The sequence below is a fragment of the Oncorhynchus clarkii genome, chromosome 6 (genome assembly GCF_045791955.1).
Source record: "Oncorhynchus clarkii lewisi isolate Uvic-CL-2024 chromosome 6, UVic_Ocla_1.0, whole genome shotgun sequence".
In the NCBI taxonomy this organism is placed as follows: domain Eukaryota; kingdom Metazoa; phylum Chordata; class Actinopteri; order Salmoniformes; family Salmonidae; genus Oncorhynchus; species Oncorhynchus clarkii.
This window is the reverse complement of record NC_092152.1, coordinates 10,776,255-10,920,433: the sequence shown is the minus strand read 5'-3', so window position 1 is coordinate 10,920,433 and position 144,179 is coordinate 10,776,255. Positions and strand designations below refer to the sequence as shown.

General features: G+C 43.2%; 8 protein-coding genes across 10 annotated transcripts in view; 4 read left to right on the top strand and 4 right to left on the bottom strand.

Annotated features, from left to right (window-relative positions):
• The window catches only part of LOC139412294 (uncharacterized), an 18,002-nt gene extending 4,258 nt beyond the window's left edge, over nucleotides 1-13,744 (top strand). Inside the window, exons 2-3 of the mRNA XM_071159140.1 lie at nucleotides 4,243-4,327; nucleotides 11,516-13,744. Of these exons, the coding sequence (XP_071015241.1) occupies nucleotides 4,243-4,327; nucleotides 11,516-13,744 (2,314 nt within the window). The remainder of the gene's footprint in view (nucleotides 1-4,242; nucleotides 4,328-11,515) is intronic.
• Nucleotides 13,745-14,244: 500 nt separating this feature from the next.
• Nucleotides 14,245-37,740, top strand: LOC139410613 (SWI/SNF-related matrix-associated actin-dependent regulator of chromatin subfamily A containing DEAD/H box 1A-like). Of its 2 annotated transcripts, none has more exons than XM_071155922.1 (23): nucleotides 14,245-14,679; nucleotides 15,118-15,247; nucleotides 15,382-15,517; nucleotides 15,632-15,698; nucleotides 15,936-16,027; nucleotides 18,190-18,288; nucleotides 19,670-19,748; nucleotides 19,904-20,460; nucleotides 22,563-22,759; nucleotides 23,300-23,390; nucleotides 25,659-25,758; nucleotides 25,974-26,033; nucleotides 26,339-26,414; nucleotides 31,173-31,308; nucleotides 31,605-31,736; nucleotides 33,656-33,751; nucleotides 34,021-34,138; nucleotides 34,591-34,706; nucleotides 34,888-35,076; nucleotides 35,243-35,361; nucleotides 36,275-36,457; nucleotides 36,775-36,884; nucleotides 37,045-37,740. In XM_071155922.1, exons 1-23 carry the CDS (start codon nucleotides 14,571-14,573, stop codon nucleotides 37,104-37,106), a joined length of 3,054 nt encoding a protein of 1,017 aa, XP_071012023.1. In that variant the 5' UTR covers nucleotides 14,245-14,570; the 3' UTR covers nucleotides 37,107-37,740. The 2 variants fall into 2 exon arrangements, with proteins under 2 accessions (XP_071012023.1, XP_071012022.1); XM_071155921.1 differs by having other exon boundaries at nucleotides 14,251-14,679; nucleotides 15,373-15,517; nucleotides 37,045-37,544.
• On the bottom strand, nucleotides 37,730-49,029 carry LOC139410614 (hematopoietic prostaglandin D synthase-like). 2 transcript variants are annotated; one of them, XM_071155923.1, is made up of 5 exons: nucleotides 48,844-49,029; nucleotides 46,677-46,757; nucleotides 45,558-45,667; nucleotides 43,440-43,538; nucleotides 37,730-38,013 (listed from the first exon to the last, which is right to left on the bottom strand). In XM_071155923.1, the coding sequence occupies exons 1-5, from the start codon at nucleotides 48,974-48,976 to the stop codon at nucleotides 37,849-37,851; spliced, it is 588 nt and encodes a 195-aa protein (XP_071012024.1). In that variant the 5' UTR covers nucleotides 48,977-49,029; the 3' UTR covers nucleotides 37,730-37,848. The 2 variants fall into 2 exon arrangements, with proteins under 2 accessions (XP_071012024.1, XP_071012025.1); XM_071155924.1 differs by lacking the exon at nucleotides 46,677-46,757.
• Nucleotides 49,030-61,937: 12,908 nt separating this feature from the next.
• LOC139410612 (perforin 1.5) lies at nucleotides 61,938-66,174 on the bottom strand. Its single transcript, XM_071155920.1, has 3 exons — nucleotides 65,814-66,174; nucleotides 63,802-64,333; nucleotides 61,938-63,429 (listed from the first exon to the last, which is right to left on the bottom strand). The coding sequence occupies exons 2-3, from the start codon at nucleotides 64,326-64,328 to the stop codon at nucleotides 62,406-62,408; spliced, it is 1,551 nt and encodes a 516-aa protein (XP_071012021.1). The 5' UTR covers nucleotides 64,329-64,333; nucleotides 65,814-66,174; the 3' UTR covers nucleotides 61,938-62,405.
• A 303-nt stretch (nucleotides 66,175-66,477) lies between these two features.
• LOC139410611 (macrophage expressed 1, tandem duplicate 1) lies at nucleotides 66,478-69,863 on the bottom strand. Its single transcript, XM_071155919.1, has 2 exons — nucleotides 69,281-69,863; nucleotides 66,478-68,950 (listed from the first exon to the last, which is right to left on the bottom strand). Exons 1-2 carry the CDS (start codon nucleotides 69,743-69,745, stop codon nucleotides 67,250-67,252), a joined length of 2,166 nt encoding a protein of 721 aa, XP_071012020.1. The 5' UTR covers nucleotides 69,746-69,863; the 3' UTR covers nucleotides 66,478-67,249.
• Nucleotides 69,864-87,310: 17,447 nt separating this feature from the next.
• On the bottom strand, nucleotides 87,311-88,201 carry LOC139410609 (histone H1). The gene has a single exon (XM_071155918.1). It carries the CDS (start codon nucleotides 88,142-88,144, stop codon nucleotides 87,608-87,610), a length of 537 nt encoding a protein of 178 aa, XP_071012019.1. The 5' UTR covers nucleotides 88,145-88,201; the 3' UTR covers nucleotides 87,311-87,607.
• A 1,740-nt stretch (nucleotides 88,202-89,941) lies between these two features.
• On the top strand, nucleotides 89,942-125,966 carry LOC139412293 (uncharacterized). The gene is made up of 13 exons (XM_071159139.1): nucleotides 89,942-90,128; nucleotides 93,376-93,567; nucleotides 94,007-94,081; nucleotides 94,203-94,298; nucleotides 94,628-94,777; nucleotides 94,968-95,051; nucleotides 95,294-95,365; nucleotides 95,464-95,467; nucleotides 110,040-110,584; nucleotides 119,960-120,104; nucleotides 122,084-122,245; nucleotides 122,482-122,701; nucleotides 124,295-125,966. The coding sequence occupies exons 1-13, from the start codon at nucleotides 90,069-90,071 to the stop codon at nucleotides 125,910-125,912; spliced, it is 3,423 nt and encodes a 1,140-aa protein (XP_071015240.1). The 5' UTR covers nucleotides 89,942-90,068; the 3' UTR covers nucleotides 125,913-125,966.
• A 5,688-nt stretch (nucleotides 125,967-131,654) lies between these two features.
• LOC139410606 (malic enzyme 2, NAD(+)-dependent, mitochondrial) overlaps nucleotides 131,655-144,179 on the top strand; it is a 29,580-nt gene continuing 17,055 nt past the window's right edge. Inside the window, exon 1 of the mRNA XM_071155914.1 lies at nucleotides 131,655-131,995. The gene's annotated coding sequence lies outside the window, so the exon portion shown is untranslated. The remainder of the gene's footprint in view (nucleotides 131,996-144,179) is intronic.

Below are 144,179 nucleotides of genomic sequence, written 5' to 3'. Positions count from 1 at the left end.
ACGAACGATCAATCGGTTGCATCTAGTCATGGAAAATAATACAATGTTGTGACAGACTGTGGTTTATGTACGAGAAACATGAAGCAAACCTTTGTGATGTGTGCACATGCACAGTGGGACCCCTTAGTATTCAATCATATTCACATTCAAGCAGTTTGGTGAGACAGACAGACACAGACATACACTGGGACAGGGGGGAGAGTGCTCCATGGCAACTGGCTTGGGCTATAGCCTCCCAGTGGCCTGCTGGGGCCATGCTGAGGGGGTCATGTCAGACATCGACCCCCGTGGCGTCAGCCCCCCTCTCTCACATCTCTTCTGCTGCTGTCACCAGGCCTCCCTGCTGGTTTGTCCTAAAGCAGACACAAGCCCACCAGCCCTTGCCGGTAGGGGGTTGCTCCCATCTTCATTTTCCCATTTCAGCCATCTCACAATCTCTGCAATCCATAAAGCAAAGAAGGCAAGAGACACCACTAACGAGTTTTTAATTCTCTCTGTCCATTTCCCCGCTCTCTCCTCTGTCTGTCTGTCTGTCTGTCTGTCTGTCTGTCTGTCTGTCTGTCTGTCTGTCTGTCCACTTCCCCCTCTCCTCTCCTGTCTATCAATCAAATGTATTTTTTAAGCCCTTTTTACATCAGCTGATGTCACAAAGTGTTATACCGAAACCCAGCCTAAAACCCCAAACAGCAAGCAATGCAGATGTAGAAGCACGGTGGCTAGGAACAACTCCCTAGAAAGGCAGGAACCTAGGTAAGAAACCTAGAGAGGAACCAGGCTATGAGGGGTGGCCAGTCCTCTTCTGGCTGTGCCGGGTGGAGATTATAACAGAACATGGCCTAGATGTTCAAATGTTCATAGATGACCAGCGGGGTCAAATAATAATAATCACAGTGGTTATAGAGGGTGCAACAGGTCAGCACCTCAGGAGTAAATGTCAGTTGGCTTTTCATAGCCGATCGTTAAGAGTTAGAGACAGCATTTGCAGTAGAGAGGAGAGTCTAAAACAGCAGGTCCGGGACAAGGTAGCACGTCCGGTGAACAGGTCAGGGTTCCATAGCCGCAGGCAGTTGAAACTGGAGCAGCAACACGACCAGGTGGACTGGGGTCAGCAAGGAGTCATCAGGCCAGGTAGTCCTGAGGCATGGTCCTAGGGCTCATGTCCTCCGAGAGAAAGAGAGTGAGAGAGTGAGAGTTAGAGGGAGCATACTTAAATTCACAAAGGACACCGGATAAGAAAGGAGAAATACTCCAGATATAACAGACTGGCCCTAGCCCCCCAACACATAAACTACTGCAGCATAAATACTGGAGGCTGAGACAGGAGGGGTCAGGAGACACTGTGACTCTGTCCAACGATACCCACATACAGGGACAAACAGGCAGGATATAACCCCACCCACTTTGCCAAAGCACAGCCCCCACACCACTAGAGGGATATCTTCAAACCAGACTCAGAACAACTGATCTTTGGAGAAATACCCAGAATTAAAGAGGAGTCCGTAATTTGCTTTCTAATGATCATGATCTTTTTGTTAAAGAAGTTCATGAATTTATCACTGCTGAAGTGAAAGCCATCGTCTCTTGGAGAATGCTGCTTTTTAGTTAGCTTTGCGACAATATCAAAAATAAATTTGAGATTTTTCTTATTCTCCCCAATTAAGTTGGAAAAATAGGATGATGCTGCACGGTACTGTCTTTCCAAGCTAATCAGAAGACTTCCAGTTTGGTGTAGCGCCATTTCCGTTCCAATTTTCTCAAAGCTTGCTTCAGGGCTGGGGTATTTTCTGTATACCAGGGAGCTAGTTTCTTACGACAAATTTTGTGCGACTGCATCTAGGGTATTACTCAAGGTTAAATTTAGTTCCTCAGTTAGGTGGTTAACCGATTTTTGTACTCTGTCATCCTTGGGTAGGTGGAGGGAGTCTGGAAGGGCATCTAGGAATCTTGGGTTGTCCGAGAAGTTATAGCATGGCTTTTGATGATCATTAGTTAGGGTCTGAGCAGATTATTTGTTGTGATTGCAAACGTAATAAAATGGTGGTCCGATAGTCCAGGATTATGAGGAAAAACATTAAACACAATATTTATTCCACAAGACAAAACTAGGTCCAGGGTATGACTGTGGCAGTGAGTAGGTCCAGAGACATGTTGGACAAATCCCATTGAGTCGATGATGGCTCAGAAAGCCTTTTGGAGTGGGTCTGTGGACTTTTCCATGTGAATATTAAAATCACAAAAATGTGAATATTATCTGCTATGACTACAAGGCCTGATAGGAGTTCAGGGAACTCAGTGAGGAACGCTGTATATGGCCCAGGAGGCCTGTAAACAGTAGCTATAAAAAGTGATTGAGTAGGCTGCATAGATTTTATGATGAGAAGTTCAAAAGACAAAAATGCATTTTTTCGGTAAATTGAAATTTGCTATCGTAAATGTTAGCAACACCTCCGCCTTTGCAGGATGCACAAGGGATATGGTCACTAGTGTAACCAGGAGGAGAGGTCTCATTTAGCACAGTAAATTCATCAGGCTTAAGCCATGTTTCAGTCAGGCAAATCACATCAAGATTATGACCAGTGAATATGACCAGTGACAAGCAAAAATGAAAGCAGGAAACACCAGTGACTCGGTCTATAAAAAAATGGTCAGATGAAGCAGATGCTAAACTACAGGACTGCTTTGCTGTCACAGACTGGAACATGTTCCGAGATTCTTCCGATGACATTGAGGAATACACCACATCACTCACTGGCTTTGTAAATAAGTGCATTGAGGACGTCATCCCTACAGTGACTGTACGTACATACCCCAACCAGAAGCCATGGATTACAGGCAACATTCGCACTGAGCTAAAGGGTAGAGCTGCCGCTTTCAAGGTGCGGAACTCTAACCCGGAAGCTTACAAGAAATTACGCTATGCCCTGCGACGAACCATCAAACAGGCGAAGCGTCAATACAGGGCTAAGATTGAATCATACAACACCGGCTCCGACGCTCGTCGGATGTGGCAAGGCTTGCAAACTATTACAGACTACAAAGGGAAGCACAGCCGCGAGCTGCCCAGTGACACGAGACTACCAGACGAGCTAAATCACTTCTATGCTCGCTTTGAGGCAAGCAACACTGAGGAATGCATGAGATTATCAGCTGTTCCGGACGACTGTGTGATCACTCTCTCCGTAGCCGACGTGAGTAAGACCTTTAAACAGGTCAACATACACAAGGCTGCGGGGCCAGATGGATTACCAGGACGTGTGTTCCTTGGCATGTGCTGACAAACTGGCAGGTGTCTTCACTGACATTATCAACATGTCCCTGATTGAGTCTATAATACCAACATGCTTCAAGCAGACTATCATAGTCCCCATAGTTCTGTGCCCAAGAACACAAAGGCAACCTGCCTAAATGACTACAGACCCGTAGCACTCACATCCGTAGCCATGAAGTGCTTTGAAAGGCTGGTAATGGCTCACATCAACACCATTATCCCAGAACCCTAGACCCACTTCAATTTGCATACCGCCCAAACAGATCCACAGATGATGCAATCTCTATTGCACTCCACACAGCCCTTTCCCACCTGGACAATAGGAACACCTATGTGAGAATGCTGTTCATTAACTACAGCTCAGCGTTCAACACCATAGTACCCTCAAAGCTCATCACCAAGCTAAGGATCCTGGGACTAAACACCTCCCTCTGCAACTGGATCCTGGACTTCCTGACAGGCCGCCCCCAGGTGGTGAGGGTAGGTAGGAACACATCTGCCACGCTGATCCTCAACACTGGAGCTCCCCAGGGGTGCGTGCTCAGTCCCCTCCTGTACTCCCTGTTCACCCACGACTGCATGGCCAGGCACGACTCCAACACCATCATTAAGTTTGCTGACGACACAACAGTGGTAGGCCTGATCACCGACAACAACGAGACAGCCTATAGGGAGGAGGTCAGAGACCTGGCCGGGTGGTGCCAGAATAACAACCTATCCCTCAACTTAACCAAGACTAAGGAGATAATTGTGGACTACAGGAAAAGGAGCACCGAGCACGTCCCCATTCTCATTGACGGGGCTGTAGTGGAGCAAGTTGAGAGCTTCAAATTCCTTGGTGTCCACATCAACAACAAACTAGATTGGTCCAAACACACCAAGACAGTCATGAACAGGGCACGACAAAGCTTATTCCCCCTCAGCAAACTAAAAAGATTTGGCATGGGTCCTGAGATTCTCAAAAGGTTCTACAGCTGCAACATCGAGAGCATCCTGACCGGTTGCATCACTGCCTGGTACGGCAATTGCTCGGCCTCGGACCGCAAGACACTTCAGAGGGTAGTGTGTACGGCCCAGTACATCACTGGGGCAAAGCTGCCTGCCATCCAGGACCTCTGCACCAGGCGGTGTCAGAGGAAGGCCCTAAAAATTGTCAAAGACACAGCCACCCCAGTCATAGACTGTTCTTTCTACTACCGCATGGCAAACGGTACCAGAGTGCCAAGTCTAGGTCCAAAAGGCTTCTACCCCCAAGCCATAAGACTCTTGAACAGCTAATCAAATGGCTACCCAGACCCCTCTTTAACATGTTATTATCTATGCAGAGTCACTTTAACTCTACCTACATATACATATTACCTCAATTACCTCCACACAGGTGCCCCCGCACATTGACTCTGTACCGGTACCCCCTGTATATAGCCTCGACATTGACTCTGTACCGGTACCCCCTGTATATAGCCTCCACATTGACTCTGTACCGGTACCCCCCTGTATATAGCCTCAACATTGACTCTGTACCGGTACCCCCTGTATATAGCCTCAACATTGACTCTGTACCGGTACCCCCTGTATATAGCCTCCACATTGACTCTGTACCGGTACCCCCTGTATATAGCCTCAACATTGACTCTGTACCGGTACCCCCTGTATATAGCCTCCACATTGACTCTGTACCGGTACCCCCTGTATATAGCCTCCACATTGACTCTGTACCGGTACCCCCCTGTATATAGCCTCCACAATGACTCTGTACCGGTACCCCCTGTATATAGCCTCCACATTGACTCTGTACCGGTACGTCCTGTATATAGCGTCCACATTGACTCTGTACCGGTACCCCCGGTATATAGCCTCCACATTGACTCTGTACCGGTATCCCCCTGTATATAGCCTCCACAATGACTCTGTACCGGTACCCCCTGTATATAGCCTCCACATTGAGTCTGTACTGGTACCCCCCTGTATATAGCCTCAACATTGACTCTGTACCGGTACCCCCTGTATATAGCCTCCACATTGACTCTGTACCGGTACCCCCTGTATATAGCCTCCACATTGACTCTGTACCGGTACGTCCTGTATATAGCGTCCACATTGACTCTGTACCGGTACCCCCGGTATATAGCCTCCACATTGACTCTGTACCGGTACCCCCTGTATATAGCCTCACTTGTTATTTTACTGCTGCTGTTTAATTATTTGTTACTCTTCTTTTCTATTTTTTACTTATCCATTTTTTACTAAACACTTATTTTATTTTTATTTTTATTAAAGCTTCTTAAGCATTGTTGGTTAAGGGCTTGTAAGTAAGCATTTCACTGTGAGGTCTACACCTGTTGTATTCGGCGCATGTGACAAATACAATTGGATTTGAAGTTAGTTCTGAGATATGTGTGGTGGTTATAATAGTGACAGGTTAGTTCTGAGATATGTGTGGTGGTTATAATAGTGACAGGTTAGTTCTGAGATATGTGTGGTGGTTATAATAGTGACAGGTTAGTTCTGAGATATGTGTGGTGGTTATAATAGTGACAGGTTAGTTCTGAGATATGTGTGGTGGTTATAATAGTGACAGGTTAGTTCTGAGATATGTGTGGTGGTTATAATAGTGACAGGTTGGTTCTGAGATATGTGTGATGGTTATAATAGTGACAGGATGGGGAAAAGAGCATGATATCTCCTGGCAGTACATTCAAGTCCATTCCCAATCACAGACCAGTCCATTCAAGACCGTACCCAATCACAGACAATTGAACAATCACAGACCATACCCTATCACAGACCATACCCAATCACAGACCATACCCTATCACAGACCATACCCAATCACAGACAATTGAACAATCATAGACCATACCCAATCACAGACCATACCCTATCACAGACCATACCCAATCACAGACAAGTGAACAATCATAGACCATACCCAATCACAGACCATACCCAATCACAGACCATACCCTATCACAGACAATACCCTATCACAGACAATACCCAATCACAGACCATACCCAATCACAGACGATTGAACAATCACAGACACTAAAGCAAAATTACACTAAAGCACTAATAAACAATCGCAGAAGTTTTCACTGTGCATTTTGCAGTATTTGTCACATGCGCCGAATACAACAGGTGTAGTAGACCTTACAGTGAAATGCTGAATACAACAGGTGTAGTAGACCTTACAGAGAAATGCTGAATACAACAGGTGTAGTAGACCTTAAAGTGAAATGCTGAATACAACAGGTGTAGTAGACCTTACAGTGAAATGCTGAATACAACAGGTGTAGGTAGACCTTACAGTGAAATGCTGAATACAACAGGTGTAGTAGACCTTACAGTGAAATGCTGAATACAACAGGTGTAGTAGACCTTACAGTGAAATGCTGACTTACAAGCTCTTAACCAACAATGCAGTTTTAAGAAAAAATTGTTAAGAAAGTATTTACTCAAATTAAACTGAAGTAAAAAATAAAAAATAAATAAAAAGAAGAAAAGTAACAAATAATTAAGGAGCAACAAAAAAACAACAGTAGCTAGGCTATATACAGTATAGGGTGTACCAGCACACATTGAATATCTACTAGATAAGTGCCTGCATATCTATGTTTGTTATGATTACTATAGTTAGTTTGGTAATAAGCCTAACGCCTTGGTCACAACGACAGCGTCATTGCATACAATTTTGCATAACTACGCAACTATAATCAACGCATGCATCTACCATCTATTGTACAATTTCATGCAAACATTAAATTCAATGCACATCAACTGCTGCAATTTAAACGCAGCGTTCCAATGGAAATGAATGTACTTCTGGTGTACCAAAACGCAACGACGCTGTCAGTGTGACGACGCAACGACGCTGTCAGCCCCCCCCCCCCCCCCCCCCCCCCCCCCCCCCCCCCCCCCCCCCCCTCCCCATTAGACACACCCACCTCCACTCCACCCCCCTCTCCCCCCTGGGTATTCCCATTGTGTATTAGTAACAGTGGTGACAACCAACAGGAGACACGGTGAGGAGCGTCACATTCTCTTCCCACACTGCCTTTACCCTGGAGATGGGTTGGTTTCATCTCCTCTCGCTGGCTGCACTAGTGGCCCAGTAGTACCCCAGTGCCCCAGTAGTACCCCAGTAGTACCCCAGTGCCCCAGTAGTACCCCAGTGGCCCAGTAGTACCCCAGTAGTACCCCAATGCCCCAGTAGTACCCCAGTGGCCCAGTAGTACCCAGTGCCCCAGTAATACCCCAGTAGTACCCCAGTGCCCCAATAGTACCCCAGTAGTACCCCAGTGCCCCAGTAATACCCCAGTAGTACCCCAGTGCCCCAGTAGTACCCCAGTGCCCCAGTAGTACCCCAGTGGCCCAGTAGTACCCAGTGCCCCAGTAATACCCCAGTAGTACCCCAGTGGCCCAGTAGTATCCCAGTAGTACCCCAGTGGCCCAGTAGTACCCCAGTAGTACCCCAGTGGCCCAGTAGTACCCCAGTGGCCCAGTAGTACCCCAGTAGTGCCCCAATAGTTCCCCAGTGGCCCAGTAGTACCCCAGTAGTACCCCAGTGGCCCAGTAGTACCCCAGTGGCCCAGTAGTACCCCAGTACCCCAGTAGTACCCCAGTAGTACCCCAGTGGCCCAGTAGTACCCCAGTGGCCCAGTAGTACCCCAGTACCCCAGTAGTGCCCCAATAGTTCCCCAGTACCCCAGTGGCCTAGTAGTACCCCAGAGGCCCAGTAGGTCCCCAGTAGTGCCCCAGTAGTACCCCAGTAGTGCCCCAGTAGTACCCCAGTGCCCCTCCACTCCATGCTCTCCAACCCAACTGTTTGGACCAGTAGTGCCCCAGTACCCCAGTAGTGCCCCAATAGTTCCCCAGTACCCCATTGGCCTAGTAGTACCCCAGAGGCCCAGTAGGTCCCCAGTAGTGCCCCAGTAGTACCCCAGTAGTGCCCCAGTAGTACCCCAGTACCCCTCCACTCCATGCTCTCCAACCCAACTGTTTGGACCAGTAGTGCCCCAATAGTGCCCCAGTGGCCCAGCTGTACCCCAGTACTGCCCCAGTAGTACCCCAGGAGTACGCCAGTGGCCCAGTAGTGCCCCAGTAGTACCCCAGTAGTACCCCAGTGGCCCAGTAGTACCCCAGTGCCCCCTCCACTCCATGCTCTCCAACCCAACTGTTTGGCCCAGTAGTGCCCCAATAGTGCCCCAGTGGCCCAGCTGTACCCCAGTACTGCCCCAGTAGTACCCCAGGAGTACGCCAGTGGCCCAGTAGTGCCCCAGTAGTGCCCCAGTAGTACCCCGGTAGTACCCCAGTGGCCCAGTAGTACCCCAGTGCCTCCTCCACTCCATGCTCTCCTACCCCACTGTTTGGCCCAGTAGTACCCCAGTAGTGCCCCAGTGGCCCAGTTGTACCCCAGCACTGCCCCAGTAGTACCCCAGTAGTACGCCAGTAGCCCAGTAGTGCCCCAGTAGTACCCCAGTAGTACGCCAGTAGTACCCCAGTAGTGCCCCAGTAGTACCCCAGTAGTGTCCCAGTAATACTCCAGTAGTACCCCAGTAGTGCCCCAGTAGTACCCCAGTAGTGCCCCAGTAGTACCCCAGTAGTACCCCAGTAGTGTCCCAGTAGTACCCCAGTAGTACCCCAGTAGTGTCCCAGTAGTACCCCAGTAGTACCCCAGTAGTACCCCAGTAGTACCCCAGTAGTGCCCCAGTAGTACCCCAGTAGTGTCCCAGTAGTACCCCAGTAGTACCCCAGTAGTGCCCCAGTAGTGCCCCAATAGTACCCCAGTAGTGTCCCAGTAGTACCCCAGTAGTGTCCCAGTAGTACCCCAGTAGTGTCCCAGTAGTACCCCAGTACCCGATCCACTCCATGCACTTCCACCCTACCATTTTAATTCAAGTCTCCAGGCAGCGCCACACCGGACCTGGACTCGCCAGGGTTCAACCCTAGCATGCCACTGAGGGAGACGGAAAGCCCACCTCCCTTTCCCACATCTACTGGCTATGGAGAGATGGAGTGAAATTCACAAGACAGTCACAGTCCTTGTTGATAGGTGGGGTTTCCCTCCTCTAATACTGCTCATGCATATCCTACTGACTTTGTCTTGATAAAACACTTGTTTAGAGGCACTTTCAAGTCAATTATTAATTGAACCACAGGAGGTTGGTGGCACCTTAATTGGGGAGAATGGGCTCCTGGTAGTGACTGGAGTGGAATAGGTGGACTGATATCAAATACAACAGAGACATGATTTCCATGTGTTTGATACAATCCCATTTGCTCCATTCCACACATTATTATGAGCCATTCTCCCCTCAGCAGCCTCCTGTGAATTGCACATAGCATACAAGCATTCAAATGTTGACATGATGACTCTAAATAGAAAATACAGTATTTTATCAAAATTCTAACAGGGATTGTTTCTCAGCCAGTACAGAGGTATGTTTACTTCACATTTATAGTTATAAATTAAATGCTGACACATCTCATTACCATAATCAGTATTATGATCACTCCAATCATGAATATCATCATCACTGTGTCAACTCTCGAGCCACCCCCCCCTCCCCCATATCAAGTAAGGAGGTTGAAGGAGATGATATGTATTTTCAGAAGGGGGGGTCAAATACCAGACGTGTTGCCATAGAGATAAGGTGCTCCCTGACGCCGTCGGGTCTCGGCCAAGTTGGATGTCATGGCAACCGGATAGAGACAGACACAGTGACAAGTCCACTGGGATATCGGGACAAGCTTGAAAAGTGCTCTCTCAACGGGATACCCCATCTCCATGTGTACATCATCTATAGATGGGGTCTTATCATGTACCCAGTCACTAATCCAAACATTCATATTCATTTTCATCAACCACCCATATTCTGACTCCCCTGATTAGTCTTAATGTCTGGCCCACACCTCTGTTCGTCTCTACTGAAAAGCGTCGGCAACTAGGAGGTCAAAGGTAAATCCAAGGGCATACATAAAGTATTCATACCTGTTAGCACACAGCGGCTGCCAGCTCACGTAAGTAAACTGGTTGTTGTGCTTCCCATGTATAGTTTGAGGTGACAGGTAGCAATGGGGCATTCATCTCTTTTTAAGAGCCAGACAAGAGTCCTGTTACTGAGTAAAAATTGTAAACACACAGAGAGAGAGAGAGAGAGAGAGAGAGAGAGAGAGAGAGAGAGAGAGAGAGAGAGAGAGAGAGAGAGAGAGAGAGAGAGAGAGAGAGAGAGAGAGAGAGAGAGAGAGAGAGAGAGAGAGAGAGACAGAGAGAGAGAGAGAGAGAGAGAGAGAGAGAGAGAGAGAGAGTGAAAGACTGGGTGTGTGAAAAGTTCATGGGCGAGCCGAGACTGCAGGAAAACTTGACCAGGAGCCATGGTTTGGCTTCCCGCTGTGTGGGGTCAAGGCCCTGATCAGACTCCATGTCAGTGTGCCCATTGTCTTCGTGGCAGTAGTGTAAGTTATTGGGTCTCCATAGTGATGGGGAGAGGAGACAGGGTGGCGGACGGCAGATGGGAGCTGCAGTGCTGACACAAGCCAGGACTGTACACTATAACGCATCCAGTAAACGTTATGCTGTAGGGGTAAATGCATTTTAAACAGCATTGCATACCCATCACAGCAGGTTAGTATTTATTTGCATCTGTACAGTATAACATATAACCTATAACCTGGTTTAAATAGTGTGATGAATGTATGTGGCAAAGCAATGCATAAATTGTTTTTTTCTCTCCTATTGTTGGTGGATTGGTAGCATTTCAACCCATTAAGGTCTAAGAGTTTGAAGAGCAAATGAGTTGAATACAGGTGAGCAGGGGCACATAATGCAAGTATTATACACTGAAAGGTATACAAGAAAGTTAACGTAAATAAATGTGTGTTTTAAGATCATGTTTGTTCCATAGTGACATCACTCATTCCAAAAAAAGTGACGCTGGAATATGTTCTAAATTTAGCATGAATTAATTCCCTTTTTTTTTCTTCCATATAGCAAGGAGTCGCGTACTGTAAGATGAGTACGTGTTTAGGTTCAGCCAGCTCAAACCACCTCATTTCAACTCAATGCCAATGTTGTTTTCCCAACAAGTTACTAGAAGGAAGTTGATGAATGGTTATTAGTTTGGTCCTTAGAGCTATAGTCTAGATGTGCTGTGCTGTAATGCATCTAGTCGGCTACTTTCACACAAACTGGGCAGTTTTTTTGTGAGTAGCGTTGATGATATTAAAAAGAGTGGTTCACACTTGTAGTTGTCAAATGGATATCATGAGAACCCCAGCCCCAGCTCCAGCCCCTACTCACTATCCAGCTCCAGCCCCTACTCACTATCCAGCTCCATCCCCAGCCCCTACTCACTATCCAGCTCCATCCCCAGCCCCTACTCACTATCCAGCTCCATCCCCAGCCCCTACTCACTATCCACCTCCATCCCCAGCCCCTACTCACTATCCACCTCCATCCCCAGCCCCAGCTCCAGCCCCTACTCACTATCCAGCTCCAGCCCCTACTCACTATCCAGCTCCATCCTCAGCCCCTACTCACTATCCACCTCCATCCCCAGCCCCAGCCCCAGCCCCTACTCACTATCCAGCTCCAGCCCCTACTCACTATCCAGCTCCATCCCCAGCCCCTACTCACTATCCACCTCCATCCCCAGCCCCAGCTCCAGCCCCTACTCACTATCCAGCTCCAGCCCCTACTCACTATCCAGCTCCATCCCCAGCCCCTACTCACTATCCACCTCCATCCCCAGCCCCAGCTCCAGCCCCTACTCACTATCCAGCTCCAGCCCCTACTCCCTATCCAGCTCCATCCCTAGCCCCTACTCACTATCCACCTCCATCCCCAGCCCCAGCTCCAGCCCCTACTCACTATCCAGCTCCAGCCCCTACTCACTATCCAGCTCCATCCCCAGCCCCTACTCACTATCCAGCTCCATCCCCAGCCCCTACTCACTATCCACCTCCATCCCCAGCCCCAGCTCCAGCCCCTACTCACTATCCAGCTCCAGCCCCTACTCACTCTCCAGCTCCATCCCCAGCCCCTACTCACTATCCAGCTCCATCCCCAGCCCCTACTCACTATCCAGCTCCATCCCCAGCCCCTACTCACTATCCAGCTCCATCCCCAGCCCCTACTCACTATCCACCTCCATCCCCAGCCCCAGCTCCAGCCCCTACTCACTATCCAGCTCCAGCCCCTACTCACTATCCAGCTCCATCCCCAGCCCCTACTCACTATCCAGCTCCATCCCCAGCCCCTACTCACTATCCAGCTCCATCCCATACTCACTATCCAGCTCCAGCCCCTACTCACTATCCAGCTCCATCCCCAGCCCCTACTCACTATCCAGCTCCATCCCCAGCCCCTACTCACTATCCAGCTCCATCCCATACTCACTATCCAGCTCCAGACCCTACTCACTATCTAGCTCCATCCCCAGCCCCTACTCACTATCCATCCCCTACTCACTATCCAGCTCCAGCCCCTACTCACTATCCAGCTCCATCCCCAGCCCCTACTCACTATCCAGCTCCATCCCCAGCCCCTACTCACTATCCAGCTCCAGCCCCTACTCACTATCCAGCTCCATCCCCAGCCCCTACTCACTATCTAGCTCCATCCCCATCCCCTACTCACTATCCAGCTCCATCCCCTACTCACTATCCAGCTCCAGCCCCTACTCACTATCCAGCTCCATCCCCAGCCCCTACTCACTATCTAGCTCCATCCCCAGCCCCTACTCACTACCTAGCTCCATCCCCTACTCACTATCCAGCTCCAGCCCCTACTCACTATCCAGCTCCAGCCCCTACTCACTATCCAGCTCCATCCCGAGCCCCTACTCACTATCTAGCTCCATCTCCAGCCCCTACTCACTATCCAGCTCCATCCCCTACTCACTATCCAGCTCCAGCCCCTACTCACTATCCAGCTCCAGCCCCTACTCACTATCCAGCTCCATCCCCAGCCCCTACTCACTATCTAGCTCCATCTCCAGCCCCTACTCACTATCCAGCTCCATCCCCTACTCACTATCCAGCTCCAGCCCCTACTCACTATCCAGCTCCAGCCCCTACTCACTATCCAGCTCCATCCCCAGCCCCTACTCACTACCCAGCTCCATCCACAGCCCCTACTCACTACCCAGCTCCATCCACAGCCCTTCCTCACTACCCAGCTCCAACCTCTACTCACTACCCAGCTCCATCCCCAGCCGCTACTCACTACCCAGTTCCAGCCTCTACTCACTACCCAGTTCCAGCCCATACTCACTACCCAGCTTCAGCCCCTACTCACTACCCAGCTCCAACCTCTACTCACTACCCAGCCCCTACTCACTACCCAGCTCCAACCCCAGCCATTACTCACCACCCGGCCCCTACACACCACCCAGCTCCATCCTCAGCTCCAGCCCCAGGCAAGAGTATTTGTATGTGTTTCCCCCCTGTGGACACGACATATATGAGGGTGGATGAAATAGCAGCTCTGTTATAGTGTCACCTAGTGGACATTCGTATCGCATACACCTCTAACCACAGCTTCAAACCTTACCGGCTGGCCTGCAAAGATCATTGTTTATTTAATCGATAATCTTATTTTATAATTTTATCCTGTTACAACAATATAATGAATTTCTTATTATGTAATTACCATTATGGATCAGATTGAAACCTTAATGAAATTAGCTAATATTGAAATAACCAAGGCAGAATACCATAATCATGAAAAACGTTTGACTATAAACTGCAATTCATTTCTGTTGTGCTGGAATACATAAAATATATACAAAGTTTCTGGCTACACAAATGTATTCGTTAAAATGTAACAAGCTGCATGTTAGCTTACGTTACATGTATATGGTTACATACTGGTGCCGGATGTGAAAAGCCGGTCGGTTCTCTGCTTTAGTGTGTGGTTTTGCTATTGGTCCATTGCTCTTACCGTGGAGAAATCTTGTCCAATCGAAAGCGTCCTTATAGTCATTCGAGGCAGAATGAGTTCGCGGGAAAGTAAATGGATTCTCACAGTATAAGATTTTTTTTATAGTTAGTGTTAACGTTTAGCTAGCCATATATCTAAAAATAATGAACGTATGTTGGATAGTTTGAGTTCTGACAACTTGAAAGTCCCGCATTCAAAGGTGGAACGTTTCGTGGCTAGCTTGCTAGCTACTGTAGCGTTATTGGCACATATTCATTGGTTAATCGTAGCCAGAATAAGCAATCTTTTGTACGGAGACAAAGAGCTCACTTCTTGCTTGCTAGCTAGTTGTGTAACGTTTTAATACTTGTCGTTTTGAAAATGAGTTTATTTAATTTGGACCGGTTTCGTTTTGACAATAATAAAACGTCAAACCAGGACAAATACACCGGTTCCGTAAGTCCAGAGTCAGAAAAGGAGAATAAACCAGGTATGATTTGCTTGCTAAGCTAACAGTAGTCAGCCATTATGTAGCTAGCTAGACCGCTAGCTGGCACATCGCTTAATGGCTTGTAACCTGATATATGTAACTCTCGTTCACCGGCAAGAGCAGGACCTACAGTATACCTATTTGGCTTAGCTAGCTAGCTAACCCTAATCATAATATTTGCTGACACTATACTGTTGACATTTAGCTATACCTTAGTCGCTAGCTAACGTTAGCTAGCTTTATCAGTCGTTTTCTCTGGGCGACAGCTAACATTAACGTTAGCTAGCTAAATAGAAAAATAGTTGGTTGGTCAACCAAATTGTGTTTTGGGTGTTGAACTGGTAGCTAGCAACAATCGCATAACTACAATATGTGCCCTCGCTTTAATTGCATGTGATTGCTAAACTGTCTTTGTCCATATTTCTATGGCCCATACAGCACGAGTAACAACACCTATAGCCAACCTTGGAAAATATGGGCGAGGAGTAGTGTTTGAAGATGTCATCAGTGACCCTGATGACGATTTGGCAAGTGATTCGAGGAGGGATAAATTAACGAAAGTGGTGAAGTAAGTACAGCCGCGTTGAGATGAAATATCTAGGCCTAGCCTATATTGCCCCCATGACTTGGGTCAAGGTAACGTTATAACTAATTCCATGAAGTGTTGCTTAACATGCCAGTTTAATCTTGTAGTTCTTTCAGGGAACCAGTGAAGCTAGAGGTAAGAGAGATGACTGAGCCATATGATAAGGAAGACCAAGTTGACAAGGCGCTGGAAGAGAGACTGGACAAACTGCAGGAAATCTTCCCTAAAAGAAACAGGAAGGAGTTGTTGGAGGTACTTTCATATGAATCACTTTTGTGTCACAAACTATTGTATAGTCTCTTAAAGACAGCTGCTGCTCAGTGTCGATTCACATCGCTTATATATTGAACTTTGCTTTGTTTTCAGGTGATTGAAAGCACAAGCACTTTAGATGGTGCCGTAGCCTCATGCCTGATGATGTTTGGTGACAAAGGTATCTATTTGATTTACTACTACCATAGACGGCAGGTTGCGGCCTGTCCCCTACTATACCACCAAACATGGCCAGCTTGACCAGTGTTTTCTATGTTTATGACATCTCTTCTTACGCTCATGACAACATAGCCTGGGCCTCATTGTAATGATGGTTATAGGGCTTTGTCTGCCATTGCTGAAACATTAAAAATATAGGCATGTTTCTCCTCACACATTGACTCAATCGGTTGTCCAGACTCAAAGAGGAATAGGAAACCGGACGGATCCAGCAGTTGTCGAGACAAAGATGTGGTCCAGCAGCCCAGCAAGAGGAGGAGAACGTCTCTGGTAAGACGGGGGGTGGGGTAGAACGTCTCTGGTGGGGCTGCCGGGGGTGGGGTAGACCGTCTTGGGGGTAGACCGACTCTGGAGGGGGGGGGGGCTTTAGACTGTCTCTGGGGGGGTAGGGTAGAACATCTCTGGCAAGATGAAGAGGGTAGACCGTCCCGGGTGAGGCCGCCAGGGGTGGGCTAGACCGTCTCTGGTGAGGGGGTGGTCTCTGATGAGGAGGGGACGTCTCTGCCGAATGGGGGGGGGCTAGACCGTCTCTGGTAGAGGTCGGCCGTTTAATTGGAATGGCCGATTTCGAGTTTTCATAACAATAGGAAATCTGTGTTTTTGGACACCAATTTGGTTGGACATTTTACTAGACCTTTATTTCATCTTTATTTAACTAGGCAAGTCAGTTAACACATTCTTATTTTCAATGACGGCCTAGGAATGGTGGGTTAACTGCCTCGTTCAGGGTCAGAACAACAGATTTTTACCTTGTCAGCTCGGGGGATTCAATCTTGCAACCTTAGTTAACTAGTCCAACGCTCGAACCACCTGTTTACATAGCACTCCACGAGGAGATTGCCTGTTACGCGAATGCAGTAAGCCAAGTTAAGTTGCTAGCTAACATTAAGCTTATCTTATAAAAAACAATCAATCATAATCACTAGTTAACTACACATGGTTGATGATATTACTAGTTTATCTAGCGTGTCCTGCATTGCATATAATTGATGCGGTGCGTATTGTTGCTCCAATGTGTACCTAACCATAAACATCAATGCCTTTCTTAAAATCAATACACAGAAGTATACATTTTTAAACCTGCATATTTAGCTAAAAGAAATCCAGGTTAGCAGGTAATATTAACCAGGGGAAATTGTGTCACTTCTCTTGCGTTCATTACACGCATAGTCAGTGTATATGCAACAGTTTGGGCTGCTTAATTTGCCAGAATTTTACGTAATTATGACATAACATTTAAGGTTGTGCAATGTAACAGGAATATTTATACTTATGGATGCCACCCGTTAGATAAATACCGAACGGTTCCATATTTCACTGAAAGAATAAACGTTTTGTTTTCGAGATGATAGTTTCCGGATTAGGCCATATTACTGACCTAAGGCTCGTATTTCTTTGTGTTATCATGTTATAACTAAGTCTATGATTTGATAGAGCAGTCTGACTGAGCGATGGTAGGCACCAGCAGGCTCGTAAGCATTAATTCAAACAGTACTTTCGTGTGTTTGCCAGCAACTGTTTATGACTTCAAGCCTATCCACTCCCGAGATTAGACTGGTGTAACCGATGTGAAATGGCTAGCTAGTTAGCGGGGTGCGCGCTAATACGTTTCAAACGTCACTCGCTCTGAGACTTGGAGTGGTTGTTTCCCTTCCTCTGCATGGGTAACGCTGCTTTGAGGGTGGCTGTTGTTGATGTGTTCCTGGTTCGAGCCCAGGTAAGAGCGAGGAGAGGGACGGAAGCTATACTGTTACACTGGCAATACTAAAGTGCCTATAAGAACATCCAATAGTCAAAGGTTAATGAAATACAAATGGTATAGAGAGAAATATTCCTATAATAACTACAACCTAAAACTTCTTACCTGGGAATATTGAAGACTCATGTTAAAAGGAACTACCAGCTTTCATATGTTCTCATGTTCTGAGCAAGGAACTTAAACGTTAGCTTTCTCACATGGCACATATTGCACTTTTACTTTCTTCTCCAACACTTTGTTTTTGCATTATTTAAACCAAATTGAACATGTTTCATTATTTATTTGAGGCTAAATTGATTTTATTGATGTATTATATTAAGTTAAAATAATTCATTCAGTATTGTTGTAATTGTCATTATTACAAATACATATATTTTTTTAAATCGGCCGATTAATCGGTATCGGCTTTTTTTGGTCCTCCAATAATTGGTATCGGTATCGGCGCTGAAAAATCATAATCGGTCGACCTCTAGTCTCTGGTGAGGCGGAGGGGCTTCAGACCGTCTCTGGTGAGGCCGGGGGTTGACCTTCACACCAGGCATGCATTGTGCTGTTGCTGCTTCTCCTCAGCAGTACTAACCTTCACTGTGCGTGTGTTCACTATTATTATTTTTTTGTGCAAAATGTTTTGCTACGGTGTACACTAATGAATACACGCTGTCTGATTCACCAGGCTGAAGACTCTGAAGAGAAGGGCGCAGAGCCCAACTGGGAAAGACAGGAGACCATGGTTAGGAAACTGCAGAGGAAATTCCCTGACCAGGATAAGGAAGTGAGTGAGAGTGTCAGCCACACAGAAATCCTACAAATCACCTTCTGTACGTATCAGTTCTAGATGTATCACAAGAGGCTTCTGAGGGGAGGACAGCTCATAATAATGGCCTGAACGGAGCGACTGGAGTGGCATCAAACGCATGGAAACCATGGGTGGTTCTCAAAATGCATACTACCGTGCTCCGAGCACGGGAGGGTCGGCGTGTGAGTCCAAATCAAAGTATGCGAAACGGGGCACGGAGGGCACTACTCAATTGTGTACTCAGTTTGTACATATTTTGAAGCATGTGTCAATGCAAACTTCAATGGAAAGTATGCCAAGAAATGACTCAAACATGTAACATTTAAAAAAATATATAATAATAATCTCAATGAATGGCAGCCATTGTTTGAGCTGAATCGAGAGAGAATTCACTCCGACTTCAGAATGAAATGTTGCCTCATGTTTCCTGACTGCAATATTTTATCTTGATGTGTTAATTAATTTGTGCTATGTTCATTTTGGCATGGTTAACTGCCTACGAAGTATGTAGCAAGCCCATAGTAAGTTAATAGAGCTAGCTAGTACTGTTAGCTAGTCGTATAGCCACAAAGAACTGTTATCTAGCTATCCATGAAGAATTGACATCTACCTTGGATAACATTGGTTTTAGATCATTTTTTGCCTGTTATCCCATCTGGTTAGGTACATTATTAAGATTCACATATAGCCAGCTGATAGTTATGAAGTAAAACGGTTTGCTTTCTGTGTATCTTGTTTCGTCTCTATTGCCATTGTCCTGGCAGGAAGAAGGGTCAGGGAATGGGGAGGTGCAGTGTGAGGTATTACAGTTGGGGGAGAGCCAGTGTCTCCACACTCGTCCTCGCAAGAACGTACTCAATAGAACGTCCTCTGAGAGTGTACTTGGAGCATGAGTGTTGATCACGGTAGTATTCATATTGAGAATCGCCCCAATGTGTCCGGTGTATTTCATACCATTCCACTTATTCTGCTTCAGCCATTACAATTAGCTCGTCCTCTCCAATTAAGGTGCCACCAACCTCCTGTGATGTAATTGTATGGTCAGCCGTTGCCACGGCAACCACGCACACCTCGCAGAGTCATGATCACAACACACCAGGTGGTGTGAGAATCTTTCTTAGACTCGCTGCGAACTTCGAGGAATATATATTTTTTTATAGAGTTGGTCTGCTGGTGGCAGCATCCTCTTCTCTCGCTTGCAGAAACAAATAGAGAAGCAATAAAGAGGAAAGAGTCAATTTTCCGATTTACTTAAAAAAAATGGGCAATTAAAAAATAAATAAAACATTTAAGAGGTGAAAAGGTGACTGGAGTGTGACAATTGATCTCTTCTACCCCTGTCTGTCACATACTACAGGAACTCAGGGCTGTGCTCCAGGAACACGAGTGGAACATAGCCGACGCCTTGGAGGTGCTTCGCATGTTCTCTGACCCAGGTGATCATGACACTGTCCTCGTCCAGATGAAACGTCACTGATAGTGTTGCTACAGTCATGTGACTGGTTCACCTATTCTTACCATCTAGTGTGTTTATTACTACTGTACTCATATTTATCAATGTGCCCTTTTTTACTGATTTCTTCTACTGAAGAGGAATACACCAGCTCCCCTGAAGTCAAGCAAAAGGAACCCAAAGCCAAGAGCGACACCAAACCAAGCAACAGCAAGAGTGACGCCAAGCCAAGCAGAGAGTCCAAGGACAGCATGGAGGAAGCCAAGCCAAGCAGAGAGTCCAAGGACGGCATGGAGGAAGTCAAGCCAAGCAAAGCTTCCCCTCTGAAATGGATGTTCAAGAAATTTGCCCCTGAATCCAAACCTACCTCCTCTTCAAATTTGCAGAGCCTGAAGATGTCCAACGGGACCAGCATGGCTAGAAAGGAGGCAGTGGAGAGGAAGAGGAAGGCTCACACCTCTGACGAGAGGGCCAGCAGCTCGGAGGACGAGGAGGCGACCAGCAGCGAGTTTGAGGGCGAGGATGAGGAGCTGGACTCTGGGGCGGAAGACGAGGGCACATCCACGCTACAAGGCCAGATTCTGCTCTTCTTCCAGGAGGCCTCGCTGGACGAGCTGTCCCTCATCACCGGCTGTTCGTTGAAGAAGGCCAAGAAGATTGTGGAGCTGCGGCCTTTTGCTTTTTGGCACAAGCTGGTAAGAGATTGCCCACCACCCCTCCTATCTGCATGCTCTTGTGTCACTGAGCCTCAATGCTCCCTCCAACTAAGGCCCTGCAGTTCTGTCCCATTTTCTTCCATTTGTGTCTCTTGTTCTTTTTGCAATGTACACTGATTTTGGTTTTAGGTGAAGGTGTGTTCTACTCAGTCTACGACTCGTGGCCTGGCCTCGTTAGCCATGTTAGGCTTCTAGGCTTCTACTCTCTCTCTCTTAGCCAATGGCCTACTATGACAAACCATGTGAGTAGTTGTGGAATGATGGAAACCCCAGCTCATTGGCTGCTGCCAATGTCACTCATGTTGGCAGCAGAGAAATATAAGCTAGCAGTGTTTTCCACTAGCATCCGCTATACAGCCGGTTACACACACTTTCAGCTGGGTACTTTTTCCACTTTTTTACAATTTGAAAAAGTCACCTGAGCCCTCTCCCCCTAGAATGAACGATATGCATCTTGCGATTTATTCATAGGACAGGTGCCTGTTAGTCACAAAGTGAGCGACAACAGGGAAACACTGCTGTAAACTAAAGATCTCCTTTGTATTTTCCATATGGGGGGGTGTTCCAAAGCTCTATCACAAAAACAAACAAAAAAACAAGCCCCTGCCACTCGCGCACGGAGCCCAAGCCCCTGCCACTCGCGCACGGAGCCCAAGCCCCTGCCACTCGCGCACGGAGCCCAAGCCCCTGCCACTCGCACACGAAGCCCAAGCCCCTGCCACTCGCACACGGAGCCCAAGCCCCTGCCACTCGCACACGGAGCCCAAGCTGTTTTTGTTTTCAATGCGAGCATCAAATGCATTGAGTTTGTCTGGTAGAGAGGCATCGTTGGACAGATCAAGGTTAGTTCTTCTGTTGTAATCTTTAATGGACTGTAGCCCCTACCACATGCCGTGGGCGTCGGACCCTGTGTAGTATGACTCCACCTTATTCCTATATTGTCCCTTTTCTCCTTTGATGACTGGAGGTCATTGTGGGACTTCTTGTACTTGTTCCTGTCCTCAGCCATAGCCTCAGGGTTGTGTGTGGTAGCCCTGTGTGTGGTAGCCCTGTGTGTGGTAGTTTAGCGCCAACCTCTGTGTTAATCCAAGGCTTTTGATTGGGGAAGATTCGAACCCTCGCCATGGGCACAACGCCGCTGTATGTTCTAATGAAGCCAGTGGTGGTTTGCTCATCGACGTTATCGGCGGAGCCTCAAAACAGCCCAATCAGCGCTAGCAAAGCAGTCCAGAAGCATACCAACTGATTTTGGTGGCCATTTCTCAACGGAGCAAATCACGGGTACTTCCTGTTTCGGCTTGCGCTTCTAAACAGGAAGGGTCATTAGATATGCAGGGTTGTCACTCCCACACAGCGCTAAACAGGAAGGGTCATTGGATATGCAGGGTTGTCACTCCCACACAGCTCCAAGCAGGACCATTGGATATGCAGGGTTGTCACTCCCACACAGCGCTAAACAGGAAGGGTCATTGGATATGCAGGGTTGTCACTCCCACACAGCGCTAAGCAGGACCATTGGATATGCAGGGTTGTCACTCCCACACAGCCCTAAGCAGGACCATTGGATATGCAGGGTTGTCACTCCCACACAGCCCTAAGCAGGACCATTGGATATGCAGGGTTGTCACTCCCACACAGCCCTAAGCAGGACCATTGGATATGCAGGGTTGTCACTCCCACACAGCCCTAAGCAGGACCATTGGATATGCAGGGTTGTCACTCCCACACAGCCCTAAGCAGGACCATTGGATATGCAGGGTTGTCACTCCCACACAGCCCTAAGCAGGACCATTGGATATGCAGGTGTGAATTAAAGAGCCACAAGGTACTTTAAACCTGAACTGGCTCCCCCACCACCATGAACCACCAGCTGAAAGATATTATGTGAATGTGGTGTGAATTCAGCTGGCCCACTGTATGGTAGTCCTCAACGACCATGACATAGCCTCATCTTTAATTCACGTCTTGGGCTTCGTTGTGCAACCGTACAATTGCATAACTGATATCATGTCAGATGAAAAAGATGAGGCATTATGACCGGTTGGTGACACATGTTTTTAATGTGTGTGTCCGTTTCTCAGAAGGAGCTGTTCCACAAGGAGAAAGGCCTGTCTGTGGAGCTGCTGCTGGGCTGCAGGGTGGTGCTGAGGGAGAGAGCCGTGGTCCAAGGTCTCATGTCCAAGTGCCAGAACATCTCGGGCAAGATGGTGAAGGGAGTCAGCCAGGTCATCGACAACGGCATGGGCTCCATGACCCAGCCCTCCATCCTCAACAGAAAGTAAGTGAAATGTCCAGAGGCGCCATTCGTTTTGGAGCCGTTCACATAGAAATATGTTGTGTAGAACAAATATGCGTCTCTGACAAGGAGTAATGGCATTTCTATCTGAAACGTTCAACGTTTGCCTACTGAACATAGATTACATCTAATCTGCTGTAGTCATTTTATATTCCAGCTGGGGAATTAAAAGGTATTGGAAGGACCGACCAATAGACCCTTTATTAAGAGAACAAATCCTCACTGGTAACAAACATAAAAATCCCAAATGCTAAGTGAATGCCATGGTAATTCATTCATCCATTTACCATGGCATAATGGATGTATTCTGAAAACAGTTGTCCCCACATGGGCTATGACTTATTGTCTGGAAATAATAAATGAATAAACCCTTTTGACCCCATTAAACAAATATGTATCGCATCATAAATGTTATGCTACATGTCTGTCAGATACTGGAATGTCTGATTTTTGCATCTAAATATATTGTATTGTGATTGGTTTGTCTCTAAATGTCTTACATCGTGATTGGTTGCCATGCAGGTTAAAATTGAAACCCTACCAGTTGATTGGGCTGAAGTGGCTTCTCCTGCTGCACCAACACAAGCTGAGTGGAATCCTGGCTGATGAGATGGTGAGCTGACTACCCAATACAGATACATGCTGTTTCCCAAATGCCACCCTATTATCTCTCTAGTGTACTATTGGCCAGGGCCCATAGGGAATAGGGTGCCATTTGGGACTTTGCCACATACTATGGTGTTCCTTAATTATGTGGATTACCCCTCCCTGTGTTGTAGAACTGTTACCAACCAAAAACAGATAATGGCAAGTATAAAATGCCCTGTAAAGGCCGTCTTCCTCCTTTCCTGTCGACCTAACTTCCACTCGCAGTCCCGTCAGTTTGGCTGATCAGCCTACCTTCGTTATCCCTCTCTCATCATAGCACTTTCATTCCTAACCAATCAGAGCGCTTGAAAATGCGCATCTGGACAGAGCGTTATGATCATCCGACGGGAGAAGACGCATGTTTTTACTGTCAACATTAACAGGAATGTCAATGTTGTGCCGAGCATCAGAATGGAAGTTGCAAGAGGTGTTTATCTGGGTTTTCACATGCTGGGTAATAATAGATCATTACCACTAATTACTTCATGTTACGTTAATACGTTTCAGCCATATGTGTTCTACTGTATGGCTGTTACTATTCATTAATTACCACTAATTACTTCATGTTACGTTGATACGTTTCAGCCATATGTGTTCTACTGTATGGCTGTTACTATTCATTAATTACCACTAATTACTTCATGTTACGTTGATACGTTTCAGCCATATGTGTTCTACTGTATGGCTGTTACTATTCATTAATTACCACTAATTACTTCATGTTACGTTGATACGTTTCAGCCATATGTGTTCTACTGTATGGCTGTTACTATTCATTAATTACCACTAATTACTTCATGTTACGTTGATACGTTTCAGCCATATGTGTTCTACTGTATGGCTGTTACTATTCATTAATTACCACTAATTACTTCATGTTACGTTGATACGTTTCAGCCATATGTGTTCTACTGTATGGCTGTTACTATTCATTAATTACCACTAATTACTTCATGTTACGTTGATACGTTTCAGCCATATGTGTTCTACTGTATGGCTGTTACTATTCATTAATTACCACTAATTACTTCATGTTACGTTGATACGTTTCAGCCATATGTGTTCTACTGTATGGCTGTTACTATTCATTAATTACCACTAATTACTTCATGTTACGTTGATACGTTTCAGCCATATGTGTTCTACTGTATGGCTGTTACTATTCATTAATGTTAGAGTTGCCAATACTACTTGATGGATTGTTTTTCCTATGTAGTATTATTGCGTACTGCCGGAAGTGTTATTGCATTGGTTGTGCTTGTGCAGAAGTGGTTTAATTGTCGTATTGATAAACTCGTTTTCCAAACTGGCCTTTTATTAGGCTGTTTTATTGTGCTGCCATGAGCGAGCTTCTAGCGTCATCCCAGACAGTTCTTGGAGATTGCTCATGCCCAGAGTAATTTACGACTCTGTGGCACCAGGACACATCTGGTCTCAAAGGTCTCAAGGCTGGAGCGAGATGGGGCCGTAAATCTTGACCCCTTTTTCAATCCAAGTCATTTGTTTCTCTCTTTCTCTCCAAGAGGTGAATGTTTGTCTATATTGATGCCATTTGTGCCCTTAATGTACATATATTGCATAGATACAACCCTTAACCAGTACTGTTTACATGTGTTCGTATCTTTGTCTTCTACAACCACAACGATAACATTCCAAGTCATTTGGATTACCAGAACCATATAAACATCCTCAAATGGAAACGTGTGTGTGTGTGTGTAATGGTGACTGTCAAGAGTATAGTGACGTTTTACCCAGACAGTACTATAGAGGGCAGAACCAAACCAATCAGTTAGAAGTATACAGCGGGTGAGGGCATTCACAGCCGACCGCTCAGACGGATGAGGGCATACCAGCCAATCGTTTTTACGTGGCCCTTCTCGATGGATTTAGCTACCAACAGTTTTTTACAAAGGCTCTAGGTAAGTGAGTGTTTGACTAATGGTGTGGGTGGAGCAACGGCAGGTGAATACACAGAGAGAACTAAAGGAATGTGTGGGACAGATCTGTTATTTTTAACATTCTGAAGGAAAGGCTGTCTCGTCTGGTTGAAATACTGTTAGGTTTCCAGGAGGTGATTCAAGTCCTGACAAGAGACATGGGACTCCGTGATGCTGTTATTTAACTCATACTTGTTTTGAAGAGCAGATATTGATCTCTATTTTCTCTCTTGCTTGCTCTCTTTCTCACTCTCTCTCCATCTCTCTTTTTACTCTCTTGGTCATCTACTCGACAGGGTTTGGGGAAGACCATCCAGGCCATAGCCTTCCTGGCCAGGCTGTACCAGGATGGCATCAAAGGCCCCCACCTCATCACTGTGCCCTCCTCCACCCTGGGTAAGGGCTCTGCTCATGTCAATCCACTCACTTTATAACCAATTAAGTGTGTTTATAACCACTTACAGAAAACATGACACAAACAAGGGAGTATTGTTTGATCATTTTACTTAAAAATGACTGGCCTTTTTAATAATATCTGTGTAGCATAAATATCAGGTTTTGTCTGAGTCAATTGTATTAAAGTGGTTTGAAATGTGTTCCCTTGGCTCCAGATAACTGGGTTCGGGAGCTAAAGCTGTGGTGCCCCAGTCTCAAGGTGCTAGTCTATTACGGTGAGGCATTTTGATTGGTTGATTTTAATTGTCAATTAAAAAATATATATATTTTTTTTTTTAACATGACTGGCACAATAACATCTAACTTATTTTGGTTGCGGTCCCATCTCTTCCTTAGCTTTTATCTGTTCAGGTCCAGGATAAAGTGATCGGTTGTTAGCTTTGAGTTGTTAGCTTTGAGTCTAAGCTGATGTGTAAACCATTGGAATATTATTACTAGAGAGGGCATCCCCGTTGTAATCAATGAGGCCATATTGGATGGTAATTATATTTCTATGGCATAAACCCTGATGTGTTTTCAGGCTCTATGGAGGACCGGCAGTATCTGCGACATGACATTCTGAATAATCGGGTGGACTTCCATATCATCGTGTCTACGTGAGTCGTTCAACACACATGCTTGTTAGATATCACTGCACTGTTGGAGCTAGAAACACAAGCATTTCGCTACACCCGCAATAACATCTGCTAAACGCATGTATGTGACATGTAAAATTTGATTTGACACATGCGTACATACAGTTGAAGTCGGAGGTTTACATACACCTCAGCCAAATACATTTAAACTCAGTTTTTCACAATTCCTGACATTTAATCCTAGTAATAAATTCCCTGTCTTAGGTCAGTTAGGATCACCACTTTTATTTTAAGAATGTGAAATGTCAGAATAATAGCAGAGGGATTTATTTAAGCTTTTATTTCTTTCATCACATTCCCAGTGGGTCAGAAGTCTACATACACTCAATTTGTATTTGGTAGCATTGCCTTTAAATTGTTTTACTTGGGTCAAACATTTCAGGTAGCCTTCCACAAGCTTCCCACAATAAGTTGGGTGAATTTTGGCCCATTCCTCCTGACAGAGCTGGTGTAACCGAGTCAGGTTTGTGGGCCTTCTTGCTCGCACACGCTTTTTCAGTTCTGCCCACAAATGTTCTATATGATTGAGGTCAGGACTTTGTGATGGCCACTCCAATACCTTTACTTTGTTGCCCTTAAGCCATTTTCCACAACTTTGGAAGTATGCTTGGGGTCATTGTCCATTTGAAAGACCCATTTTTGACCAAGCTTTAACTTCCTGACTGATGATGTCTTGCGATGTTGCTCCAATATATCCACGTAATTTTCCTACCTCACGATGCTATCTATTTTGTGAAGTGCACCAGTCCCTCCTGCAGTAAAGCACCTCCACAACGTGATGCTGCCACCCCGTGCTTCACGGTTGGGATGATGTTCTTTGGCTTGCAAGCCTCCCCCTTTTTCCTCCAAACATAACAATGGTAATTTTATTATTATACCTTTATTTCAACAAGGAACACCGACTGAGACCAAGGTCTCTTTTACAGTGGGGCCCTGCGTATAAATGTTTACACATACAGACATTATGGCCAAACAGTTCTATTTTTAGTGCCTCCCGGGTGGCGCAGTGGTCTAAGGCACTGCATCACAGTGGTCTAAGGCACTGCATCACAGTGGTCTAAGGCACTGCATCACAGTGGTCTAAGGCACTGCATCACAGTGGTCTAAGGCACTGCATCACAGTGGTCTAAGGCACTGCATCACAGTGATAGAGGTGTCACTACAGACCCTGGTTTGATTCCAGGCTGTATCGCAGTGGTCTAAGGCACTGCATCACAGTGATAGAGGTGTCACTACAGACCCTGGTTTGATTCCAGGCTGTATCACAAGTGGTCTAAGGCACTGCATCACCAGAGATTCTGGGTTCGAGCGGCGCACAACAGTTCTATTTTGTCTCATCAGACCAGAGGACATTTCTTCAAAAAGTACAATCTTTGTCCCCATGTGCAGTTGCAAACCGTAGTCTGGCTTTTTTTATGCCAGTTTTGGAGCAGTGGCTTCTTCCTTGCTGAGCGGCCTTTCAGGTTATGTCGATTCAGGACTCGTTTTACTGTGGATATAGATACTTTTGTACCTGTTTCCTCCAGCATCTTCAAGGTCCTTTGCTGTTGTTCTGGGATTTATTTGCACTTTTCGCACCAGAGTACGTTCATCTCTAGGACACAGAACGCGTCTCCTTCCTGAGCGCAATGACGGCTGCGTGGTCCCATGGTGTTTATACTTGCGTACTAATGTTTGTACAGATGAACATGGTACCTTCAGGCATTTGGAAATTGCTCCCAAGGATGAACCAGACTTGTGGAGGTCTAAAATTATGTTTTGTTGGTTGATGTCTTCTGATTTTCCCATGATGTCAAGCAAAGAGGCAGTGAGTTTGAAGGTAGGCCTTGAAATACATCTACAGGTACACCTCCAATTGACTCAAATGATGTCAAATAGCCTATCAGAAGCTTCTAAAGCCATGACACAATTTTCTGGAATTTTCCAAGCTGTTTAAAGGCACAGTCAACTTAGTGTATGTAAACTTCTGACCCACTGGAATTGTGATACAGTGAATTATAAGTGAAATCTGTCTGTAATCAATTGTTGGAAAAATTACTTGTCATGCACAAAGTAGATGTCCTAACCGACTTGCCAAAACTATAGTTTGTTAACAGGAAATGTGTGGAGTGGTTGAAAAACAAGTTTTAATGACTCCAACCTAAGTGTATGTAAACTTCCGAATTCAAATGTACACACCCATAGACTTGGATAGACGACTCATCTTTGTCTGTCCGATTATGGCGTCTGTGAATGTTCGGATAGTGCCAATGAGGCCATCTCCATTTTGAAGTCGTCCACCTGGAGTGTGTTGTTTGAACAGGTATAAAGACAAGGTTGGCGATTTACTGCCACCTGCCGTTATGGAATGTTTGCGAACAAGTATAAATCATTGACTTATCCCTCCTGAGGACCTGGATGGAATTATGTGATCCTTCCTTAACCCATATGAAGTCCCACCCAGTTGACTACTTCAAAATGGTCAAAGTACTTAATGGCGCCGCCCATGCTTTTGGGAACTAGAGTTGTATATAACAGACACATGCACACCATGTTGTCAGATAGGTTTGTCTGTCAGTGGAACCACAATAACCCCTAGTGCAGGGTTCCCCATCTGGCGGACTGCGGGCAGAATTTTCCCTGCGGGTGGATTTATTTGCCCCCCCCCCCCAAGTTTACTGAGCAATTTTTTTAAATATGTTTTATTTATCTATTTTCAAACTGACCCAATATCAGCATCTAGGGCCTATTTCACTCTACAGCTGTGCAAGGGGTGTACTGAGCCAAGATCAACGTCTAGGGCAGGGGTGGGCTAACTTTTTTTGGCTCAAGGGCCACATTCAGCTTTTGAAACAAAGTGAAGGGACACATACTATATGTAACATATGAAGCCTTTTGTTCACGTTGACACACCAGTAGTAGTGTACTATATATAGGTGTACGTATGCTGCTAAGATTGCAGAACAACTATTTCACCGTATTATTTCTACCCACAATCAGACTCAGACACAAAAAGTGCAAACTTTTGAAATATGAAAAAAACATGTTTATATGACTGGAAACGGCAAACATCTGATAAAGATCGTCTCTGATCCTGATGTACAATCTGAGTGACGCAAATAAGAGCAAAACATGTAAAGTATTTCAGTTCATATTGAATGGCCTGTTTCTGACAGTATATTATGGAATTCCACCCTAAATAAAGAACATTGTAAACCACATACACAAAACATTTGGCCTCATGTTGATATGTAGATGGTCTATAACTCTTTATATGGTCACCATAGCTTCTCCCACCTGTAGCACACGCTCCAGCAGATATATCTCTCTAGTCACCCCCAAAACCAATTATTTCTTTGGCCGCCTCTCCTTCCAGTTCTCTGCTGCCAATGACTGGAACAAACTACAAAAATCTCTGAAACTGGAAACACTTATCTCCCTCACTAGCTTTAAGCACCAACTGTCAGAGCAGCTCACAGATTACTGCACCTGTACATAGCCCACCTATAATTTAGCCCAAACAACTACCTCTTTCCCTACTGTATTTATTTTATTTATTTATTTTGCTCCTTTGCACCCCATTATTTCTATCTCTACTTTGGACATTCTTCCACTGCAAATCTACCATTCCAGTGTTTTACTTGCTATAGTGTATTTACTTTGCCACCATGGCCTTTTTTTGCCTTTGCCTCCCTTATCTCACCTCATTTGCTCACATCGTATATAGACTTGTTTATACTGTATTATTGACTGTATGTTTGTTTTACTCCATGTGTAACTCTGTGTCGTTGTATGTGTCGAACTGCTTTGCTTTATCTTGGCCAGGTCGCAATTGTAAATGAGAACTTGTTCTCAACTTGCCTACCTGGTTAAATAAAGGTGAAATAAAAAATAATAAATATTAAAGCAGATTACTGAACAGTTGTCAAATCTTCTCAGCCCAAATAAAGTACAATCTGAACCATTAAAACGTAAAACGAATGGGGACAAATCCAGTATCCGAATGCATTGCTGGATAATTCTCACTGCAATAAACATCACATAATAATTTTTAAAAGACTGTTTTGGAAAGAATACCCTGGCCTGGCCTATCCCACTCTTGGTGATTTCAGTCTTAATGTGAGCAATGGGTCTGGTCAGCTCTCTTGGAAAGAGTGTTAAAGTCTGGTGTCATTTCTGAAGTAGAGATCCTCAGAACAGCTGACAAGTGATTTGTTGTAGTGGCCCTGCCCATGCTTTAAATTACTGAGAAAGTTTATTCACACACACAACCTGAATAAAATCAGCATACTCTGGGCGTGCTTTTTCATGTTTGAAAACTTTTTGTGGTTGTACCTCTCCTTCAAAGCACTGTCACACTGGATGTCGATAAGCTCCAGTTGTGTGTGTGGTGGAAAGTCTGCTGCCTCAGTTTGTATGAGATGGCAATTTGAATATACTCCAGAATGTTGTGAAGAGTGATCAGATGAATTGCGATTTAATTGCAAAGTCCCTCTTTGACCATGCAAATGAACTGAATCACACAAAAAAAAAACAGCGCAACAGCGCAGGCCCCCAACAACAGACATTAGACAGCTTCACACGAAAGCCGACAGTATCTGATTGTAAAATAGGTAGAACTTCATTGTCCCCCCCTAGTGGTCATAGTGTGCGCCTGAAGCCCTTCCACTTTGATGTATGCTCGACATAGGGAATGAACGTTCAACTGTGGATGCTGATGTCTGTCATTCCTCTCTGCAGATACAACCTGGCCATCGGCAACGACAGCGACCGCAGTCTCTTCCGCAAGCTCAAACTGAAGTACGCCGTGTTTGACGAGGGCCACATGCTGAAGAACATGAAGTCCCTCCGTTACCGCCACCTCATGGCCATCAATGTTAGTGTACCCAACACTGCCTGGCTCTGTCTGACTCTCTCACTGACTGTCTGACTCTGTGTGTACCCAGGCTGAGCACCGGTTGCTCCTGACTCTCTGTTTACCTCTCCCTCCCTGTGTTTCTCTCTCTCCCTGCCTGTGTTTACCTCTCCCTCCCTGTGTTTACCTCTCCCTCCCTGTGTTTACCTCTCCCTCCCTGTGTTTACCTCTCCCTCCCTGTGTTTCTCTCTCCCTGCCTGTGTTTCTCTGCCTGTGTTTACCTCTCTCTCCCTGACTACCTGTCTCTGTGTCCCCAGGCTGAGCACCGGTTGCTCCTGACCGGCACCCCTGTGCAGAACAACCTGCTGGAGCTGATGTCGCTGCTCAACTTCATCATGCCCTCCATGTTCTCCAGCAGCACCACGCAGATAGCCAAGATGTTCTCCATGGTAAGGTCAGGTTTAGGGTTGACATTTTAGGTCACTTTACCCAAAATTCCCAGGGTTGGAAAATTTGAAGACAGTTGGAACATTCTCGTAATCTGGAGGGAATAAGCAGGAAATCTAGTATCTTCCAACCACGATTTATAGACAAACTGGGAGTTACTGGAATTTTACAACACTAGTCAGGCTGGCAGAAGCTTGGATCGAGCGGATGGGGATTGGAGATCAACACTGGGTTTCAAACCAAGCTTGTACCCAACTCAGACCAGGGCCTGTCTTCACAAAGCGTCTCAGAGTAGGAGTGCTGATCTAAGATCCGTTTGTCCTTTTAAATCGTAACAACTAACTCTTGCTCAGTGCTCCTACTCGGAGACATTATCATGCCAAGACAAAAACCCGCCAACTTCAGCTTTTTACCACCTCATCTTTATCTGAAAAGGTACTTTTTATTTCCGCCAACTGAGGTAATCATGATTGCAGTATTATGTTTAAAAAGTCCCACCAACGCCTCAGTATAAAATGTCTCCTTTCATCTTACTGGCTTTGGCCCTCGTTAAATCATGAACATTCTTATCTGACATCAAACTTCTCAGTCACAATTCATTTGAATGTATTTACTCATTAAAATGTAGGTATTTTGGTCTTCGAGCTGTTCATGCTTGTCACAGTAATGCTTTGCCTTTTGACCATTTTTTTTATGTTTTCTCGACTTTGACAGATAAATATTTAAAGGCCCTTATAATTAGCTTTAAAATTCTGGGTAATGTGCATGCGATTTTGTAGTGTATCGGTCTTCGGCCAAAATAGCTGGTGGGGACTTTGAAAAGAGAGAGAGCGATGGTGATGATACATTTACTTCAGTATTACAGCTAATATTTATCCAAGGAATAATGCGCAAGTATGCAAGCTGCTGCACTAGTCCTCTCCTCCCTGAGCCAGAAGCTATAGGTTACAGTATCTTGGACATTTATGTTGAGCATGTTTTGCTACGATTATTACTATAAAAACAGTTAGCTGGAATGTTTTGCAGCAAGCTATCAATGTGCATGACATCACTGTATCTAACAAAGCAGAATGATGGTAGGAAACAAAGATGAAACATTGATGAAAAAAAACTACTTTTTCAAATGCTCCTACAGAGGACATCCAGGTATGATTTACAGTTTTTACATGATTGGAAACCTTAGTTTGTTGTTTCCAACGCACATACAAACTCTCAGGAAGAGGGCATGCGCTCTGTTTCAAATTGGAGCGGCAGGTGGCCCAGTGGTTAGAGCGTTGAGCCAGTAACCGAAAGGTTGCTAGATCGAGTCCCCGAGCTGACAAGGTCAAACTCTGTCGTTCTGACCCTGAACGAGGCAATTAACCCACTGTTTTCCCCGGTAGGCCGTCATTGTAAATAAGAATTTGTTCTTAACTGCTTAAAGTTTAAATACATATATATTTTTTTAAGGCACTTTTTTGTTTATGACAGGTTCCCATGACACTCAAGTTGATGGGAAAAATATTATATCCCATTCTTACTATAAAATGTGTGTTGACTGTGATCAGCAAGTGTGTCGTAAATTTTGTTTGAACAAACAATTGACTTAATTTGGTGCCGTCATGTTTCCTGTCGACCAGGGTGTCCTTGACTCGGTCCTGTTGTCTTATTGTTCTGAAGACCTGCCTAAACTAATTCAATGTGTATACAATGGATTTATTCAAATAGACGCACGCCCCTATTCCCACTCAGCATGCCGGGAGATATAAAAGACTTAGAATGTGGGGGGGGGGGAATCATCCCCGTTCACAGGTCACATACCAACAATGCTGTCTAAATTAGGTATTTGTGAATACGGACCTTGGTCCCACTCCCCTCATGTTTAGTCAGACTCGTACTGTAGGATGTGTTTTGATGGTGTTTATATTTTGTTTTGTCGTAGAAATCCCATGAGGAGCAGAGTCGTTTCGAGAGGGACCGCATCGCCCAGGCTAAACTCATCATGAAACCTTTCATCCTCAGACGAGTCAAGAGTGAGGTAAGGACTCAGTGACTGGGTAAACTTAGAAATGTTGGATGGTTCACAATGTTACATTTGAAAGATATCTGTGTGGGGCGGCAGGTAGCCTAGTGGTTAGAGCGAAAGGTTGCTGGTTCGAATCCCCGAGCTGACAAGGTAAAAATCTGCTGTTCTGCCCCTGAACGAGGCAGTTAACCGGTAGGCCGTCATTGTAAATCAGAATTTGTTCTTAACTGACTTGCCTAGTAAAATAAACGTTCAACTTTAAATGTGTCTGTGTGTCTCAGGTTCTTAAGCTGCTGCCAGCAAAGGAGGAGAAGTTGGTATTCTGCCCAATGAGTGAGAAGCAGCAGCAGCTTTACCAGACCATGGTGGGCAGGTTCAAGAAGTCTGCCATCGGAGAGAGTACGTACTGCACTGAACTGTAGGGAACTCTGGGATGAACTTTCTCCTAGGTACAGATCGGTTTCCCCTCCCTGTTCCTAACTCCAACCATTAGTGGGGAAAATGTCATATAGACCCAAAGTCAGGATCTAGTGGCAGTTTCACCCTACTGTGTGTTACAGCAGTGTCGTGACACATTGGTGCCTCGTAACTAGCGCAATGTGATGGCAGATGAGATAACAGGGATAACGCTTTGTGTGGTCGGTGTCTTACATCCTGTGTCCTCAATTTAACTAAACTGTTTCTCTCACTCACACACACACCAATGGCTACCGTGTGTTGCCAAAGCAATGCAATTATAGTACAGTAAAGCAATTGAATAGATCAGTTACATTAATTTATACATTTCATTCCGTTCAATTCAATAAAATCTTTCACCCACCCACTCGCTCTCATTCTTTTCACGTGTGTAGAGAGAGAGCTGTGCAACGTGATGATGCAGCTGAGGAAGATGGCCAACCACCCTCTGCTCCACCGACAGTACTACACCACAGAGAGACTGGAGGCCATGAGTAGCCTCATGCTCAAGGTTGTTGCTTCATTTCATTTTGTGTTTGTCTGTTCTGGTTTATTCAGTAAATAATAGAGATAAAAGTCCCTCTCCTACGTAGCCCTGTTGTTTACCACCCTTACCTGTTAAATCTGCTCTCTCTGTTTATATTCATCTCCTGTCTCTTCTCTCTATAATTGTTCTTTATGCCCCCCCCTAGGAGCCGACCCATTTTGATGCAGACCCAGTGCTGATCCAAGAGGACATGGCTGTGATGTCTGACTTTGAGCTCCACAGGCTGTGCCAGCAGTACTCGTCCTTGGACAAATACCAGCTGGGCAAAGACCTTCTACTGGACTCTGGGAAGTTTCACCTGCTCCAGACACTACTTGCCACGCTCAAGACCAAGGTAATGAGAGGAAGAGGGTGAGACGAGGAAGAGGGGCCATGTTTTAGCGCCGGGCTAAATGTCATGGTGTCTCCACATCACTGAATACAGTCCTGATCTGTGCCTTACTGTGCTCTAATAACACATGATAGCACTTTTCAAAGACTTAAACGTGCCGTCTCTGCAGGGAGACCGAGTAGTGCTCTTCAGTCAGTTCACCATGATGCTGGACATCCTAGAGATTCTGCTCAAACACCTGGGCCACCGCTACATCAGACTGGACGGCTCCACGCCCTTAGCAGACAGGTGGGTTCCGTCCAACATTGTATGCAAGTCTTTTGGCAGAGAGTGCAACTGGAGCCAAGGTAATTCATCACAAAAAGCTCTTAACTGGTAGTGGCCAATATTCAGAGACCGATGTTAGTGTATGTAGTAGTGGTAGCGTATGTAGTAGTGGTAGCGTGTGTAGTAGTGGTAGTGTATGTAGTAGTGGTAGTGTATGTAGTAGTGGTAGTGTATGTAGTAGTGGATGTAGTAGTGGTAGTGTATGTAGTAGTGGTAGTGTATGTAGTAGTGGTAGTGTATGTAGTAGTGGTAGTGTGTGTAGAAGTGGTAGTGTATGTAGTAGTGGTAGTGTGTGTAGAAGTGGTAGTGTGTGTAGAAGTGGTAGTGTGTGTAGAAGTGGTAGTGTGTGTAGAAGTGGTAGTGTGTGTATGTGGTAGTGTGTGTATGTAGTGGTGTATGTATGTAGTGGTGTATGTAGTGGTGTATGTATGTATGTATGTATGTATGTAGTGGTGTATGTATGTATGTAGTGGTGTATGTATGTATGTAGTGGTGTATGTATGTATGTATGTATGTATGTATGTATGTATGTATGTATGTATGTATGTAGTGGTGTATGTATGTATGTAGTGGTGTATGTATGTATGTATGTAGTGGTGTATGTATGTATGTATGTATGTAGTGGTGTATGTATGTATGTAGTGGTGTATGTATGTATGTATGTAGTGGTGTATGTATGTATGTATGTAGTGGTGTATGTATGTATGTATGTAGTGGTGTATGTATGTATGTATGTATGTAGGTAGGTAGGTAGGTAGTTAGTTAGTTAGTTAGTTAGTTAGTTAGTTAGTTAGTTAGTTAGTTAGTTAGTTAGTTAGTTAGTGCCGGTGCAGAAAGCCATTGTTTTCCCCGGACCCACCTGTGTTTGGTGCAGGATCGTGCTGATTGATGACTACAACACAGACCCGGAAATCTTTGTGTTCCTGCTGTCGACGCGGGCCGGAGGCCTGGGTATCAACCTGACCTCGGCCAACGTGGTCATCATGCATGACATCGACTGCAACCCTTACAACGACAAACAGGCTGAGGACCGTTGCCACAGACTAGGGCAGACCAGGTGAGAGACACGAGAGCTGGGGGCGACAGACAGAAATGGGGGGCAGACCAGGTGAGACACAGACAGGAAAGGGGGGGCCCAGGTGAGACGCCCCCCCCCCCCTACTGACCCTAACCACATAATGCGGACGGCCGGAGAGGGCTGGGCTGCATTATGGGGTTAGGGTCAGTAGTGAGAGATGGCTTGCTTAGAGACAAGTCTCTAGAAGTAGTGACGATAAGAGTTACCATGTGGTCCCACAAAAAAACCTGGCAAGTTATGAGACAATACTACAATACTCTTGTGATGAATGACTGGTGGTCCATGTCCTCCTACAGGACAGTCCAGGTGATTAAGCTGATCCAGAAGGACACCATAGAGGGCTGCATGCTGCAGCTGGGTCAGAAGAAACTCAAACTGGAGCAGGCCATGACTGCTGCCGAGGAGGGTAAGGACCTAGCACACATACAGACGCGCGCTTGACACACTCACTCCCACACACTCAACCCGGAAGTCCAGTGTCCATGGTCTCTCTTCTTTATGTAATAAATCAGTATCACATGTTGAGAAATGGAATCATCACTTAATCGTTTTGTGTTCGTGCCCAGGTGACGAGGGCACCATACCCGAGGACATGGCCTCTCTGCTCAAAGCATCACTGGGCCTGTGAGGATCTGGGATCCAGCCTGGAGCGTCACCCCCCAGGCACCACCGATTGACTGAAACTTGCCACGGATACTTGAATCCTCCTCCTGGAACTTTGTGGGTCTCCCTGCTCACACCACCCATGAGGCATGAGACACAGCTGTCCACTTCCAACAGTCTGGAATAGAGATGATAGGAGTGGATTGTTTGCCCCTGTTGACAGTGTCGTTGAGGCCACTCTGCTCTGTGCAGAACTAGGGATGTATTCATTAGGAACCAAACGAAAGCAAAAGGGCCAGAACTAACCTGAACTTGTCCATTTAAGAAATGCTCGTTTTTGTTGCGGTTGTACTGTAAAACCCATGTCGAAGCTGTTACTTGGCCGTTTGTATTTTTTTTTTATGTCCTTGTTGCGACATCAACAGGGTTTGTCGAAACATTAAATAAAGATTTTAATATTTAATGATTTATTTTTAAAGTACATTTGCAATCTTCATTTGGTCATGTCTGGCTATACTTCTACAGTAATGTGCCTCACATCAGTACTTCCTGCATATACACATTCCTCATTGCAGGGTAAGTTGTGGTTTGTGTTCAGTAAGCACGGAAATGCAAACACATTTGAAACTGAAACATTAAAATGAGAGTTATTGGACCAATTCTAAGCTTCAGAACATTTATCCTGTTTTGTCCCTACTGAACTGGGCTCAGGTTTTACAACTCTGTTGTAGGTCTGCTCTGGGTCCCTACTGAACTGGGCTCAGGTTTTACAACTCTGTTGTAGGTCTGCACTGGATCCACTTAGCGATGTTCGGGATGGCCTCCACCCGGTCAGTCAGGCCACACAGGGCAGGATGGTGATCAGCAAAGCCCGGTCTCAGCACACTGAAGGTAGTGAAGCACACATGGCAGTACAGATCAGCCCAGGTCTCCTGCACCAAACAGAATAAGGTAAGGTATGTCAGACTATGGTGGCCACATTGAGCGAGGCAGTTGGAGAAACTGACATGGCTTGGTCCCAGATCTGTGTTTGCTATCCTGTCAACTCAAACAGGACAATTGGCAGGTTTCCATTGACCCACCCAGGTTAATTCTACAAAAGCAATGTCTCAACAACAACAAAAATGACTGCAGATATGAGACATTTTCTAAAGATCTACATTTCTGTTCGACAGGTGGATTATTTTATTTAGTCAAATTATGGAAACAAACTATTCAGCAATAATTTGAAAATTAAAGGTATGCGAGGTAAATCCCGTAACTAAACACACCAATAAATGTAACCTGTAAAGTGTTGGTCCCATGTTTCATGAGCTGAAATACATCCTAAAAATGTTCCATGCGCACAAAATGCTTATTCTCAAATTTTGTGAGTATTTCTCCATTGCCAAGATAATCCATCCACCTGACAGGTGTGGCATATAAAGAAGCTGAGTTAACAGAATCAATACACAGGTGCACCTTGTGCTGGGGGCAATAAAAGGCACAGTTTTGTCAATACAATGCCACAGATGGTCAAGTTTTGCAGGAGCATGCAATTGACATGCTGATTGCAGGAATGTCCACCAGAACTATTGCCAGAGAATGTTCATTTCTCTACCATACAGTAAGTTGCGCACCCCTGCACCTTCCAGTACACTATACTACAGCATTTCTCAACTTTTACTTTACCAGTAACTAATGAAACGTAGTCCTCTCTTTTTAACCAGCTGATTAAGACATACAACTCACCACTAACTGAGCCTCTACCTCCCTGTTGTGCAGTCGGTCTCTGCTGTCACGCTTTGTCTGTCTGTTTCTCCTTCCTTCTCCAAAAAATTGTTAAACAAATCTAAATATATTTTAGATTCTTCAAAGTAGCCACACTTTTGCTTTGACAGCTTTGCACACTTGGCATTCTCAACCAGCTTCACCTGGAATGCTTTTCCAACAGTCTTGAAGGAGTTCCCACAAATGCTGAGCACTTGTTGGCTTTTCCTTAACTTTGCGGTCCAACTCATCCCAAAGCATCTCAATTGGGTTGAGGCCAGGTCATTTGATGCAGCACTCCATCACTCTCCTTCTTGGTCAAATAGCCCTGACACAGCCTGGAGGTGCGTTGGGTCATTGTCCTGAAAAACAAAATGATAGTCCCACTAAGCGCAAACCAGATAGGATGGCGTATCACTGCAGAATACTGTGGTAGAAATTCTGGTTAAGTGTGCCCTGAATTCTAAATAAATCACTGTGTGTCACCAGTAAAGCATTCCCACACCATCACACCACCTCCATGCTTCACGGTGGGAACCACACATGCGGAGATCATCCGTTCACCTACTCTGTGTCTCACAAAGACACGACAGAACCAAAAATCTAAATTTGGACTCAGACCAAAGGACTGATTAACACCGGTCTAATGTCCATTGCTCGTGTTTCTTGGCCGAAGAAAGGTAGTGGTTTCTTTGCAGCAATTCGACCATGACCGTGTACACACACACACACGTTAGTCAAATACATTTAAACTTTTTCCAATTCCTGACATTTAATCCGAGTAAAAATTCCCTGTGTTAGGTCAGTTAGGATCACCACTTTATTTTAAGAATGTGACATGTCAGAATAATAGTGATTTATTTCAGCTTGTATTTCTTTCATCACATTCCCAGTGGGTCAGAAGTTTACATACACTCAATTAGTATTTGGTATCATTGCCTTTAAATTGTTTAACTTGGGTCAAACGTTTTGGGTAGCCTTCCACAATAAGTTGGGTGAATTTTGGCCCCTTCCTCCTGACAGGGCTGGTGTAACTGAGTCAGGTTTGTAAGGCCTCCTTGCTCGCACACGCTTTTTCAGTTCTGCCCACAAATATTCTATGGGACTGAGGTCAGAGCTTTGTGATGGCCACTCCAATACCTTGACTTTGTTTTCCTTAAGCCATTTTCCACAACTTTGGAAGTATGCTTGGGGTCATTGTCCATTTGGAACACCCATTTTTGACCAAGCTTTAACTTCCTGACTGATGTCTTGATGTTGCGTCAATATATCCACATAATTTTCAATCCTCAATGATGCCATCTATTTTGTGAAGTGCACCAGTCCCTCCTGCAGCAAAGCACCCCCACAACGTGACGCTGTCACCCCCGTGCTTCACGGTTGAGTTGATGTTCTTCGGCCTGCAAGCCTCCCCCTTTTTCCTCCAAACATAACAATGGTCATTATTATTATACCTTTATTTCAACAAGGAACACCGACTGAGACCAAGGTCTCTTTTACAGCTGGGCCCTGCGTATAAATGTTTACACATACATTATGGCCAAACAGTTCTATTTTTAGCGCCTCCTGGGTGGCGCAGTGGTCTAAGGCAGTGCTAGCTGTGCCACCAGAGATCCTGGGAGGTCCATGGGGCGGCGCACATTTGGCCCAGCGTCGTTCCGGGTTAGGGAGGTTTTGGCCGGCAGGGATATCCTTGTCTCATCTCACACTATTGTTAACTTCTTGGTGACAGGGGGCAGTATTTTAACGTCCGGATGAAATGCATGCCCAAATTCAACTGCCTGGTACTCATCCCCAGAAGATAAGATATGCATATTATTAGTAGATATATTATTAGATTTGGATAGAAAACACGCTGAAGTTTCTAAAACTGTTTGAATCATGTCTGAGAGTAACAGAACGTATGTAGCAGGCGAAACCCCAAGGAAAAAACATTCAGATTTTTTTTGGTTTGGAGGTCACTCTCTTTTCAATGGGTTTTCATTGGGAATCCAGATTTCTAAGGGACCTTCTTGCAGTTCCTATCGCTTCCACTGGTTGTCAGTCTTTAGAAATTGGTTGAGGTTTTTTCTTTGTGTAATGAAGAAGTAGCCCTGTTCAAAATGAGGGTCACTTCAAGTGTACTGTTAGAGGCGCGTGACCAGAAAGCTAGCGTCAGTTTGTTTTCTTCCTGTATTGAACACAGATCATGCCATCTTCCCTTTTATTGATTTATTTACGTAAAAAAATACCTAAAGTTGTATTACAAAAGTAGTTTGAAATGTTTTGGCAAAGTTTCCAGGTAACTTTTGAGATATTTTGTAGTCAAGTTGTGCAAGTTGGAACCGGTGTTTTTCTGGATCAAACGCGCCAAATAAATGGACATTTTGGATATATATCGACGGAATTAATCAAACAAAAGGACCATTTGTGATGTTTATGGGACATATTGGAGTGCCAACAAAAGAAGCTCGTCAAAGATAAGGCATGATTTATATTTTTATTTCTGCGTTTTGTGTCACGCCTGCAGGGTTGAAATATGTTTTCTCTTTGTTTACGGAGGTGCTACCCTCATAATAGCATTGTTTGCTTTCGCCGAAAAGCCTTTCTGAAATCTGACATGTTGGCTGGATTCACAACACGTGTAGCTTTAATTTGGTATCTTACATGTGTTATTTCATGAAAGTTAGATTTTTATAGTAATTTATTTGAAATTAGTGCTAGCGCCCCACATCCCAGAGAGTTTAAACTATTTTAAATGTTGGAAGATAATGATGAAATAATTCCACTCTGAAATCTTATGACTGTATGAAATTGATTAGAATCATACAATTGTTTTGTGTAGTTTTACTCAGTAAAATTATAATAAATGATGTGTGTAATTTTAGTCAGAATTCTCATAAAACAATATTTGTACAATATGTCTATGGTTGAATAAATAGTTTTAATGACTCCAATCTAAGTGTATGTAAACTTCCGACTTCAACTCTCTCCCTCGATATGATATCCTCTTGGTGCACCCATCCTTTTAGCGGGATAATTGTCATCAACTTCCGCTGAATTGCAGAGCGCCAAATTAAAATTAAATTACAAAAAATATTACATTTTCATGAAATCACAAGTGCAATATAGCAAAACAAAGCTTAGCTTGTTGTTAATCCACCTGGCGTGTCAGATTTCAATAAAGCTTTTCGGCGAAAGCATAACAAGCGTTTGTGTAAGGACATCTCTCTCAGTAGACAAAATATTACAAACAGCTAGCAGCCAAGTAGATTGGTCACGAAAGTCAGAAAAGCAACAAATCAAATCGCTTACCTTTGATGATCTTCAGATGTTTGCACTCACGAGACTCCCAGTTACACAATAAATGCTCCTTTTGCGCCATAAAGATTATTTTTATATTCAAAATACCTCCATTTGTTTGGCGCGTTATGTTCAGAAATCCACAGGCTCGAGCAGTCACAACATCGCAGACAAATTCCAAATAGTATCCGTAAAGTGCATAGAAAGATGTCAAATGTTTTTTTTATAATCAATCCTCAGGTTGTTTTTACAATATATAATCGATAATGTCAACTGGAATGTAGCTTCTTCCATAGGCGAGAGAAAGAAAATGGCTGTTGCGCATGAAAAACTCTGCTGGCACCCAGCCATCCACTGACGCGATGGGTTCTTTCTTGCTAATTTTTCAAAATAAAAGCCTGAAACTATGTTTAAAGACTGATCACAGCATGAGCAAGCCATAGGAAAAGAAATCTGGTTGATATCCCTTTAAATGGAGCGAAGGCAGGCTGGTTTGATTTTCTTCAGGTTTTTGCCTGCAATATCAGTTATGTTATACTCACAGACAATATTTTAACAGTTTTGGAAACTTTAGAGTGTTTCCTATCCTAATCTATCCTAATTATATGCATATTCTAGATTCTGGGCATGAGAAATAGGTAGTTTCATTTTGGGTACGTTTTTCATCCAAAAATCTAAATACTGCTCCCCTAGTCTCAAGAGGATATAGATAGATAGATATAGATCTAACAGACACATCTTAATATCCACTGTTGAGTATAAAGTACCAGTCAAAAGTTTGGACACTTACTCATTCCAGGTTATTTTAAAAAAAATAATTACATTTCAAAGTCCTTGACATTTTTTGGATTGACTGACCTTCATGTCTTAAAGTATTGATGGGCTGTTGTTTCTCTTTGCTTATTTTAGCTGTTCTTGCCAAGAGTGTGCAAAGCTGTCATCATGGCAAAGGGTGGCTACTTTGAAGAATCTCAAATATATTTAGATTTATTTAACGCTTTTTGTGGTTACTACCATGATTGATGTCATCACTATTATTCTACAATGTAGACAATAGTAAAATAAAGAAAAACCCTTGAATGAGTAGGCGTGTCCAAACTTTAGGAGGACAGGTTCATTGTAATGGCTGTAATGGAATCTATGGAATGGTACCAAACATCCAACACATGGGAATAACTCTGTTCCGTTGATGCTGTTACAATGAGCCCATAGTCCTATAGCTCCTCACACCATTTAGATGACTCATGAGACATGTTAACAAACCGATGTCATTGGCCAAAATTATGGGACTGAATTACAGTGGAGAGCCCCCCTCCTTTCAACTTACCGAATCACCCACTAACCACTTCCTGTCTCCCAAATGACACTGGAGATGGTCCAGTAACTTGGGGGCGTGGCTTTGGAAAAGCATGTCAATCTTCTGTGTCTGTAGAACAAAACAGGGTTCTCACTCAGGTGAGCACTGTAAATCATTCAGCATGCAGAGGTTGAGCCCACTGTGGTTTAAACTAAAGTCACTATTAATGACTTGATTTCTTGGGATGGGTTTCCCTGACAAAAAAAACATCTGTCCTGGAAAAAAGGAAATGGAGATTCTCCATTGAGAATGCTATTTATTCGAGGAGTGGTCATAAGTGTACAGTGTCCTAGACACAGATTATGTTATGAATGATTGTCAAGGAATTGTCAAACACTTCATGAACATCTCTCTGATCCAATCCTAAATGGACCACTAGACCCTATGCACTTGTTGAGATCTGGGAGAATTAGCTAATAGCTCTACCTTGCCTTCTGATAGGCTAGCACTAGATGGAGGTTTTCGCATATCAAATCCTCTCAGATCTTCATAACTGCATAGGGCATACTGTGCACTTGGAAGGTATTCAAACCCCTGGACTTTTTCCACAATTTGTTACGTTAGACTTTTAAATTGATTAAATAGAACATTTTCCTCAACAATCTACACACAATACCCCATATTGACAAAGCAAAAAACTTTTATACATTTTTGCACATTTATATAAAAATGAAATACCTTATTTACGTAAGTATTCAGACCCTTTGCTATGAGACTCAACATGGAGCTCAGGTGCATCCTGTTAACACTGATCATCCTTGATGTTTCTACAACTTTATTGGAGTCCACCTGTGGTAAATTCAATTGATTGGACATGATTTGGAAAGGCACACATGTCTATATAAGCTCCCACAGTTGTGCATGTCTGAGCAAAAACCCAAGCTATGAGGTTGTCCGTAGAGCTCAAAGACAGGATTGTATTGAGACACAGATCTGGGGAAGGGTACCAAGACATTTCTGCAGCATTGAAGGTCCCAAAGAACACAATGGCCTCCATCATTCTTAAATTAAAGGAGTTTGGAACCACCAAGACTCTTCCTCGAGCTGGCCGCCCAGTCAGGGAGGTGACCAAGAACCTGATGGTCATTCTAACAGAGCTCCAGAGTTCCTCTGTGGAGATGAAGAACCTTCCAGAAGGACAACCATCTCTGCAGCACTCCACCAAATCAGGCCTTTATGGTAGAATGGCCAGACGGAAGCCACTCGTCAGTAAAAGGCACATGACAGACCGCTTGGAGTTTGCCAAAAGGCACCTAAAGGACTCTGAACATGAGAAACAAGATTCTCTGGTCTGATGAAAACAAGATTGAGCTCTTTGGCCTGAATGCCAAGAGTCACATCTGGAGGAAACCTGGCACCATCCCTATGGTGAAGCATGGTGGTGGCAGCATCATGCTGTGGGGATGTTTTTTAGCGGCAGGGACTGGGAGACTAGTCAGGATCAAGGGAAAGATGAAGGGAGCGAAGTACAGAGAGATCCTTGATGAAAACCTGCTCCAGGGTGCTCAGGACCTCAGACTGCGGCAAAGGTTCACCTTCCAACAGGACAACAACCCTAAGCACACAGCCAAGACAATGCAGGAGTGGCTTCGGGACAAGTCTCAATGTCCTTGAATGGCCCAGTCAGAGCCTGGACTTGAACCTGATCTAACATCTCTGGAGAGACCTGAAAATAGCTGTGTACCGATGCTCCCCATCCAACCTGACAGAGCTTGAGAGGATCTGCAGAGAAGAATGGGAGAAACTCCCCAAATACAGGTGTGCCAAGCTTGTAGCGTCATACCCAAGAAGACTCGAGGCTGTAACGGCTGTAACAGCTGCCAAAGGTGCTTCAACAAAGTACTGAGTCAAGGGTCTGAATACTTATGTAAGTGTGATATGTCTAGGTTTGTAAATTAGAAAAAATTTATACAAACCATTTTTTTCTTTGTCATTACGGGGTATTGTGTATAAGGAAAAAAAACGTTTTAATCATATTTTAGAATAAGGCTGCAACGTAACAAAATGTGGAAAAGGTCACAGGGTCTGAATACTTTCTGAATGGACTGTAAGTGTCGATTTGGGATTGGGTGTCTGTGCCTTTCCTACTTTGATCTGTGGGTTGTCCTCTCTCCATGGGATTAAGAGGGTGAAGTCGTTGAGAGTGTCGACCAGAGCGTCTGCCTGGGCCTCGGCTAGTCTGCTGTTACCCACAAGTCCTGGGGGAAAAAACAGTTGCGCCAGGAAGGGAATGAACACAGTTGTTACTAAAGCACAGTGGCTACCGAGTTCCCAAGCGTTTTATGTTCCTCTCTTGCCTTTTACATTTCATTAAATGCAAGAGGAGAACAGAACGTTCTGGAATATCCTCTTCTTCTTGCTACTTGACCTGTTTCACAATAACAAGATTATTAAATATATTGTTAAAAGATCCAGTGCAGTTTCCTGTGTTGTGTATATATATTTCCACACTATGAGGCTGCAATAATACTGTGAACATTTATGATAATGCCATTTTAGTGTAAGAGCTGTTTGAAAAGACTGCCTGAAATTTCAGCCTGTTTTGGGGGGATAGAGTTTTGGCCTGCCTGGTGACATCACCAGGTGGTAAATCATTTTAATAGACCAATAAGAAAGAGATCCAAACCTCTATGCCAATAACAGTTAGTTTTCCCCTCCCCACTCAGACCAGTCCAAGCTAAATTATTGCTTGAGAAATTGCTCTTGCTAAGAAGCAATTTTTTTTATTTTTTACAATTTTGATTGAAAACAATCGCAGTAAGGTACTCGATTGTTGACCAGAAATTATTTGATATCGAGATAAAAATGTGCAGTAGGGGCCTTTAAGATCTGAGCTGTGCATGTTGGGGAATACTAGTCATTACTAGCATACAGTAGTTGGCTACCGTTCAAATATAGGATTATAATATAAGACACATCTCCGTCACAACGGAGGACCGAGCCTTCTGCTCCCTTGCCCCTAGTCTATGGAATGCTCTCCCTGGCCATCTGAGAGTCACTGCATCAATCTGAACTTTTAAAAACAGGCCATGAAACACACTTCTACAGACTTTATTATAGTCTTCATCTTTTTAGCACCTAGCCTATTATTGCTATTTCCTGCCTTGATTCAAAATGTTTTTATTGTATTTTTGCCTATGTAGAGCTTTGAGAACACTAATGAAAAGCACTTTACAATTTAAATGTATTAGTCTATATTATTATTACCTGCTTCCTTTGCCAGGAACCGTGCAATGGCCAGACTCTGGGTCAGAGGGAGTCCATTCACCTCTAGCACTGGGAGCTTTCCTAATGGAAAGGCTGAGAGAGTGTTAATAAGTATGTTGTTGTTCGTCATCAACACTTCTAACCAGAAGATGGAAAATATCAGTGTTGTGTTTGAGACCACCTAAAGTGAGACCGATTCGAGACAGGAGCAAATCGAATCGGAGTCAAAACCAAAGACCGTGAGGGGGGCAAGGGGACCGAGACCGAGTCAAGACCAGAAGAATGTGAGTCCAATTCAAGACCAGAAGAATGTGAGTCCAATTCAAGACCAGAAGAATGTGAGTCCAATTCAAGACCAGAAGAATGTGAGTCCAATTCAAGACCAGAAGAATGTGAGTCCAATTCAAGACCAGAAGAATGTGAGTCCAATTCAAGACCATGATTGTAATTTTGTCAAATCGCCACCATAAGAGGTAAAAATGTCCAGTATTTCTGTGTTCATATTTCAAAAGAACATATGGATTCTTTATGCATTCAGAATGGTGAAAGAAATGCATGCTGGGGACAAATAGAGAGTCACTTTACAAACGCTCACTGACCCAAACAGGTCTATAATAGATAAAAAGACCAAACATGTTACAACTTCCCCCGGTCTCCCCTTACTAATAATGAGTGTGCCACTTTCAAACAATTTCCCAAGTGCAGTAATGCTATGAGTAAAGTAAGTCCAGGTCCAGGTTTCAATAGGTGATAAGATGTGTGATAAAACCCCTACAGAAAAAGATTACCGTTTTGAAACTGCAGTTCCTGCTGTTGACTTTGGTAATTTGAATGCAGTAAATGCAGAATTACTGCAGTTGAACTGAAGCTTTACTGCATTTTAACTGCAATTACTGCAGTAAAAATACATTATTGGACGCAGTATTTGCCGCATACTGCAGTTATACTGCACTCTGACTGCAATCTTTTTTCGTAATTTAAGGGGTGAGGATATTTTGACTGACTAACGGTTTTATGCACTGACTGAATGAGAGCTGATAAGGAGTTTTTTTTACTGGGCTGGTCTCTGGAAGAAATTAGTATCTAGGTTTCCATCCAATTGACGACAGATTTTCATGCGAATATTCTAAAATATGCACATTTCCCTCCAGTGGTGTGTTTCCACCAAATTGATTTGTACCGAATACAAATCTAAAGTTCAATGTGTTTCCATCGCATTTTCAACTCTAAACTATACCAAATATGCCGACTCTGGTCTGTCTATGCACATGCGCTCTAGTCAACAGCTCGCAGACACAGTGCAGGAAGGGTAGTCTACATGATGAGATTATGGATAAGAGCGAGAATATTTGTATTTGTCAAACGGCAGTCAAGCATCGACCATCATGTCACCAGAATAAGACCCTCGATATTTATTGGAAAGCAGCATCAAAGTCATAGCGTGCACGTTCAACACCCTGTCAAATTCATAATGTACTGTGTATCTATAGCCTAATAAACTGCATCGTTTCCCGAGTCGTAGTGTACGACCACACACCATATATGCTTTCCTTCGATATGATAGTTATTATTAAAAAAATTTGCGCAAAAAAGCGTTTCCAACGCTATTTCTCGCTTGTTACATTTACTAACACAAAAAATATCCCACCATGTCTAATGAAAAAATTATCTGTAGGAAAATTATAAAATTGTAACGAAACTTTATGTTTCCATCACTGCTGTCTTGATTTTTTAATATATACGATATGACTTCACTTTCATACTGACCGAGTAAAATGTATCCGACAACGAGATTGAGACCGAGTCTCACTGGTCACAGACGTCAGTTCAACGTTAAGTTTTGATGCACATTTGGTTGAGTTGTAAACTAACGTGAATTCAACAAATATTTCACCATGTTATTGCATTTAAGTTAAAAGTTGGGTGAAAATACTAACTTCCCTTACGTTGGTGACTTTTCCACGTTGATTCAAACATTCCCCCGGAGTTGGTACCTACAACACTGGAAATCGGGGCCATACCAGGGTAAATAGGGGTCGGGATCATAAAGTCCACACAGTCACATACCGATTTTTTCTCATAGCTCCTCTATTAGCTCATAACTCCTCAGTAGCTAATTGTCTTGTCAATGTGGCTGAAGTGATCTGGTTACTAAAACGTTACTCACTCTTCTTAATCGATGGCCAGTCTCTCCACTCTACCCGTCGATCCTCGAAGGCTATTCCAGCATAGGCAAAGATATACCGAGGCAGCTCTGCTCTACCTCGCATGTTGAAATAGGTGAGCTTGTAGGATGTCATTGCTCCTGCGGAGTTGGAATGCAGTTTGAAAGGTTATCCAGTGCAATTGTGAGTGAGGAAAAGTGATCCACCCTCGAACTGAGACCTGGTGACCCATATGTGTATGAATAAGGCGACTTCGAAAAAAAACAACTCGTTTTCGTTTTCTGCATTTTAAAAACAAAACTCTTAAATCGACTTGTTTTCTCATTTATTGTGTCAAAATTGGACATGGAATAAAAGAAAACAAATAACACAATTTATTAAATGTTTTATTTTCTTTTTTTGCTTTGTTCATATCCTGAAGTACACACCCCCTCATAGAATATTCATGAGTTTAGGAGGCGTATTGAAAGCCTAGGTTGGCTGCAAAAACAATGGACTAGACTATGTAAGTGTGACAGGAAGATACAAATACTCATGTTAGCTAAGATGCAGAACTTATCATGAAGGTAGCATGCCAATAGAACAAACTCAACTACAACTGAACAAAGTTGGCTTGCACATGAATGAAGATGGTGCCAACAGACATGGCAGCTCTGCTTCTAGCTCCTAAGCAACGTTGCAGTATTTAGGTTTTTTTGTGTGTGTTATATTTTACATTATTAGCCCAGAATGTTTTTTGTTTAATTAAATACCATAAATAACTTTTGGATATCGAAGCGGCGGTAATTTACAAGCATTACAACCAGAAATACAACTTTCCCTAATTGCATCCTGAGGACAATTGAACTTATACCAGAGGCTGCCCCAAGACGTATCCGGTGGAGAAGAGGTATTCAGAGTGGACCTCTAGTATGACTCAGGAGGCGTGCACACCAGCCACCACTTCCGAGTATATTACTCGCTAATGTTCAGTCCCTGGCCAATAAAGTAGACGAGCACAGGGCGAGGAGCTCCTTCCAGAGAGACATCAGGGACTGTAACATACTCTGTTTCACTGAATCAAGGCTCTCTCCGGCTGTACTGTCCATACAGCCAGCTGGGTTCTCGGTACATCATGCAGACAGGAATAAAGAACTCTCCGGGAAGAAGAAAGGTGGGTGTGTATGTTGGTGTGATTGTGATAACGTACAAGTCATTTTCTTCACCCGACCTAGAATATCTCACAATCAATTGCCGACCATATTACCTCCCAAGAGAATTATCTTCGGTTATCGTCAAAACCGTGAATATTCCCCCTCGAGCTGATACCACGACGGCCCTCGAGGAACTACATTGAACTTTGCACAAACTTCTAACCACATATCCTGAGGCTGCATTTATTGTAGCTGGGGATTTTAACAAAACAAATAGGGATAAAGCTACCAAAGTTCTATCAACACATTGCCTGGAGTACTTGCACATTAAACTCGACCATTGTTACTTCCCCTTCCGGGATGGCTCCAAGGCCCTCCCTTCGGCAAATCAGATCACGACTCCATCCTGCTCCTCCCTTCCTATTGTCAAACTCAAACAGGAAGTACCCGTGCTAAGATATATTCAACGCTGGTCTGACAATCGGAATCCATGCTTCAAGTTTGTTTTGATCACAAGGAATGGGATATGTTCCAGGTTGCCTCTGAAAATAACATTGACGTATATACGGACACAGTGACGGAGTTCATCTGGAAGTGTATAGGGGAGGTTGTTCCCACTGTGACTATTAAAACCTAGACAAAATCAAAAACGTGGATAGATGGCAGAATTTGAGCAAAACTGAAAGCGCAAACAACCGCATTTAACCACGGAAAGGTGACTGGGAATATGGTTGAATACAAACAGTGTAGTTATTCCCTCCATAAGGCAATCAAACAGGCAAAACGTCAGTACAGAGACAAAGTGGAGTCGCAATTCAACGGCTCAGGATCTACAATCACGGATTATGAAGGTTAAACCAGCCATCTTTCTCCCGGACAAGCTAAATACCTTCTTCGCCCGCTTTGAGGATAACACAGTGTTACCGACGCGGCCCGCGGCCCACTCCCTAGGACTTTGGGCTCTTGTTCTCCGTGGCCAATGTGAGTAAGGCATTTAAGCGTGTTAACCATCGCAAGGCTGCCGGCCCAGATGGCATCCCTAGCCGTGTCCTCAGAGCATGTGTAGACCAGCTGGCTGGAGTGTTTACTGGGCATATTCAATCTATCCCTATCCTAGTCTGCTGTCCCTACTTACTTCAAGATGTCCACCATTGACCCTGTAACCAAGAAAGCAAAGGTAACTGAACTAAAGGACTATATCCCCATAGCACTCACTTCTGTCATCATGAAGTGCTTTGGGAGGCTAGTTAAGGATCATGTCACCTCCACTTTACGTGACACTCTAGATCCACTTCAATTTGCATACCGCCCCCAATAGATCCACAGACGATGCAATCACCATCACACTGCACACTGCTCTATTCCATCTGGACAAGAGGAATACCTATGTAAGAATACTATTCATTGACTGTAGCTCAGCCTTCAACACCATAGTACCCTCCAAGCACATCATTAAGTATAAGGCCCTGGGTCTGAACCCCCCCTTTGCAACGGTTTCCTGGGCTTCCTGATTGGCTGCCCCCAGGTGGTGAAGGTAGGAAACAACACCTCCACTACACTGATCCTCAATACAGGGGACCCAGAAGGGTGCATGCTCAGCCCCCTCCTGTACTCCCTCATTTAGTTTTATTGTGGCCATAGAACCTTTGGGCCACCACAGCACCCACCAAATATATGTCAAACACCCTACGAGAGCTTTTTAACCCAGTCTCTACTTTTAGTACACTTTTATCGTTAGGATATCCTGTTGGAGCAGCAAGAACATTTTGGTACTGTTATTTCACTGCTGCTCTTTAATTACTTGTTACTTTTATCTCTTATTCTTATCTGTATTTTTTGAAACTGCATTGTTGGTTAGGGGCTCGTAAGTCAGCATTTCACTGTAAGGTCTACTACACCTGTTGTATTCGGCGCATGTGACTAATAAAATTTGATTTGAAGTTGCAAATTGGTCAACCTATATGGCTTATTTTCATGACCGGGGGCAAATGAGCGAGATTTACTACATTTAAATTAGGAATGGGATTGGTGTGTTTTACTTAGTTTTTTTGTTGTTGCCTAGAGTAAAACAATGGGAAAATGGGCTTTATGCTCACCGTTACCCTTTGAAACTGCTAAATCCATCTGTCAACTTTCAGTAGCGGTGGTAGCACATGACTGCCATCTAGTGGATTAAAAAGGTGGACAACGAGTATTCTGTGCATGGGTCTTTCTATATACTGGGATTCAAGTTCTTGTAATAGAGCTGCTACAAAGTCATAAAAAATAATTAGCCTATTTATTTTCATGTGAATTCATTAAGATAAAGAATACAAATATAAATGCAACCTGTAAAGTGTTGGTCCCATGTTTTATGAGCTGAAATAAATGATCCCAGAAATGTTCCATATGCACAAAAAGCGTATTTCTCTTAAATTTTCTGCACAAACTGGTTAATCCATCCATCTGACATATGTGGCATATCAAAAATCTGTTTAAACAGCATAATTATTACACAGGTGCACCTTGTGCTGGGGAAAATAAAAGGCCACTCTAAAATGTGCAGTTTTGTCACAACACAATGCCACAGATGTCTCACATTTTGAGGGAGTGTGTAATTGGCATGCTGACTGCAGGAATATCCACCAGAGCTGTTGCCAGAGAATTGAACATTCATAAGCTATGAACACAATTGCATTTTATAGATGGCAATTTGAATGCACAGAGATACCATGATTATCGTTCCATTCGTCCGCCGCCATCACCTCATGTTTCAGCATGATAATGCATGGCCCCATGTCACAAGGACCTGTACACAATTTATGGAAGCTGAAAATGCCCCAGTTCTTCTCTGGCCTACATACTCACCAGACATGTCACCCATTGAGCATGTTTGGGATGCTCTGGGTTGACGTGTACAACAGCGTGTTCCAGTTCCCGCCAATATCCAGCAACTTTGCACAGCCATTGAAAAGGAGTGGGACAACATTCCACAGGCCACAATCAACAGCCTGATCAACTATGTGAAAGAGATGTGTCGCGTTGCATGAGGCAAATGGTGATTTTCTGATCCACACCCCTACCTTTTCTTTAAGGTATCTGTGACCAATAGATGCATATCTGTATTCCCAGTCATGTGAAATCCATAGATTAGGGTAGGGCTGCCCAACCCTCTTCCTGGAGATCTACAGTCCTGTGAGTTTTCAGTCCAACCCTAATTTAACACACCTGATTCTACTAATTAGCTGCTCAACAAGACCTTAACTAGCTGAATCAGATATGCTAAATTAGGGTTGGACTGAACCTACAGGACGGAGGATCTCCAGGAAGAGGGTTGGACTGAACCTACAGGACGGAGGATCTCCAGGAAGAAGGTTGGGCAACCCTGGATTAGGGCCAAATGAATTTATTTCAATTCACTGATTTCCTTATATAAACTGTAACTGAGTAAACCTTTGAAATTATTCCATATTGCATTTATATTTTTGTTCAGTATAGATACATTCAATAAAATGTATGAGTTGAATCAACCCTTTCTCATGCTTGGTCTTCGCAGATTTGGCAAAAACCGTGTGACATACACTACCATTATTTCCTTACATTTATGATACTGCTGTTATATCATATACTAAGCATTTAGCAATTGAATTACACACTGACCGTGATCACGTCAGATTCCCGGACATTGCTGTTGGACTCTGTTTTGTATGGAGATCTCTAAAGTGAACTGTAACATTTTCTCTCTCCCTATGTTACGGTGTGAACTATTTTCATGGGCACACACATCCAAAACAATGTATGTGATTGAGTAACTTCAATACGATTAATTTAAAAAATATTGATACGGTCGTTTACAGGGTTCTTCAATAAATACGCATAATAGTTTGATACGTATTTGATGTCGAGCTGTTTAGTTATGTGGAGACATTATCCCGCAACAGAGTCTGATTCAGGAAATCATTTTCTGAATGACAGTCAAGTGATAAAGAGCTTTTGTGATAATGCATGAGACTTAACAGCCAAAGTGAAGGAATTTATGTTGATCTTGAAGATTGACAGAACATTTGTGTCTAATGTTGTTACAGCGGTCAGGATAATTAGCCTTCTTCATGGACAAATTAAATCAAGTTTCCTGAGGTAAGATTACTGTCCATGTATGTTTTGATATTTTGTTTTCCGAGTTAAAATGGAGCAATGGGGAACGTGAAAATGGCTTAATTAGTTGTTTTTCAATATAAAAGCCCATAACTACATGATATTTCGATGATCAAATGTGGGTGGGGTTAAATGTGGAATGCCTGGTTAAGTGCACAGCCAACACTTCCTGTCCTTTCAAAGTAGACCACCCTTCTAACTCCATTTTATGAATCTATTATCCATTAATTCATTGATTTAAAGCTGCCCATACCATGCCACAGTACCAAGAAAGGGTCAGATTTCTCAATTCTAAGATTTAGTGTGCGTTGACTTATTAATGAACTGCTGTGACCGTACATGGTTATCTGACTGATATATCCTAGCTAACCGTTGGTAATCTTATTAAATGATGCTATACAGCCAAAACAACAGTATCTATTGCTAGACGAGAGATACAGTGCATTTGGAAAGTATTCAGACCCTTTGACTTTTTCCACAATTTGTTACGTTACAGCCTTATTCTAAGATTGATGAGTGGGGGAAAAAACATCATCAATGTACACACCCCATAATGACAAAGCAAAAACAGGTTTTTAGACATTTTAGCAAATGTATTAAAATGAACTTAAATCACATTTACATAAGCATTCAGACCCTTTACTCAGTACTTTGTTGAAGCACCTTTGGCAGTGATTACAGCCTCAAATCTTCTTGGGTATGACGTCACAAGCTTGGCACACCTGTATGTGGAGAGTTTCTCCCATTCTTCTCTGCAGATAATCTCAAACTCTGTCAGGTTGGATGGGGAGCATCGCTGCACAGCTATTTTCAGGTCTCTCCAGAGATGTTAGATCGGGTTCAAGTCCAGTCTCTGACTGGGCCACTCAAGGACATTCAGAGACTTGTCACAAAGCCACTCCTGCGTTGTCATGGCTGTATGCTTAGGGTTGTTGTCCTGTTGGAAAGTGAACCTTCGCCCCAATCTGAGGTTCTGAGCACTCTGGAGCAGGTTTACATCAAGGATCTCTGTACTTTGCTCTGTTCATCTTTCTCTCGATCCTGACTAGTCTCCCAGTCCCTGCCACTGAAAATCAACCCCACAGCATAATGTTGCCACCACCATGCTTCAGGGATGGTGCCAAGTTTCCTCCAGAAGTGACACTTGGCATTCAGGCCAAAGAGTTCAATCTTGGTTTCATCAGACCAGAGAATCTTGTTTCTCATGGTCTGAGAGTCCTTTAGGTGCCTTTTGGCAAACTGCAAGCGGGCTGTAATGTGCCTTTTACTGAGGAGTGGCTTCCGTCTGGCCACTTTACCATAAAGGCCTGATTGGTGGAGTGCTGCAGAGATGTTTGTCCTTCTGGAAGGTTCTTCCAACTCCACAGAGGAACTCTGGAGCTCTGTTAGAATGACCATCGTGTTCTTGGTCACCTCCCTGACCAAGGCCCTGCTCCCTCGGTTGCTCAGTTTGGCCAGGCGGCCAGCTCTAGAAAGAGTCTAGGTGGTTCCAAACTTCCTCCATTTAAGAATGATGGAGGCCACTGTGTTCTTGGGTCCTCACATCTCCAGGCATTTTTTGGAACCCTTCCCCAGATCTGAGCCTCGACACAATCCTGTCTCGGAGTTCCAGGGAAAATTCCTTTGACCTCGGCTTGGTTTTTAGTTTTAGTTTGTCCAATTTATCATCCATCGATTGTATGTTGGCCAATGGTAGGGATGGCAAAGACAGATTAGCCACTAGGTCGTCTGATCCTCACAAGGCACCCAGATCTCCTTCAACGACATCTCCATCTCTTTCTCCTGCGAATGATGGGGACGAGGGCCTGTTCGGTTGTCTGGATTAAATCCCTCTCGTCCGACTCATTTAAGAAAAAATTATTAGTCCAATTGAAGGTGAGTAATTGCTGTCCTGATGTCCAGAAGCTCTTTTAAAAGACAGTAGCAGCAACATTATGTACAAAATAAGTTACAAACAATATGAAAAGACAAAGAAAATAGCACGATTGGTTAAGGGCCAACAAAACAGCAGCCATCCTCTCTGGCGCCATTACTTCACCTTTGGTAGTGATTACAGTTATGGCCTCATTGTACCTACCTGGCCTCTTATTCCTGTAACTATACATGTGAAGCCAGCTAAGGTCCGCACATTAGGCAGGATTAGGCAGCCGCCTAGAACGACAGATTGGCGAGGACAGCATTTTCTGAGCTAAGCTGAACAAGACACATCTCCAACACATAACATTTCATAATTCTGCCCCAAAGCAATATAAACTTTTCTCACTCAGTGGCATATGGGCTATTAAGGTGAACAAATAAGAAGAACTTATTCTACTGATTTGCGTGCCAGTTATGATTTTCACATTTGTATTTTTGTGCAACAGTTTCATTTCAATAATAATGTTTCTCAAAATCATTGTCGCTTTGTTCCGAAAATGATTTTTAAGCTCAGCTTATTATTAGTGGTGGTCAGAAATCAGACATCCCCAAATGGGCACTTTCCTACATTTGGCGCAGCAGGCCAGGTGCTCAGACGCGTGTACTCCATCAATATTAACAAGACATAGAAACATATCTGACACATGCCCATTTCTCACAGGGAGCGCTCCAAACAAAAGACAATGGAAACATTTACAAAACTCTTAAATGATGGTACGCAATGAACAAAAACTTGTTTTTCACAAGTGTAGCAAGTTGTGAACTCTGCAAACAATGTTTCCACTCCGACAATGAGTACGGTAAATTACTGTAATTAATTAATGCATTAACAGGAATGTATGTAACCAAATGAGGGTACATTTACTACTGGTGACATATGTAATGGGGAATTGATAAAAACAAAAGGAAAAACAATTCACACCATTCAACAATTAATTCACAAGAACTGAGGGAGACCGCTGAGTGATTTCTGGAGAGCAGAGTGCATTCTGGGGAGCAAAGTGCATTCTGGAGAAAGATGTGCCTAATTCTTCGCCATCCATCCCTCCCCTTCTTCTTGTCTCAACTTTCCAAATTATACTCAAGACACATTATTTTTTATTGAAATGTAGATCTTATTTACGAGCTTCTTAAGACTGAAATCTGGGTGGAGGAAAGTGGCATGCATGAGGTCGAGTAACTTAGAGGACGATTTGGCAATTCATTAGCCACTATCGGCTACCTAGGCTAGCAATTTATATTCATCTTGGGGGTTTGTGGGTCAATAACAAAGTGAAATGTGTCCCACCAACATTGTGCTGATATATTTCAACAAATGCCTGTGCAGGGGAATCTAATTTGTTCTCGTTTACTTTTAATTTTTTTGATGGTAGACATATTTTTTCCTGGATTGGACTACATGAGTGGACTTCCATTCTCAGCGCTGTCTATCCCTCTCTAGATCTGCTGGATAGAGATGTAGATGACTTCAAAGAGGAATTTAATACCACTTTACAATCCATTGGTTGGAAGGAAAATGTGTCCTCTCCCTTTCCCAACAGCAAGAAATACAAACAAGTTGACACAGGGTCAGCAGCAGTGCAGGATACCCTGGACGGAGAACAATTTTGGAGGGTTAGAGGCCTTGCTCAAGGGCACAATGTCAAGAGATGGTACATGTGATCAATGACCAGCAGCCTTCCACCTGACAGTTCCGGTCCACTCCCATTTCTGTGTTGCCCGGCCCTGGGCTTAAACCAGCAACCTTCCAGCATCTGTTCTGCCTCTCCAGCCTCTTGTTTCTCAATTCTGGTCCCGGGGATCCAAAGGGGGGCACATTCTTATGTTTGTCATAACACTACACAGCTGATTCAAGTGATCAATCTATCAAGCTTTGATGATTTGATTCAGATGTGTAGTGCTAAGGCAAAAACAATAATGTGACCCCCTTTGGGTCCCTAGGAGGACCAGGATCAGGAAGCACTGCTCTAGGACTCTAACAGGAGTAATGAATGGGTCTGCTGCCATGACTACAATGATTCAAACCTAGGGCGACACAACAATGGGTGTGGAACTGAACTGGCAGCTGGAACTCTCCCATGTATCATCTCCTGCCATTGTACCCTTGAGCAAGGCACTTAACCCCCCCACAATTGTTCTCCACCTAGGGGTGCTGCACTGCAGGGTGTTGGGAAAAGCGGAATTCACATTTCCGTTCTAATCAATGGACAATAAAGTATCTATTCTGTCCATGTTCTTGTCACAGGATGACTCTTTGCGCATTTCTACACCCACACCACTGCTGCCTCTATTGCACCACTGTACAAGTATTCCCTGTATTCCACTACACTGCCATTACTGAATGTATGGCTACTATTTAGTTGTGCTATGTAAACTGTCCTGTATCTACAGAACAAATAAACGTTGAGTTTATTGCTATGCCTACTTAAGTATTTGACACTGAAAGACTAGTCTCGATTACTATACCTAATTTGAGTATTATTGTGAATTACTTGTTCATTGTGAAAGATTGTGATCTTGTGAAAGACTAATATAATATATACTATATAATATTTGTACTTTGACAGGAAATGAGAGAGCTGAAATGAAAGAGCGAAAATTATACCTTTGAACATGAGATGGGTGAAATGGACTAGTAGCACAGCTAGAACAATGAGCCAGATGTCCAACCGGATGTATAAATCTGAAACATCTGGTTGGCATTTCCACCCAGACATTCTGCACATTTTGACATCGATGAGACATTAGATCTCACTACAGTTTTCTGTTCCCAAAACAAAAACATGTTACAAAGTCGGCTAAATTTTTTAGACTTTACCTTTTGACCAAGTTTTTAAAGAATTACATTGTTTAGAAGGAGTGCAAGGGTGAATTTAGCTATTGCAAATGCGCACTTCACAGATTAGGCGTTCCCTAATGGGAAAACTACATGCTAGAACGTGCCAATAGGATCTCGCTAGCTCCTGCTTGGCTCTGCCCACTTCCTTGCTTGTTCTGCACACTATGATTAATTTGCTCCCATTGAAAACGACAGGCTATGTTCTATCTTGGGTTAGTTATAAAAAATCTTTGCTAGTAGGCCTGCACTAGAGTCCATCGTGACCAGTCAAAGTACACCTATAGAGATCTGTGGATTTAGTTGATTGGTAAATCCACATGAATTCAATCACTTTTTGACAGAATCCATGTTGATTTAAATCAAAACTTTGCATACATGTTTGCCCATGGAAGAAGTGGTCAGAAACTGTTTTTTGGGACCTGAATACCAAAACATTCAGGAGATAGAGGTGCTCAAAGTTGACCCATTTTGTTAACCCTACCATACCATGTCTTCATCACTGGAAAACAGAAACAGTTGAGGTTGATATCATTTAAAAGCTTACAAACAAGGGTTGTCAAAATATTTTATATAAATATATACAGTACCAGTCAAGTCTTGACACCTACTCATTCAAGGGTTTTCCCTTATTTTTTACTATTTTCTACATTGTAGAAAAATAGTGAAGACATCAACTATGAAATAACACATGGAATCATGTAGTAACCAAAAAAGTGTTAAACAAATCAAAATAGATGTTATATTTGAGATTCTTCAAAGGAGCCAACCTTTGCCTTGATGACAGCTTTGCACACTCTTGGCATTCTCTCAACCAGCTTCACCTGGAATGCTTTTCCAAAAGTCTTGAAGGAGTTTCCACATATGCTGAGCACTTGTTGGCTGATTGATTACTTTTCTTTCACTCTGCGGTCCAACTCATCCCAAACCATCTCAATTGGGTTGAGGACAGGTACTCCATCACTCTCCTTCTTGGTCAAAGAGTCCTTATACAGCCTGGAGGTGTGTTGGGTCATTGTCCTGTTGAAAAACAAACAAGTCCTACTAAGCTTAAACTAGATGGGATGGTGTATCGCTGTGGTAGCTATGCTGGCTAAGTGTGTCTTAAATTCTAAGTAAATCACAAACAGTGTCACCAGCAAAGCACCCCCACACCATCACACCTTCTCCTCCATGCTTCACGGTGGGAACCACACATGCAGAGATCATCTGTTCACCTACTCTGCATCTTACTAAGAATCATCAGACCAATGGACAGATTGCCACCAGTCTAATGTCCATTGCTCATGTTTCTTGGCCCAAGCAAGTCCCTTCTTATTGGTGTCCTTGAGTAGTGGTTTCTTTGCAGCAATTCGACCATGAAGGCCTGATTCACGCAGTCTCCTCTGAACAATTGATGTTGAGATGTGTCTGTTACTTGAACTTTGTGGAGCATTTATTTGTGCTGCAATTTCTGAGGCTGACAATTCTAATGAACTTACCCTCTGCAGCAGAGGTAACTCTGGGTCTTCCTTTCCTGTGGCGGTCCTCATGAGAGCCAGTTTCATCATAGCGCTTGATGTTTTTTGCGACTGCACTTGAAACGTTCAAAGTTCTTGAAATTTACTGGATTGACTGACCTTTATGTCTTAAAGTAATGATGGACTGTCGTTTCTCTTTGCTTATTTGAGCTGTTCTTGCCATAGTGTGGACTTGGTATTTTACCAAATAGGGCTATCTTCTGTATACCTCCCCTACCTTGTCACACAACTGATTGGTTCAAACGCATTAAGAAGGAAAGAAATTCCACAAATGAACTTTTAACTAGGCACACCTGGTAATTGAAATGCATTCCAGGTGACTACCTCATGAAGCTGGACGAGAGAATGTCAAGAGTGTGCAAAGCTGTCAAAGGGAGGCTACTTTGAAGAATCTCAAATATAAAATATATTTTGATTTGTTTAACACTTTTGGTTCCATATGTGTTATTTCATAGTTGTGATGTCTTCACTATTATTCTACAATGCAGAACATAGTAAAAATAAAGAAAAACCTTTGAATGAGTAGGTGTGTCCAAACTTTTGACTGGTAATGTATATATACTGTAAATGTATTTTTTATTAATACAAATTAAGAGTTTTTTTTTTACCTTTGAATGTCAGTTATCTAATTAATGTCAGTTATTGCATATGTTGTAGTTTACCTACTTTAAATAATCTGAGGTTTTTGTGTTTTTGTGCCCGACATTGGTTGAGAGACACAACTTGAGTACAGGATTGGTGTCATTTCAATCATAGAAATTAAATCATTTACAGTTTAATTACTACTACAAAGATGGCTGCCGGTCCACCCACCGTCAAATGTCTATTTAAATGGTCATGCCTATTCTATTATCTATATTTCTAGAATTTCAATAGGTTTCCTATGGAGAATTGACTGTATATTGTTTAAACAACAGATATTTCCATTCATGGCAACATTCTCTGATGTTTGGTCCGCCAACCATCTTTGTAGTACCATTTGAAAGTCAAAATGTATATTTGATTACCATTTTGTACAGTTATCAGCCAAAACATGAAGGGCCTGTTGTCTCAGCCAATGGTGGGCGTGTCACAAAACCTCAGATTATGCAAACCCCCCCTCACACACAGAAACAAAAGAAGATACAAAACCAAATTTTACCGCGTTTTTAGATCGGCCTAATTGACGTTTAAGGCTACAAAATGACATTTAATTTTTGTTTTAAAAAATTAAATAAATGATAAAACAGTTTGACAACCCTGTTTTGAAGCTTTAAATGATATCATCCTTTTCCTTTATGTCTTGAATTCATTCGGGTCCATAGAGTCACTTTCTGAGCGCTTCTACAATGGGTACATAGGTATGGAAGGTTTTGCTTAAATCAAATGGGCTGCTGTCAAGAAGTGATTGAAATCTAACGTATTTATCCTGATGGTGCATGTGAATTTAGAGCACGAAAAAAATATTATATGGCAGTGTTTGTTGTAACTGATTTTACAATGATAGATTCACCTGGAGATGACCAAACAATAAATAATTGTTGTGTTCATTACTGAACAAAAAGCTGAGACGTGAATACTGATGTTCATCTACTTTATTGGTATGGTTTTTCTAAGTATATAATAGATACAGGAATAAAGAAAGGTTGACTAAGGCCGGGATTCAACCCCGATGCACATTGTAGCTCACTTGACATTTAAGGTTATTTCCACATTAGCAGACATTTGCAGCTATTGTCGATAATATGATCTCTGTGATCTGAAACTGGATCATTGACTTTAATGGCAACACTCCAAAATGCACTTTCTATTGAATCCTGGCCTTATTCAAAAATAAACACCAATTATTGATACAGGCCAGGGTTGGAACACATCAACATTTTGACCAACACTCTTATTATTGTCAAATAAGAAATGCGTGTGTGTGTGTCTGTGTCTGTGTGTGTGTGTGTCTGTGTCTGTGTGTGTGTGTGTGTCCGTTGCAAAATGTTTTGCTACGGTGTGCACTAATGAATACGACCCAGGTGTTTTTTCAATCCAACACTTTATGTACTAGGAGAGTACCGTCCACACCTATAGCCTGTTAAGTGGGCGTCACATTCAGAGCTGTAAGTGAAGTGCAGAACCCCTTTCTTTAGCTGACAGCTGTGTGAATGAGTTCCTTGTTCAGGGAAGACCAAACATCTTCCTGCCATGTCATTGTAAAGCACATCTCTGTCCCAAACCTCGAACAGCAGCTGATGACCAAACTCCACTGAGCCAAAGTTGTACGTGGCATTCCATACCGGATCGTTATCATCCATGACGGTATCTGTTTCCTCATACATGCCATTGTACCATATTTTAACATAGCCATCAGTCTTTGTGAAGGTATCTGCTCTCAAACCTGCGGCTCTGTGGACCATTACCCTGAGAGTCCCGCGTCCTGCCCGTAGAGGACAACAGTTGTGATCCAGGTTAGGGGTCGGGGAGCAGTTTTTGAATTCCCCCTGGTCTACAGGAAGCTTGTTCTCGTCAATGTACTCTGTCACCATGCTCCTCAGGTTGGCACTAACCTCTGGATCATCAACCAGGTGGTGCAGGGGGAATATAGCATAGGAGACCACATCTGGATTATCATGCAAGCTGTTCATCCAGCTATGGTATGCTTCGGACGGGTCCTGGTGGTACAAGATATCGGGAAAATACTTTTCCCCACCTAGAACCTCAATCTTGTGGCTCATAAAGCCCTGGTAGAAGCCCATGCTCATGTTCCCCTTTAGGAGGTCATCACATTTGTTGGAGAAGGAGGCGTTTGCTGGGAGGAAGCCTAAGGCCATTTTCAGCTCAACATTTAAGCAGGTCTTTATCTCGGACTCGGAGAAGCCCTTCAGGGTGGCCAGGCAGGTACGGAAGGCAGTGACGCGCCTCACCCTACCACCCAGCTGTACCTGACGGATGTAATGAGTGCCGTACGTGTCGATCAACCGCCGGTACAGCAATTTGCTCTTGTTGTCAAGCTCCTGTGGCAGCCTCTTGAGATGTTTAGCAAATTCAGCGCTGAGGTCCGGATGGTCTGCCAGCCTGTAACTGGAAAATCAACAACGGGGCACGTGGATCTACATCAACCCCTTTTCATTGAGAATACTCAGCCTGGTCCCAGATCTGCTTGTGCTGTCTCATGTCAACTCTCATGGTCATGGTCATGGTCATGTTTGGCATGACACCCACCATAGATGTTTGAAGTACAGCACGAACAGATCTGGGACCAGGATAGACGAAACTGTATACTGCAATGATTAGTGATTCAGTAAGTTGTCATAATGATATCATATGCGCTGTAATAATTCATGCAAATAGAACGACACAGATTAACCTCAGCATAGATATTGAATCTATTTAGTGACAGTGAGGTAGATTAGTCTATAGAAAACAACTGTCAACAATAAAGCCCTTCCCTACCTGTAGTATGTACAGCTGATCTCATGGGTAGCAAAGGTGGCCTTATCCACACTGTGCTGGGATCTGGCAAACTTGGCCATTTCGGAGCGGCTGCCCCCCAGCACTGCCTTGCCATAAGTCTCTAGCCTCAGGTCCATACCCCAGTTGTTGTTGATGAGGGAGCTAGAGCTACGTAGTAGGGAGTCCACCGAGTGGTGCAGGGCACTGGATAGCTGCTTGCTGCAGCGGCTCAATGGACGCCAGTCCAGCACGGCAGAAGGCAACCTCTGGACCTGTCCCTCCTGGAAGCGGTTCTCACAGAGAACACATGTGTGGTTGTCAGACAGGTGGGCTTTGACGTTGATGACGTAGGCCCCTTTACGACGCATCCTGACCACGTCAAAGCCCTCCCCCGCCAGGTTGTAGCCAGGCACAAAGGGGGCTTTCTCACACTCTGACCCCGATCCAGTCCTACAGGCTCTGCTGCTGGGCATCTGCACCAGGACGGGCAGACTCAAGGTATAAAGGAAGAGACTTCGGAATGCCATGGCTCCTGGAATTTACAGAGGTTATTATCATTATCATTTCTTGTACTATAAACAGTGTCTACATTCTTTAAAACATGTAAATGCCTCCACAATGCAATGGGATGTTGAGTGATGTTTCACAACATCTTCTAAATCAAAACATAATTTTTTTAATATTTCCATAGCCCCTCTTCCATAGCCCCTCTTCCATAGCCCCTCTGCCATAGCCCCTCTGCCATAGCCCCTCTTCCATAGCAACCCTCCATAGCTCCTCTGCCATAGCCCCTCTGTCATAGCAACCCTCCATAGCCCCTCTGCCATAGCCCCTCTTCCATAGCCCCCCTGTCATAGCAACCCTCCATAGCCCCTCTTCCATAGCCCCTCTTCCATAGACCCTCTTCCATAGCAACCCTCCATAGCCCCTCTGCCATAGCAACCCTCCATAGCCCCTCTGCCATAGCCCCTCTTCCATAGCCCCTCTTCCATAGCAACCCTCCATAGCCCCTCTGTCATAGCAACCCTCCATAGCCCCTCTGCCATAGCAACCCTCCATAGCCCCTCTGCCATAGCAACCCTCCATAGCCCCTCTTCCATAGCAACCCTCCATACCCCCTCTGCCATAGCAACCCTCCATAGCCCCTCTTCCATAGCAACCCTCCATAGCCCCTCTTCCATAGCCCCTCTTCCATAGCCCCTCTGCCATAGCCCCTCTGTCATAGCCCCTCTGTCATAGCCCCTCTTCCATAGCCCCTCTGTCATAGCCCCTCTGCCATAGCCCCTCTTCCATAGCCCCTCTGTCATAGCAACCCTCCATAGCCCCTCTTCCATAGCCCCTCTGCCATAGCAACCCTCCATAGCCCCTCTGTCATAGCCCCTCTTCCATAGCCCCTCTGCCATAGCAACCCTCCATAGCCCCTCTTCCATAGCAACCCTCCATAGCCCCTCTTCCATAGCCCCTCTTCCATAGCCCCTCTGCCATAGCCCCTCTGTCATAGCCCCTCTGCCATAGCCCCTCTTCCATAGCCCCTCTGCCATAGCCCCTCTTCCATAGCCCCTCTTCCATAGCAGCCCTCCATAGCCCCTCTGTCATAGCCCCTCTTCCATAGCCCCTCTTCCATAGCCCCTCTGTCATAGCCCCTCTTCCATAGCCCCTCTTCCATAGCCCCTCTGCCATAGCCCCTCTTCCATAGCCCCTCTGCCATAGCCCCTCTGTCATAGCCCCTCTGTCATAGCCCCTCTTCCATAGCCCCTCTTCCATAGCCCCTCTTCTCCTTCTAGAAAAGTGTTACAAATAACATACATTAAATACAGATTCACAAATGGGGCTAAGATTACCAAAGATCAAAGATAATATACAGTGTTGTTGTATATTTTTCTACTCTTGTTTTGTGTCTAAATGAGGGCACACCAATAACCCCCTCCACACTGAAAGGCTAAGTGGAGCACAAAATCTCACTACAGCTCTGCCTGCAGCTGTAGTGGAAACAGAACCGTGTACACTCCTACCTTTAAATCATCCGACTGCGTTTGTTTTCGTCTCACCCTCTCTTCTCAGTGAGCAGTAGTGCTTTGCCTTTGGAATTTCACGAGACCCGTCTTCTCTTGTAAAAAAATGCCTGCTGCTGCACTAAATGTCGTTTTGCTGCTTCCTCCTGTCATCCATGAGAAACGATGAACCGAACAACACTTGGTCCTATATCTGGTTCTGTGGGGAACGCTTCTTCGCTGTGCTGAATGTCAAGGCCATTGTGTGGCTAAGGGACTTCCCCTGCTCCAGGCCTCTCTTCCTGAGGTTAGACAGATTTCCACGGCTGAGTGGTTTTGTTTTGATGTGCACAAGCTGACAGTATGAATCCCAGATGAGTGTGGGGGAAGGTTTTCACAAGACTCAGAGTGGCATGGGCATTCTGCCTCTTTACGGGAAGCTCAGTGTGTGTGTGTGTGGTGTGTGTGACTGTATGCAACTGTGTGTAACTGTATATTTATGCCTGTCTGTATACTAATAACAAAATCAACTCCTTGTCCTCAGCTTCTTCATTGTCTTTTTATGTTCAGGGGGAAATTAGGAAGGCTTTATTGAGGAAGATTTAAGATGATATGTGTTGTGATAGCAAATTAGGCAATAGTATTTTACAAAAATAAAATAAAAAATTACAATGATGAGTCTCACTTTGAGTCTTGAGAGATTATACAGTTTATCAAAGATACATGTGACCTGCTTTGGCTACATATACATTCATATATTCCACTTCCCCACCACAATACTTTTGAAGGAGAATAAATATTCTGAGGGGGACTGCGAGGTCTGTGAAAACATGCTAGAGGTCACCAGACTATAATGTCCTATAGCGAACCCTTGTTGGCCTCTTTTAAAGTACAGCTGTGACATTTCACAAGATGAGTAACTTTAATGAATATTGTGTTAGTTGTTTTATTTTCATGTCCAAAAGCATACCACAAGCTAATTAAAATGTTATAACAGAAAACAATAACGCTGTTGAATCATTGTCGATTTCAGGATAAACATTCTCAATGGAAAGAGAGAAAGCAAAACCACAGGATAAACATTCAACTAAAAACATCACAAATAGGTCAATAGATTTTTTTCACCCTTTTTGCCATACATTCATTAACAGTATGGTGTTGTGTTGTGTTGTGTTGTGTTATTGTATTGTATTGTATTGTGGTGTGGTGTGGTGTTGTGTACTAATGTATTGTGTAGTAAATCCCTGGTGAAGGCAGGAAGCTGCCAACACGTTGGTGTCTTGTTCTAAATCATTTGCGTCGCAGTAAATTTGTGCACATTTTCCATCTTATACCTACCCGTATTTGAGATTATTGATCGTAAAGGGAAAGCAAGAGTGAGAGGTTGATTATACAATACAGCACAGTTATCTCAAAGCTGTTTTCTTCTTAATATGTAAACTGTGTAGAATGTGGTCTCATGGCAACAGGGTCTGGGTCATTGTCTCAGAGCCCTGCTCTTCTTGACTCTCCACACCTCCCTCACTCTGCCCCTCGCTGTGGATCTCCTCATATCCTCTCTCCCTCCCAAACCTTGAGACCCTCCTCCGTCTCACCAACAGCACAGCCCCAACCACCACTAAGACAACCAAGCAAATTACTCCAAAGGCCACACCAGACTTCTGCCCCCCTGTCATCTGTCCCGAGGCTGGATCGAACACCTGCACCATACTCTGGATCTCTGTCACCTTGGCCAGCTTCCACATCTTGGTCTGTCCCACCCTGACCCACGCACGATCTCCCTCGGTCATCACAGCCACCGTGTTAGTGGCAGTCATGCTGATCAGTGGAGGACGAGTGAAAGGTGGCAAGCGTACAGGCAGCAGCTGGCCACCTGTGAACAAGCCAGACTGGACACAGTAGAGCACCTGGCAGCCATCACTAACAGTAGCCAGGTGCTGGCTGAACTGGGGAGGGCAACGGGGTTGATCCTGTGCAAGGGGGTTGTTAGACTGGCAACTGAACAGGCCTCCAAAGGGGACTGAAAACCTGGTGGAAGTCTCATAGTCATTGCTCAGGCAGATCATCAGACCGTTGGACAGAAGCTTCATTTGAATGTTGAAGTTTGGAGGGCAGCTCTTAGTTTTGGTGAGAGGGTTCAACAGGGATGGGCTATAGAGTCCCCCAAATAGGTATCCTGAGTACTCTGGGGTTGCCTCATTGGTGGAGCACCAGTAGGTGTCAATGCGAGCGGAGCGGACATGGTAGGAATCTCCACAGACATTGTCGCAGCAGGTTAAAAGCAGCCAGCAGCCATGGCAATGCCTGTGGCACTCATACGTGCTGTAGCTTTCCTCTCTCACCTCAGAGCGTAACAGGGTGGCTTTGTAGGGCTGACCACATGAGTAAGAGCCTGTGTTGGGGTTCTTCTGAGCCAGGGCTTGGCAGATTGGGTCTGCATCCCCAGTGAGCTTGGTGCACTGCTGAAACACCCCACCGAAGCTGAGGTTGGTGGCCGGACCCTCGCAGGAGCTGTCGTCCATATTGGCTTGGAAGTTGAAGTTCTTGGAGTCTGGTTTAACGCAGCCAGGGTGTGTGTTAATGGTATAGTAGCGCTGGATGGCCTGACTAACAGACAGTGCCAGTTTGCCGATGGTTGGTTCAGGGAGATCGGGGAAGGTAATCCGGTTGAGGAAATAGTGCAGAGGCAGTCCTGCCCGGTCGATGCCCACCAGGTTGTTCTTGGTGCTCTCCTGCCACTTCTGCAAAGTGATGCCTGGGTAGAAGGGAGCCCCACCATGGCTTTGTATAATGGAGTAGGTGATATTGCCCTGATAACTATGTGACTCGGATGTCTCTTGTGTGTCCTTGCTGCCAATGTCAAATTTGACTTTATCAAAGAAGTTAAGACCTGCCGATGCCGAAACAGAGAACTTCGCCGTCTCACTGTCGGACACGTAAGATGAACGGAGATAGTCCTCTTGCACTAAAGCGGCCCCTGCATCAACACTTGTTATCACATGGGTTCCATAGTCCAACACCATCTTCTCAGATAAATACACTGCCTGTCGAGTCTGGTTGTTTTCTATTGCGTCCGCGATCTCCTCAGCCTGGTGGGCAAAGCGGCCATCCAGAGTGAAGTCAGGGTGAGCCTTTACCGTGTATAGGAAGTTACGCACCTGGAAGGGAGCAATCAGTTCTTTTTACTTCACCTTTAACCAGGAAATAACCTTGAGGCTTGGTGTAATTAATTGCTAATCTAGAGATCAAACTATACTAAGAAAAAGGTACACTATCTAGTAATGACTGTTCAGAAAGCCTTAAAGGAGAGGATTACTGTAATAACACGACATGGATATTCCACTCTCTCTTTTTAAAATCTAGTAAGGGAGACTTACTACAAACTATGTCAAAACAAAAATATTTTTTTATCATTGCCGAGATGAATGTATATGATATTAAATAGATAATTGTTTTAAAAAGTATTGTTTCTTTATGGAGAAACTCACTTGTACACGAGCGGTGACAGAGCTCCCATGGACCTGATGAGTCTTCACCCGCTGATTCTCAACGGAGAACTTAGCATTGAGCACGGAGAGGAAGGACACGTCTGAGTTGATTGAGAAAGACGTGGAGCTGCGCTGTTCCAGCCAAGTGTTGATGATCTCAGAATTGGTCTCCACACCAGTGAGCTTCTGTGGGATGACAAACACCTCATCCGGGATGAGGTAGAATCCATCCTCCGTGGTCTGGCACTGGGAGAAGCTGAAGTTCATGACTCGTCCCATGTCCATGTTCCTCAGGTTGTCCCATCCCCCTCCTGGGAGCACCTCCAGGGCTGGAATGGATAAGTTGGTGCGACACTTACGAAGTCCATTATTCGGAGGAGTGAGTGGGTGAGGGACACACTGGTGGAGCAGGGAGAGAACTAGCAAGGTGAATGCTGTCAGACCCAGAGCTGTGTCAGATGCCATAGCTATGTCATGTGTGGGTGCTGTGAGAACAAGGTGAAAGAATATGATGATTCTCAATAGCGGATGTGTTAAAAGTAGGTTTCAGTCACAAGATCACTGTTAACTTGACTTTCAATTTCCTCAAATAAAATGCAGAACAATCACAACAGCTTTCAGATAAGCCACTGCCAGTCTGAATAATTGAGTTATTTATGTGTAAAAGCTTCCCCTTTCTAAAAAGTGTGTGTGTGTGTGCAAGTTGCTATCATCTAAGTCAAATTTAACTTACACTAAAAGCAGATAATGATACCATCACAATGTTAATAATTCTGAGAAATAACATAACACTTCAGGTAATAGTAAATCAAGTCATGCACAAGCATATACATTCAGGTCCAAAATGATTGGCACCCTTGATATAGATGAGCAAAAAAGACTGTATAAAATATACTCAAGTACTGAGCTATATTGTATGCAAAAAAATTGGGAAATTATATTATTTTATGCTAATACAATTGTATAAGGAGTGGCTTTCAGGACAGGTCTCTGGATGTCCTTGAGTGGCCCAGACTCAGGAGAGACCTGAAAATAGCTGTGTTGCGATGCTCCCCATCCAACCTGACAGAGCTTGAGGTTTCGTTCTTAACTGACTTGCCTAAAACAATACAGGTGTGCCAAGCTTGTAATGTCATACCCATGAAGACAAACAGTCTTCAACAAAGTGCTGAATACTTAAGTGATATTTCAGTTTCTTAACTTGTTTTTGCTATGTCATTATGGGGTATTGAGATAGATTGATGAGGGACATTTAAAAAAAATCAATTTTAGAATAAGGCTAACGTAACATAACAAAATGTGGAAAAGGGGAAGGGGTCTGAATACTTTCCGAATGCACTGTAATAAGCAGAAAAGAGCCCCATACCTACTGTAAAATATGGTGGTGGATATTTGATTGTATTGGGCTATTTTGCTTCCACTGGTCCTGGGGCCCTTGTTAAGATCCACAGCATCATGAACTTTAACCAGTACCAGGACATTTTAGCCAGAAACCTGGTTGCTTCTGCCAGGAGGCAGAAACTTGGCTGCAGGTGGGTTTTCCAGCAAGACAATAACCCCAAACACACATCAACATCCACAAAGAAATGGTTAATGAACCACAAAATCAACATTTTCGGACTTGAACCCCATTGAAAAACCTGTGGTATGATTTGAAGAGGGCAGTCCATATGCGCAGTCCTGACTGTACACCTGTCATTGATTGAAGGACTATAGTTTGCATAATGGTCAAAAGTCTGTGTTGTGTGTTTACCTGTGTGTGCAGCTGAACACTGTATACTGGAAACACTCAGGTTTGTTATTTTAACTAAAACAAACCATCTTAAATACCTCATTTGTTTTTGCATGGATTCCGCGACGCAGTTTGCTTTTAACAGCTAGGACCACTATTTCTTGTCCCGGAATCCCGCTCAACTGACAGGTTAAAGTCTGCTTGAAAGAGCCGCTAACCTAGCTAAACTGCTAACGTTAGTCATCAAGCTAACAAAGTTAGTCCCAGATGAGTTTTCCAATGGCGCTCTCTTCATCTGGAGAGGTAAATGAATGGTTCCAGCTCTGTAGGAGCTGTATCTACTAGGCTTTGTTTATGGACAAACTGGATCACCTGGAGTTCAAATGAGGCAATTGTTTGCTTGCCGAGGATTGTAGATTTGAGGAGAATTCCTTGATCACGCACTTAGCCAGCCTACGTCAGAAACTTCGGAAAACGCAGAGTGGAATGTTGACCTTTTCTACGCTGGTGGCTAGACAGCGTTTGAGCAGGTTGGATATATCTTCGTTTGTCGTTATACAACTGACCGGTGTTGCCCGGAGTTGGTTCGCCAGGGGAGCCATCTCCTGCCTCTCCTCCCCCATCTGATAGCGGAGTCGAAGGAGCACAGCAAGAGGAGCATGGCTATCAACGATGGTGGCATGTCACGAGCCGTGGAAGCCGAAGACCGCAGCCTGCTGCAAAGCAGCCTACTCTCCCAACGAGAGGCCTGGAGTGGATACAAACAGCATTACCAAGCTGCTTCCGAATGTACTACGCCAGGACATGGATTCTATCGTAGTCCATGTGGGTTTGAATGACATTATGAAGGGCAGCTCGGAACAGTTGAAACTGGATTTCAAAGAGCTGATTGACTCTCTGCTAGACACGAATAAAAGACCAAACATATCTGTCCCTGCTCCTTCTCAATCGTGGCATTGAACACATTAGCAGGATTCTTTCTCTTCATAACTGGCTACATGATTATTGCGGCTTAACCCCTCTGGGATAAGTCTGGCCAAAGGCCAGGGGAAATGCAGAGTTCCAAATTCAAATAAATTACTATAAAAATCAAACTTTAATTAAATCACACATGCAAGATAGCAAATTAAAGCTACACTTGTGAATCCAGCCAACATGTTAGATTTCAAAAACGATTTTCGGCGAAAGCAAACGATGCTATTATCTGAGGATAGCGCCTCCATAAACAAAGAGAGAAACCATATTTCAATCCTGCAGGTGTAACAGTATAACTTTAGACCGTCCCCTCGCCCATACCCGGGCGTGAACCAGGGACCCTCTGCACACATCAACAACAGTCACCCACGAAGCATCGTTACTCATCGCTCCACAAAAGCCGCTGCCCTTGCAGAGCAAAGGGAAACAACTACTTCAAGGTCTCAGAGCAAGTGACGTCACCGATTGAAACGCTATTTAGCGCGCACCGCTAACTAAGCTAGCCGTTTCACATCTGTTACACAGGCGCGACACAAAACGCAGAAATAAAAATATAATTCATGCCTTACCTTTGACAAGCTTCTTTTGTTGGCACTCCAATATGTCCCATAAACATCACAAAGGGTCCTTTTGTTCAATTAATTTCCGTCAATATATATCCAAAATGCCCATTCATTTGGCGCATTTGATCCAGAAAAACACCAGTTCCAACTTGCACAACGTGACTACAAAATATCTCAAAAGTTACATGTAAACTTTGCCAAAACATTTCAAACTACTTTTGTAATACAACTTTAGGTATTTTTTTACGTAAATAATCGAGAAAATTGAAGACGGGATGATCTGTGTTCAATACAGGAAGGAAACAAACTGTAGCTAGCTTTCTGGTCACGCGCCTCTATCGAGCAATGCACTTGATGTTACCCTCGTTCAAGATGGCCGTACCTCTTCATTACACAAAGGAATAACCTCAACCAATTTCTAAAGACTGTTGACATCCAGTCGAAGCGATAGGAACTGCAAGAAGGTCCTTTAGAAATCTGGATTCCCAATGAAAACCCATTGAAAAGAGAGTGAGCTCAAGAATATTAAAGAATATTTGTTGGTCCGTGGTGTGTAATGAGGAGCAAACAGACGTTGCACTTGACACATTTATGAAATAGTTTATCCCAGTTACTAATAAGCATGCATTCATTAAGAAAATGATTGTTTAATTTTATTACATTTTTTATTTCACCTTAACCAGGTAGGCCAGTTGAGAACTGAAGTTCTCATTTACAACTGTGACCTGGCCAAGATAGAGCAAAGCAGTGCGACGAAAACAACAACACAGAGTTACACATAAACAAACGTACAGTCAATAACACAATAGAAAAAATCTATGTACAGTGTGTGCAAATGTAGAAGAGTAAGGAGGTAAGGCAATAAACAGGCCATAGAGGCAAAATAATTACAATTTAACATTAACACTGGAGTGATAGATGTGCACATGATGGGCAAGTAGAGCTACTGGGGTGCAAAATAGCAAGTGGATAAATAACAATATGAGGTAGTTTGGTGTGCTATTTACAGATTGGCTGTACAGTAATCGGTAAGCTGCTCTGACAGCTGATGCTTAAAGTTAGAGAGGGAGATATAAGTCTCCAGCTTCAGTGATTTTTGCAATTCGTTCCAGTCATTAGCAGCAGAGAACTGGAAGGAAAGGCGGACAAAGGAAGTGTTGGCTTTGGGGATGACCAGTGAAATATACCTGCTAGAGCGTGTGCTACGGGTGGGTGTTGCTATGGTGACCAGTGAGCTGAGATAAGGCGGGGATTTACCTAGCAAAGACTTATAGATGACCTGGAGCCAGTGGGTTTGTTGACAAATATGTGGTGAGGGCCAGCCAACGAGAGCATACAGGTCGCAGTGGTGGGTAGTTTTTGGGGCTTTGGTGACAAAACGGATGGCTGAATATAGTGTTGGAGGCTATTTTTTAAATAAAAATCAGTCAAGGATCGGTTGGATAGTCCGTTTTACGAGGGTATGTTTTGTGAGTGAAGGAGGCTTTGTTGCGAAGTAGGAAGCCGATTCTAGAGTTAATTTGGATTGGAGATGCTTAATTTGAGTCTGGAAGGAGAGTTTACAGTCTAACCAGACACCTAGGTATTTGTAGTTCACATATTCTAAGTCAGAACTGTCCAGAGTAGTGATGCTAGTCGGGCGGGTGTGGGCAGCAATCGGTTGTAGAGCATGCATTTCATTTTACTTGCATTTAAAAGCAGTTGGAGGCCGCAGAAGGAGTGTTGTATGGCATTGAAGATCATTTGGAGGTTTGTTATCACAGTGTCCAAAGAAGGGCCAGATGTATACATCATGGTGTCGTCTGCGTAGATGTGGATCAGAGAATCACAAGCACCAGCAAGAACAACATCATTGATATATACAGAGAAAAGAGTCGGCCCGAGAATTGAACCCTGTGGCACCCCTTAGAGACTGCTAGAGGTCTGGACAGCTGGGCCTCCGATTTGACACACTGCACTCGATCTGAGAAGTAGTTGGTGAACCAAAACAGCAATAGACAAGGCATATTGACATTAGGGAGAGGCATGTGTAGCTGAGTTATCATAGGGTCCAGAGAATAGCAATAGATAAGTCAGGGAGCCTATTCGGTAGTCGCTACTACACTAGGCAAGCTGGAGACACAGGGATTCAGACAGCTAGCAAGCCGGGGATAGCAGATGGGCCTACTGCAACGTCGTAACGGAAGAGTGTTGAAACCACCTCGGACAGTTACGTTGGCAGACCAGTCGTGATGGATCAGCGGGGTTCCGTGTCGGCAGTAAAGGGTCCAGGCCAATTGGCAAAAGAGGTATTGTAGCCCAAGAATTGGCTGATGGACCTCTTCGGCTAGCCGGGAGATGGGCCTAGCTCGAGGCTAGCTCCAGGCTAACTGGTGCTTGCTTTGGGATAGAGACGTTAACCAGGAGTAGCCACTCGGATAGCAGCAGTGTGTGTGTGTGTGTGTAAAGAGATAAAACAACAGTAAAAAGACATTTGAAAATAAGACTAGCAAGGCTATATGCAGTCACCGGTTAGTCAGGCTTATTGAGGTAGTATGTACATGTAGGTATGGTTAAAGTGACTATGCATATACAGTGCCTTGCGAAAGTATTCGGCCCCCTTGAACTTTGCGACCTTTTGCCACATTTCAGGCTTCAAACATAAAGATATAAAACTGTATTTTTTTGTTTCAGAATCAACAACAAGTGGGACACAATCATGAAGTGGAATGACATTTATTGGATATTTCAAACTTTTTTAACAAATCAAAAACTGAAAAATTGGGCGTGCAAAATTATTCAGCCCCTTTACTTTCAGTTCAGCAAACTCTCTCCAGAAGTTCAGTGAGGATCTCTGAATGATCCAATGTTGACCTAAATGACTAATGATGATAAATACAATCCACCTGTGTGTAATCAAGTCTCCGTATAAATGCACCTGCACTGTGATAGTCTCAGAGGTCCGTCAAAAGCGCAGAGAGCATCATGAAGAACAAGGAACACACCAGGCAGGTCCGAGATACTGTTGTGAAGAAGTTTAAAGCCGGATTTGGATACAAAAAGATTTCCCAAGCTTTAAACATCCCAAGGAGCACTGTGCAAGCGATAATATTGAAATGGAAGGAGTATCAGACCACTGCAAATCTACCAAGACCTGGCCGTCCCTCTAAACTTTCAGCTCATACAAGGAGAAGACTGATCAGAGATGCAGCCAAGAGGCCCATGATCACTCTGGATGAACTGCAGAGATCTACAGCTGAGGTGGGAGACTCTGTCCATAGGACAACAATCAGTCGTATATTGCACAAATCTGGCCTTTATGGAAGAGTGGCAAGAAGAAAGCCATTTCTTAACGATATCCATAAAAAGTGTCGTTTAAAGTTTGCCACAAGCTACCTGGGAGACACACCAAACATGTGGAAGAAGGTGCTCTGGTCAGATGAAACCAAAATTGAACTTTTTGGCAACAATGCAAAACGTTATGTTTGGCGTAAAAGCAACACAGCTGAACACACCATCCCCACTGTCAAACATGGTGGTGGCAGCATCATGGTTTGGGCCTGCTTTTCTTCAGCAGGGACAGGGAAGATGGTTAAAATTGATGGGAAGATGGATGGAGCCAAATACAGGACCATTCTGGAAGAAAACCTGATGGAGTCTGCAAAAGACCTGAGACTGGGACGGAGATTTGTCTTCCAACAAGACAATGATCCAAAACATAAAGCAAAATCTACAATGGAATGGTTCAAAAATAAACATATCCAGGTGTTAGAATGGCCAAGTCAAAGTCCAGACCTGAATCCAATCGAGAATCTGTGGAAAGAACTGAAAACTGCTGTTCACAAATGCTCTCCATCCAACCTCACTGAGCTCGAGCTGTTTTGCAAGGAGGAATGGGAAAACATTTCAGTCTCTCGATGTGCAAAACTGATAGAGACATACCCCAAGCGACTTACAGCTGTAATCGCAGCATTAGGTGGCGCTACAAAGTATTAACTTAAGGGGGCTGAATAATTTTGCACGCCCAATTTTTCAGTTTTTGATTTGTTAAAAAAGTTTGAAATATCCAATAAATGTCGTTCCACTTCATGATTGTGTCCCACTTGTTGTTGATTCTTCACAAAAAAATAAAGTTTTATATCTTTATGTTTGAAGCCTGAAATGTGGCAAAAGGTCGCAAAGTTCAAGGGGGCCGAATACTTTCGCAAGGCACTGTATGATGAACAGAGAGTAGGAGTAGCGTAAAAAGAGGGTTTGGCGGGTGATGGGACACAATGCAGATAGCCCGGTTAGCCAATGTGTGGGAGCACCGGTTGGTCTGGCCAATTGAGGTAGTATGTACATGAACGTATAGTTAAAGTGACTATGCATATATGATAAACAGAGAGTAGCAGCAGCGTAAAAGAGGGGTTGGGGGGGGCACACAATGCAAATAGTCTGGGTAACCATTTGGTTAAATGTTCAGGAGTCTTATGGCTTGGGGGTAAAAACTGTTGAGAAGCCTTTTTGTCCTAGACTTGGCATTCCGGTACCGCTTGCCATGTGGTAGTAGAGAAAACAGTCTATGACTGGGGTGGCTGGGATCGTTGACAATTTTTAGGGCCTTCCTCTGGCACTGCCTGATGTAGAGGTCCTGGATGGCAGGCAGCTTGGTCCCAGTGATGTACTGGGCCGTACGCACTACCCTCTGAAGTGCCTTGCAGTGGGAGGCCGAGCAATTGCCGTACCAGGCAGTGATGTAACCAATGTTGCAGCTGTAGAGCCTTTTGAGGATCTCAGGACCCATGCCAAATCCTTTTAGTTTCCTGAGGGGGAATATGCTTTGTCGTGACCTCTTCACAACTGTTTTGGTGTGTTTTGGACCATTCTAGTTTGTTGGTGATGTGGACACCAAGGAATTTAAAGCTCTCGACCTGCTCCACTACAACCCTGTCGATGAGAATGGGGACGTGCTCGGTACTCCTTTTCCTGTAGTCCACAATTATCTCCTTAGTCTTGGTTACGTTGAGGGATAGGTTGTTATTCAGGCACCACCCGGCCTGGTCTCTGACCTCTGACAGATAGGCTGTCTCGTCATTTTCCGTGATCAGGCCTACCACTGTTGTGTCGTCTGCAAACTTAATGATGGTGTTGGAGTCGTGCCTGGTCATGCAGCCGTGGGTGAACAGGGATTACAGGAGGGGACTGAGCACGCAGCCCTGGAAATCCAGTGTTGAGGATCAGCGTGGCAGATGTGTTGCTACCTACCCTCACCACCTGGGGGCGGCCCGTCAGGAAGTCCAGGATCCAGTTGCAGAGGGAGGTGTTTAGTCCCAGGATCCTTAGCTTAGTGATGAGCTTTGAGGGTACTATGGTGTTGAACGCTGCGCTGTAGTCAATGAATAGCATTCTCACATAGGTGTTCCTTTTGTCCAGGTGGGAAAGGGCAGTGTGGAGTCCAATAGAGATTGCATCATCTGTGGATCTGTTTGGGCGGTATGCAAATTGGAGTGGGTCTAGGGTTTCTGGGATAATGGTGTTGATGTGAGTCATTACCAGCCTTTCAAAGCACTTCATGGCTACGGACGTGAGTGCTACGGGTCTGTAGTCATTTAGGCAGGTTGCCTTAGTGTTCTATGGCACAGGGACTATGGTGGTCTGCTTGAAACTTGTTGGTATTACAGACTCAATCAGGGACATGTTGAAAATGTCAGTGAAGACACCTGCTAGTTGGTCAGCACATGCTCGGAGTACACTTCCTGGTAATCCGTCTGGCCCCGCAGCCTTGTGTATGTTGACCTGTTTAACGGTCTTACTCACGTTGGCTACGGAGAGCGTGATCACACAGTCGTCCGGAACAGCTGATGCTCTCATGCATGCCTCAGTGTTGCTTGCCTCGAAGCGAGCATAGAAGTGATTTAGCTCGTCTGGTAGGCTCATGTCACTGGGCAGCTCGCGGCTGTGGTTCCCTTTGTAGTCTGTAATAGTTTGCAAGCCCTGCCACATCCGACGAGCGTCGGAGCCGGTGTAGTATGATTCAATCTTAGTGATGCTTGATCTTAGTGATGCTTGATGCTTTGCCTGTTTGATGGTTCGTCGCAGGGCATAGCAGGATTTCTTGTAAGCTTCCGGGTTAGACCTTGAAAGCGGCAGCTCTACCCTTTAGCTCAGTGCGAATTTTGCCTGTAATCCATTGCTTCTGGTTGGGGTATGAACGTACAGTCACTGTGGGGACGACGTCCTCAATGTGCTTATTGACAAAGCCTGTGACTATTGTGGTGTATTCCTCAATGTCATCGGAAGAATCCCGGAACATGTTCCAGTCTGTGATAGCAAAACAGTCCTGTAGTTTAGCATCTGCTTCATCTGACCACTTTTTTATAGGCCGAGTTACTGGTGCTTCCTGCTTTCATTTTTGCTTGTAAGCAGGAATCAGGAGGATAGACTTGTGGTCGGATTTACCAAATGGAGGGCGAGGGAGAGCTTTGTACGCATCTCTGTGTGTGGAGTACAGGTGATCTAGATTTTCTTTCCCTCTGGTTGCACATTTAACATGTTGATAGACATTAGGTAGAACTGATTTAAGTTTCCCTGCATTAAAGTCTCCGGCCACTAGGAGCGCCGCCTCTGGGTGAGCGGTTTCCTGTATGCTTATTTCCTTATACAGCTGACTGAGTGCGGTCTTAGTGCCCGTATCTGTTTGTGGTGGTAAATAACAGCCACGAAAAGTAAAGCTGAGAACGCTCTAGGCAAGTGCAGACTGGCAGGAATTGGCCGGGCTGAGGCTGGCTGATGTCCGAGTTAACGGTGAGGACCGCTAGCAGTGGCTAACTGACTACAAGCTAGTAGCTAGTTATCTGGCTAGGTTCTGATGGGGGTTCCGGTTCTAAAGTATAGAAATAGCAGATCCGTACCACATTGGGTGAGGCTGGTTGCCGTAGAGAATATTCAGTCTGTAGATGGAAAGTGAGATTAAAATATATATGAAATATATACGAAGAAAACTATATATATACACTGGACAGGATGCGACAAGACAAAACACAAGTCCGACTGCTACTCCATCTTGGACACTATCTGTAAAAACGTTTAAATCCTCTTGGATTGACGAGGAATTGAAAAATTTGATTTTTGAGAGGGATGAGGCAAAAGGAATGGCAAATAAATCTGTCTGCAAAGGACCTCCAAATTACTGATGATTGGCTGAGAGAAATTGATGATAAAAAGATTGTGGGGGCTGTTTTGATAGACTTCAGTGCGGCTTTTCACATTATTTGACATTTTGACATTAGCACAGATCTGTCTTTTTAAACGACTAGCACAAAGCTCAGACACTCATGCATACCCCACAAGACATGCCACCAGAGGTCTCTTCACAGTCCAGAACAGACTATGGGAGGCACACAGTACTACATAGAGCCATTACTACACGGAGCTCTATTCCACATTAGGTAAGTGATGCAAGCAGAAGATTCAGATTTAAAAAACAAATACAAATACACTTTATGGAACACGGGACTGTGAAGCATAATAACATTCGCACCATTCACACACGTGGATTTTGGGTTGTAGATATGTGGTAATGGAGTATGGGCCTGATGGCACACACTTAGTGTGTTGTGAATTCTGTAATGAATTTATAGTAATGATTTTAAAATTGTACAATTGCCTTGGTTTTGTCGGCCCCAGGAAGAGTAGCTGCTGCCTTGGCAGGAACTAGTGGGGTTACCTAATGAACACAAATATAATGAACTAGACCATTGTGTCAAAGTGGAACAATGTTTTGTTAAGTATATTAAAGTTCACTGCAGAGAACATATCAGACTTGATTTGCAGATATGAAACTAGGATGTGAAAGAGGAACCAATCTTGTTAAATGAGTTTCATGCATGTTTGGAACAGTAATCCGGGTATGTGTAAAGGCTTCTAGGAGTAGTGGGTGGAGGAGTCAGGCGCAGAGAGCAGGGTAGTTCAAAACGTGGATCTCTATTCCAGGAACAGAGTAATGGTCATGCCAAACACAAGGGCGCTGTAACGGTTTTCTTTAGGTGAAGGAGAGTCGGACCAAAATGCAGCGTTGTGATGATTCATGTTTGTTTAAAAAGGAAAAACTATACATGAATAAACTACAAAATAATGAAATGTTAAAACCTAAACAGTCCTATCTGGTGCAAACACAGAGACAGGAACAATCACCCACAAACACAGTGAAACCCAGGCTACCTAAATATGGTTCCCAATCAGAGACAATGACTAACACCTGTCTCTGATTGAGAACCATATCAGGCCAGACATAGAAATAGACAAACAAGACATCCAACATAGAATGCCCACCCAGCTCACGTCCTGACCAACACTAAAACAAGGAAAACACACACGAAAGATGGTCAGAACGTGACAGGCGCATAAATACCAAGTCCAACAAACAGGAGGAAACTGTCCGGGAAAACGGAATCCACAATAATCCACACACCATGAACCGGGAAAAACAAGCCCGCACAACAGCAGGCGGGCCTACCGGGTTTAAATAGCCCAAAACAAAACACAAACAAGTAACAGGTGAAACTAATAAGAAAAAACTAACTGAAACAGAAAAGGGGATCGGTGGCAGCTAGTAGGCCGGCGACGACGACCGCCGAGCGCCGCCCGAACAGGAAGAGGCACCATCTTCGGCGGGATTCGTGACAGTATGATTCATAGGGGATTTCACAGTGGTCCATTAAAAATGTATAATTAAGCCTACTATAAAATATATGTGACAAGGTGAGATAACAACATGCAGTCTTATCAATCATTGCCCAATCCCAAAAAATATACTGGATGTATGCTGAAAATCAAACATAAAAAAGTTAAAGGGGATTTTGGACTTTTTAATTAATTATACCCACTGATTCTTGAACAATATAACTTAGTTCAACTGTTGTCAGAAAACATAATATAATATAGTTTTACTCCATTGGTTGTAAAACTATCATATTGATGTCATGTATGGTTGGTCCTTGCATTTATATCCCTGTCTGTGAATATGGAAGTGGTTACGTTTTTTCCAGCTCCTTAGCTGTTTACCGAAACAGTGACGGGGTGTCTGCTTTGTTACTGTTATTGACTGCAGATTGCTCCTTAGCTGTTTGATTTTCTCTTCAAATTGTAGGCTTACATTATGTCATATTGTGATATGAGCCATACTCAATAACAGGAGATCAGGCCTTGGTGCATCATATCCAGATGGGATTGGGAGGCGGACAATTGGCATAACGTTGTCTGGCTTTGTCTGGGGTAGACTGTCATTGTAAATAAGAGTTTGTTCTCAACTGACTTGCCTTGTTAAATGTAAGGGTTTTTTAGCAGTTACGGTATGTGTTATTGCTATATGCATGGGTTATTGAATTATAGTCTAGTCTGATCACAGTTTTATTTGGGATGCTAAACCAGCCAACTCTTTAATACTGAAATGGATATTAATCTGATCATCAGGATTGACCAAATAAGATGATGTCTACATTTGGAAACCGATGTGTTGGCTCGTACAGTACATACCTAACTAATCAGGACAACTACACCACCCTAAATGGCTGAATCAGGATATGACCCAAATACTGTCCAATAGATGGCAGCAAAACCCTGCAGAGGCTTGCTGTCCATTTTCCTGATATGTATCGAGTTTGCAATGGGCTTGTTTTACATTCTGAATGGAGGTTCTAAACTGTATTCATGCTTATCTTGAATGAATATCTGAGAGACAGTGAATTCCAGTCGGATGTAAAATGTTGTGGTTCATACCATGACATCTGGTGGCTGTTCAGGAGGGTGCATCTTTGAATAATGATCCGTTAATGAATTGTTGGACAGTTATTGCCTCTCTCCTAACCCCACAAAGTACAATAGTAGCCTAGGCTATACAGTGTGAGGCCCACAATGCACTTTGATGAATGCCTATCCATGTGGTAGCCTACCTTTGTTAAACAGGCAGTTGAAATTGGCTTTATAGTCCTGATACCTGACAAAAACTATAAATTGGCTTTATAGTCCTGATACCTGACAAAAACTATAAATTGGCTTTATAGTCCTGATACCTGACAAAAACTTAAGACTAAACATTTTGGCTATTCAAGCTCAAATATACTGAACAAAAATATAAATGCAACAATTTCTACGATTTTACTGAGTTACAGTTCATATAAAACAAATCTGTCAATTTAAATGAACTTATCTATGGAATTCACATGACTGGGAATACAGATTGGAATGTTGGTCACAGATACCTTTAAAAAAAAAGTAGGGGCATGGATCAGAAAAGCAGTCAGTATCTGGTGTGACCACCATTTGCCTCATACAACGCTGCACATCTTCTTCACATAGAGTCGATCAGGCTGTTGATTGTGGCCTGTAGAATGCTGTCCCCACTCCTCTTCAATGACTGTGAGAAGTTGCTGGATATTGGCGGGAACTGGAACACGTTGTCGTACACATCGGACCAGAGCATCCCAAACATGCTCAATAGGTGACATGTCTGGTGAGTATGCAGGCCATGGAAGAACTGGGACATTTTCAGCTTCCAGGAATTGTGTACAGACCATTGCGACATGAGGCCGTGCATTATCTTGTTGAAACAGCAGGTGATGCCGGCATGTTGAAATGGCACAACAATGGGCCTCAGGATCTCGTCACGGTATCTCTGTGCATTCAAATTGCCATCGATAAAATGCAATTGTGTTTGTTGTCCGTAGCTTATGCCTGCCCATACCATAACCCCACCACCACCATAGGGCATTCTGTTCACAATGTTGACATCAGCAAACCACTCGGCCACATGACGCCATACACGTGGTCTGCGGTTGTAAGGCCGGTTGGTCATACTGCCAAATTCTCTAAAACAACTTATGGTTGAGAAATTAACATTCAATTTTCTGGCAACAGGTCTGGTGAACATTCCTGCAGTCAGCATGCGAATTGCACGCTCCCTCAAAACTTGAGACATCTGTGACATTGTGTTGTGTGACAAAACAGCACATTTAGAGTGGCCTTTTATTGTCCCCAGCACAAGGTGCACCTGTGTAATGATCCAGCTCTTTAATCATCTTCTTGATATGCCACACCTGTCAGGATTATCTTGGCAAATGAGAAATGTTCACTAAAAGGGATGTAAACAAATTTGTGCATCAAATTTGAGAGAAATAAGCTTTTTGTGCATATGCAACATTCCTGGTATGTTTTATTTCAGCTCATGAAACATGTCTCGTTTACATTTTTGTTAAGTGTAAATAAAATACTTAAAAATACTTGAGCAGAGAGCATGACTTAGCCACAGAGGATCATTAGCTTCTTTAAAATATTGCTGTGGATTGTTTCAAATCACAAGCGAGTCGGCCTATGCCTATAGGGGAAGTCCGCAATTTGGGCAGCACACGTGGCAATAGGCCTAGCTGATTGTTGAGTTGCTTTTCAGTGAAAATGATCTAAAATATGTGTAAAGATAAAGTGTCTCGAGTATAATTTGGAAAGTTTAAACAAGAAGAAGGGGAGGGATGGGTGGCGAAGAAATAGGAACATCCCTCTGCAGAATCCACTCAGCTTTCCGGAAAGCACTCCGCTCTCCAGAATACCTTCAGCTGACTCCTGACAATTATTGCTAATGAATTGTTCCATGGTGTGAATTAAATGTTGCATGGTGTGAATTGTTTGCTCTTTGATTTTTTATCAATTCTCCATTACATACGTCACCAGTAGTACATGTGCCATTATTTGGTTACATTAATTTATGTTAATGCATGTATTAATTAGTCATTAACCGTTCTCTTTGTCGACGTGGAAACGTTGTCTGATTTCTGACCACCACTAATAATAATAAGCTGAGCTTCTAAGTCATTTTTGAAAACCATTCGACAATGATTTTGAGAAATATTATTATTGAAATTAAACTGTTCTGCAGATATGAAAATCATAACTGGCACGCAAATCGGTAGAAATGGTCGGGGAAATTATTAGCGTCCCTCAAAGTGAAACTCACGTGCTGCCTATGTCAGCTACCGAAGTTAATCAGACATTGCCTTATCTTGGAAAGTGCAGTTCATATTTTTCCTCATGATCAGATCAGAAATTGACCAATAGGCCTACACATTTGAAATGCTAATTATCATGACAATTTAGCCCACTGAGGGAAACTCCCAGACAACAGTCATGAGTAGCCTAATTTTATTCCAAAGGCTACTGTCCATTTTACTTTGACCTGTCCTGTTTTTAGGATATGGTGTGTTTGTGAACATGTTAATTCATATTCACATATGGGTTTGGCGGATGCCAGGAGAACGCTACCTGCCCCAATGCATAGTGCCAACAGTAAAGTTTGGTGGAGGAGGAATAATGGTCTGGAGATGTTTTTCATGATTCAGGCTAGGCTCCTTAGTTCCAGTGAAGGGAAATCTTAATGCTACAGTATACAATGACATTCTAGACAATTCTGCGCTTCCAACTTTGTGGCACAGTTTGAGGAAGGCCCTTTCCTGTTTCTACATGACAATACTCCGTACACAAAAGAAGGCCTATATAGAAATGGTTTGTCGAGATCGGTGTGGAAGAACTTGACTGGCCTGCATAGAGCCCTGACCTCAACCCCATCGAACACCTTTGGGATGAATTGGAATTCTGTTCTACTACCCAGGCGCCCAACATCAGTGCTCAACCTCACTAATGCTCTTGTGGCAAAATGGAAGCAAGTCCCAGCAGCAATGTTCCAACATCTCGTGCCAGAAGAGTGGAGGATGTTATAGCAGCAAAGGGGGGACCAACTCCATATGAATAATGCCCATGATTTTTGAATGAGATGTTAGATGAGCATGTGACAACATACTTTTGGTAATGTAGTTTATTTTTTTTATTTTTTTTACCAGTGCCAACCTTGAGCAGATCATGTAAGCTAATTTCGTTTGCTTGTTGTTGTTGTCACATGGATGCACAACATTGCATTCCCTCTTCAGGATGGTGTCACTGATTTGAAGCTCCTGATCCCCTAAGAACATTCTCTGTAGAGTTAAGAATCTCCTGTCAAGCCAGGCCTTTATCTTTCTCCCCGTTACAGCCAGTGGGAGGATCTTGTCATTGCTTTTGCTTTTTGGGGGAGAGGGTTCTAGGCTGACTCAACGCTACGAAAAATGCGCCATTTGGGTGTGCCAAATGCAATTCTGTAGCCTACAACTTGCCAGAAAACGTTAATGTCACACCCAGGGTTTGTTCATTGATATTGTTATCTGGTTGCATAAAGGTTCCACCCAAATGAAAATCCCGCCGAAGCGCTTTCATAACTTCAGCAGATTGCACGCTGAGTCGCCCGTCACCAATCTACGGTTGTCCCCCAAAGCCATTTGGCAACTCCTGTGTCTTCATAACCATTCGTTGATTTAAACTATCAAAATATAAAACCCAGATAACTAAATTAGCCGATTCTCAAATCACAATTAAATATTTGTAACAAATAAGTGTAGCGCTTTCAGTCAATTTGCGGAATTATATGCCAATACTTTTCATTTATTTACTCGGTGGTGAGGTGAGAGAAACGATGAGGTAAGGACAATGATCAACGGCTTTGTCAGGGCCATGATGTTAACATATTTGATAGAATATGAGAGGATAATGATTTCGTTCCTCTCAATGATCTTATGTCAACTCCGCTGGGCATCAATAAAAGGTGAAACATTGTGAAGAGGTAGGCTATATTGATGACACGTGTTCACACACATTAACCCAGAGAACCTGTTTTTGCTATTAGATAACAGCACCAACGGATGTTACGCGTCACACCCTATTCCACTCAATGTTGTCAGACATGATTAGGTTAAACTCTGCAATCATCTACTCAATATCAGTGCTGCTAAATGATTGGCTGCTGGCATGCTCCACGTGTACATTTGTTTACACAATATTCTCTGCCCAAAAGGTGGTCTTTAGGCTTGTTGCGCGTAAACATTAGCATAGCCTATGCTTAACACGCATCTTGGAAGTGCGTAATGGTGTGCGTAAAGCTACACATTGCATCTTCTCCAAGCGCTCCAAGGGAACGTAAATAAAATTACCCGCAACTAATTTGAATACATTGAACTGGTTTCAATGCAGCACACAAGCCATTTCAGTCACAACCGTTGCAAATGTTTCTTAACTTTTGAATAGGCCATGCCTGCATCGCGCGCAAAATATGATTTAACGTTATGCCAATATATGAAAGGCGCCAAAATATTTGGGGTTCATTTTGACTATTTAAGTATTCCAAAACGGTATAAAACCTTGCTTTCTTTGTATGTTGTTACAAAACCTAAAGTAATTTCAGTGTTTTCAGTAGCCTAGTTTTTTAATAGGCCTACTGCAAATACCTACAGCCTAATTAATGATAATATCATATAGGTCTACGATGCCTAGTTAATTATTGGTACTTATGATTGATAATGTGTTATTTTAGTTACAATAATACAACTATGATTGAATGGTAACACCCGCCTAACTCTTCACTCCCATCACACGTTGCAGCTCGTGCGTAAATATGAACTAGGCCTAATAGTAGTTGAACTGTTTTATCAGGTAGGACGACTTTTCCGTGCAATTAAAAACTTTTAAACACAGTTTACATATTTTCGTATTAATTATCTGACTGACATAGTTGAACAACTGTTGTAGCCTATTTTGGTTTAGATGGTGCTATTCAATTTCGCAATTGAGTAATGCAATGGAATCCAGGCTCCCAAACTGTAATCATTCATTTACTATTCAAAGTAGGCCAATATAGGTTAAATTCAATGATTCCACAATAAAACATTCAACAATTTAAATTAAATAATTTAATTGTTTTTTCAAAAAATATTTATTGCTTTTTTAAACAATCATATCCATGAGCCTCCCCTATCTCCACATTCATTAAAAGCGCAAGATAGGTAACAGTGTAAGCACTGTAAAAAATATAAAAAAATCCACTGTTAGGACAAAAATAAACTGCTAAGCAAACTTATTAAAGTTCATGAGATGGATTCTTCGGATGTACAAATGCGCTTGAGGCCTCTTAAGCTGTGCAGGGAGAATAAATTCCACGGTCTTCCACGAGTAACTGATCGAGTAGGCCTATTTCTTAGGAGTAGCTTTAGCCCGGGTGGATTTGGCGATTCTGCGCTTGGTCTTCCTGGGGCTCTTGGGCTTTTTTGCTGCAGCAGGTCTTTTGGCCTTCTTGGGACTCTTCCTTTTGGTTTTCTTTGGGGACTTATTGGCGCCCGCTGCCTTCTTGGGTGACGCTCTCCTGACCTTCTTGGCCCCCACCTTCTTGACTTTATTCTTGATAGGTTTTTTATTTTTACCCACAGCTTTGTTTTTGTTAAATTTGAAAGAGCCGGATGCCCCAGTGCCCTTAGGCTGCAGAAGATATCCTTTGGCCACCAAACGCCGGACAGCCAGTTTGAGTCGGGCGTTGTTCTTCACAACATCATAGCCGCTGGCTGCCAAAGACTTTTTGAGAGCCGCAAGAGACACACCACTTCGGTCACTGGATGCTGACACAACCTTCAGGATGCGGTCAGATACGGTGGGTCCAGTCTTCTTGGGCTTGGATCTCTTTTTAGGAGTCGTGGCTGGTGTCGCCTGGGGAATTGCAATCACCCCAGACATGTTCCCTGTTATGGAGATGTAATTGGCTGAAGATACTTGAGAGATGAATGTCTTGGAATGAGTGGAGTGATGGGTGACATGCCCATTTATGAAGATGTGATGAGAACCGTGTAGATTCAATCATTGTCCCTAGGCGCCTATTCTCCTGTCAACACCTGACTTGTGTTTTCTTCCTCATACGAAATGTGTATATTTTATTCGTCAAATCCACTAGATCTGTATAATCATCATATCATAAGAATCAGCACAAATTGTACTTTTTATTTTTACCATAGTACCACCATTATTCAAAAGCCTTGCCAGGTAAATTCTTAAATTGTTCATGGGCAGTAATTGAGCACCATTTCAAGGTTGACCTTTTCGACATTTTGACTAAGTTATGTAATACAAACGTTTGCGTATGTGCTTCAGTAATTCCATACTCTTATACAGACATATTCCCAGTACATTTTCAACAAAAAAATACTCGATTGATACTGCACTGAATAATTAATAACATTTTTAGATGACCATAAAAGCACACCGAATGACTAGCCTGAGACGAGAAGCTTCATCTAAATATATATTTTTCGAAAATAATAAACATGATGTGTGAGTTTTTGACGAGTGAAAATATTTTTGTTATTGTTTGTGCATTAAAGTACAATTTTACTGATACGTTATTTTTTGAACTTTTTTGGGCCTACTATAGCAGGTAGTGGGACTAATTCTGGAAGGCTTATTTGCGCTCAATGGAACCACGCCAAAAAAAGGAGTTAACAGTATTGCATGGGTGGTGATAGAGAAACACATTACAGTTTCACATTCAGCTTGTCACATGCAGGCTTTTCCTTTGAAATCGCGGGTCTTTTTTTGCGCTGTTTTAAACTCAACTAAACACTGGAAATACGACCATCAAAACCCCAAGTATAGGCCTGTATTCATTTCAGTTCAATAGTTGTTTATGTTGCTTAATTTTCGTTTTACAATATAGCTTAGGCGTATTATTATTGGTGGGAAAGTTTCATGTAATTTAATAATGTAGCTTAATGTTTATTTAAATATGTATATATATATTTGGTCCTTTGCCCTAGCCTGTAAGGCATCGAATTACAACCGGACAGAATTAGAATGAATCAATCATGGTCTTGCTCTTGATTCTTAGGATACACAGAATATCATTTGAACCAGTAGGCCTGATAAATTCGGCCTATTTATGACCTTGAGTGTCACTGACTCCTACCTAAATTGACTCTGATCGAAATCTTGAGCTATAAACCGATAGTGTTCATGGAAGGATGCATGCATGTCGGCGTTTTATGAAGCAAGCGATATAACCCTTTTTTGGTTCTATCCAGAACCTTTTTTTTAATAAGAGTGTACACCCAGTCATATACATGCGTTATGTTGTGTGGAGGCGCCAAAGGACCACTAAAGAAAATTATTGGACATGCATGATTTACGCGCAGATTGATGGCCTGTTTAGATTGCACAAAATAGGGAAGGTTAACTAGGCCAATGATTATTTTTTTAATCATTATAATAATATAACAGAATCTAATTTATCCAGGCACATAGGGTTTATGACTAATGGGAAAAAGTGAAATGTTTCAAACACAGCACAGATCTCAACACGTGAGTGTGCTTCCTCACTGTTGTGACGCAGGTCTGACAGCTCAGACTGGGGACGGATCGACTGGATAAACGGGTGATTGTTCTTCTCTAGACCCTATGGAGCAATACAATCGCAAAGGGTAGGCATTTAGACCCCCCCCCCCCCCCCCCCCCAAACCGCCAGGCCATGCGCTTCACAAGCATGTGATGTGTCAGCAAGCCAGTCATGCAGCTCAAAGCAAAGCCGTCATGAACTCCATTATAATCAGAACAGAGAGCGACACGATCCTATTTGATCATCAACTGAAAGGCTCCCTACCACCATATCAACATGGATTGCGGGATTATTACATCCAAAACAGTCCTTTTGCTTCTGAGTGTAATATTTTGGGTAAGTGCTTGGTCTGTGTTTATCGTTTTACTTCTTTCCACTGCTCTAACTGGGGGTGTATTCATCACGTCTTGCATTGGAAACCGTTTACTGTTTAAGAACAACACGTTCTCAACCAACCACCACCCACACCATATTTGTGGCTTAATCCAGGGACAGACTTGCACAGGGCGATTCTGGAAAATGCCAGATGGGTATCTTTAGCCAAGGTGCCTGTCTAAATCTTTTTACATTTTTTATGCATAATCTTTTAAATTTTTTATGCAGAATGAAGAACGACCATTATTTAGTGGTGTGGAGATTTGATGGGAAAAAATGGGCCAATGTGGGGGCCTAAGGAAATAAAAATGTGTCTGTACTTTAGAAATGACCTGGTCCCAGTCTATCCCCTGCTTAAACCTTTATGCACTAATTCTTTTTTTTGAGTGAACACTTCTACATGCCAGGTTTTCCCCACTACATGATGAGTCAGAAAGATAATGTCACTAAAAACCAGGGGGGGGGGGGGGGGGGGTCTCAGGGGACTTCCTTTGACACCATTCCTTTCTGACTTCATATAGTAGCCTTAACAAGTTCCCCAGGCCATGTTGAGCAACTCATACTGTATGCTTCTCCATTATGACAGCAGCCTTTTTCTCTCTGTCTGGCTGTCTTCTGGTAGATGTTAGGCTGCAGCAGTGCATAGCTTCCTAGGTGGTGAACTTTGAACTAATTCAATAAGGAGTAAGAATCCTGCGTGTATTCACCAGGGGAAATTCACACGGGTCTGCTTGTGTATCAGTGGTCAAAAGCCACACATACTTTGTAGTTCCCCTCAAACTATCTCTCGCTCAAATCTCTCTCTCTCTCTGTCTCTCTTTCTCTCTGTCTCTCTCTCTCTCTCTCTCTCTCTCTGTCTCTCTCTGTCTCTGTCTCTCTCTCTCTCTCTCTCTCTCTCTCTGTCTCTCTCTGTCGCTGTCTGTGTCTCTCTCTGTCTCTGTCTCTGTCTCTGTCTCTGTCTCTGTCTCTCTCTCTCTCTCTCTCTCTGTCTCTGTCTCTGTCTCTGTCTCTGTCTCTGTCTCTGTCTCTCTCTCTCTCTCTCTCTCTCTCTCTCTCTCTCTCTCTCTCTGTGTCTCTGTAGTTGGTTGAGACTGAAGACGTAGACTTCTGAGATCAGGCTGTTTGTTATAATGTATCAGAGTTCGTCTGCATCCAAAAGAAAAGACAACAGTATTCGTAGAGAACAACTATATTCTGCCATTAGTCGCCTCTCTCTCTTAGTGCGTCCCCATATCATTTTTGTTGTTGTTGTCATACAATAGTGAATATTATAGCCTCTTCTTATATGTAAACAGATTAATTAATTTGACATTGATAACCAAAGAAAAATACATAGAGCACAAATACTGTATGTTCTGCCAGTACTCGCCTCTCTCGCTCTCTCTCTCAAAAATGTAGACACACGATACAAAGGACAAGGATCAGCGAGGAACTCACCATTGTTCACACATACATTGCATTAGCTAGTAAACAACCACATGTTGAATTCCAAATGTTAGTCTTAAAAAGCACAATTACAATTTAATCTTGACAATAGCATCCCATTTATGAGTTGGCACTAAATGTACACCATTTTTCAAGAACAGAGTGTCATAACCTTTCTGCAGACGACAGAAAAAGCGTGCATTAGCTACCTTTCTTAATGCATAAAAATGATTTGAGCACAAGCATGCAGGGCAAAACGTAAGTATGCCCCTATTCCCCATAACGCAGGGATGCAAAATAAAACCTGAAACATCCTATATAAAGATATGAACCTGGTGAAATTCAAAGTATTTTAACAACTATTACACCTGAATGGAAGTAAAATATGGAGCCCTAAAGCTGAGCCTTTTTTAGGGAGATGAGGAGGGAGCTAAATGCCCTGGTTTGCTGTGGGCCGTTAGCTTGTCATTGAACAAGTCTTGCACTGTCACGTAGTGTTAGACTAGTTCTACTTTTTCTGTGAGTTCACTTTTCCTTTAGAACACATTGTGATCTGAGTCTGGAGGGAAACAGCCTACCCTAAATGTGATATTTTGTGCTTACATAATGAGGTTTTCACAAATACACAATGCACTTTAAGGCAGCAAAACTGTCAACATGTCTTTCACTCGTTCAATACAGGAGATAATGTGGTCGATTGACAACAACATAATAACCATCGAAAAATGTAAATCTACAGTCTATTTCCTTCTCCTTTTTCCGTTTTAGTAATCACCACAACACATTTATTTTTTGCACTCTCATATCTGAGGCACAAGATCCAAGTTCCAGGAAGGATTATGGGGTGGTGGGTGTGTGTGTGTGTATTCCACTCGGGTGGTGGGTCTTGTGACTGAGGCCTGATTGTGAGAGAACGTGGTCATGTGCTCTGGAGCCTTGATTCTAAAGGACTATTAGGCAATGAGCAGCACACCATCTGATCCATGCATATGATTAGCACACATGTGTTTGTATCATCATGACATAAAAGCATGACCAACTTTAAAGGGATGGTTCACCAAAATTACAAATGTGTTTCCTTATGCTAATATCGTGGGCAACCACTTGCATTGGTTTTGTTCAATAAATACTAAAACGTTTGCATTTGGAACAGTGGCCAGGTAAACAAAACCAAAGCATTGGTGTCTTGTCCATAGACTGCTTACAGAAATTAGATTGCTTCTATTTAACTGGGGAATTGATTGTATGAGCTGCAATTCACAGGACAATGTTGTAATTGTATGAGTTTGCCTAACCCTAGATGCATCCATATTCTCTACCCTTCTCCTGTAATGTTCACTTTCACACATTCTCATATGGGTTTAACAATGGTGTAAACTCCAGCCGGTGTTTACACCAATCATATGCTTTTAAATCCATGACAGGGAGTATGCACGTGGACACTTCAGGAGAAGGGTGGAGAATAAGCAACACAGCTTTGATTAGTGGTGGAGAATAGGCAACACAGCTTTTATTAGAGGTGGAGAATAGGTAACACAGCCTTGATTAGTGGTGGAGAATATGCAACACAGCCTTGATTAGTGGTGGAGAACAGGCAACACAGCCTTGATTAGTGGTGGAGAACAGGCAACACAGCCTTGATTAGTGGTGGAGAATAAGCAACACAGCCTTGATTAGTGGTGGAGAATAGGCAACACAGCCTTGATTAGTGGTGGAGAATAGGCAACACAGCCTTGATTAGCCGTATAAAGTGCTCATGTTGTTGTTTTGTTCTTCTCTCTAGGCTGCGGGTGGCGCTCTTGCCTACGTAGGCTCTTACGTGATCAAGAGCTACAACAACTTTGACAACTTCCTGGAGGATAAGTACACACTCATCCCTGCAGCCATCATCATCACTGTGGGAATGGTGATGTTCATCATCGGGACTGTGGGCTGCTGTGCCACCCTGAGAGAGTCCAAAGTGGGCCTGAGCTTTGTGAGTATGAGCCACTGACGCAACAAGTGGTTTCCCCTAGGTATAGATCTAGGATCAGAATCACGTCCACAAATCTGAACGTTAACAATTAGTGGGGAAATTTCCAAACTGAACCAAGATCAGCGTCTAGGGGAAATTTCACCCAACACCTGCCTCAGACATTGTGGTGTTGGTTCCTGGTGGGTGATGGTGAAAGGAGCCATCCGTCCATCCAGGTCTTCCATAAATACAAATGGCACACTATTCCCCTATATAGTGCACTACTTTTGACCAGGGTTCATAGGTCTCTGATCAAAAGTAGTGCAATCATTACATAGGGTAGGGTGCCATTTGGGACACACAGTAGGCACTGAGGATCTCTGTGTTTGATAAGTTCTGCTGCACCACTTGTTCACGGCCTCCTTGCTGATAGCCGTCTGGTCTGCCCATCTCTTTCCAGTTCCTGATGATCCTCCTGGCCATGTTTGCAGCAGAGGTCGCTGCCCTAGTGTTTGCCTTCATTTACCAAGGCAGGGTGAGTGAACGTCACATTTGGAAACATTTTCACCACATGCATTTCATGTATTATATGCTACAATCATATGATATGATTTAATGCTTGCAGGTACAATACTTAAATAGATATATCTTTACAGATAAAAGGTGATTTGGAGCGGTCAATGAGCGATGTGTTCCAGAAGTATGATGGGGAGAACTCTGAATCCAGGGCTGTGGATTATCTGCAGTCTCAGGTCAGTGCCACTTCCTTTATTGACAAGTTTGAATTCCCCTGATAACCAGTATGATACCAAGCAGGTCCTTGCTAGGTTTGAAAACTGAGAGACTCACTGTGCGATTACTTCCTGTGTATACAGGCACATCTTGTGGACAAATTTCCCACTCTCCCATTGATGGTCTTTGTCGTAGGCGTAAGAGGAAGTTATCACTTGTTGAGTCTCTCTGTTTCAAACGTATCTGGTGCTAACACACACTGGCACACACAGAGATGTGATGATACTGTAAATTAGGCTTTTGTCAGCTAGGAGCTGTGTACAAGTGTTCTTCCTCTCTCTGTATTCAGTTGCAGTGCTGTGGAGTGCAGACTTACATGAACTGGACCACCATGCCCTGGTTCAGCAGCAGTAACAACACTGTGCCCATCTCCTGTTGTAAACAGAACAACACCGAGTGCACGGGCAAATTGGACCAGCCAGACCTGCTCAATACTCAGGTATAGACCAATTCAGTTAATCCCTAAATTCTAGTTTCTAAATTTGATACAATGATTTAAAATGTAATGACATTACTCTCTAACCTGTGTGTGTGTGTGTGTGTGTGTGTGTGTGTGTGTGTGTGTGTGTGTGTGTGTGTGTGTGTGTGTGTGTGTGTGTGTGTGTGTGTGTGTGTGTGTGTCGCTCCAGGGTTGCGAGGTTAAGCTGGAGCAGCTCCTTCAGGATGTGATGAGCTATGCCATGCTGGTCATCCTTGGCTTTGCCATCATCAAGGTACTGTACCTGACTGTCCTCTGACTTTTAACATTTGATTTATCATATTCATTTCCATTATTAGACTTTGCGCCGGTGTTTGGCCTAAAGATGAAGGCTTTCGTGTTTCCACCTCTGAGGCCGGGCCCAAAAAAAGCTTTGAAAAAAGACTAAAAGTGTTAGCCCGTGGACCTACCCTGAAAGGTACCAGCCAATTTACTCTGTACTGAATTTCACTGGATATCTTTGTCCTTTTCTTTCAGTTTTTCGGGATGCTCAGTGTGTGTGTGATCACCTGTAAAAGTGGCAGGCGAACTGGCTACCAGACCCTATATGTCTGATATGACCTGCTGCCATGAAGGATGCTTTAGAGGCTTGTCTTGCAGCAGCTCCTGACCCTTGACCCCTGACACCTCTCCCCGCTCCTCTCCAGCAGTGTGAGGTCATAAAGCCAAAGGACTTGTGTTCCCCACACTGATATTTTAGCATCCTTTCAGGAACATTGTTTTAATGTTTTCCTTCAGCTTTCCCGGGCAGTTGTCAGGCCCACCAAACTTTAGGCAAACCACTGCCAACATTGGAAGCAATGGAAAACCACAAGATGCCATTTTTTAAAAAGATAGTTGCAAATTACCACTCAAACTTTTAAACAAAGGAAGTTGGCTTAAGCTTAACGGTGTTGTAATTTGCTGCTGTACATACTGAAAAAGAAGAAAGGATATGCACAGTGACATATCAGTACATGGAATACATTCCATTTAAAGGGGAAATCTGGTGTGACCTGGGATTCAACAACAACAAAGAGGTCACCCCTGACAGTTTTTTGATAAACAGCTGAGGGATGGGGCTGGGGAAATAGTCTGACCATCAACGATATGAAATTGATAGTTGTTTTAACCATGTTTTGAAGCTATACAGTGATTGTTAACAATTACTTTGTTTATAAACAATGGTATAAAACATGCTTATATTTTGGCTTCTGATAAGATAAGACAGTTGAACTAAGCTATATCAATGGCTATATATCATTAATTTAAAAGTCCAAAAATGCATCTTCCAATCCCATATTTCCCCTTTAAGCATTGAAATGTTGTGTTGATTCTGCCAAGTAGTTTTTCAGGTTCCAACGCATCAGGTAGTAGGCGTTATGTCTAAGATATACAGTCTTACATTAGAAAATAACTGTCAACATTCTTTTGGAAATGAATGCTTATTGTACTTGAAAGAGATATTGATTTCAATGTCCATGAACACCACTAATTTCTGCACCATTGTAGAGTATTGTGCAATTAAATGTAATCATATCCGGTAGAGTAGATGGCATACAGTTGGACTTGCTTGTGTATATTTGATTTATAATGTATTAAAAGCTAACTACAAAGACATTTACATTTTATGCGTTTACTAATTTGACATAAAACACGTTTCTACCTTTTGATTGAAAAATAACATCTATTTTCTGTCAATTATATACACAAATACTTGTTCATGACCTTTCCCAGAAAAATAAATTCTGAAAAGTTTGTAGGCGTTGAGAGTAGCGGTTTTCTCTCTTGGTTAGTTGATAAAGACGCGTCTATATGCACAAGATAGACAAGAATTCCCAATGCACTTCTACGTCCAGTATGAACACAGATAGTGCAGCAGGCATCGTTCTCTATTGATTTTCATCTTTATTTAACCAGGAAAGTACCTTGAGGTTAGAGAAGTCTTGGCATGTACATTAGCAGGGAAAATGCATCCTTTTTCAGAATCACCACCGCAATGTCAACATATGTGACAACAGCAGGTTTCTGTTTTGTAGTCAACAAGATAGAGGAAGATACGTGATTGCAATGGCATCATAGGGAGACACTGATGACATCATCTAGTGGGCTTCATGTGATTTTTAAACAATTATGAGCAAAGTAAGTCAGTCACAAAACACTCCATTTAGAGCCAACCATAAATGTGTTCTGATGAACAGTGCCTTTTAATTGGGAATGAAACAAGTATCACCCCCAATATTAGAATATCGTGTAACAGAAGCCCAAGCAGAACTGATCAGAGTTCTGTTTGATAGAGTATTTATCAAACAGTCATGAATGCCATCTACAGTCACAGATGGACTGGCTATAGGGCACTTCTGTTACATCATATTTAACACAGTTAGCCTGTCTAAATGTGGGTACCCCAATTATTATTTACTGTATTATTTTTTAATGCGGAAAATTATCATTATTTAGCTAATTATGGGGGCCTTGAGGAAATTAGAAATTCCAGGGTTGATTTTTGGTCCCAGTTCATCCCTGTCTACAAGAGCTACGGGAAAGAATCTGTGAGCCATGCAGTTGTAGTAACAGAATCAACCAGCAGAGGACACTAATGTTTCAGTGATAAACTAGGGAGGTTACAATCTCAAGAAGATCAATTAAATTCAACACATGCTCTCAGCTCCAGTTCACATTGACATTTAAACACAGCTGTGCTCCTATTCCAGAGAGAGATGTTATCCTGCTTTAAAATGCAGACAACAAAATGACATGTCATCTTTCTCTCTCTTTTTTTTCCCTTGTTTAGTTTTTTTAGTGTTTTGGTTGCATGTAGCTCAGTTTGCGTCATCAACATGAGTGTTGTTAACCTACCTGATCCAAGAGGCTTTTAAGAAGCTCAATCTGCAATTCAGATATGATGACTATTTAGTAAGTCACATTAACTCTTCCATATAAGTTACATTGTATCCTGCTCTGAACCAGAATTACATTGTATCCTACATTGTATCCTACATTGAATTAGCCAACAGGGCATGTAGTTATTAAGCATCTCAGAGTAGGAGTGCTGATCTAGGATCAGGTTCCCCCTGTCCATGTCATATTATTCACTGTGATCTAAAAGACTAAACCGATCCTAGATCAACACTCCTATTATGAGACGCTTTATGAACACGGGCCCTGATCGTTATCTGTAATGCTGCTCACCTCTACAAAACTGATCTTAGATCAGCATGTCCCATTTCCAGAACAGTTCACACAAAGAGCTGAGTCAGGTGTTGCAGTGGGGAAATTTCAGACCTGCTCCTAATTTATTAATTTCCCACCACTTCTGCACAGAGTGTTCTGGCCAGTAACCTGACACACAGGATGTTGATGCTGGTGCTGTGGGAGAGCGGCCAAACATACTGTAACGACTCTCGTTTGTAGCATGAAGAGTGGACCAAGGCGCAGAGTGGTAGGCGTACATCGTCTTTTTATTGATGACACCAAAACGAAAATAACAAAGACAAAAAAACAAACACGAACAGTTCGGTCAGGCACAGACACTCAACAGAAAACAAGAACCCACAAAACCCAAAAGGAAAATGACAACTTATATGTGATCCCCAATCAGAGACAACGATAGACAGCTGCTTCTGATTGGGAACCACACACACACACACACACACACGGCCCAAAACAAAGAAATAGACAACATAGACTTTCCCACCCGAGTCACACCCTGACCCAACCAAACATAGAGAATAGTAAGGATCTCTAAGGTCAGGGCGTGACACATACTGCCTCTCAAAGGGGCCAAACATACTGCCTCTCAAACATACTGCCTCTCAAACATACTTCCCAACCCCCTACCCTAACTGCTTTTGTTTGGTCAAAGGTGCAAAGGATGTCTGCAGATTGTTATGTCTACAGCTTTATTTGATCATAATGAAAAGAATACATTTTTCGTCTCAAAACTCAGACATTTTTAGTTTGAATCCTCAGCTGACATTTTATTATTACTGCTTCATTGTGTCATAACTCTGCTATATAGGTCCAAGGATGGAATGACCTTTTGGTTATACGGAAGATACCGCTTCAACTTACTGATCTTTTACTTCTTCTTCCTCCTTCCCCCTCTACCTCTTTCTTTTCGTGATACTGACATTTAAAAAAAAATGTATATCACTAAAAACCCTCTCACAGAAATGGTGGTGTGTGAGGCCATTTTGGTGAGCTGAATCTCATCTCTTCCTTTCAACGAGGACATTTCATTTAGAGTAGGTTGTCAAGTACTTCATCTGGAAATAGTCACAAGTCACTCTAGCTTTCTGATGTCATCTAGTGAGAGAGAGCGTGAGAGAGAGAGAGATGTATTTGATGTAGACTGGCTTAGCCAGTTGTAGAGGGCACACTAAGGGAAGAGCCCCAGACATGTTTATAGAGAAAAGATTTCATCCTTCATCTTTAAGAGTCTATTGACACACCCGTGCATCAATCTAAGTAACATAATTTAAAAAATCCCCATCAAAATCAGTCAGTTTAAGCTAGAGATATCTGTTTTTTGCATGGGCTGCGTCTCAGTCCACCACATCCGCCTATGTCAGCCTTCCGCATCTCAGTTCGTCTAAAGGTAACCAATACAAATGAATGGAAGTATGGAGGTAGTTTAGTGCCAACAGAAATTTGGGGTTAAATATGTGTTAAAACATATATATATATTTCCTGAGCTTTCATATATCTCCTAGATATAAGACAGACACTTCAAAACCTTATTCCTTAGGATACATTTATTTTGCCATTTATAAATGTATTATTCAATGCGTTTCTATGGGTTATAGTAGTAAAGACCAAATTGAATATTTTATCAAATCATTTTTAAATATTATAATTTTTATACCTAAAGTTGTCCTAAACTTCATAATCAAATGGCTAAATAATCTACATGTTAGTTTAGATAAGACTGTCACTCATTAAAAACATATGTCTCTGCTTAATACGTTTTCTCTGTACATATGAGTGTTTTTATCTCATTATGTGTAATGTGTAAAATTATACTGGATGAAATGTTGAGGACCATCAATCACAGACCGTGAGCGGGCCCAACCCCCAATCTTACACTAGCCCGATCCAACCAGATTCTCAGCAGGCTCTGCTCACACTTACTGGACTGAGGCCAAACCACACAACCAACAACATTGGACAGTTTATGGAACTCAAAGCCTTCACTATCTTATCCTGGAATATCCAAGGCCTGAGGTCATCTGCCTTTGGCTTAAAGAACAGGTACCCAGACTTCATCAAAGAAATTGGAAATACAGACAATGTCATCCTACAAGAAACCTGGTGTAGAGGAGACGGACCCACTGGCTGTCCTCTAGGTTACAGAGAGCTGGTAGTCCCATCCACCAAACTACCAGGTGTGAAACAGGGAAGGGACTCGGGGGGTATGCTAATTTGGTATAGAGCAGACCTAAATAGAGCAGACTTAACTCACTCCATTAAATGAATCAAAACAGGAACATTTTACATTTGGCTAGAAATTCAAAAGGAAATGATCTTAACAAAGAAAAATGTCCCCCTGTGTGTACATCCCCCCCCAGTAGAATCCTCATACTTTAACGAAGACAGCTTCTCCATCCTGGAGGGGGAAATCAATCATTTCCAGGCCCAGGGACATGTACTAGTCTGTGGCAACCTAAATGCCAGAACCGGACAAGAACCTGACACCCTCAGCACACAGGGGGACAAACACCTGCCTGGAGGTGACAGCATTCTCTCCCCCATATGAACCCCTAGGCACAACTATGACAACATAACCAACAAAAACGGGTCACAACTCCTGCAGCTCTGTCGCACGCTGGGCAAAACGTTCCACCGTAATAGTGAAGTTGTAAACTTGGCAGTAGAAAATCTTAACAGTATATTTGACCTCTCAGCTTCCCTATCAAATCTAAAAATCTCAAATAGAAAACTGAAGAAAATTAACAACAATGACAAATAGTTTGATGAAGAATGCAAAAATCTAAGAAAGAAATTAAGATATCTGTCCAACCTAAAAACATAGAGACCCGGAAAACCTGAGTCTACGCCTTCACTATGGTGAATCACTAAAACAGTACAGAAATACACTACGGAAAAAGAAGGAACAGCACGTCAGAAATCAGCTCAATGTAATTGAAGAATCCATAGACTCTAACCACTTCTGGTAAAATTGGAAAACACTAAACAAACAACAACACAGAGAATTACCTATCCAAAATGGAGATGTATGAGTAAACCACTTCTCCATTCTTTTTGGCTCTATAACAAAGAACAAACAGCAAAAACATATACATGATCAAATACAAATCTTAGAATTAACTGTTAAAGACTACCAGAACCCACTGAATTCTCCAATTACCTTGAATGAACTACAGGACAAAATAAAACCCTCCAACCCAAAAAGGCCTGTGATGTTGATGGTATCCTCAATGAAATGATCAAATATACAGACAACAAATTCCAATTGGCTTTACTAAAAACTCTTTAACATCATCCTTAGCTCTAGCATCTTCCCCAATATTTGGAACCAAGGACTGATCACCCCAATCCACAAAAGTAGAGACAAATTTGAGGGTCAACAACAACCTTGGGAAAATCCTCTGCATTATCATTAACAGCAGACTCGTACATTTCCTCAGTGAAAACAATGTACTGAGCAAGTGTCAAATTGGCTTTTTACCAAATTATCGTAAGACAGACCACATATTCACCCTGCACACCCTAATTGACAAACAAACAAACCAAAATAAATGCAAAGTCTTCTCATGCTTTGTTGATTTCAAAAAAGCCTTTGACTCAATTTGGCATGAGGGTCTGCTATACAAATTGATGGAAAGTGGTGTTGGGGGTAAAACATACGACATAATAAAATCCATGTACACAAACAAATGTGTGGTTAAAATAGGCAAAAAACACACACATTTCTTCTCGCAGGGCCGTGAGGTGAGACAGGGATGCAGCTTAAGCCCCACCCTCTTCAACATATATATCAACGAATTGGCGAGGGCACTAGAAAAAGTCTGCAGCACCTGGCCTCACCCTACTAGAATCTGAAGTCAAATGTCTACTGTTTGCTGATGATCTGGTGCTTCTGTCACCAACCAAGCAGGGCCCACAGCAGCACCTAGAACTTCTGCACAGATTGTTCCAGACCTGGGCCCTGATAGTAAATCTCAGTAGGACCAAAATAATGGTGTTCCAAAAAAGGTTCAGTCGCCAGGACCACAAATACAAAATCCATCTAGACAATGTTGCACTATTGCACGCAAAAACTATACATACTTTGGCCTAAACATCAGCGCAACAGGTAACTTCCACAAAGCTGTGAGCGATCTGAGAGACAAGGCAAGAAGGGCATTCTGTGCCATCAAAAGGAAGATAAAATTCAACATACCAATTAGGATCTGGCTAAAAATACTTGAATCAGTTATAGAACCCATTTCCCTTTATGGTTGTGAGGTCTGGGGTCTGCTCACCAACCAAGAATTCACAAAATGGGACAAACATCAAATTGAGACTCTGCATGCAGAATTCTGCAAAAATATCCTCCATGTACAACGTAGAACACCAAATAATGTACGCAGAGCAGAATTAGGCCGATGTCCCGCTAATGATCAAAATCCAGAAAAGAGCCGTTAAATTCTACAACCACCTAAAAGGAAGCGATTCCCAAACCTTCCATAACAATGCCATCACATACAGAAAGATTAACCTGGAGAAGAGTCCCCTGAGCAAGCTGGTCCTGGGGCTCTGTTCACAAACACAAACACACCCCACAGAGCCCCAGGACAGCAACACAATTAGACCCAACCAAATCATGAGAAAACAAAAAGATAATTACTTGACACATTGGAAAGAATTAACAAAAAAACTGAGCAAACTAGAATGCTATTTGGCCCTAAACAGACAGTACACAGTGGCAGAATACCTGACCACTGTGACCGACCCAAACTTAAGGAAAGCTTTGACTATGTACACACTCAGTGAGCATAGCCTTGCTATTGAGAAAGGCCGCGGTAGGCAGACCTGGCTTTCAAGAGAAGACAGGCTATGTGCATACTGCCCACAAAATGAGGTGGAAACTGAGCTGCACTTCCTAACCTCCTGCCCAATGTATGACCATATTAGAGACACACATTTCCCTCAGATTACACAGACCCACAAAGAATTCGAAAACAAACCCGATTTTGATAAACTCCCATATCTACTGGGTGAAATACCACAGTGTGTCATCACAGCAGCAAGATTTGTGACCTGTTGCCACAAGAACCAGTGAAGAACAAACACCATTGTAAATACAACCCATATTTATGTTTATTTATTTTCCCTTGTGTACTTTAACTATTTGTACATTGTTACAACACTGTTTCTATATATATAATATGACATTTGTAATGTCTTTATTATTTTGGAACTTCTGTGAGTGCAATGTTTACTGCTCATTTTTATTGTTTATTTAACTTTTGTATATTATCTACCTCACTTGCTTTGGAAATGTTAACACATGTTTCCCATGCCAATAAAGCCCCTTGAACTGAATTGAGAGGAGTGAGAGAGAGAGAGAGAGAGAGAGAGAGAGAGAGAGAGAGAGAGAGAGAGAGAGAGAGAGAGAGAGAGAGAGAGAGAGAGAGAGAGAGAGAGAGAGAGAGAGAGAGAGAGAGAGAGAGAGAGAGAGAGAGAGAGAGAGAGAGAGAGAGAGAGAGAGAGGGAGGGAGAGGGAGAGGGAGAGGGAGAGGGAGAGAGAGAGAGAGAGCTTTGGCTGGGTATGCCATCATTGTAAGTAATATTTTTTTCTTAACTGACTTGACTAGTTAAATGAAGGTTAAATAAAAATAAATAATAAATAAAAACAAGGATTTGGCCTGATGGGTACTCTGTGATGTTGTTGGTCCTCCTTCCTTGCTCTAGGAACAATAGAGGAGCATTAGAGAACAAAGGGGAAAGGCCTCAGAGGGGTTGGGTTAAATACGGAAGACACACTTCAGTTGAATTCATTCAGTTATACAACTGACTAGGTATTCCCACCCCCCTCCCAGGTGATAAATGAGGCGCTATGTAGGCGGAGTCTCGGATCGGGGGAGGGGAAGGGATACCTAGGGCAGGGTTTCCTCAATGTTGACCTGCGACCCCATTTAGAAACCTTACTGTACCCTCGGTTCCAATCGTTTTTTTTTTTCAGAGTTTCTCTCGTAACCCCATTTTCAAGGCAACCCATAGTTTGGAAAACACTGACCTATTTCACCCCAAATAATATGGAACAGGGCTGGGGCCTTGTGTGCGTACAGTGTATCACCCAGGTCGCTCACCTCACAAAATACTTTTTTAAAACCTTTATTTACCTAGGCAAGTCAGTCTAGAACAAATTCTTACTTACAATGACGGCCGACCCTGACCAAACCCGGACGACACTGGGCCAATTGTGCGCCGTCCTATGGGACTCCCAATCACGGCGGGTTGTGATTTAGCCTGGAATCAAACCAGGGTCTGTAATGACGACTCTAGCACTGAGATGAAGTGCCTTAGACGGCTGCGCCACTAGGGAGCCCCCCAAAAGTTAACCAGCTATGTTCTGAGCTGGTACTCCTTCTGGTATAACTGAATGATTGACTTAAGGAATCTCTAAGTGAGAACATGGGATAAAAGTGAGCGGCAGTATTTTTTTGTATTTTATTAGGATCCCCATTAGCTGTTGAGAAATGACTAAGGACACAAACGCCATTGAATAGAGTGCAAAAATAAACAATTCCCTAAATATATTTTTTAAATATATATATATAGAGGCTATGAGAGAAGAGCAGGGGGTTTTCTCCAAGACCCATATGGCACTTCAGGCTTCAGCAGGTGTCAAACACTTTGATTGATGGCTGCCAGCGTGACGTCATATCGTTGTGTGGGGGGGGGGGGGGGGGTGGTGGGGGAGTTTTTTTTTTATAAGAGGTAATACAACGCTCGGTTTGGGAAGTAACCTATAGGCCGGCTTACCGAAAGAATAAGAGGAACACTTAATCATTCCTGGTGCAGCTTTTGTCAGTCTGTGCTTACTGGCTGCGTAGACTACTGGCACAGATCGGAAAGAGTGGTAGCCTAGCCTATTCCTCTAAATACATTATTTACGCAGCAGCGGATTGCTAGGTAGGCTAATATCACCACAATCACGGATACTGGCACAGTCCCGCTGGCTGATTCATTAACAAAAATGAAACAAATATGTTATGTTTTACTTTATTTTTGACAGTCAAATAGACAAAAACACGCATTATTTTTCTGTGACAGGCTGCGATGTTCACGGCGGCATATATTATTATGGTAAGTGCTCTCGCTGTGTTGTGATATCTTGTGCCTTTGTAGTTATTCAATGGATGGGCCGATAGATGTAAAGATAACGCTACACTTGCTGAGCAATAGGCTACTCACTGGCTCATGTTCATTAGCTGTTTTCATGAGTAGTACATTTGGGAAAACACTTAGTTTTACGGCATCTTCTTTTTTTATTTTTATCTTTAGGGGTTTTTAATGTTTTTGTTGCGATAGGGGCGTTACAATGTAGCCACAACCACACACAAAGGCAGACGCAGACCGGTTCATTGTACTACAGTAGCCTACACTATCTCTTAGAAAATGTATGCATTGTTTTAATGGACCCCAATATTATAATAAGGATAATAATATTTTTTTTTTAAAGAACATGGAATAACAACATTTTCTCACATTTTCTCTCATACTAATGTTTTTTCACACTAACAACTACTTCTACTGCTTATGGAGCTACAGGCTATTTTACAACTGGCTAACACAGATTCGAATGCCTCAATCAACTATGTTTTTTTTTAGGAATTATACTTGCGTTACGTAACGAGAGAACTATGAAATAGAGGACAGCGCGCACCGCAGGCGTCATATCCATTAGCCTGCCCTATACGTCATTTATAAAGTTAGCCAATACCCTCCATACCTTCCTGTAGATCCAGTGTCAATATCCTCGTTTCCATAGATAGAGGGAAAATAGCACAGAACAACAAAGAACATATAGCATAAAACTAGCATAGAACAAGAGCATATTAATTGTGTATTTTACTGAAAGATCACTATTATTATGTGGTAAAAGACTAAAACTTACATTTGTGATAGTAGGCTTTGACATAGCAGCATTCTTGAGCGCATTTACCAGGTTGGAACTGAGTAGCTATTTAAATGTCCAATTGGAGCACATTTAATTTAATAAATATCCTGGCCTCAAATATCAACTGATTTAAAACAATAGCAACATTTTGGCCTATGTCATATTGTATCCCAGTAGTTACCTTATAGTCCAAGTTATCATTATATCATATCTAGCTATTAATTCATTTGAATGTACAAAATATTTATATTAAAAATAGGCTTTTTGGTGATGTCTAGATTATTCTTCCACTAGGCTATGCAGCATTTGCTCATTCTGTTCTTTGCAGCTATTACATTAGATCCACATGTAGGAATCAAATGACACCCAGTAAAAGTAATGTGTCAAAATGAACAGTGTGAATAGGAGGCAACATTTTATCACTAGTTCATATTGAAATGTGACACATAAGATCTTTTTTGCATTTAATGTGTAACTTGCTTCATCTTGGCCCTCCTTCACAGAAGCAGCAGGTATGTGATGGTGTCCAATAGCTGTGTCCAGTCCAGAGGGAGCCGGTGCCACGCTTCGGCTCCACAGGCACAAGGCGGCCGGCAGCTAGATTACTGAGGGATTACACGGACACTCGTTAACTCAATGCCACAAAACTGAGTGGAAAGTCTGGGAACATCGACCAGGGAGGGACTGAATGGGCGGTCGGCCAACTGACTGACAGACGGGAAGAGCAGGATCCTCTACAATCTCTGTGAATGTAACTCTCAGCTAATTTCACCAGCGGGAGTTGAGCTGGGATCGCTCCGCTAGGATCAGAGACCAGTGCTGAATGTCTGCCTCTGCCATCCAGCGCATCTATCTGTAGCAGGCACAGATGGTGGGGTGTTGCTATGACAACACTTGCCCTGCACCAGGGTGTGGAGTTGTCTCCTTACTTGCTCTACTGTCTCTGATATGAGGTAGATGGAGACACTGTATACCTATTTTATTTACACTTCGTTCAAGAGTGATACACTCTAAATTCTATGGAGCTCATTCCAGGAAAAGCATAATTGCAATCAAATCCCATGCATATTCATGTTTTGCCACATGCAAAGGATACAACTGGAGTATAACAGTACAGGATATAACTGTACAGGATATAACTGGAGTATAACAGTACAGGATACATCTGGAGTATAACAGTACAGGATACAACTGGAGTATAACAGTACAGGATACAACAGTACAGGATATAACTGGAGTATAACAGTACAGGATACAACTGGAGTATAACAGTACAGGATACAACTGTACAGGATACAACTGGAGTATAACAGTACAGGATATAACTGTACAGGATACAACTGTAGTATAACAGTACAGGATACAACAGTAAAGGATATAACTGGAGTATAACAGTACAGGATACAACTGTACAGGATATAACTGGAGTATAACAGTACAGGATACAACAGTACAGGATATAACTGGAGTATAACAGTACAGGATACAACAGTACAGGATATAACTGGAGTATAACAGTACAGGATACAACAGTACAGGATATAACTGGAGTATAACAGTACAGGATACAACAGGTGTATAACAGTACAGGATACAACAGGTGTATAACAGTACAGGATATAACAGGTGTATAACAGTACAGGATACAACAGGTGTATAACAGTACAGGATACAACAGGTGTATAACAGTACAGGATATAACTGTACAGGATATAACTGGAGTATAACAGTACAGGATACAACAGTACAGGATATAACTGGAGTATAACAGTACAGGATACAACAGTACAGGATATAACTGGAGTATAACAGTACAGGATACAACAGTACAGGATATAACTGGAGTATAACAGTACAGGATATAACTGTACAGGATATAACTGGAGTATAACAGTACAGGATACAACTGTACAGGATATAACTGGAGTATAACAGTACAGGATACAACTGTACAGGATATAACTGGAGTATAACAGTACAGGATATAACTGTACAGGATATAACTGTACAGGATATAACTGTACAGGATACAACTGGAGTATAACAGTACAGGATATAACTGTACAGGATATAACTGGAGTATAACAGTACAGGATACAACAGTACAGGATATAACTGGAGTATAACAGTACAGGATATAACTGTACAGGATATAACTGGAGTATAACAGTACAGGATACAACAGTACAGGATATAACTGGAGTATAACAGTACAGGATATAACTGTACAGGATACAACTGGAGTATAACAGTACAGGATATAACTGTACAGGATACAACTGGAGTATAACAGTACAGGATACAACAGCACAGGATACAACTGGAGTATAACAGTACAGGATATAACTGTACAGGATATAACTGGAGTATAACAGTACAGGATATAACTGTACAGGATATAACTGTACAGGATACAACTGGAGTATAACAGTACAGGATATAACTGTACAGGATATAACTGGAGTATAACAGTACAGGATACAACAGTACAGGATATAACTGGAGTATAACAGTACAGGATACAACAGTACAGGATATAACTGGAGTATAACAGTACAGGATACAACAGTACAGGATATAACTGGAGTATAACAGTACAGGATACAACTGGAGTATAACAGTACAGGATACAACAGTACAGGATATAACTGGAGTATAACAGTACAGGATACAACTGTACAGGATATAACTGGAGTATAACAGTACAGGATACAACAGTACAGGATATAACTGGAGTATAACAGTACAGGATACAACAGTACAGGATATAACTGGAGTATAACAGTACAGGATACAACAGTACAGGATATAACTGGAGTATAACAGTACAGGATATAACAGTACAGGATATAACTGGAGTATAACAGTACAGGATACAACAGTACAGGATATAACTGGAGTATAACAGTACAGGATACAACAGGTGTATAACAGTACAGGATACAACAGGTGTATAACAGTACAGGATACAACAGGTGTATAACAGTACAGGATACAACAGGTGTATAACAGTACAGGATACAACAGTACAGGATATAACAGGTGTATAACAGTACAGGATATAACTGGAATATAACAGTACAGGATACAACAGGTGTATAACAGTACAGGATACAACAGGTGTATAACAGTACAGGATACAACAGTACAGGATATAACAGGTGTATAACAGTACAGGATATAACTGGAGTATAACAGTACAGGATACAACAGGTGTATAACAGTACAGGATATAACAGGTGTATAACAGTACAGGATATAACTGGAGTATAACAGTACAGGATACAACAGGTGTATAACAGTACAGGATACAACAGGTGTATAACAGTACAGGATACAACAGGTGTATAACAGTACAGGATATAACTGTACAGGATATAACTGGAGTATAACAGTACAGGATACAACAGGTGTATAACAGTACAGGATACAACAGGTGTATAACAGTACAGGATATAACAGGTGTATAACAGTACAGGATACAACAGGTGTATAACAGTACAGGATATAACAGGTGTATAACAGTACAGGATACAACAGGTGTATAACAGTACAGGATATAACAGGTGTATAACAGTACAGGATACAACAGGTGTATAACAGTACAGGATATAACAGGTGTATAACAGTACAGGATACAACAGGTGTATAACAGTACAGGATACAACAGGTGTATAACAGTACAGGATACAACAGGTGTATAACAGCACAGTTAAATGTTTGGGATCTCTTTCCAACAATGCAGTGATAATAATAATATAGATAGTAATAATATAGATTATAATAATATAGATCGTAATAATATAGATAATAATAATATAGATAATAATAAAATAGATAGTAATAATATAGATAATAGTAATATAGATAACAATAATATAAATAATAATAGAACATAGAATACAACATGTATATTGATCTATTATCTATTCTATTACAAAATACATTACCATATAAAGTAATTACCATTTTACAGATGGGATTATTATACCTACAGTATATGTATGTTTGATTCCAGTAATTTTATTTGCTTTGTTATCAAATCATGAATGATCCTTTCTGATTTCTAGACCTCATCATGCAATAACCAGTGGACACCAGTAGTCAGCTGAGCCATGGCAAAACAGGACTCCTCACTGTTCCTCCACGGCTTTGACCTGGGGGGACACTTCATAGACCCCCGGCCTCTGGGCAGCGGTGCCACTGGTCTGGTTCTGTCTGCTGTGGACAAGCGCAGCGGCCAGCGGGTGGCTGTGAAGAAGCTGGTGATGCGTGACGCGGTCAGCGTGAAGCACGCCCTGCGGGAGGTCAAGATCACACGGCGCCTGCAGCATGAGAACGTGGTGCGCGTGCACGAGGTTCTGGGTCCTTACGGCCACCCGCTGCCTCGCGACCCGGCCCAGCTGAGTGCCCTGTACATCGTCCAGGAGTGCATGGAGACGGACCTAGCTAAGCTGCTAGAGCAGGGACCACTTCCCGGTGGGCACGCCATTTTGCTCTTCTACCAGCTACTACGAGGCCTCAAGTTCATCCACTCAGCCAACGTGCTGCACCGCGACCTTAAACCAGCCAACGTGTTCCTCAACACAGACCAGCTACTGCTCAAGATTGGAGATTTTGGCCTGGCCCGAATCGTTGACCCACACTACTCCCATAAGGTGAGACTACAGTAGGCTGCCATTAGAAGAGAATAGCTAGCTCGGGGTCTGTATTCATAAAGCTTCATAAAGCCTTTAGGGCTGATGTAGGATCAGGTCCCCCCTGTCCAGGTCTTCTTATTCATTATTATCTGAAAACCAAAACTGATCCTAGTCCAGCACTCCTACTCCAAAACGCTTCATGACTCAGGGCCCAGGAGTTACCTTGGTATTATGTGAACAATGGATAAGTAAAGAAATAAAAACAACAGTAAAAAGAAAGTGAAAAATAACAGTATCGAGGCTATATACAGGCACCGGTTAGTCGGGCTAATTGTATGTACATGTATATATGGTTAAAGTGACTATGCATATATGATGAACAGAGAGTAGCAGTAGCGTAAAAGAGGGGTTGGGGAGGCGGGACAATAAAAATAGTTCGGGTAGCCATTTGATTACTTGTTCAGGAGTCTTATGGCTTGGGGGTAAAAACTGTTGAGAAGCCTTTTTTGTCCTAAACTTGACACTCCGGTACCGCTTGCCATGCGGTAGTAGAGAGAACAGTCTATGACTGGGGTGGCTGGGGTCTTTGACAATTTTTAGGGCCTTCCTCTGACACTGTCTGGTGTAGAGGTCCTGGATGGCAATGCAGCTTAGCCCCAGTGATGTACTGGGCCGTACTCACTACTCTCTGTAGTGCCTTGCGGTCGGAGGCCGAGCAGTTGCCGTACCAGGCAGTGATGCAACCAGTCAGGCAGGATGCTCTCGATGTTGCAGCTGTAGAACCTTTTGAGGATCTGAGGACCCATGCCAAATATTTTCCCCTAAGGGGAAATAGGCTTTGTCGTGCCCTCTTCATGACTGTCTTGGTGTGTTTGGACCAATCTAGTTTGTTGGTGATGTGGACACCAAGGAACTTGAAGCTCTCAACCTGCTACACTACAGCCCAGGATTTCTCGGTCCTCCTTTTCCTGTAGTTCACAATCATCTCCTTTGTCTTGATTATATTGAGGGATAGGTTGTTATTCTGGCACCACCCTGCCAGGTCTCTGACCTCATCCCTATAGGCTGTCTCGTTGTTGTTGATGATCAGGCCTACCACTTTTGTGTCACGCAGTTGTGGGTGAACAGGGAGTACAGGAGGGGAGTGAGCACCGAGGGGCTCCAGTGTTGAGGATCAGCGTGGCAGATGTGTTGCTACCTACCCTCACCACCTGGGGGAGGCCCGTCAGGAAGTGCAGGATCCAGTTGCAGAGGGAGGTGTTTAGTCCCAGGATCCTTAGCTTAGTGATGAGCTTTGAGGGTACTATGGTGTTGAACGCTGCACTGTAGTCAATGAATAGCATTCTCACATAGGTGTTCCTTTTGTCCAGGTGGGAAAGGGCAGTGTGGAGTCCAATAGAGATTGCATCATCTGTGGATCTGTTTGGGCGGGATGCAAATTTAGTGTGTCTAGGGTTTCTGGGATAATGGTGTTAATGTGAGCCATTACCAGCCTTTTAAAGCACTTCATGGCTACAGACGTGAGTGCCACGCGTCTGTAGTCATTTAGGCAGGTTGCCTTAGTGTTCTTGGGCACAGGGACTGTGGTGGTCTGCTTGAAACATGTTGGTATTACAGACTCAATCAGGAACATGTTGAAAATGTCAGTGAAGACACCTGACAGTTGGTCAGCACATGCCTGGAGCACACGTCCTGGTAATCTGTCTGGCACCAAGGCCTTGTGAATGTTTACCTGTTTAAAGGTCTTACTCATGTCGGCTACAGAGAGCGTGATCACACAGTCGTCTGGAACAGCTGATGCTCTCATGCATGCCTCAGTGTTGCTTGCCTCGAAGCGAGCATAGAATGGATTTAGCTCGTCTGGTAGGTTCGTGTCACTGAGCAGCTCTCGGGTTAGAGTCCCGCACCTTGAAAGCGGCAGCTCTACTCTTTAGCTCAGTGCGAATGTTGCCTGCAATCCATGGCTTCTGGTTGGGGAATGTACGTACAGTCACTGTGGGGACGACGTCCTCAATGCACTTATTGATAAAGCCAGTGACTGATGTGGTGTACTCCTCAATGCCATTGGAAGAATCCCGGAACATGTTCTAGTCTGGGCTAGCAAAACAGTCCTGTAGTTTAGCATCTGCTTCATTTGATCACTTTTTTATAGACCGAGTCACTGGTGCTTCCTGCTTTCATTTTTGCTTGTAAGCAGGAATCAAGAGGATAGAATTGTGGTCAGAGTTATCAAATGGAGGGCGAGGGAGAGCTTTGTATGCGTCTCTGTGTGTGGAGTACAGGTGATCTAGAATGTCTTTCTCTCTGGTTGTTCATTTAACATGTTGATAGAAATTAGGTGAAACTGATTCAAGTTTCCCTGCATTAAAATCCCCGGCCACTAGGAGCGCCGCCTCTGGGTGAGTGTTTTCCTGTTTACTTATTTCCTTATACAGCTGACTGAGTCCGGTCTTAGTGCCAGCATCTGTCTGTGGTGGTAAATAAACAGCCACGAAAAGTCTGGATGAAAACTCTCTTGGCACATACTGTAGTCTACAGTTTATCATAAGATACTTTACTTCAGGCTTGCAAAATCTAGAGACTTCCTTAGATTTCGTGCACCAGCTGTTGTTTACAAATATGCACAGACTGCCGCCCCCCTCGTCTTATCGGAGTGTGCTGTTCTATCCTGCCGGTGTAGCGTATATCCAGCTAGCTGAATATCCATGTCGTAATTCAGCTACGATTCCGTGAAACATAAGATGTTACAGTTTCTGATGTCCAGTTGGTAGGATATTCGTGATCATACCTCGTCTAATTTATTGTCCAGTGATTGCATGTTGGCAAGTAATATTGACGTTCATGGCAGCTTTCTCACTTGCGGTCTGCGGATCTTTACGAGGCACCCCGCTCTGTGTCCTCTGTACCTGCATCTGTTTCTCTTGCTAATAACTGGGATGTTGGCCTTGTCGGGTGTCTGAAGTACATCCTGTGCGTCCTGCTTGTTGAAAGAAAATGTTTTGCCTAATCCGAGGTGAGTGATCGCTGTCCTGATATCCAGAAGCTCTTTTTTTTCATAAGATATGGTGGCAGAAACATTATGTACAAAATAAGTTACAAATAATGAGAAAATAAACACATAATAGCACAATTGTTTAGGCGCCTGTAAATCTGCTGCCGGAAGAAATTTTTAGACCAGCTCCTGGCCCGACATGTAAGTGGAGATATAAAAGATGAGGATACCACCGGTTGATTTAAGACTGCAGGATGTCTGCACTTATTCACTGTCGGGTCTGTTATAGCCAGTGCTGCTGGAGTTGAGCCGGTGCTTTCCTTTCTCATTCCACTTCGTAGACTGCTTTTAGAAATCAAACAAAAAGGATTCATTGTACCAATTGTTTGTATTTGCAGTTGTGGCACACAACTCAAAACCAGAAACCACCATTGGTGGCTGGAAACTGAGCAAAATTAGCATTATCTTTACGTTTCACAACAAATGTACTTCATTCCCAAACGCTACAGCATTCACCCATATTAAGAAGCCTCTTTGAGCCTGTTTTTTTTGTGTGATCGTGCTGCATGTATGACCATGTCCTTGAACCAAGTCTGTTGGCTCCTGTAGACTGATGATTCTCTCCTCTGCATGACTGCATTTGCATCCGGCTATAGCTAGTACTACAGCAGAGCTTTCATAACCTTGTCCAAACATGTCCTGTTAAAGTTACAAATTAATAATATAATAATTGGTGGGTACTTATATTTGTCCTATTTCACACACGTACAGGTGTGCATTATACAAATGTGTGATTTAAAAAAAAAAATCCATATCCCAACTCCCCATGAGATGCACTCTTAGAGTGGGGTCACTGTCAGCCATTATCAACGGCAACCCTGGAGCAATTAGGGTTAAGTGATTTTCTCTAGGGCATATCAACAGATGTTTGGCCTTGTTGACTGGGGGATTGGAACTAGTGACCTTTCAAATGCTGGCCCAACACTCTAACCACTAGGCTACCTGCTGGCCCAACGCTCTAACCACTAGGCTACCTGCTGCCCCAAGTTGCATGGCCCAACGCTCTAACCACTAGGCTACCTGCTGCCCCAAGTTGAACCATTACCCTGTCTGTTTTTTCTTATTGTGGATTAGGCTCTGAGAGATTCATCTGACAGTCGACTTCTCTGCTGTGCTGCTTTATTGTTGTGGTGGAACACAGTGTGTTACACCAGCAGGTCAGTGAGGGCCCAGTGAAGGGGAGCTTTGTCCTGGCCGGGCCCAGGCCCAGAGATCTGAGCACGGGGCAGCAGGGTGCAGACAGGGAAAAGAGATGGATCAGGCTGTGAGCAGGACAGGAATAACAGACTGGCCAAGAGTGTTGCCAGAATAACAATGGGCAATGCTGTGTTCTGGGGATGGTGAAATCAAACAAAAAGCTTCTATGCTGCTCTTATGCAGTGGAGTGTGAGACAGGCCATCTACAGAGCATTCTGTGTCTGGCCTCCTCTGGCCCCGGCCTCCCGGACCCACACTTATCATCAGAGTATGTGTGTATGACCTCAGGGTGTCATGTGTCAGAGACAGGTTGGTGGGAGTTGAGTTTTACTTCAGACTTTAAAGCACACGTCAGGTTTTATGCACTTTCAAGATGGACATCGGCGTAAAAAAATTACCCGGGGCGATTCCTTTTAAGAACCAGGAAATTGCCTGTTAGTTTCTCTCCCTCTTACATTCAGCGTGCCCTCTCTCCCTCATGACCGAACAACGTCTATTCACACAGCTACTCCTCAGTCCAGACAGAGTGTGTACCCAGCTACTGTACTGAATGTTTAGTAGTGAACTCTAACAGTCCTGCACAGAGTGTGTACCCAGCTACTGTACTGAATGTTTAGTAGTGAACTCTAACAGTCCTGTGTTGATTCAGAGAGGAGAGAAATACAGTGTATCCAAAATGGAACCCGATTCCCTTTATAGCTGCACCACTATTTCCTAGTGCACTACTTTTGACTAGAGCTTATATGGCTGGTCAAAAGTAGTGCCCTATATATATGGAATTTGATGCCATTTCAGACACAATTATAGAGTCTATAGGGCTCCCAAGTGGCGCAGCGGTCTAAGGCACTGCATTTGAGTGCTAGAGGTGTCACGACAGACAACCTGGTTTGAATCCAGGCTGTATCACAACCGAACGTGATTGGGAGTCCCATAGGGCGGCGCACAATTGGCCTAGCGTTTGGCCGGGGTAGGCCGTCATTGTAAATAAGAATTTGTTCTTAACTGACTTGCCTAGTTAAATAAAGGTAAAAAATAAAAAGTCTACCAGAAAGCTCTGGTGCTCCACATGCCATGCCAGCCTTGAATGGGGCTTACTTAGAGGGAGGCTGGCAGGCCAATGCTCCAAGCTGGGATAGTTCTTGTCTTGGTAAATTGCAAGCAGTGAGGTGGAGTAGGAGAGGATACTTGATAGTGCCACGATCAAGAGAATGTTTCATCTAAAAATAAACTTGCAGACACAACGATGACAGGAATTTGGCATCAGCCTCAAATCTAGAGATATTTGACAGGTGACACATCCATTTTTAACTGCTCATATTGCTTGAAGTCACTTGTGGGCTTGTCTCACGACTGTAAGTAAGCGTGTCAGTCTGTGGCAGAGGGTTGGCAATAAGCATTATGTTGTCATCAGCCCTCCCATTCTTTTGCAAGTGTTGGCGTTATGACAGAAGCTTTGATTGAAGTGCTAACGACACCTGAATAACGCCTCCTTACTGTCAAAAGACTCAATTAAAAAATATAGAAATCGGATACGTCCAAAATGCATCGTATTCTCCTCATAAGTGCTCTATTTCTGACCAGAACCCTATGAGCCCTTGTCAAAAGTAGTGCACTATAAAGGGAACACGTTGCCATTTAGGACACATCCATAAAGCTATCATTGTAAATCTGACTCAGCCTTTGGAATCATCAGTGACTGACTAAACCATGCTTTTGGAAGTTAAGCAGAGATTTGACAGATTGCTTAATCAGAGGAGGCCCATCTGAATCTCTCTACCTGCTGAGCCAACCCTGTCAAACTCCACAAATTATTAATCACCTGGAGAGGCAGGGAGAGGGGGAGGCGGTGAGAAAGGAGAGAGGGAAAGGAGGGAGGGAAGGTGGGAGGGAGGGAGGGGTGAAATGAAGTACAGTTGGGGAGAGGGGGAGGTGGTGAGAAAGGAGAGAAGGAGGGAGGAAGGGTGAGAAGGGTGAAATGAAGGACATTTGGGGAGAGGGATGCTTTAAGGCTGTTTTAGCTGCTTCTCATCAAACATTGAGCAGTGCTCCGTCATTCATTTTGTCCTAGACTTGGCATTCCGGTACCACTTGCCATGCGGTAGTAGAGAGAACAGTCTATGACTGGGGTGGCTGGGGTCTTTGACAATTTTTAGGGCCTTCCTCTGACACCGCCTGGTGTAGAGGTCCTGGATGGCAGGCAGCTTTGCCCCAGTGATGTACTGGGCCGTACGCACTACCCTCTGAAGTGCATTGCGGTCAAAGGCGGAGCAATTGCCGTACCAGGCAGTGATGCAACCGGTCAGGATGCTCTCGATGTTGCAGCTGTAGAACCTTTTGAGGATCTCAAGACCCATGCCAAATCTTTTTTAGTTTCTTGAGGGGGAATCGGCTTTGTCGTGCCCTTTTCACGACTGTCTTGGTGTGTTTGGACCAATCAAGTTTGTTGTTGATGTGGACACCAAGGAATTTAAAGCTCTCAACCTGCTCCACTATAGCCCCGTCGATGAGAATGGGGACGTGCTCGGTGCTCCTTTTCCTGTAGTCCACAATCATCTCCTTAGTCTTGGTTACGTTGAGGGATAGGTTGTTATTCTGGCACCACCCGGCCAGGTCTCTGACCTCCTCCCTATAGGCTGTCTCGTTGTTGTCGGTGATCAGGCCTACCACTGTTGTGTCGTCAGCAAACTTAATGATGGTGTTGGAGTCGTGCCTGGCCATGCAGTCATGGGTGAACAGGGAGTACAGGAGGGGACTGAGCAGGCACCCCTGGGGAGCTCCAGTGTTGAGGATCAGCATGGCAGATGTGTTGCTACCTACCCTCACCACCTGGGGGCGGCCTGTCAGGAAGTCCAGGATCCAGTTGCAGTGGGAGGTGTTTAGGCCCAGGTTCATTAGCTTGGTGATGAGCTTTGAGGGTACTATGGTGTTGAACGCTGCACTGTAGTCAATGAATAGCATTCTCACATAGGTGTTCCTTTTGTCCAGGTGGGAAAGGGCACTGTGGAGTGCAATAGAGATTGCATCATCTGTGGATCTGTTTGGGCGGTATGCAAATTGGAGTGGGTCTAGGGTTTCTGGGCTAATGGTGTTGATGTGAGCCATTACCAGCCTTTCAAAGCACTCCATGGCTACGGACGTGAGTGCTACAGGTCTGTAGTCATTTAGGCAGGTTGCCTTAGTGTTCTTGGGCACAGGGACTATGGTGGTCTGCTTGAAGCATGTTGGTATTACAGACTCAATCAGGGACATGTTGAAAATGTCAGTGAAGACACCTGCCAGTTGGTGAGCACATGCTCGGAGCACACATCCTGGTAATCCGTCTGGCCCCGCAGCCTTGTGTATGTTGACCTGTTTAAAGGTCTTACTCACGTCGGCTACGAAGAGTGTGATCACACAGTCGTCCGGAACAGCTGATGCTCTCATGCATGCCTCAGTGTTGCTTGCCTCGAAGCGAGCATAGAAGTGATTTAGCTCGTCTGGTAGGCTCGTGTCACTGGGCAGCTCGCGGCTGTGCTTCCCGTTGTAGTCTGTAATAGTTTGCAATTCCTGCCACATCCGACGAGCGTCGGAGCTGGTGTAGTATGATTCAATCTTAGTCCTGTATAGATGCTTTTCCTGTTTGATGGTTCGTCACAGGGCATAGTGGGATTTCTTGTAAGCTTCCGGGTTAGAGTCTTGAAAGCGGCAGCTCTACCCTTTAGCTCAGTGTGAATGTTGCCTGTAATCCATGGCTTCTGGTTGGGGTATGTACGTACAGCCACTGTGGGGACGACGTCCTCAATGCACTTAACTTTGCTCCGTCCGTCCATCATTTAACAGTGCTCCATCCATCATCCATTGGCAGAGAGTGGAGGGGAGGGACAGAGAGGACAGGAAATGCTTGCATTGCACTGGGGTTGCAATGCATTAAATTCAAGAGCCTGCAGAGGTCGCTCGCTGTGAATGTATTGTTATAAACCAGTGGCTGTGTTTTCATAATCTCTCGCTGTCTCTTGTTAGGTGTGTGTGTGTGTGTGTGTGTGTGTGTGTGTAATGTGTGTTATACATTAAAAAGGGAGCTGCTCTAACGAGATGAAAACAGTGTGGCGCTAGGCAGAACAGCGTTAGAGACCACATCAATGGAGGAAGAAACAGTAATTGAATAAAAATGATGACAGAAAAGGCTTTTTCTCTGACCTTCTCTTCCACCATACTATTTCTAGATCCACTGTAGATGACCTGAAAAAGAACACTGTCTTCTATACACTTATAACAAAGGGTTCCCAAAAGGGTTCTACCAAGAACTGTATTGATCAGAAGAACACTTTTTGTAAGTCGAAGGGTTCTACCTAGAACCTTTAACATCCTAATAATCATTTTTTTTTATGATTCTTTGGAAGGCAAGAAGTGTCCTACATAGAACCAAAATTAATATTTCCCAGCATGCTCTATTGCAGGGAGATTTTCAGAATTGTTTGTTTTACTGTAATATCTGTGTTTTTGCATGTACTGTATACTGAATGGTTGGTTAATTTTATGCTACACAAAGAAACTAATCCAATATGTTAGTAATTTGATTTATTGCACCCGTTACTGAGATGGTTTGTTCCAGTTTAAATGATTGAGGTCGTCTAAATTCTCAATCGTCCCAACCCTGGCATCATTCTGAATGCAAGTTGTGGGTGATTACCAATTCCAATTGTTGGATATCCTAAATCTGGCTTAATTTCAATAGGAATTACCCATAACTTTGCAAGCCAGCATAACCAGTGGATTCTTAAGATCAATGTGTTAGGGTATAACTAGGCCCTCAAATAATGGCCATATATGTAATGTATTGTCATAAATTATACAATTTTAAAGGCTAACAAGGCTCGTGGCTTCTACCTGTTCATTGTGGGTTCTAGATAGAACCCTCTGCAAAGGTTTCTACCCAGCACCAACAAGGGTTACCCTAAGGGGACAAGCCAAAGAACCTTGTATGGTTCTACTTAGCACCTTTCATTCTAAGAGTGTACCTGTAATGGATGAGTGTGAAGAGTTGGGGGAAAGCTGTACAAAAGCCATCAAGACACTTTAGCAAATGAGCCAGGAAAATGTATGTTGGTGTTAATTTCCTTGTCATGCTTACCCTGTGTGTGTTGTTGTCTGTGTGTATCGGCCAGGGCTACCTGTCAGAGGGCTTGGTGACTAAATGGTACCGGTCTCCGCGCCTGTTGCTCTCACCCAACAACTACACCAAGGCCATCGATATGTGGGCAGCTGGCTGCATCCTGGCAGAGATGCTAACAGGCCGCATGCTCTTTGCAGGTAGGAGTCTGTAGAGGTGGAGAGATGTGGATATGAATATGATATGAGACATATGGATTGAATGATTCATGATTTAGATAAACTGAGGGTATTACCCATTTGTTTTTATGCTGTTGGGCAGTACAGTCTTTTTGTCAAACTAGGATCTTTTTGATCTAGTGAAAGAGTAAGTCTACTTTGCTAAACTTTTTTTTGCATAATACAGAAATTGCCATTTGCCTGTCTGTCTGTTCTCTATCCAATCACAGCTCAATAGTGTACGCCTAATTGTTAATAAAGCTAAATGATCCAGGATATGGACTGTATCCCAAATGGCACCCTATATTGTGCACTATATTTGACCAGAGCCCATAGGCAGAGCACTACAGTGCATTCTGAAAGTATTCAGACACCTTGATTTTTCCACATTTTCCACATACAGCCTTATTCTAAAATGTATTAAATAATTGTTTCCCTTCATCAAGGCTCCTGACTGGTGCAGCGGTCTAAGGCACCGCATCTCAGTGCTGGACGCGTCACTACAGACCCTAGTTTGATTCCAGGCTGTATCACAACCGGCCGTGATTGGGAGTCTTAGGACGGCACACAAACCCTAACCCAGTGTGGTTAGGGTTTGGCTGGGGTTTTGGCCGGGGTAGGCCGTCATTGTAGATAAGACTTGGTTCTGACTTGCCTAGTTAAATAAAGAAATAAAATCTATCTTCACACAATACCCCATAATGACCATAAGGTTTTTATGTTTACAAATGTATTAAAATAAAAAACTGAAATATTACATTTACATAAGTATTCAGACCCCTTACTCAGTACTTTGTTGAAGCACCTTTGGCAGTGATTACAGCCTCTTCTTCGGTAGGACACTACAAGCTTGGCACACCTGTATATGGGGAGTTTCTCCCATTCTTGTCTGCAGATCCTCTCAAGCTCTGTCAGATTAGATGGGGAGCTATTTTCAGGTCTCTCCAGAGATGTTCGATCGGGTTCAAGTCCGGGTTCTGGCTGGCCTACTCAAAGACATTCAGAGACTTGTCTCAAAGCTGCTCCTGCGTTGTCTTGGCTGTGTGCTTAGGGTTTTTGTCCTGTTCGAAGGTGAACCTTCGCTCTGGAGCAGGTTTTCATCGAGGATCTCTCTGTACTTTGCTCCGTTCATCTTTCCCTGGATCCTGACTAGTCTCCCAGTCCCTGTCGCTGAAAAACATCCCCACAGCATGATGCTGCCACCACCATGCTTCACCGTAGAGATGGTGCCAGGTTTCCTCCAGACGTCACATTGGCAGTCAGGACAAAGATAATATTTTTTAGTTAATCCATTTTAGACTAACAAAATGTGGAAAAAGGGAAGGGATCTGAATACTTTCTGAATTAACTGTATATAAGGGATAGTGTACCATAAAAATATAGCTGCAAGCAGCCATGGTGGGTTCAAGCCCTATAACACTACAGTGCCACCATCAGGACAAATAAGTCTAATTTTCCTAGGATTAGCTACTTCTGTACCCCTTAATACGCTTGCCAAATATCAGAACTCAAAACTCAAACACATTATGCTTTTGTTGGATATTGGACCATTTTGATGTTCACTAGGCTTTGTGTCGTGATAATAATTTGGTCATGTAACACCATGATTTTATACAGACCTGTTGACACATATTTAGTGTGTGGTCTGTCTGCAAATTCAACCTATGACCTTCTCAGTAGTCGCGAGGGTGTATAAAACTTTTCTTATCGCAGAAGCCTGCTCCGACCATCTTAATACCCGTCTTTAAAAACTCACTACTTCTAGTACTACCTTATCCACAAACTTTCAACACTAACCTTTAACAATTCAAACTTCTGAACTTCTACCATAAAAAAGCTCAAGCAAGACACAATTTTTCTTCAGTAAAATGACCTTTTCTAGTTTTAGAATCATAATGCTTCTTTACTTCCTGGTTCCTCCTGGCTTCCTGCCTGGTTCCTCCTGGCTGCTCTATACGCAGGAGCCCATGAGCTGGAGCAGATGCAGCTGATCCTGTATACGGTGCCTGTGTTGAGGGAAGAGGACCATCACGACCTCCGGCAGGTCATCCCCTCCTACGTCAGCCACGGTTGGAGGGTCAGGAGGTCCTTCAGAGAACTACTACCTGAAGTCGATGCAGACGGTGAGAGGGATGGGGTTGAGGGAGAGCAGCGAAAAACTCTTCAACTAAGATCAGATGGCACCTTTATACTATACCTCCCTGAAACAATCAACAGTTTCTGTTAAATGGAGTTACTAAAAATAACAAGGACATATGTCTAACTACTGTTTTGTCTCAAATTCATGATTGTCTTATATTCATATACGCATCATTTGAAAGCATTTTCTATTCTCCGTTCCCGTCTCTTTCTCCACTAGCCATAGACTTCCTGGAGCGTATTCTGACCTTTAACCCCATGGACCGGCTGACGGCAGAGGCGGCCCTGTCCCATCCCTTCCTGCAGCAGTACTCGTGTCCCCAGGACGAGCCCATGTCACCCCAGCCCTTCCGCATAGAGGACGAGCTAGATGATAGCCTGGTCACGGAGCCCGGCCACAGCCACAGCCACAGCCAGGCCTCTAGCTCTCACTGGGACAGGTGTGTGTCTAGCCTGGTCTCAGATCTGTTTGTACTGTCGTGTCAACTAGTGACAAGGAATTAACATGACACGGAACGGAGCAAATGGAATGGCATCAAACACCTGGAAACCATGGAAACCATGTATTTGTGTTATTTGATTCCATTTCACTGATTCCGCTCCAGCCATTACCACGAGCCCGTCCTCCCCAATTAATGTGCCACCGACCTCCTGTGGTGTCAACCACAGAGATACATCAACATTGTACTATGCCACTAATTTCTATTGAATTCTATGGTGTCAGTTACACTTCACACACTACAGCAGCCATATTGAGGGGGAACAGCACAGTGACACCATGTAAAGAGAAAGAGATATCATGATCTCAAACTGTACACAACAGATACACCACACTTAGAAAGTAAAGCCATCAACAAAAAGCATCAAAAAAGAAAGCAACCCCACAACGAGCCCTAGGGAATAAGCAAATGACGATTTTAAAGAAAAGTCCAAATAAAGTTTAGTAAAAGACAGCGACTGGATTCATTGGCTTCCGGGAGAGCCAGGGAAACGCTGTGTGGAGGTTAACAGAGAGCCAGGGAAACGCTGTGTGGAGGTTAACAGAGAGCCAGGGAAACGCTGTGTGGAGATTAACAGAGAGCCAGGGAAACGCTGTGTGGAGGTTAACAAAGAGCCAGGGAAACGCTGTGTGGAGATTAACAAAGAGCCAGGGAAACGCTGTGTGGAGGTTAACAGAGAGCCAGGGAAATGCTGTGTGGAGGTTAACAAAGAGCCAGGGAAACGCTGTGTGGAGGTTAACAGAGAGCCAGGGAAACGCTGTGTGGAGGTTAACAGAGAGCCAGGGAAACGCTGTGTGGAGATTAACAAAGAGCCAGGGAAACGCTGTGTGGAGATTAACAAAGAGCCAGGGAAACGCTGTGTGGAGATTAACAAAGAACCAGGGAAACGCTGTGTGGAGATTAACAAAGAGCCAGGGAAACGCTGTGTGGAGATTAACAAAGAACCAGGGAAACGCTGTGTGGAGATTAACAAAGAGCCAGGGAAACGCTGTGTGGAGATTAACAAAGAGCCAGGGAAACGCTGTGTGGAGATTAACAAAGAGCCAGGGAAACGCTGTGTGGAGGTTAACAAAGAACCAGGGAAACGCTGTGTGGAGGTTAACAGAGAGCCAGGGAAACGTTGTGTGGAGGTTAACAGAGAGCCAGGGAAATGCTGTGTGGAGGTTAACAAAGAGCCAGGGAAACGCTGTGTGGAGGTTAACAGAGAGCCAGGGAAACGTTGTGTGGAGGTTAACAGAGAGCCAGGGAAACGCTGTGTGGAGGTTAACAAAGAGCCAGGGAAACGCTGTGTGGAGGTTAACAGAGAGCCAGGGAAACACTGTGTGGAGGTTAACAGAGAGCCAGGGAAACGTTGTGTGGAGGTTAACACGTTGAACCAATGTGGAAAATATGTTGAATTGGGGTCTGTGCCCAGTGGGGTATGTGTGTGAGAGTGAGAGAGTTTAAAGATGACACCAAAATGGTCTTCACCTCAGTAGACTGAAATGGCAACGGCGATGTTTTGTTGACAAGCTCTTTGTTTCCACTGTGCAGATATGATACCAGCCTGTCATCAGACCTGTACTGGCAGCAGCAGGGTGGCTGTCAGTGCATGCCTGGGGTCTCGGAGGTGGTCAACTCCAAAGAGGAGGAGGTCCAGAGAGATCCCAGGGCAGGTTCCTACCCTCTGTTGGAGGAGGCCCAGGTGGACCCTCGCAAGTATTCCCACAGCAGCTCTGCCGAGCGCTTCCTGGACCACTCCCACTCCTCTCTGGTGCGGGCCTGTGGGGGCGGGGCTTATGCTGAGCTGGACTGTGGTCGTTCCTGTGACTACAAAGTGGGCTCCCCTTCCTATCTGGACAAGGTTGCGTGGAGGGACGGCAAGCCGCAGCACTACTCCGAGCCCAAGCTGATCCTGGACCTGTCTCACTGGAAGAGGAATAGCCAGCTTCCTGTGCCTGAGGGGCCTGAGCCTAGAGGGGCCAGCGTGAAGGAGCTGCCTGTCGAGGAGCCACCTTGGGACCTATTCCAGGAGATCTCTCGCTGGGTGGAGAGCACACAGACTCGCCTGTCCTACCCCAGCTCACCCCAGGAACCCCTGTCCTACCCCAGCTCACCCCAGGAACTCCCGTCCTCCGCCAGCCCACCCCAGGAACCCCTGTCCTTCCCCAGCCCACCCCAGGAACCCCTGTCCTACCCCAGCCCACCCCAGGAACTCCTGTCCTTCCCTAGCCCACCCCAGGGACCCCTGTCCTTCCCCAGCCCACCCCAGGAACTCCTGTCCTCCGCCAGCCCACCCAAGGAACCCCTGTCCTACCCCAGCTCACCCCAGGAACCCCTGTCCTACCCCAGCTCACCCCAGGAACCCCTGTCTTCCGCCAGCCCACCCCAGGAACTCCTGTCCTCCGCCAGCCCACCCCAGGGACCCCTGTCCTACCCCAGCTCACCCCAGGAACTCCTGTCCTACCCCAGCTCACCCCAGGAACCCCTGTCCTCCGCCAGCCCACCCCAGGAACTCCTGTCCTTCGCCAGCCCACCCCAGGGACCCCTGTCCTACCCCAGCTCACCCCAGGAACTCCTGTCCTCCGCCAGCCCACCCCAGGAACCCCTGTCCTACCCCAGCTCACCCCAGGAACCCCTGTCCTCCGCCAGCCCACCCCAGGGACCCCTGTCCTACCCCAGCTCACCCCAGGAACCCCTGTCCTCCGCCAGCCCACCCCAGGAACTCTTGTCCTCCGCCAGCCCACCCCAGGGACCCCTGTCCTACCCCAGCTCACCCCCGCTGCCCCCTTTTCCCACCTCTCTCCCTGCCCCACTCTTTCACAGTTGTTCGCCGGTCATACAGCCATCACCTGGACTGGACATGCGTCACACACTCAGCCAGCCTGCCGCGTCCCATTCCCCTCCCTCCCTGTTGCCCTGTTCTCCCTCGTCTCCTCCACCAATGTCACCTCTCATTCCTTCGTCGATTCATGAGCCCCCGCAGACTCTTCCCTCCAGGGGCCAAGGGGGCCCGTTTGACCTAGACATGTTCATCTCTCGAGCGCTGAAGCTCTGTGGTCAGAGTGAGGACCTGGGGGGAAGCCCAGACGGGGCAAAACGGGCCAACGTCAAGAGGGTACCTAGACTCCCGGAGCACCGGCCACCCCCACCTCAGACTCCCAACTCCTAATAGGACCAAGGTCCAAGTCTACCACAGAGGGTGCTGGTAGACTGTGGGAGCGGCATTTAAGGCTACCACAGAATGCACTGGTAGACTGTGGGAACTGCTTTTAAGGCTACCACAGAAAGCACTGGTAGACTGTGGGAGCTGTTTAAGTCTACCACAGAAAGCACTGGTAGACTGTGGGAGCCGTGTTTAAGGCTACCACAGAAAGCACTGGTAGACTGTGGGAGCTGTTTAAGTCTACCACAGAAAGCACTGGTAGACTGTGGGAGCTGCATTTAAGGCTACCACAGAAAGCACTGGTAGACTGTGGGAGCTGCTTCCAAGGACTGTGGTATACTTAGTAAGACTTGCCTTGTAAAAGGCACGAGTTGACTCACACCCAAAGTAATAAGCGAGGTGCTGACTAACAGAATAGTAAACGTATGGAGAAACACTCTATATACTGTATACTCCCAATGATTACTCCCAGTGTAAAATAGTTTTTATTACCCATTATCATTGCGGTGTGCAACTTTTCATAAGTTGCCTTGACACTGACCCTTCTCACTTAAATTAATGGTGCTGGTCCTTTGGATCAGAGCAGGAGGCGAGGAGAGAAAAGTGAGGATCAAGATCCGTTAGCTACAAACAACATAATGAGCTTCCGATGGCTTTGCTACTGCATACAGTATGTCATTGAGGTCACTGCTGTAAATGAATGTATGTTTTACAGAATCTAACGGAAAGTAGTAAGCCTATGTAGTAAGCCTACATACAGTATGTTGCTTGAAAGCAGCAACTGTACTCATTACAAGAAAGCCTGCAAATGATCAACAGTTAGGTGGAAAGAAGAAATTCCAGGTATTGCATAGCAAAATCGCTTAAAGACAACGCAGCCAGCTATATTTGGTTATAATTTTGTTGAAATTACTCTTTCAAACATAACCCTTTAGGTTGTTTAGATATCTTCTAGATGTGAGTAGCTATAGATCTTCCTGCAGCAAATACTTAAGAAGAATGATACGAATATCTTCCATTGAGTGGGAAGTATCTCCTATAAGGAGTCTGAATGTATTTATAGATACACATCTTAGCATAAGAACAGTTAGCTCTGGTCCGTGGCATTAGAGCCCCTTCCTCTACTAAGGAATGTGTTAATGGAGGAACGCGCACTAACAACCTGTACCAGAGTTAAATAACAGTCAAAGGGAGATGGTCTCTGGGACTCATATAATGAGGTTTTACTGTTGAACACTGCTGCTGTGATTTCAAACAGTATGCCTTGTACAATTGTATACATTGAATTGCTGTTTCAGAAAGCATCTTCCAGATGCCAGTAATGGTTTGTTCACAGTTTAAGGTTAAGTACAGCTTTTGGGGATTTATGTGTGTGTGTGTGTGTTATTATTTAGCTGAAAATGAGTTTTCTCACGGTAATGCAGTAAGATATATCTGTCTAGTACCTGCACACCCACGTTGTCATCACAGGGAGGTATACTTAGAACAGTGGCAACGCGGTAGTCAGCCTAGCTGATATCCAGCTGATGACAGAAAGCCTAAGGAGTAGTCATGCACAAGGCCATGCAGCAAAAAGGCCACACACTCATCAAGCACTCAAAACTCTTTAGGCTGCACCCCAAACAAACAAACGGCACCCAATTCCTTTATAGTGCAATACTTTTGACCAAAGCCCTATGGACCCTGGTCAAAAGTAGTGCACTGTAATGGGAATTGGGGTTTGCCATTGGGGACGTAGATCTTGTCTCGTGCTTTTACCATTGTTACTACTATTCAATGACAGCTACCGTTCCAAAATGGTTGGATTTCATAATGATATACTCTCGAGTCATGAGAAATGTATTATTGCACAATATCACATGACATTGTACAGAGGACATAATGAGCTAACATAGTCAATTCTGGGAATTGCAGGGTGCAAACTATCTTCAGAGCAGAGCGAAGTTTTAATAACAAAAGCACATCAGACAGACATTGCCATTGCCAGATTCTTAAAAGCCAATTAGGCTTCATGTGCAGTGACAGACGTAATCTGGGCCAGTCCATGATATTTTACTGGTAAAATAACAGTCAGCAATAATATCAGTACCAGTCAAAAGTTTGGATACACCTACTCATTGCAGGGTTTTTAATTTATTTTTTTACTATTTTCTGCATTATAGAATAATAGTGAGGACTTCAACACTATGAAATAACACATATGGAATCAGGTAGAAACCAAAAAGGTGTTAAACAAATCAATATTCATTTTAAATTTGAGATTGTTCAAAGTAGACACCCTTTGGCTTGATGACAGCTTTGCACATTCTTGGCATTCTCTCAACCAGCTTCATGAGGTAGTCACCTGGAAAGCATTTCAAATAACAGGTGTGCCTTGCTAAAAGTTAATTTGTGTATTTTTTTCCCTTCTTAATGCATTTGAGCCAATCAGTTGTGTTGTGACCAGATAGGGTTGGTATACAGAAGATAGCCCTATTTGGTAAAATACCAATTTCAAATTATGGCAAGAACAGCTCAAATAAGCAAAGAGAAATGACAGTCCAACATTACTTTAAGAAATAAAGGTCAGTCAATTCGGAACATTTCAAGAACTTTTAAAGTTTCTTCAAGTGCAGTGGCAAAAACCATCAAGCGCTATGATGAAACTGGCTCTCATGAGGACCGCCACAGGAAAGGAAGACCCAGAGAGAGTTACCTCTACTGCAGAGGATAAGTTCATTAGAGTTACCAGCCACAGAAATTGCAGCTCAAATAAATGATTCACAGAGTTCAAGTAACAGACACATCTCAACATCTACTGTTCAGAGGAGACTGCGTGAATCAGGCCTTCATGGTCGAATTGCTGCAAAGAAACCACTTCTAAAGGAAACCAATAATAAGAAGGGACTTGCTTGGGCCAAGAAACACGAGCAATGGACATTAGACCGGTAGAAATCTGTCCTATGATTTGATGAATCCAAATTTGAGATTTTTGGTTCCAACCGCCGTATCTTTGTGAGATGCAGAGTAGGTTAACGGATGATCTCCGCATGTGTGGTTCCCACCGTGAAGCATGGAGGAGGAGGTGCGATGGTGTGGGTGTGCTTTGCTGGTGACATTGTCAGTGATTTATTTAGAATTCAAGGCACAGTTAACCAGCATGGCTACCACAGCATTCTGCAGCAATACGCCATTCCATCTGGTTTGAACTTAGTGGGACTATCATTTGTTTTTCAACAGGACAATGACTCAACACACCTCCAGGCTGTGTAAGGGCTATTTGACCAAAGAGAGTGATGGAGTGCTGCATCAGATGACATGGCCTCCACAATCACCCGACCTCAACCCAATTGAGATGGTTTGGGATGAGTTGGACCGCAGAGTGAAGGAAAAGCAGCCAACAAGTGCTCAGCATATTTGGGAACTCTTTCAAAATTGTTGGAAAATCATTCCAGGTGAAGCTGGTTGAGAGAATGCCAAGAGTGTGCAAAGCTGTCATCAAGGCAAAGGGTGGCTACTTTGAATAATATAAAATGTATTTTTATTTGTTTAGCACTTTTTTGGTTACTACATGATTCCATATATGTTATTTCATAGTTTTGATGTTTTCAATGTTATTCTATGATGTAGAAAATAGTAAAAAATAATGAAAAACCCTTGGTTGAGTAGGTGTGTCCAAACCTTTGACTATTACTGTACATAGTTAGATCCACTATGCTTGTTGTGACAGAATATGTCCCTTTTAGTCTGAGTCGGTTCATGAATGTGCCTCAGAATAGGCCTACAGCTCAATGGTTCCAGCTCCCTGAATGTAATAGTTGTGCATGGCTTGGTCCTTGATTAAACTGTCAAATGATTTTAACTACATGACTTTAGTAATGTGAAATCGTGGACAATCTTTACTTGAGGGTGTCCTGCTTGGTGGAAGCGGCAGTTTTCACAGCTGAAATCAATTCACTCTTATCCCTTTTGTAGTTCCTCTTTAGATGATGAACAGACAAATAAAAGTTGACTGAACATTTTTTGAAGGGTGTTTTTTTTCTTATTATTTTCTTCTGACTGCTGATATCAGCACTGCTGGAGCTGGGGATAAATCTCCTCCTATTACCTGTTTTGGCACATCTGGGTCCCGTGGAGGCTAAAGTCAAACCAGTCATCTACGGGTGATTATATAAGAAAAAGAGAGGTTATAATCACATATGGTGTGAAGAGCATGAATCCTCTGAACTTAATAATAGTAATTATAATAATATCAATAATAATAATGTTAATAATAATGATAATAATCATCTTAATAATAACAATGATAATAATAATGATAATAATCATCTTAATAATAATAATGATAATAATCATCTTAATAATAATAATGATAATAATCATCTTAATAATAATAATGATAATAATCATCTTAATAATAATAATGATAATAATAATGATAATAATCATCTTAATAATAATAATGATAATAATCATCTTAATAATAATAATGATAATAATAATGATAATAATCATCTTAATAATAATGTTAATGATAATAATCATCTTAATAATAATAATGTTAAGGATAATAATCATCTTAATAATTATGTTAATAATAATAATGTTATTGATAATAATCATCTTAATAATGTTAATAGTAATAATGTTAATGATAATAATGTCAATAATAATGTTAATAATAGTAATGTCAATAATAATGTTAATAATAATAATGATAATAATCATCTTAATAATAATGTTACTTATAATAATAATAACAACGTTAATAATAATTTGTATAATAATGATAATAATAATGTTAATAGTAGAAAATAAATACATAGACAGTATAAATAAGATTGATATCTGTGGAGAATGATGGATTTTGCAGCCAATGATGGTAAATGGCCATCATGTTTTGTTAGTGCGTGTGTGTCGTAGACGGAGCTCTGCTGTCCTCCAGTGTTCATTATTGCTCAATGCAAGTCACTAATGAAGTTTTACAGGCAGCTATTGTGTTAAGAAAAAGAAAAAAACAGACACCTGTGTAATCGAGCTCCTTCTAAGTGGTTTTAATAATTCGATGTGTTATGACATTTGAGGAGGATGTTATTGATACCGAATGTAGTTCTCAGAATAGGCTATACGTGAAGTAACACAAATGATTCAATGAGTTTCTGAACAAAGTGTAATGACCTACAACTATGGGGAATGTTGTACACACACAACACAACACAAAATTACACCATTCCATGATGCCTATGTAGGCTATGTAGGTGTAAGGAATTAAGCTAAACATTTCGTAGTGCTGCTGATTTATAGTGATACTGGACCATAGTAGCAGCAAATACTATTTATTTATTTATGTGTAATCCATCAACCTGCGTGACACTTCTCCTGCAACCTGTAGTTCAAGTTCTTCAACCAAAACAAATGCCACTATACATCCTACCGTACGTGTCAATAACAGAGTAAATGCCCAAGTCATGATGAAAAGATAAATGGGATTCCACTGATTAGTTCAGTTTGAGTCATAGTTGTTCATTTATACACCACGCCTCAAATCCAAAATCTATTCCATGCATTTGGGTACAAATCTTCAGCACATACAAAAGTCTAAATAAATGCACTGTTACAAGTTTTTTCCGATGGTCTCCATCCTCTCTGATTTGATAGTAGCTGAGAACGGAAACCCTGGTTTCTGATTGGCCAAGCGGTCGTACTCTCCACCGCATGGGTTTCGTTACTAGTTACTCCAGCCACAAAGTCATAAACTCCGCCTATTTCTACAGTGTCTCTTCTTAAAATGTGATGTTAAACCTTAATACTAACCTTAACCTTACTGCTAACCTTATGCCTAACCCTATCCTTAAATTTAGACCAAAAAGCAAATTTTTGTTTTAATAAATGTTTACGATATGTCCTTTTTTATTTTGTGGATGTGCTATCTAGTGTAAACCACTGCCTTCAGTCTCATCTTTCTCCAGCTTCGCATTTGCCTGTCAACGAACGAGGTGGTCACTCTGCACTTGATGACATTTCGCATGCAATTGTTGCAGTAATATGCCCTCTAAATTATAAGGGGCAGGTAAAAAAAAATACTCTTCTTCACTCAACATTAAGCGAAGGTAAGGTGTCACGTTACTTACTAGAGAAAAAAGAAAGTCAAACCTATAGCTAACGTTAACGGTTTAAAGACGTTTAATTTTACACCCAAGCTAGCCAGCTAATAGCATTAGCTAACTAGCTAATGTGTGGCAAGACGGCAATTTGGTGATGCAAAAAAATCGAAACATTGCCGCTTTTTATGTCAGTTAGTAAATATATTTTGTGTCGGATAGTTAGCCAGTTGTATTTTCATAGTCTGAACAAATTTGTTGCTAGCTGGGAGAGGCTGTAGGGACACGCCTGGTGGCAATATTTATGACGTAACGGTATGCTGAGAACGTTACGAAAATGATGCGCGCGTTTCAAGGGGGCAGAAGGCCCTGTTTTAAGCCAGATGTCCACCAGATGTATATGCGTTTTATTTTGCCAGATGTCTAGCCCGCATTTTCCATACTCAACTAGTTAAAAGCGAACTTGGTGTCTGTGTTGGAGTCTGAGTTGAGTTGGAGTCTGTGTGTGTACTTCTGTTAGTACCACCGCACTGTAAATCAATGTGCACGAGTTGAAAATATTGAATGCATAGGGCACCACAGCAGTGGCGATTTTAGCATGTCAATCTTGGTGGGGCAAACAACCTATTTGTTTTAGGTGCATGCCAGCGAAGCCATTACACAACTCTAAACAATACATTAAATGCACTATAACTGTGACAAACAGTGCCCACAAACGTTTAGGTTCTACATGAAGCCGTTCCCGAGAGTGGAGCTTATGGTTGACTTGATTAATTAAATAAATATGGTTTCTATTGACTCCTTGCTGATTTGTGTACCTGGATAAGAACCACATTCTCCTTCAATAATAATGAATGTCGGCATGAATTTTGACATTTGAACCATACACAAACATTATTACATTTATGTTCAGTAAATTCACAATATTTGTTATATAATTAACACTCAGCTCTAAGTATAAGCAAGTGCAAGCAAAGGGGCTGTGATGAGGTAGGCCTATTCGTTCAGCAATTTCCAAATGGACATCATCAGAAATTCAGATAATGTTAGTTCAGGTCAATTCAGCTAGATGTTCAGGCATTAACTTTACTCTTTAAGTCAACACAGAGAGAGAGAGAGAGAGAGAGAGACCCAGACTCATCGGTTAGCCTACCATTCAACATATTTTATTAGTCCTATGTGGTCTAAATAGGAAGGACAAAACGAACACGAGGATCCACTTTTAAGGACAATATACAGACGCACTGACAGCACATTGAGCAAACAAAACTACCCTCGCAATATCAACTGGAATTACATGGGTCTATTACTGAACTGTCTTGTTGAACACAAATATTTGAATGGGAAGAGACTGTCACTGGCAACCATGGTTACGAGGAGGGATACTATAATATAATGTTGTTGGGCCTGTAACTTACCACCCTCCTCGTGGAGAAAAGCACCTTAGGTAATTATAACACACAAAGTAAGAAACTATTAAATCCATCATTCAAACATTGCCTAAAATTATTAAGAAGATACTCATGAGATAGACCTATATAAGCAATATAACAATGCAGATGTACAAACTATGGCAATGGCATATATGACGATAAGCGGTTAAGAGGCTGGCCGTAATTTTGATTAAGACATGAGTGAGCTGAAATGGATGTAGCCTATATGCCAACTGTTTGTTCAGCACTTTTGAAATTGACAGCAACATTATTATTCAGAACATGGGCCGTTCTTACAGTATTCTCCCTGTACACCAAGTCAGAACCGTAGGATAAATAACGGGGGCACATAAGCAGACAATGAAAGCTCTTACGATATTAAATCATTACATATCTCTAAAACAGGCTATAGGCTACATGTGCACTACCAAGTCAGAACATTCAGCACTTTTGAAATGGACAGCGCCATAATTCAGAACATGGGCCGTTCTTACAGTATTCTGCTGAATGCTTTGGCAAAAGCCAGTGGGGATCCTAATAAAATAACCCAAAATACCAATACCATGTCAGAACAGTAGGATAAATTCTAAGAGGGAAAGGGACCCCATTCTTAGGGTGAGACACATAGGCTACTAACTGCTTACTACACAACATACACTTAGTATTACTTGCTTAGCTACAGTATACATATCTCCCCGGCATATTACATCACTTATGCAGCAGCATACTAGACATATTTATGGACTCACCATTGTTGTGCTGTGCTCACTTGAACAGGAAGTTGTCACGGTGGTCCTTCTTGTGGGCAAACTTCTCAACATTCTCTGGATGAAGTCACACTGGATTGACAGCGTGGCCAATGCATTTACCCTTTGCTGGCCCATGGAGTTGCTTGTGAACATTTATCTTTTTAAGGGTGGAAAAGTTTCTCTGTGACTCGGTGGTTGTCATCGGAGTGGTGATGATGATTTTGAGAAGAGAGACCGTCTCAGACAAGGCCTCCTGCAGGTTGTTCTCGTAGAGTGATTTCAATAAAGGAAGTGCTGTCTTTCCAGTGTCCAGCTCATAATGCTGTTAGATAGTGGACAGCTCCATTTTCAGCTTCTCCTGTTTGCCCACAGGCCATAGCTTGGTAGCGCACTGGAGTGCTGCGGTGCTGAAAGGAATGTACATACTGGGGGGAAAATGAGCTGTCCACCAACTTTGCTGCAATTAAGTGGTCACTTTCAGAAAACTTCTCTTGCACATGAGCAGCGATTGTGTCGCATGCTTCCTTCATCTCGGGATGCAGTGTTAAGTTATCTCCACCGTGGTATCAACATGTCCTTTGGCCAGTGTATTAGTTTGCTTGAGAATGTTCACCTTGAAGTTAATTGCTCTGGCGATTCCTGCTCCATCAATGGTTCGTTTCTGCTTAATGTTGTACAAACATCCACCTCTGGCATGACCAAGGAAAATAACTTGAGCAGTTGCAGAAATTCTTCCTTCCAAACCACTCATTGTTAAATTTGCGATTTCTGACTTGTTGTGTAATGTATATGTCCAATGGCCGATGAGAACCGAGACATTTTATCTTTAATTTCTCTTCATATGACAAGGATTGAAAAGGATTTGCCAGTAGATTGTCAACTTGATTGATGATGATGATGAATGTTATGTTGCTAGCTGAGATTTTGAAAGTATGATGTTGACATGATCAGTCCAATGAAAGCTACTGTAGATATAACGTGATTTGATGTCGGCAGGTAGCCTAGTGGTTAGAGCGTCGGACCAGTAACCAAAAGGTTGCTCAGATCAATTCCCCAGCTGACAAGGCAAAAATCTGTCTTTCTGCCCCTGTTCCTAGGCTGTCATTGTACATAAGAATTTGTTCTTAACTGACTTGCCTAAAGGTTAAATTAAAAAAGTATATCTGTGGCCAATGACCTTGAGCCTTCTTGGATGGGTACTTCTAATGTGGCAGAACCCAAGGGGCTAACATTTCTGAGCTCTACCCATAAGACTTGGCGGTGACGTAGTGTCCCCATGAGTGGCAGAACACTGAGCCAATCACGGCGCATCACTCTGTATTTTCTGCTGGCTTGCCCCACCACCACCACAGAAAGCACTGAACTAGGCTGAAACACCTGCATTTTGGAGCTGCCTTAACTTACATCTGGAAATAAGTTAATAAATATGTAATAACCCAAAATCCTAAGTATGTTTGTAATTATAGGTAACCAGATTGTGACTAAAACTAAGTTACTAAGTCGTTGTTACATTGGTGAGTAAAAACTCATGCTTGCTTCCTACCATTTTATGTAGTACGGTTTTGGAAACATAAGGAAGGTATCTTTCATATCAGCTCGAAAAAAAGGTTAAATTACTACACACCTTTATAGGGTTAGGGTTCCCACACGGCCATATTTCCATGTTACAGCACTTGTTAACGGAAAACAGATGGAAGACAGAGTGGAATACCTGTGCTAATTAGCTATCTGTGTCTCCGAACACCTGTGTGTAAACGGAAGACGGACGCCACAAATGTGATGTCACTGAAAAAAAAAAAACGGTTAAAAGTACAGTAAGTGTGTATTTTGCATTTGTGAAATGATTCACGTTTAGATTATGGATGCACGCTATATCGGTGAGCATATCAGAATCGGCCGATATTAGCTAAAAATGGCAACATCGGCACCGGCCCGATGTCTAGTTTAACGCCGATGTGCACAACCGATGTCAAAGCTGACGTGCATATATAACGTAGGTAGATGACGTGCATACCTATATAATGTAGGTAGATGACGTGCATACCTATATAACGTAGGTAGATGACGTGCATACCTATATAACGTAGGTAGATGACGTGCATACCTATATAACGTAGGTAGATGACGTGCATACCTATATAACGTAGGTAGATGAGGTACATACCTATATAACGTAGGTAGATGACGTGCATATCTATATAACGTAGGTAGATGACGTCATGACGCCACAAAAAATACAGCGCTACACGTGCAACACAGCATTCCTAACCTGACCCACAATGTCTGCTGTGTGGATCTATTTTGACGTTTCGAAGGTTGATAACAAAGGGCCATATGCAATGTTTCTGCTGCTATTATTTCCCGAGGAGGGGAGAAAGGTTTGTGGAATTGAAAGATTTCACTAATTACTCATTTGAAAGTGCATCACACCCCCCCAGACGTTCAGTGAATACTACGCAGAAATAAACTAAGCGCATACTTCCAACAACTAAATAAGTTCAAGTCGAGCAGTAATTTGAACGAGTAAGAACATTTCAGCGAGACAACTCAAAGGCGAAATCTATTAACGCCAAGATAATGGAATTCATTTCCCTTGACAATCAGCAGTTCTCTGTCGTGGATGATGTTGGCTTTCGCCAACTGGTCGAGCACCTCGAGCCCCAGTACACACTACCAAGTAGGCAATATTTTTCAGATGTTGCCCTACCGGAGTTACACAGTATTGTTGAAACGCACATCCATGTGCTACTTGCTATGGGCGTCACTGCTATTAGCTTCACGACTGACATTTGGACCAGCGATGTCAGCCCCATGAGCATGCTGAGTCTGACAGCACAGTGGGTCGACGAGGATTTCGTACTGAGGAAAGTCATATTGTATGCTCAAGAATGTACTGGTTCTCATACCGCTGTGAAACATGTTGAAAACATGTTTGAAACTTGGAAAATCCTGAAGAACAAAGTACACGCTGTGCTACGTGATACTGCACATAACATGAGAAAGGCTATGGAAGAATGCAGAGTCGGCAGTTTTTGAACAATCTGTTCCTAACTGAACAAATTAACATATGACACTTTGTTTCAACTATTTAACTGTACTAGAATGCTTAAAAGGCCGCAAAATGTTTAAATATCAGTTATCGGTATCGGGTTTTTTAGCAAGGGAAATATCGGTATCGGCCCAAAAATGTCATATCGGTGCATCCCTAGTTTAGATGGATTCTTTTGGCTGTTTTGGCTGCCAGAGCCAATTTGCTTTTAAACAGAGTTTGCACTGTAAGCCAACAACACCACGGGGCACATTGTTCTTCGCTCCCGCTCGGCGAGCACTGCTGTCCGGCAGTAAGGAAAGGCAAGTAGCTGGGATAGTGTAGCCAATATGCAATATCAGGCCAGGGTGACAGCTAAAGCGTGATTTTCACCGAAAATGTTCAACTACGGCTTTAACGTCTACATTTCTGTAAAAACAGAATGATTCTGAACATTCGCTGACGTCCCAATTTCGGCAGAATCTGTTCCACTACTATAAACTAGCTAGCTGGGAAGGGCTCATCAGGACGACTGACTGAACCCAATCCGTTCGCCTGCACTCGACTTTCAGCTGCACAACATAAGTCATACATTTGGGCACCAGGCATGTCTGTATAGCCTCTCCCCTAGCTCGCTAGCTAGTGTAAAAGTCAGCTTGAATTTCAAGCCATCATACGCAGACTGAGACCATGCGCAAGCAAGCCACACAGTCGATGGGTACAGTATGTGTTGTACTCCCTTTATAATAGGTTTAGGCCTTCAGCTGTGAACCAGGTTAATCCCACACTCTGTTGTCATTGTTGTGACATTGGCAATCTATCTATCCAGCTAACGGTTACATGCCAAACAGTGGTATTGAATAGATGTATCGCTGTAGCTATAATTTACTGTTCCACACAACCGTCTTCGATAGTAGGCTGTTTGGAATAGAGTACAGTCAAAACAGCCATCCACTCAGACCAATGTTGTAGGTTACCCAGCTCTTGACCAAAATAACCAGTTCAAATGGCATACAAGTTTAAAGGTCATAGGGCGTACAGGAATAGCTGGGGAATGTAAAAGCTATTCTGGCTAGAACATCTTGTGTTGTCATGATTCGATTAATATCAACAATATACTGTACTGGTTTTGTTTCGCCAAAGAAAATGTATCTGTTGCTTAGTCATTTTGAAAGATGTTTTGTGCATCGACACTCTTTTCAGCCTGTTCAGGCAGCCTGGCCTGTGTTTGACAGTGTGTTATTGCAAGAGCCATTCCTGTCTGGTCTCATAATGACAGTAGGCTTTATCACATTGTGTACTCTGCTCCTTGTAATAAAAAAAAAAGTAATAGCCTACTACAACAATTGTACTATAGTCATGGAGGAGGGAGTGGCAGTGTACACAGGTTACATTCCAATGAATGTGTAGGGAAATTTAAAGAAGGCATTGACTCACTTCCTTTCCTGAATGAAACCATTTCCAAGTCCTTGGTCTAGGCCTGACCTGCATTTCACAATTGTATCGATGTGTATTGAAGTGCTGCTCTAATTCTGTCTTTAATCACATTTCCAAATTACGTTAGGGCATTTCCTTCGAAAAGGAACCAACATGGGAAGTTCATAGGAGCATATCAAATTGGGTGTCAAATGAAAGCAGAGAGTCAACAATTTTGGGAGATGAAGGCATAGATACATTTTTTTCAACTATTTTGAATCTTAAAATTTAGGCTTAAGTAAAGGCTTTGATTTCTGGGTAAACAGATGGAAAAGGGGTCTTAGAAAACATCTACCAGAAAAAAGCTTGAAAGGTATCAGAAATACATTAAAACACAATAATGTGTTTTTGTGTTTTGCTAACCAACACTTATATTTCGTTTTGGGGAAATTGTTTACCTTCTGTAAATTTAAGAAAAATGGCCTTGTGCCTTGTTAATTCCATTACCAACAACCCATATATCTTGAAGATATTTTCTAATTTCTCTCCCTCACTACTTACAAGCCATTAACAAGCCAAGGTAGACCTATCAACTAGTTAAGTGTTTTCACTGATATCAATTTTGTTAATGAATTAAGTGATTTAAAACTCGTAATTCCATTACCAAATTGTAACGAAATTACTGCTACTGAATTGGCTACAATGGCTACAATGGGAAATCATAGTAGTGATGAACCACAGTTGGGTCACCTGATTACTGTCCTCCCTTACACTTGTATACTGCGTTCAGCTCATTACTGTTTTCTTTGTCTTTCCTTTGTCACCAAGAGTGTTAACAGTCTGTCTGGACTAGAGGTCGACCTATTAATCGGAATGGTCGATTAATTAGGGCCGATTTCAAGTTTTCATAACAATCGTAAATCTGTATTTTTGTACACCGATTTGGCCGATTTTAATGTATTTTTATTATTATGGATTTTTTACACCTTTATTTAACTAGGCAAGTCAGTTAAGAACACATTCTTATTTTCAATGACGGCCTAGGAACGGTGGGTTAACTGCCTTGTTCAGGGGCAGAAGGACAGATTTTTACCTTGTCAGCTTGGGGATTCAATCTTGCATATTAATCACCCAAGGCTCGTATTTCTGTGTGTTATTATGTTATAATTAAGTCTACAGTGGGGCAAAAAAGATTAAGAAGTTACAGGTCTGTGAGAGCCAGAAATCTTGCTTGTTTGTAGTTGACCAAATACTTATTTTCCACCATAATTTGCAAATAAATTCATTAAAAATCTTACAATGTGATTTTCTGATTTTTTTCCCTCATTTTGTCTGTCATAGTTGAAGTGTACCTATGATGAAAATTACAGGCCTCTCATCTTTTTAAGTGGGAGAACTTGCACAATTGGTGGCTGACTAAATACTTTTTTGCCCCACTGTATGATTTGATAGAGCAGTCTGACTGAGCAGTGGTAGGCACCAGCAGGCTCGTAAAGCATTCATTCAAACAGCAGTTTTGTGCGTTTTGCCAGCAGCTCATTGCTGTGCTTCAAGCATTGCGCTGTTTATGACTTCAAGCCTATCAACTCCCGAGATTAGGCTGGTGTAACCGATGTGAAATGGCTAGCTAGTTAGCGGGGTGCGCGCTAATACATTTCAAACGTCACTCGCTCTGAGACTTGGAGTGGTTGTTTCCCTTCCTCTGCATGGGTAACGCTGCTTTGAGGGTGGCTGTTGTCGATGTGTTCCTGGTTCAAGTCCAGGTAGGAGCGAGGAGAGGGACAGAAGCTATACTGTTATACTGGCAATACTAAAGTGCCTATAAAAACATCCAATAGTCAAATATCCAATAGCCTAACCCTAAAATACAAATGGTATAGAGAGAAATATAATAATATAATTCCAATAATAACTACAAACTAAAACTTCTTACCTGGGAATATTGAAGACTCATGTTAAAAGGAACCACCAGCTTTCATATGTTCTGAGCAAGGAACTTAAACGTTAGCTTTCTTACATGGCACATATTGCACTTTTACTTTCTCCTACACTTTGTTTTTGCATTATTTAAACCAAATTGAACATGTTTCATTATTTATTTGAGGCTAAATTGATTTTATTTCTGTATTATATTAAGTTAAAATAAGTGTTCATTCAGTATTGTTGTAATTGTCATTATTACAAATACATTATAAAAATCAGGTAACAGCTTTTTTTTTGGGTCCTCCAATAATCGGTATCGGTATCGACGTTGAAAAATCATAATCGGTCGACCTCTAATCTGGACAACCCCTCCCCCCCCCCTCTCTCTCTCTCTCTCTCTCTCTCTCTCTCTGCCTCTCTCTCTCTCTCTCTGCCTCTCTCTCTCTCAGCCTCTCTCTCTCTCTGCATCTCTCTCTCTCTCTGCATCTCTCTCCCTCCCTCTCTCTCTCTCTCTCTCTCTGCATCTCTCTCTCTCTGCATCTCTCTCTCTCTGCATCTCTCTCTCTCTGCATCTCTCTCTCTCTGCCTCTCTCTCTCTGCATCTCTCTCTCTCTGCATCTCTCTCCCTCTCTCTCTCTGCCTCTCTCTCTCCCTCTCTCTCTCCAGTTAATGTCACCACCCAGATCTTACTGACACCTACCCATGTGTAACCAGCATCCTCTCCTACTGAGCACTAGGGCCGGGACGATAATGTATCGCAATATTTTTTCCATGGCTAAAATTATAACACGAAGCAGACCAAATTCTTTAGTTCTTTGAAAACCAGCTGGATGTAAAATATTGTGTGCTATAGTTTGGAAAATAAATGTGTGACCCTGGATGACAACATAAAGATGTTTGTTTCCAACATTATGGCTGTTTTCCTAAAGAAGATAACTCTGCTTTGTGTTTTAACTCTGCTTTGTGTTTTGTTTCCTTGCCACGTTACTACCAAGTATTGCGGTACTGGTAACGTCCCAGACCTATCGGGTAGAGGCCTTCATGGGTCCAAAAAGTTGGACCTGTTCCTAAATGGATCTGGAGCTTTCCCTTCTGGATCCGATATGCCTAAATAAAATAAAATAGAATATAGAGACCTGTTCCGAATGGACCGGAGGAGAACTAGACCCGATTCATATAGACCTGGTCAGATCCAGACCCGGTCCAATCCGAGTGAGGGAAGCAGCAGAAAAGTCCATTTTCAAGCTACGTTATTAACCGGAGCTGATAAAGCGCGAGGTGGCACTCTACCAGGCGCCCTGCTGTGTGTGTAGGCTCTACATTTTTCATTGGAAATTGTTAAAAGTAGTTATTGTGCAAAGTTGTATGGTTTGTTAGACTTTGAAATCAATGATTTTTGTTTAGCATACATTTGAAAGTGAAAATCTAGGCTTGAGACTAACCTTTTTCATCACCGTCTCAGAATCGTCCCGAAGTGCAATTTAAGTCGCCCAAAATTAAAATACCCTTTTGTTTGATTTTATATGCAAACATGGGCTTGTCTACTCTAGGACCTAGGTAATTTACAGTGATTAAAACAAGCATAGCCTAATACTAAAATAGATACATGGGCCAGAAAATCATGGGAGAAAAATCCTTTATAAAGGCCAACATTGGAATAATATTCAAACCTGTTTTGAATAAATATAGCCTACAGTACACAAATAATTAGCGTACATGTAAAAGTGTAGCCTATGTTATAAGCATATTGGCTACATCCTCTCATGCCCACACCGATGCTGACATGGAGGCACCACAAAATGTAGCCAAACTTTAATGAGATATTTAATTACATGAATATAGGCTAAATACCAGTCATGTTTGACAAATATAATGTAGGATAATTTAAATGTAACTTCTAAAGTCTTGATTCTGTTGACATAGGCTACTCGAGGCACGGTTGGTTCAGATCAAATGGTCATGAGTGGAGAGAAAGACCTTGTGCCTGTTGCGCACCGCACGCATCACCCACCTTGTAATCTGAGCGGAGGCAGTCAGCATTCACAATCCTAGTCATACAAGCAACCCATGATGCTTGTTGCATCTGTAGAATGGTGTGTTCCAGCTAATTGCATTTTGGCACATTCATGCATAGCCTACTGCATTGTACACATTGCTGTGCTTGTCATGTGAATAAATAATAGTTTATCAACATTTTTTATCTATATATTCTGATCTGTTGCATCAGCCTCATTGCTTTAAAAAATAGTTTCTGTACAGTAGGCTAGTTGTATGAATTTTGGATCTATTATAGGAGAACTGTCCCAGTCCGTTTGACCTGTCCTAGACAGATTTTATTTATCAGCCCCGGGACACCCTTAATTTCGAGCCCTGTTCAAAGCGTAATTCCGTTTTCCGTGGAATTGCCCATTACATTTTTGCATCTGTTCAGTGAGACGTCTGCGGCTTTGAGATCTCCACTATCAAATATCTCCACCTGTTTTGACTGCGACGTTCTGGGGCTGAAGTTCACTTGTCACCAGCAGTATCGCCAATGGGAGCGGTAAGAAACTACTTGTCACACTTCCTTCCTTCTAGCAACGTGTGCACAAAAGTCAAGTGGTTTCGTCAGCAAGGTCACATGCTGCAGATCGTGAGCCTAGCCTATATTATGCACTGCGGCTCTGAATGACCCCTCCTCACTGTTACAGCACATTCTGTCAGCCATCCAGTATAGAAATAGACACAGATAAATACACATTGCAGCTATTTTTCCTCCAATATTTTTTTATCAGGAGAGGATTAAAGTGTGTGTTGATTGTGCTTGCTGTCACATAGCCTAGTACAAGTGTAACCCATAGCTGTCCGTTGTTGATCTAGTAGGCTAGCTGCCTTGTCTTTACCCCATTCCTATTGCTGTTTTTTTGTCTTGCCTTCTTTGTTGTCAAGCTCTACTTGATGCTCTAGAGTGATTCACATGAGTTCGGTGGCGACACCGTGGCTGTTTTTCCGAGCATAAAAGCAGTTAGAGTAAAAGGTCACTAGCTAGCATTCCATTCAATTGGCGACAGATTTTAACAGGAACATTCTCAAATCTGCATAAAAACAATATACGCATTTACCCACCAGAGATGTTTTCATCAAATTAATTTGTTTGCGGATAAAAGGCTGTGCGTGAGGATGTAGTGCACGTAAAAAATATATTATTATTTTGCGGTCAAATTATCATGTACCAAAAAAAAAAAAATATATATATATATATATATATATATATATATATATATATATATATATATATATATAACAATTTAACAAATGTTGTGTTATATAGCGAATGTGCACGTTCTGGACTTGGCACATGCACTAGCCAAGAGGTCACAGATACAGTGCAGTTATAGCCTACTGCATCACATTATTATGGACAAAGAGCGAGATGATTTTTATTTGTCCATCGGCAGCCAAGCATCGACCATCATGTCAGCAGAATAATATCCATATTTATTGGAAAGGACAATCAAGCTCATCACCATGCACTTTAACCACCCTGTGGATTTAAGCAAAACTTATTTCATCTGTAGCCTAATAAACTGCATGCTTTCCCGAGTTGTATGACTGCATGTTTACTTCGATAAGACGGTTATTAAATCAGTATTTGCGCACAAAGG

Bases quoted from the DNA above. Each gene is read 5' to 3' on its own strand.
- LOC139410613 (XM_071155921.1), top strand. From the start codon at position 14,571: ATGAGTTTATTTAATTTGGACCGGTTTCGTTTTGACAATAATAAAACG. The intron at 31,309-31,604 runs GTTAGTGTACCC...CTGTGTCCCCAG, and splicing joins GCCACCTCATGGCCATCAAT to GCTGAGCACCGGTTGCTCCT. The intron at 36,458-36,774 runs GTGAGAGACACG...GTCCTCCTACAG, and splicing joins CACAGACTAGGGCAGACCAG to GACAGTCCAGGTGATTAAGC.
- LOC139410609 (XM_071155918.1), bottom strand. From the start codon at position 88,144: ATGTCTGGGGTGATTGCAATTCCCCAGGCGACACCAGCCACGACTCCT.
- LOC139410611 (XM_071155919.1), bottom strand. From the start codon at position 69,745: ATGGCATCTGACACAGCTCTGGGTCTGACAGCATTCACCTTGCTAGTT. The intron at 68,951-69,280 runs GTGAGTTTCTCC...GCTCCCTTCCAG, and splicing joins CTGTCACCGCTCGTGTACAA to GTGCGTAACTTCCTATACAC.
- LOC139410612 (XM_071155920.1), bottom strand. From the start codon at position 64,328: ATGGCATTCCGAAGTCTCTTCCTTTATACCTTGAGTCTGCCCGTCCTG. The intron at 63,430-63,801 runs GTAGGGAAGGGC...TTGATTTTCCAG, and splicing joins ATCAGCTGTACATACTACAG to TTACAGGCTGGCAGACCATC.
- LOC139412293 (XM_071159139.1), top strand. From the start codon at position 90,069: ATGGATTGCGGGATTATTACATCCAAAACAGTCCTTTTGCTTCTGAGT. The intron at 95,052-95,293 runs GTACTGTACCTG...CTTTTCTTTCAG, and splicing joins TTGGCTTTGCCATCATCAAG to TTTTTCGGGATGCTCAGTGT. The intron at 122,702-124,294 runs GTGTGTGTCTAG...TCCACTGTGCAG, and splicing joins TCTAGCTCTCACTGGGACAG to ATATGATACCAGCCTGTCAT.
- LOC139410614 (XM_071155923.1), bottom strand. From the start codon at position 48,976: ATGACATCCTACAAGCTCACCTATTTCAACATGCGAGGTAGAGCAGAG. The intron at 45,668-46,676 runs GTAATAATAATA...TTTTTCCCCCAG, and splicing joins GTTCCTGGCAAAGGAAGCAG to GACTTGTGGGTAACAGCAGA. The intron at 38,014-43,439 runs GTAAGTTGAAAG...TGTTTGGTGCAG, and splicing joins AGTGGTTAGTGGGTGATTCG to GAGACCTGGGCTGATCTGTA.